The sequence below is a fragment of the Ursus americanus genome, chromosome 9 (genome assembly GCF_024610735.1).
Source record: "Ursus americanus isolate L20-20 chromosome 9, mUrsAme1.1.p, whole genome shotgun sequence".
NCBI classification, from domain to species: Eukaryota; Metazoa; Chordata; class Mammalia; order Carnivora; family Ursidae; genus Ursus; species Ursus americanus.
This window is the reverse complement of record NC_142135.1, coordinates 16,217,960-16,362,138: the sequence shown is the minus strand read 5'-3', so window position 1 is coordinate 16,362,138 and position 144,179 is coordinate 16,217,960. Positions and strand designations below refer to the sequence as shown.

General features: G+C 44.9%; 2 protein-coding genes and 1 pseudogene across 4 annotated transcripts; all 3 read right to left on the bottom strand.

The window, feature by feature from the left end:
* Positions 1-34,517: 34,517 nt before the first annotated feature.
* On the bottom strand, positions 34,518-42,596 carry KLHL38 (kelch like family member 38). Of its 3 annotated transcripts, none has more exons than XM_087864635.1 (4): positions 42,356-42,596; positions 40,326-41,950; positions 36,523-36,628; positions 34,518-35,637 (listed from the first exon to the last, which is right to left on the bottom strand). In XM_087864635.1, the coding sequence occupies exons 2-4, from the start codon at positions 41,745-41,747 to the stop codon at positions 35,348-35,350; spliced, it is 1,818 nt and encodes a 605-aa protein (XP_087720761.1). In that variant the 5' UTR covers positions 41,748-41,950; positions 42,356-42,596; the 3' UTR covers positions 34,518-35,347. The 3 variants fall into 3 exon arrangements, with proteins under 3 accessions (XP_087720761.1, XP_045662053.2, XP_087720762.1); XM_045806097.2 differs by having other exon boundaries at positions 40,359-41,950; positions 42,356-42,594; XM_087864636.1 differs by lacking the exon at positions 36,523-36,628 and having other exon boundaries at positions 35,421-35,637; positions 40,359-41,950.
* A 23,442-nt stretch (positions 42,597-66,038) lies between these two features.
* ANXA13 (annexin A13) lies at positions 66,039-120,416 on the bottom strand. The gene is made up of 12 exons (XM_087864894.1): positions 120,402-120,416; positions 119,206-119,328; positions 93,176-93,251; positions 85,044-85,138; positions 81,643-81,813; positions 79,309-79,342; positions 78,913-78,992; positions 78,240-78,308; positions 77,721-77,822; positions 73,169-73,244; positions 69,717-69,829; positions 66,039-66,720 (listed from the first exon to the last, which is right to left on the bottom strand). Exons 1-12 carry the CDS (start codon positions 120,414-120,416, stop codon positions 66,601-66,603), a joined length of 1,074 nt encoding a protein of 357 aa, XP_087721020.1. The 3' UTR covers positions 66,039-66,600.
* Positions 120,417-133,181: 12,765 nt separating this feature from the next.
* On the bottom strand, positions 133,182-133,922 carry LOC123797660 (tetraspanin-3 pseudogene; annotated as a pseudogene).
* Positions 133,923-144,179: the final 10,257 nt, after the last annotated feature.

Sequence of the window (144,179 nt, the reverse complement as noted above, 5' to 3'; positions counted from 1 at the left end):
ACTCCATTGCTATCGCTTTAAAACACGAATGAAAAGAATAATTGCGCTGGCAGTTGAAGATGGTGATAAGAGTGAATGTGAAGTTCACTACTGTCTGTGCTCCCTCCTTGCCCAACAGCCACCCCCTTGCAACTTCTCCCCATCTTATATTCAGCTGACAAATCTCCACCTCTCCTCTGAGTCTTTACCTGCATTGAGCAGCTGAATAAGGCTGGAGAAAAGCCCTCAGTGTGTTGACCAACCTCACCTTAAATTGAGGACCATAATTTTTAAGAGGGCCCTCCATTGTACGTGGTCATTCTATCACATTTCTCTGTTAAATTTCCATCCCATTCACCCAGAGGGATATTTTGCCACTTTCACCAATCCCATACACTCCCTTTCTCACTCTCACTCTGGCTGAGAAAATAGAAACAATTGCAAGAGAACTTCCTCTTCCTTCCACTACCAAACCTATGACATCCTGGCCATTGCCCCCATGTGCTCTGCCTTTGCTCCCTATGGTCTTTGCTTCTTGGCCAAAGCGTAGCCTTGTACTCATGCATTGACACCTGCTCCCATCACCTTCTCCAGAACTTAGCCTTTCCCACCATTCCCTCTTCCTTCTGGATCACTACGTTTCTCCCTTCCTTTTGGATGATTTCCTTCATCATATAGATAAACTATAATACATACCATCTTAAAAAAGACAAAAAGTATCTCCCTTGGGGCTCCTTGTCTATCTCCTGATACATTTCTATTCTTCCCTGAACAAAAATCATGGGAATTGTTGTTTACCTTCACTGCCTCCATTTCTTCAGTTCCCATTCTCCTTTTTCTCCATGGGGAAGATAGGTTATTGCCAAATAAAAGGTGAACGATCATGACACTTTTATATAGTGGGAAGAGCTACGGAGAAATAAAAGTGATAGAGTTGGGCTAGCTTAGCCTGAGTGATCCTAGAGGCCCCACAAGGCAGTGACTTCTGGCAGTGACCCATTCAGCGATGGCACAGGACATGGCCAATCGTAATCATGCTTGGAAAAGGTTTTTGTTTAATGGCTCTTTCTCATTTCTTTTTTAAATGGTAAGATATAGTGTGCATGAGTCCTTAAAATCCCTATACAACATGTATGCGTGTGCATGTGCGCACACACACACGCAATTTAAATAATAATTATAAAGCAAACCTTTATGTAACTAAAGTCCAGGTCAAAAAATAAGACATTCCCGGCATCCCTGAGTCACCCCATATACATGCAATATACTCCTCCCTTTCTAGGGCTAATTGCTATCTGGGTTTTTTTCATAATAACTTCCTTGGTTTTCTTTCCGAGTCTTATCACTTAGGCATGAACCTTTTAAACAATAGTTCAGTTTTTCCTGTTTTTAAATTTTATACAAGGTGAGGTGCATTCTTTTGTATCTTATTTAAATGCTCAGCGTTATGTTCATGGCGTTTTTCCGTGTTGTCTCTGATAGTCTATTCATTTTCATTGCTGCCTACTATTCCATCCTATCAATATACCCCGGTCTCTTATCTATTCTACTACTGGGGAACATTGGGTTGTTTTCAGTTTGGGGCCATTATGAACATTTGTGTATGTTTTCTGGTGCATGTATGCTAGATTTCCTCTATGGTAGATCTTAGAAATGGAGTTGCTGCTGGATGGTGTGCTATGTGAATCCACAGCTTTGCTCGTAATGCAAACTTTCCTCCACTCTTTCTGTCTTAAAACTGCTCTTTTAAGAGTATTTTTGATCTTAAAACACTCTCTTCAGTGTCACCAGGTGCCTCCACATTGCCAAACCTCGTGGTCAATTCTGAGTCTTCGTCTTGACCTAGTAGCAGCTTTTGACACAAACACATCCTTCACCTGGACTCTGGCTGATTCTTTTGTCTATTTGCTGGACTGACCTCCTGTTCCCAACCTGTAAAGTCCCATGTGGGAATGCCAGTGTTGTCCATTCCTCTACTTATTCAAGGAAGCTAGGAGTCTTATGTTTGTGTGATTTGTCTCAATTTTTAATCATGGAAATGAATTTACAAAGTTTTAAAAACACTACCCGGGCCAAACGAAGTATATTTGTTGGCCAGGGGCCTCTTTGAAAGAATTGGAAGGAGACAGAGATGTGGTTGGACAGGTAGGAGGAGAACCAGGAGATTTTAGTGTCATGAAAATCAAGGGAATGGGGAGTTTCTAGGAGGAGGCAGTGAACACCAGTCAAATGTGGGAGGGAGGTTGAGTCAGTTAAGGCCTGAAGAATGACCAGTGAATCTCGTATTCAGGAGGACACTGGAGATTGAAGAAAAAATGGGTTCAGTGGCATTTGGGACATGTAGCATCCAGACTGCAGAGTGTTTAGAGGTAAATCAACATAAGGAAGGCATCAAAATGTCTGTATCAGGATGTTTTCGGTTATAAACAATAGAAAAGCTTATTTAAAATGCCTTTTAAAATTAAGGGTACCTATTAACCCCTATAACAAAAGTCTTAAAAAGGGATCATTTATGGATTGTTAATTCGACGGCTCCATGTTGTTACTGTGGACCCAGATTTTGACTGTTTTTTGGCTTTGCTACCGTGAGTGCATGTCACAAAATCCAAGGTGGACACCAGTTTCAGAAAACATGTCCGTATTCACCAATAGTCAGAAGCAGAAACGCAGTATCTCTTCCTTGTGTGTCTTTTTAAGAGCGAAGAGATTCTTTTTTCCATAAGCCACCCCCTCCCCAGCTGACTCCTCCCTGTATCTCATTGCTCGTAATTATGGCAGGTGCCCATGGCTAAACTGAAACTGGCAAGGGCCATAAGACACCATTGGACAAATCCTGACTCCTGGCTTGGGCTTTCCTCCCCTGACATCTGGGTACAATGAGCAGGGGAAGGGGAACATGGCTGTTGTGTAGATGGGTCCTCTCAAGTCCTGATAGGACTTTCAGGAGTCAGTGCCCTATTTCAAGGGAATGATTTTCATAGCACGTGCTGAGCCTGGGAGGAACTATTTTGAGGTAGAGTTGGGAATACCCTTTTGTCTACCTCAGCTCACACCATTCATTGTGGTAGGGTGGCCTCCTCCATCTTTCATTAGGCTAATTCCCAGAGACCTAGCATAAGCAAGTGGCCCATTTTATTTCATTTAAAGGCTGGCTTTTGCAGTTCATACTCACATGTGTTTTATCTCCTTGAATTGTCTGTGGATGGTGGTGGTCTGATTAAAATGTTCTTCCTAGTGATTCATTCTTGGTTGGTGGGTGGGTGTGGGGGGATGGTATGTCTACCACAAAGAAGGTCAAATCCAGCCAAGTAAGATGTGTTTGTTCCTTTCCAAACTTACAAAGGGAAATGAAAAGCTAAGGACAGTTATTTTGGGAGAACCAGTCTCTGAATCCTAGTTCACAAGGAAGAGAAAGGCTTTTTTTTTTTTTTAAAGAATGGATTGGTCCCAGGTGTTTTCCACATTTTTGAAACTCACTAAATAATTTCTTTGCCCCTGACAGAGCCACCCTTGTCATTCTAGTTCAGAAGCTTCCTTACCTCCCTTAGATTTGGAACTGATCGGTAGCAGTGCTTTTTTCTTTGCTCTCTGACTGGGGACATTTGTTTTAAAATTCACATCTAAGAACCCTAGATCACCTGCACCCTGAACCCCAGATCACCTGCATCCTGAGCCCAGATCACCTGTACCCTGAACCCCAGGTCACCTGTACTCTGAATCCCAGGTCACTGGTACCCTGAACCTCAGGTCACCTGTACTCTGAACCCCAGGTCACCTGTACTCTGGCACCACTTCCTGCCTTGATAGGAAGTTTAAAAGATTCTCTAGGCTCAAGCTTTGCTGTAGCCCTTGACCTTTGTCCATGTTGTTTCTCTGCCTAGAGTGCCTTTCCCCCTATTGAGGGGTACTTTTCTACTCATTTTTCAAGGCAGGGTCTCTTCAAATGCATTTGCTTTTTGCACATTCTACCAAGGCACCTGGCCCAGAGGGTGCATGGCACCTGAAATCCAGCCCATGTTCCTCTCACCAAGTGTTGACCCTGCGTCAACCCAGAAGTAGGAGTCTTTTTTCTAATTTGTCTCCCTAAAGAGACACCTTTCTCAAATTCGTTCAAAGGCATTATCTAGACCAGCTGAGGCCCTATAGATTGACCTCCAACACGGTCCCCCTGCACTGAGCCTTCGCTGTCAGGCAGAGGAAGGACACTTCACTTCTCTGCTTCTATATCATTTGCTCATTCCTGGACTGGAGTCCTTAGCAAGCTGAATGATTTGGTCTATACCCCTGTGTCTGTCTTATTCATCATAGCATATCCAGTTCCTAAAATGCGGCCTGGACAGTAAGAGTTTATTTCATATTTGAAACCATTGTCTGCATATCTCTAATTGCTGATGCTGGGACCCAGATGCCTGAGTCGAGTCCCCATCTTGTTATATCTCGGTCTGACTGTGATCCCCCCCACTTTCTCCTCTACTCTGGCATGCTTCAGTTCTGTGGAGACTCTGTTCTTAAGCTGACGTTAACCTAAAGACTTGACCAGACCAGCCCCTTGGCCTACAGGCACCTAGGATAGAGAATGAGCATGACCTGGGACATTATAATGCAGATAAATGATACAGGAAGGCTTCCTTGCCTTCCCTCCCCTTTGTGCTTCCATGGAACAACTCTGGGTCCGATATTTTTCTTTTGGGCTCCGTAGCACCTGGTGCTCATCTATTATAGTGTTTTACAATCATATATGTAACAGGCACAGACTTTTTTTATTGAGATAATAATTGATCTAAAAACATTGTATTAGTTTCAGGTGTACAACATTAAGGATTCAATATTTGCACACATTGTGAAATGATCACCACAATAAATGTAGTTAACATTCATCACCTTACATAGTTACACAGTTTTTTTCTTGCGATGAAAACTTTTAAGGTCTACCCTCTTAGCAACTTTCAAATATGTAGTACAGTATTAACTATGGTTGCCATGCTTTAAGTTACATCTCCATGATTTCTTTATTTATGTTTTAAATTTGGAGAGACTGCCACCCTTTTTTGTCTCATGAAAGATCACAAGGGTTATCCTCTTATTTATGTGAATGCAAAGCTAGTGGATGCCCTTCGTCCAAAGAGCAGAGTGTAGCAGGACACTTTAGCAGAAGCCATCTTTCCCCTAGACACGAAGGTCTGGGGGAAGAGGTGAGAGACCTATTTGAGGAATGAGTGGGGCCCTCAGGGAGGGAAGGAGCTGACACCCCAACTTCTGAAGTCTTGAGACTGGACATTAGGGAGCTCTTTCAGGTAGACTGGGATGGCTCTGATCAAGGCTTATGACAGGTAAGGGAAGGGGCCACAGAGCTCTTGAAATTAAATTACCTCAAGCAAGGGGGCACCTAGGCTGGGCCTCTAGCTATACACAGGATCTGAGGGTTGGTGGGGGAAGACTGGACCAGCACTGTCTGTGGCTGATGCTGGATGTTTCTCTAGACCAAGCAACCCGGGCTGGCCAGGGCTTAGGCTTTGGAGAACAGTGGCTGAGCAGAAGTATGGAAAGCACAGAGAGGCACCTGCTCAGAGGGCAGCCCTGTGCGGTGGGCAGCATCTGCAAGTACAGTCCTGTGACAGCACACAAGCACCATCTGTTCAGCTGTGTGGGCCCTGTGGTCCACAGCAACACCGGAAAGAGTGGGAAGTGGAGGGACCAGCTTCAGTTCTCTGCTTGATATGGAAAAAGGATGGATCCTGCCAGCAAGATTCTGCTTCTTCCCCCCCAGCTCCTTTGGACGACGTCACCAGAGTCATGTCCTGAAGAATGAGATAACAGACTTTCAGCCAATATTGGCATGTGGGGGGATGAGTTACTAATTGGAAAAATAAAAGTAAATGAGGGCATTTGATCCTAAGTTGATGAAGCAAGTTAAACTGAATAGAGATGTACATATTTATAAGTACCTGCTTCTGTGCTTTTTTCCTCCACTAGGCTGAGAGTTTGGGAAGGCAGGAATCATGTTTTTTACATCTCTGAATCCCAGCACCCAGTGTGGTGCTTGCCCCTTAGTAGGCACTAAGGCAATGTCTGTAGGCCTAAGATTAATTAATAAATGGTCAGCTTGATTTTTGCAGATTGAAAGCCAGTGTATTTTAAGGCTGGGGTTGATAACATAGGAATCCACCATCTGTATGCCAGATACTCGTAGGTCCTACAGAGAATATAGAGGTGAACCAGCTCTAGTTCTTGTCGACACAGGCTTTCCCTATTGAAGTATGGCAAGACCTATCGTAACAAATCCAATTAAATATTATGGGATACAGCAGGGACTTATGGAAGCTTCCAGGGTTATTTTCATCAGGGCGTTATAGGATGAACCTAATTTCAACGTGTGGCGATGAAGGGCATTTCAGGCAAGAAAATAGCCAAGCAAAGGCATGAAGATATTATTATTCAGAGGTATTTAAAGTGAAGGATGAGGGAATCGAGCCCTGCACTGGGTTCCTTGCTCAGTGGGGAGCCTGCTTCTCCCTCTGCCTCTCCCCCTAGCTTGTGCTCTCTCTCACTGACTCTCTCTTTCAAATAAATAAAATCTTAAAAAAAAAATTAAAATGAAGGATGAAAGGCAGGTGGCAGAATGCTATCAGTGGCTCACTAATAGACCAGTTGGGAGAAAGACTAGAATATCTGTCAGAAAAAGAGGGCGTATGAATCAAGAAAGGCTAAGCTATGCTGCAGTAACAACCCCAAATCTTAGTGGCTTATAATAACAAAGGCTTCTTTCTTTTTTTTTAAATTTTATTTATTCTTTCAAATAAATAAAATCTTAAAAAAAAATTAAAATGAAGGATGAAAGGCAGGTGGCAGAATGCTATCAGTGGCTCACTAATAGACCAGTTGGGAGAAAGACTAGAATATCTGTCAGAAAAAGAGGGCATATGAATCAAGAAAGGCTAAGCTATGCTGCAGTAACAACCCCAAATCTTAGTGGCTTATAATAACAAAGGCTTCTTTCTTTTTTTTTAAATTTTATTTATTTGAGAGAGAGAGAGAATGTGTGAGAGAGAGCATAAGTGGGGAAGAGGAGCATAGAGAGAGGGAGAAGCACACTCCCCGCTGAATAGGCAGCCAAATGCTGGGCTCGATTCCAGGACCCCGGGACCATGACCTGAGCTGAAGGCAGATGCTTAACCGACTGAACCACCCAGGTGCCCCAGGTTTATTTCTCACCCATGTTCCATATCTACTGTGGATCACCTGGAGGCGTGGCCTCCTGGGTCTCAGGATAACAGAGAAGTCACCAATTTGAGCACAGAAAAACAGTAAGGCAGAAGGAAATGAACTCTGGAGAATCTCATCTGGTAATGTTGGCTGGAGTGCATCACTTCTGGTTACAACTGATTGTCTGGAACTGGTCACATGACTCTACTGTCCACAAGGGGGCTAGGAAGTACATTCCCACCATGAACCCAGAAAGCAGAGAGCCAGAAATATCTGGTGAGCAGCACTAATGTTTACCCCAGATGGCAAGATTGAACCCACTTGAGAGGGTAGGATCATGGGCCTGCAGTTCATTCTCCGTTGGTGGGGGTGGTAATGATGGCAGGTTTGTGCGTGTTGAAGAGGTATAGTGTACAAGTGTATGTGGGGGAAAGGGAGCCTTGTCTCTTTTCTTAATTTTTAATTTTTAAAGATTTTACAGTTCCTTAAGTTTCTTATTATGTTATATTTTTGTACCAACAGCTAACCAATACATCTGACTTGGTTTTCCTCATCATGGTCTTTCCTCACCTGAACTTACACAGTATTTTCAGCGTCCCCCCCCCCTTTCTCCTTCCCTCCCTCCCTTCCTTTCTTCTTTCCTTCCATTATTTGTTCAAACAAACCTTTTATTTTGGAATAATTTAGATTTACCAGAAAGTTGCAAAGATAGTACAGAGAATTTCCATATACCCCTTACCCAGTTTCAGTTTCCCCTAATGTCATCTTCCAATTCTGTGATACTTCTTTAGGTTTCAGGTTTTAAACCTCTTGAGGACTACATCCTGCCTAACCTAGTACTTTGCTGGTGTTTCTCAGAGAACTGTGACTAGTGGTGGTCCTGGCTTGAAGGCTTAAGCATGTTTTCTGTTGATTGCAGACATGTCTGGGCTTATCCAGAGGCCAGAAAGGCCAGTCTTCCATAGGTCTGTGAGTAGGAGGAATTGAGGGGCCCTTTGGGAATGAGAGAGAGGGAGGTGGAGGTGGCCAAAAAGTTGGTTTAAAGGCCATGGGTTGATGTTGGAAGGAAGGAGGCGTCTGAGCTCAGCAGGAAGCGTGTGGTTCAAGAGCTGTCTTTCTCTGGCTCTTTGACCAGGGGAGGGGGTTGGTTATATGACAGAGACAGAATCTGACCCTTTGAAGAACAGTGAGCACAAAGGCTGTAGTCCTCTGTGAAGCAGAACTCAGTGGGGCATGGAAACGGTGTGGGTGAGAGGACATCATGCATCTGAGATGCAACAGGAGGGGGTGGCCTGAACAGAGGGCCAGACCAGCCTGCATCTGGATGGAGCAGGGGTTCCAGGGCCATTGCTTTGGCAGGAGACAGACCCCATATGAGAGCTCAGAAGACAATGTCCTCTAGCTCACGTGAGCATGTTCTTGAGAACGGTCTGGGAAAGAGCTGGGTGGAGGTGGTAGTTTTAAGGAGTCACAAATTGCCCCCCATCTTCTGTGTTGCTGTTGTCATTGAGACCCTGGTGTACTCTCAAGGCAGGTTGGCTGGGCAAATATGAGTGACATGCGTTTTGGGCTCTGGATACTTGGTAAATATTGTTGACTCATTGCTCATCACCCTCTCCAGTAAGGGAAAGTCCCCAGAGGTTAAGGCCCAAAGAGATGAGTGTTTTCTTAGCCTGGGATCCTTAAAGACACAAGTCACCCCTTTGAGACAGTTGGGGACCTAAAGGCCAATAGTAGATACCAGTGGTCTGACCCCAAGGTTCTCTGGCTGAGAAGAGGGGTTTTCATGCAGGAAGGGAACACCAGGCCCATCCAAAGGAGGAGTTCAGGAGGTGGGGAGGTTTGATGAACACCACCCTCGGGAATGAAAACAGAGATCCAGAGCTTCCAGGGACTTTCAGGGACTATCCCAGAGACGAGTCAGGATAGGAGCCTAAGAACTGGGTGGAATTCTGTATATTTTAGAAATTATCTGTATTGTTGTCTGTTGCTTAGTGAAGCTGTGGATTTGTCTTTGGGAGCAGCAAGGGGTTGGGACACAAACCCATTCTCAGGAGAAGAATCTGTAGGATTAGCTGTGGAGCAGCAGTGTGAAAGAAAGAAGTCCCTGGGCCTGGGCAGGAAATGCTGGGTCAGGCAAAGAACTGACCTTGAGGCTCTTCCTTCTTTGCAGGAGAACGGCTGTGTTGAGCTGGAGCCCCAAGCTCTGCTCCCAGCCTATTCATTCTGCTTAGTTCTGCCATCTTGGTCAAGGGCATCACCATCTCCTGGTATCATGGACAGGAAAACCGAGTTGCTTTTGTGATGTGCCCTTCAGTACTTAGTGAATAAATTTGTGCTGAGGGCCAAATCTGCTGTGCGCTGTTCTGGGTGCTTTACAGGTATTTTTGTATTACTCCTCATAATAATCCAGTGAGATGGGTATTTTAACTCTTATTTTACAAATGATGAAACTAATGCTAACAGATTAGGTAGCTGATTCAATCTTAAAACTACTATGTCTGGCATCAGAACTCACGTTCTTTCCACGATCCCTGTGCTGCTTTATCGTGTTCGCTGTCTTTTTCATGCTATGACATCAATGTTTCTCCAGAGCGGTCCCCAGCTACGTGCCTCAGAATCACCTAGGCTACTGTTAGGAAGGATCTCTGATGGAGTCCAGACCCGTGGAATCAGTCTCTGGAAGTGGAGCCCACCCCTTGCCTATGTAGCAAGTTCTGCAGGTGATTCTGATATCGCTCATGCTTACGTTCCCCTCCTGTGGCCAGTATCCATCTCTGAGACGGGTTCGATCTCTAGGATTGATTTCAAAATTTTTGCCATGCGCTCTGTATCCTGTTGTAAGGGAAGAATGAAACAGATGAGCCATGGGTTGGCACTCTGGGGGTGGCCCCATGTGAGAACACACAGAACAGGAGCTGCAGGGTCACCCAGACAAGCCACTGGTCCATGGGGTGATGGCTTCCCTACCATCTGGAGACCATGTTTGCTAACCATAGTCACCGTCTTGAGAAGATGTGACACGAGCTCCAGTTGGGCTTTGGGGATTCTTTCAGAGCCAACTTTGGTCCACAGATTTGGCTATTGAAATCAACTGTGGCCATTTATTGTTTACTTTCTGTCAGCCACAGTGCGGGTGTGAAGTGCTTCACCTGTATTCCCTCACAATGCCATGTGGTACATCTTAATGTTTTCTCATTTGGTTGATACAGAAACTGAGGTTTGAAGAAAAAAATGAGTCATTTGTTTAAGGTCACAGAGCTCATAGGTATTGGAGTTCAAATTCAAATCCAGCCCGTGGTACATAATGTTTATCAGCTGTTTGAGTCTGCTTCAGGATACCAAGTCTTGGGCTCAGTGAGGTCAATTGTCCCCTGAGAGTTCTGGCTCAATGGATCAACAGAACTTTCAGCTATTTGGCACTTGTATTTCGTTGAGCCCGAGGCTCTGCTATGTGCTGTGGGACCACCACAGGGTAAGAAGAGTTACTTTCTCCCGGAGACTCAACAGTGTAATTAAGACAACTCATTTGCAGGAAACTGTCATAACTCAAATGGGCTGGCTGGAAGTTTTGCTCTGTGAGCTCGTGTGTGTGAGGGTATGTGTGAGTGTGTGTGTGTGTGTGTGTGTGTGTGTGTGTGTGTGTGTGTGTGTGTAATGGGAGAAAAGGTATGAGAAGAGAAGAAGGCAGCGCTATGGGGGAAGGGAAGTGATATGGCCCTAGGACCTGGTTCAGAGGACACAGGGAACTCAGGGTCCCACCTGGCTGGTGAGATAAGAGTATTTTGTGTGTGGAGGTGATGTTCAAAGTCAAGTGGCAGCATGTTAGAATATCTGGGGAGCTTTTGAAAGTACCAACGCCTGGGCCCTGCCTAAAGAGACGGATTTAACTGGGCCAAGCGGGGGATTGGAGGTGGACAAGTCGTTTTTAGAAGTTTCCTTTGAGATTCTAATGAATATCTGTATGGAGAAGTGGGCAAAGGCATGCTTTTCCAGCATTTCCTGGGCTCTCCCCTGTTTTGAGTCCAAGCCACAGATCTTTCAACAGACTTCTTGGTGCCGGGCCTCCTTGTTCTCCCTTTCGTGTGACCGAGAGGTCAGATGACCACGTATATGCCCACAAGGAGAGGCCACCACCTGTTGCTATAAATCCGGCGCAATTTCATCATCTCTTTGCCCCACGTATTTCCAGTACATCTGGATGGGTAATCTGTTGTTTTCTGCTTTGTGGCAGCTTGTGCAGTCACAAGGGGATGTGTGCTGGGGGACCGCTGGGGCTTTTGCCCTGTAAATATAGGCTGGGTGAGGTTATTTATAGGAAATTATGATGATTGTCTTTGATTGTTATTGACTGGTGCAGGTTTTCACGTGTTATCTGTCCTTAATTTGTTGTTGGGGAAAGATTTTCAAATAAATCACTTTTGTAAAGGCCAAATAAATTCTAACTGCTTTAGAGAAATTCCCCTATGTGGGAGCTTCAGTGAGATTGGAGGGAATGGTTAGAAATCCCCCCAGAGCAATTAGAAAGTTGGAAGGTCTGGGAGAAAAGAGCTCTGTCGATGTATTTGACAATGTGTGAAGGCGGTGGTCTTCAATCTTGCCTGCACACTAGAATCTTCCAGGGAGCTTAAGAGTCAAAAACAAAGACAACAAAAACCCCCACATTCCAGGCTGTACCCTGGAAGCATTGAATAAGAGTCTCTGGGACATGGGACCTGACATCAATATTTTTTAAAGCCTCAGATGATTTCAATGTGCAGCCAAGGTTAAGAACCACTGTGTGAGGGGATAAGAGAGGCTTAATAAGTAAGAGGGTGACCCAGTAGCTGCAAGGAAGAAAGAAGAGTAAGAAGTCAAGGTTAGAGACGAGTCACATTCAGCAGCTTTGGAATGTAATAGTTAAGTCCAGCCAGCTCCAAGAACTCAGCTTAGCCTTAAGAAACCGATGGCCAATCTCCAACATCCTTGCAATCCCCAGTTCACGAGCCATTCCCATCACGAGGCTCAGGGTCCATGTGAGGGCTGATGATGAGAGCAACACCACACTTCTTCTGTGCCCCTCGGCCCAGGGAGGAGGAGTGAGGGGACTTTAAGATCACTCCGATTCCCTACACAGCCAACCATCCCAATGGATAACTGCCAAAGAGGGTTAGGAAAGTGCAGGGGGTGGGGAGGGTGTAATTGCTCTTCGGGGGTTATGGCTGCGAGAGCCCTGGCAGAGGGATCAAGGGACACAGACAAGACACAAATCCATCATCCAAGGACCTAGTAAATAGGTGTGGTCTGTTTGGTCAGGATGTAAGCAATCGCTCAGGGACACTTTTATTTATTTATTTATTTATTTATTTATTTATTTATTTATTTATTTTATTAATAATGATTTTTTATTATATTATGTTAGTCACCATACAGTACATCCCCGGTTTTCGATGTAAGGCTCGATGATTCATTAGTTGTGTATAACACCCAGTGCACCATGCAATATGTGCCCTCCTTACTACCCATCACCGGTCTATCCCATTCCCCCACCCCCCTCCCCTCTGTAGCCCTCAGTTTGTTTCTCATAGTCCATAGTCTCTCATGTTTCATTCCCCCTTCTGATTACCCCCCCTTTCTTTATCCCTTTCTTCCCCTACTGATCATTCTAGTTCTTATGTTCCATAGATGAGAGAAATCATATGATAGTTGTCTTTCTCTGCTTGACTTATTTCACTAAGCATTATCTCCTCCAGTGCCGTCCATGTTGTAGCAAATGTTGAGAACTCATTCTTTCTGATTGCTGAGTAATATTCCATTGTATATATGGACCACAACTTCTTAATCCAGTCATCTGTTGCAGGGCATCTCGGCTCCTTCCACGATTTAGCTATTGTGGACATTGCTGCTATGAACATTGGGGTGCATATGGCCCTTCTCTTCACTACGTCTGTATCTTTGGGGTAAACACCCAGTAGTGCAATGGCTGGATCATAGGGTAGCTCAATTTTTAACTTTTTAAGGGACCTCCACACGGTTTTCCAGAGTGGCTGTACCAACTTGCATTCCCACCAACAATGTAGGAGGGATCCCCTTTCTCCACATCCTCTCCAACAATTGTTGTTTCTTGCCTTGTCTATTTTTGCCATTCTAACTGGCGTAAGGTGGTATCTCAGTGTGGTTTTGATTTGAATTTCCTTGATGGCTAATGATTTTGAACATTTTTTCATGAGTCTGTTAGCCATTTGTATGTCTTCATTGGAAAAGTGTCTGTTCATATCTTCTGCCCATTTTTTGATTTGTTTATTTGTTTCTCGTGTATTGAGTTTGAGAAGTTCTTTGTAGATCTTGGATACCAGTCCTTTATCTGTAGTGTCATTTGCAAATATATTCTCCCATTCCGTGGGCTGCCTCTTAGTTTTTCTGACTGTTCCCTTGGATGTGCAGAAACTTTTAATCTTGATGAAGTCCCATAAATTCATTTTATCTTTTGTTTCTCTTGCCTTTGGGGATGTGTCATGAAAAAGGTTGCTTTGGCTGATGTCGTAGAGGTTGCTGCCTATGTTCTCCTCTAGAATTTTGATGGATTCCTGTCTCACATCAAGGTCTTTCATCCATTTGGAGTTTATTTTTGTGTATGGTGTGAGATAGTGGTCAAGTTTCATTCTTTTGCATGTAGCTGTCCAATTTTCCCAGCACCATTTATTGAAGAGACTGTCTTTTTCCCACCGGATGTTTTTTCCTGCTTTATCAAATATTAGTTGCCCAAAGAGCTGAGGGTCCATTTCTGGGCTCTCTATTCTGTTCCATTGGTCTGTGTGTCTGTTTTTGTGCCAGTACCATGCTGTCTTTGTGATCACAGCTTTGTAGTACAGCTCGAAATCCGGCATTGTGATGCCCCCAGCTTTGTTTTTCCTTTTCAACAGTTCCTTGGAGATTCGGGGTCTTTTCTGGTTCCATACACATTTAAGGACTATTTGTTCCAGTTCTTTGAAAAACGTTCTCGGTATTTTGATCGGGATAGCATTGAAAGTGTAGATTGCTCTGGGTAGCATGGACATTTTAACTATGTTAATTCTTCCGATCCATGAGCATGGAATATCTTTCCATCTTTTTATGTCTTCCTCAATGATACTCTATATGGAAAACCCAAAAGAAGCCACTCCCAAACTATTAGAAGTTATAGAGCAATTCAGTAACGTGGCGGGATACAAAATCAATGCTCAGAAATCAGTTGCATTTCTGTACACGAATAACGAGAACGAAGAAAGAGAAATCAGGGAATCCATCCCATTTACAATAGCACCAAAAACCATACGTTACCTTGGAATTAACTTAACCAGAGACGTAAAGGACCTTTATTCTAGAAACTATAAATCACTCTTAAAAGACATTGAGGAAGACATAAAAAACAGGGACACTTTTAAAACATGTTTTATTTTGAGAGAATTTCGAAGGTGCAAAAGAGTTGCAAGATTCTCCTACAAAGAACTCCCACACCATTAGCTCAGAGTCACTAATTGTTAACTTGTAACCACATTTACATTATCACTCCCCCTCTCTGTCTAGATGTATACATATTTTTCGGAACCTTTGCCCCTAAGCACTTCAGCACATATTTCCTATGAACAAGGACATTTTCTCACATAACCGCAGAACTGTGGAAATAAACGAAGACCCACCAAATGAGAAAAGCAAAGGCTATTTATCCTGAGCTGGCTATAGCTCGACCACCACCCCTTGAATCTTGGCAGAGACTCAAAGGCAGGCAGAGACATGGGAAAGCTCTATAGTGGAGGAAAGGGAAGGCTTTCAGTGTGTCCTGACTAGAGACTGTTAGCATGAGGAAGCTGGAGGTGAGCTAACTAGACCTGGGGGATCCATGTGATTGGTCAAGGGTGCGTGTTTGACTTTCCCTGGTGGGTCCTGAGTTGGAAGCAAGGACAAAAATCAGGGAAGCTGTCAGTTATCAATCAAGTCCTAGCCACTTGGGGCCAACTGTTACAGAAGTTATTGTTAGGTTTCCTGGATCATCACTGTTGGCACCAGTCTGGCTTCCTGCAAGTCTGACTTACAGGGCTGTTTATTGTGGATAAGGGGTGAGTCTCCTGGTCAGGTCGCTGCAGGTTGTCGGTCTGAGTTCTGTTTTTATATATGGTCTGGCCACGATCTGTATATTCAGTCTCACGATATAATGATCAACTTCAGATTTAACTTTGGGGTAAAACGCTGTTATCTAGAATACACTCCGTATTCAAATTTTGTCAGCTGCCCTCATCATATCCGTCATGGCGATTTCCCCTCCTGATCCAAAATGCGGCAGAAGATGATGGCCGGCATTTAGTGGTCATACCTCTTTAATCCTTTTTAATCTGGAACAGCTCCTCAGCTCTTTTTTTTTTTTTTTTTATCTTTCATGACACTGACTTTTGGGAAGTACCCAGGCCATTTACGGTGGGGAGACCCCCGAAGACACGCATATATCCCGGCCAACTGTGAAAATGTGTCCACAGCCAGGGCCCCTCCGGTCCTTTCTCCTCCGCCCTGTCCTAGCGGCTCTGGGAATTGTTTGGGTGGACGGAGCGCCGGTAACCGGATCATCAGCCCTTGAGCGAGGACATGGGAAGTCACGTCTCCATGCAGGGCAGAGCAGAAGCTTGTAAACAGAGAGTGACACCCACGGTCATGTCCTTTAGCAGCTAATCGTGTGAAAGGCCAAGAGCATTTGTGAAACGTGTTTCGGTTCCCTTTGCGGGAAGGTGTTCTTTCGTCAGCTCAGCCTCCCACTGCATCTTGCATATGTAGACACTGGGTTTCCCTCCTTCTTACCTCTCCCCTCTGTCTCCTCCCTGCTGCAGTTTCCCATCTCTGCAAAGATGCCAGAAACATTTTCCAGGCCCCGAGGGGAGAAGGTCAGGGTTGCTGCTCCTGCAGAATGGGGGACAGTGGCCGTCATTTGTCCCAGGACCGTTGAAATTGGCCCGTGTTTTTTAAGAACATCAGGGACACAGAGAAGGTTTTGTTTGGAGCCTGAATAGCTTTGGGGGCCGGCCTGCCACTCTGAAAACATTCACCCCTCCGTCACTCCAAGCTGCTGTCAGAGATTTCTGGATCTGTCAACAGCCTGGATCGTAGTTAAAATTCCCTCTATCTTCATCCCTGCTAATACATTGAGTAATAACAAGCTTTTATTTATGGGGAATTGGACTAAAATAAGTGTGCTCTGTGTAGCCGTAGGACCAATGGTCTTCGGTGTTTGATTGTCTGGCTTAACCCCTTTCTTTGCCAGCTTGCCGTGTGTCCTTGGGCGGAGTGCTTAGCTTCAGGTTCGTTAGCGGTGAAAACGAGCGGAAGAAGTTATTTCAGTGTCACAGTGAGGATTAGATGTCATGATACATGATGGCATTTAGCACAGCGGTTGGCAAATAATAGGCACTCATCACATGTTAATCTTCACCATGACTTTGCTTATCGCTTATGCGGCAAGTCAAAACCCATTCGCTAGAACTCATTTTCCATGGCCACTGTGGAGAGAAAGTTTTGCTGTCACTCAAGTGTGGATTTAGATCCTGGCTCTGCCCGTCACTGGCTGGGTGATGGTGAGCAAGTGAAACTTCTCTGAGGCTCTGTGTCTCCCACATGGAACAGGAACAGTGTCTTCTTTGCAAACTGATCACGTCTAACAAGAGAACCCAGTGTGGTGCCTAGGGCAGAGTGGATGCCAACCAAGGAAAAAAATGGGAAATGGGGAAAATTCGTTTTTTTTTTTAAAGATTTTATTTATTTATTCTACAGAGATAGAGACAGCCAGCGAGAGAGAGGGAACACAAGCAGGGGGAGTGGGAGAGGAAGAAACAGGCTCATAGCAGAAGAGCCTGATGTGGGGCTCGATCCCAGATCACTGGGATCACGCCCTGAGCTGAAGGCAGACGCTTAACCGCTGTGCCACCCAGGTGCCCTGGGGAAAATTAGTTTTTTGTGTCTTGTCTGTGACTCCCTTTTCTTGTGGTGCCTCCAGAATGAAGGTCCGGAGTCTTATGCTTTGCCCTGGTCTAGCAGGGGCCTCCCACCAGATTCCTCTCCTTCCTTGAGAAACCCTCATCTTCTAGATCATTCCCTTCTTATCACCCTACTTAAATTACTGGTCTTTTGTAACATCCTCTAGGACCTATGAGAAAATGGGCAGGCTGAGCCCGGAGGCTCATTTGAGCTAGGGGTAGTGGGCAATTGTTGATTACTGTGTTGTTTTTTTCCCCCAGGGAATTTACTTGTATTTTAAACAGAGGCCTTTCATCTTGGAATCCTACCCGTTTTAGGATAAGAGAATTTTCCGGATTTGTACTCCTCGTTTTCCTGTGAAGGTGAAGACCCCATAGTGAACACAAGAATCTCGGGCACAAGTCAGGTCTTCTGATTTCTAGTCCAGATTTCTTCCTGCAGGGAAGGGTCACGATGAGAATCTTGGGCTTCTGGGTAGCTGAGCTGGGACAGGGGCTTCGGTCAGCTCGACTGATGCAGTGTCTCCTTCTCCATGATGAGCCGGGGCCAAAGGTTGTGATGTGCCTTGAATGCGAACCACCCACTGAAATGTGCCACGGAATCAGCCAGTAATAGCTTGGGGGGGGGGTGGGTTTCAGATTTCCATTCTTTAATTTAATTTTTGAGGTGGTTTTATTTTCTGGATTAAAAATAAAAAAACTTTTGTTCATTTGCACAGGGAAAAATAAATAGATTCTAAGTTACAGGAAAGGTCACTTTTATTCCCAAATCCAAACATATTCAATTACACCCTCATTAAGAAAGAAATCTCCTCTCCCCAGTAACTGAGTTTTTCTCAGGGGCCCCAACGGGGTGCCTGTGACTCCTCTGGGCCTCTAGGTGTGCCTGGCAGACAGAAGGGGCTATGCATTGCTTTAAACCCTCTCAGCTCACTGCCAGCGAGCCTGAAGCTTCAACCATTAGGCCCCCTGAGGGATTGCTTCTTTGAGGGCTCTGTGAAGTGCAAACCTTGCAAATCTCGTGGTGCCTCTGGAGCGGGGGTCCAGAGTCTGACCAAGCCCAAAGGCTGATAATAAAATCATCACGTATTAGTACGGTGGTGAGGCATGGGAAGAGTCCAGAGGGAATGGAGGTTGGGAAAGGTATGTTTTGATGAAAGGGGTGGGTTGGTTAAAAAAAAGACTGAAGAAAGAGGAGAAAACATGTCTAGGGCTTAAGTTATATCCTGAATGAGCCACTTCTGGCGGGAAACAACTGAGGAACAGAAGGGCAATATGAAGAGCGAAGGCAAAGGAAGGAGAGAGGTATTGCTAAGAGCAGAGTTGAGAGAAGTTGCTGAAGTGAATTTCACCTCCTTTCTGAGTTGGCTGGCATTGTCTCCATAGTTGAAAGCTCCAGGCTTGTCACTCTGAGACCTTTCAGATGCCTCCTTCCACAGTATTTGCCTTTTTGGGCTGGCTGTGGGAAGAGGTGAAGAGTCCACCAACTTAACTTGCAGAGATATTTTCCCTCTCTTTTTCTTGTTCCCAAATAAACCTTAAAGCAAGAAAGAACACACAGACCTTGACCCGATTCATGTCTAACCAAAGTAGGACTGTGGGAGTCCAGTGCCTATAAATCAGCTTTCCTCTCTGAACGCCTCAAAGAAAATCTGCCCCAAGGCAGTCGCCTCAGCCAGAGTTCACACACACTGACCAGCCCTTTGAAATTCTGTCTGCAGCTAATGGCAGTCACAGCCGGCCTGTCTTACTGAGAGAATCCCGTTGGCTGCGATCTAATCCAGAAGAATCCCCAAGGTGGTTGAGGAGATTTGCCTTTGGGAGGAAAAAATATAACAAGGACTATCGCACATTTAACGTTGTAGTTTAAAGAGGGCTTTAATCTTGCAACCCTAGATATTTCAGGATTTTAAAACTAGGAAGATGATTGTCTTCAAGTTCAACTTAGAAGTGAACTGGAGGTTAATGAGGATTCAAGCACCATCTCTTCTACTGAATTTTTTATTGACATGGACTTTTCTTAACCTTGAGGTCCAATCAGATTTCAGGCTACAAATAGCTAACACTGGATTGTCGGGGGCTCAGGTCAAGGCCAGTTTGGGGACACAGGGTGAGGGAAAGTCTTAGTATATGTGTGTTTCGGTTCTCTACGTTGTGTATTCAAATCATCATTTTAGTCCATGATATCAGAATCACCTGGAATGCTTGTTTAAAATGTTTGCTTAGGGGCGCCTGGGTGGCACAGCGGTTAAGCATCTGCCTTCGGCTCAGGGCGTGATCCCGGCGTTATGGGATTGAGCCCCACATCAGGCTCCTCCGCTATGAGCCTGCTTCTTCCTCTCCCACTCCCCTTGCTTGTGTTTCCTCTCTCGCTGGCTGTCTCTATCCTGTCGAATAAATAAATAAAATCTTTAAAATAAAATAAAATAAAATGTTTGCTTAAAATATTCATAGGCTCTACCCAATCTGACTGGTCCAGAGATTTGGGGGAAGGTGGTAACCTAGAACTTTACATTTTACACAATTTCTTTATGTGAATCTAATGCACACTAAAGGTTGCTGTTAATGAGACTCAGCTCCTAAAATTCCTATTACCTGTTTATCTCCAACCCAAATTTCAAATTCCTGGGAGAGAAAGACTGATTGGCTTCATGTTCCAATGATATGTTGCTGAATTAACAAATTACCTCAAAACTTATGGCTAAAACAACATTCTATCTCATGATGTATGAGTTAGGGATTTAGGCAGGGCTCAGCTGGGGGCTGATATGGGGCTGAAGGATCTACTTCCAGACGGTGCATTCCCACGACTAGCAGTTTGTTCCTAGTTGTCAGCTGGGAGTTTAGCCAGATCATCGATGGAGAGACCTCAGTCTCTTTCAGATGGGCCTCTCCATGGGGCTGTTTGGCTTCCCCACAACACAGTAGCTGGGTTCCAAGAGCAAACGCTCTGAGGGACCAAGATGGAAGCTGCAAGCTTCTTCTGACATAGCCTTAGAGGTCAGATAGCATCATTCTACCGTATACTGTTAGTCAAGAAATTCATAACTACAGTCCAGATTCAACACAGATGAAACATATTTCCCCGCCTTGATGTGAGGAGTAGTATGTGCATAGAATGAGGAAAGGAATCAAGGGCGGATATCTTTGAAGACTTGCTACTGTACCTTGCTTGGGTCAGTTATCAGCTCCTGCACCAATCAGTCATGGACACATGGATGGGGGACATAATACAAATTTAGTCACCGGGGGCTCAACCTGACATATTGAGGAGGGCACCCATTGAAGGGGGAATTGTTTTAAATTTTGCAGGCACTCTAAGGGATATCTGATGATTACGGAATCTTACAGAACATCTAGCTTGAACATTTACTCAAATTAGGAACTGCCCTTGGGCATTGGCTATCCAGAAGAGCTAAAACTCTTTTGACCTTTCCATGAGGCACCCTTTTCCATTTTCAGACAATTATAGCTATGTAAACTGGATTCTGGTTCTCTGTAATAGCCATCAATTATCCATTAGAATAACTCTCAACTATGGATTGTTTTTCTAGACTGCAAGTTTCCCTACCAGGCTTAAACTCTCTCAGGCCTGGGCCTGTGTATTTTGTGTATCCAGCCTGAGTCCCTGGCATACAATAAGTGCTAAGTAAATGCATGTTGAATGTTCTTGAGTGAATAAACACATTTACTCTTCCCCATCTGCGTAGATAGCAAAGTCGACTTTGTTGTGGATCTTGGGTTCCTATCTAATAGTTCATCATTGCTCTCGTATTTTCTCCAAACGAAAACCACTTGAAGTAAATTATGGTTAAAATGCAGGTGATAAATCAAGTGAACACAGTCTTAAATATTAGCAACTAAAGCTAAATTCTTTAAAATCATAGGAGAAATGTTACCATTTTGGAGCCAGGATTGAAACAACCATGAGCAAAAGCATTATGTGCTTTATTGTTTAGTTTAAAGAAAAGTCAGCAAACTGTGCCCCCCAACATCCTGGCTAAATCCTGAGTGCCACCTGTTTTTGTAAGTAAGGTTTTACTGAAATACAGCCATGCCCATTTGTTTTTTTATTGTCTACGATTACTTTTGTGCTCCAACAGCAGAGTTGAGTAGTTGTGGCAGGCTACGTATCCTCTCAAAGCCTAAAATATTTACTATCTGACCTTTCACAGAAAATGTTTGCCAACCTCTGGTAAAGGGCTTGTCTTATTCCACTTGGTGTCATGGAAAATACCATAAACTGGGTGACTAATAAGCAACAAACATTTATTTCTCACAGTTCTGGAGGCTGAAAGTCCGATATTAGGGTGCCAGTGTGTTTGGGTTAGAGCTGTCTTCCAGGTTACAGATTCTCATGTATCTACATAAGATGAAAATTGGACTAGGCAGTGATGTGGGGTCTCTTTTAGAAGACAATCCTATTCATGAGAGCTCCACACTCAGGACCTCATCACCTCCCAAAGACCTCACCTTCTAATATTATCACATTGGGCATTAGGATTTCAACATGTGAACTTTGGAGGTGGGGGTGGGGGCATGAACATTCAGACCATTGTAGGTCTCTTCTTGATCCCCTTGATCTTGGATCTTGGTTATTTTACTTGGAAATGTTGAAGGAATCTTACTGCTACATTTCTACATTTCTAGACTTTTTTCCTAATGGAAAAGACCCAGCTTGTCCATGGTGGGGTCTCCAGTGATGCTGAACTTCTAGGTAAAGACAAAGTAAAGGTTCTTTACTTGAGCAATTAATGAGAATAGATCATAAACAAGCATCAGGAGCAGAAGACTTTTAACCTAAGAGAATGGGTTTGGGATCCATCAAATTAAACCCTGTAGTAGACGTTTATTGTTCTTTGGTTGTCTAGGTTGCATTCCTCCTTTCTTTTGGTAATAGCAATTTACTGGCTTCTGGGTAATTACTTCTCCCCACTAAGTGCTGTCTTGGTTGACTCAAGGGACCTGGCCATGTCCTACCCAAGGTTAGACATGTGACTCAAACTAGGGTTCTTTGACCCAAAAATGGATAGAATGTTGAAATCTACTCATCCTAGTAATGGTGGCCTGCATGACTATCCTTCTGTTCCTATTGTCTAAAGTCCTGGGGATACTCTGGTCCCTACCAGATTTACCAAGCTTTCCTTTAATTCTGTGAGCCACCTGTATTCTTTCAATACTTCCCTCTCTGATTAAAATTAGTCAAATTCTATTTCTGACGACCAAAGACCCTAAATGATACAAATAAATAATAATAAGCATATGAAAAAGAGAAATGTTCCAACAAATGCAAATCAAAGAAAATATTTATAGCCTATAAAATTAAAAGAAATTCAAACAATGATGATATCCAGTTGTATCAAGGATGTAGTGAGACAGGTGTTCACACAAATTTCTCTGAGATCGTTAACTGGTGTTTCCTTTCTGGCAATTATTTTTTTATAGTATGTGTCGAGAGGATTAAAAAAGTTTATACCTTTTGACCTAGCAATTCTGCCTCTAAGCATTTGTGCTAACAAAAAACAAGAGACAGAGATACAGATTTATATAGAAAGTGTTGTGTTATTTATAGTAACAAGAAATAGAAATTTACTAAAATATTCAATGTATTAGGAGGATGGTCAAGTAAATAAAGGAGATGGGATTATGTTGTAGTTAAAAGTATGGACTCTGGAGTTGGTCAGTCTGGCTTTAAGTCCGATTCTGCATCTTACCAGCTGCGCAGCCTTGGACCAATTGCTTAGACTTTTATCTGTAAAATGTAAACAAAATGATATATCTTATTGTGGTAGCCAGCCTTCCAAGATGGTCCCCACTGATAGCTGCTTCCTGGTATTCATGTCCTTGTGTAGTTCCCTCTCACATTGGAGAGGCTGGCCTGTGTAACCGGTAAGATATTGTGAAAATGATAGAATGTGATATCTGCGTCCAGGCCATAAAAGATATGTGACTTCCATCTTGCTCTCTTTTGGATTACTTGCTCTGGGGAAATTTAGTCGCCATGTTGGGAGGGCACTTAAGCAACCATATGGAAAGGTCCATGTGACAAGGATCTGAGGCCTCCTGCCAATAGCCATGTGAGTGAGCTGTCTTGGAAGTGGGTCCTTTAGCCTTGGTCAAATCTTCAGATAAAACGTGCTGGATAATGGGCTGACATCTTGACTGCAATTTCATGAGAGACCTGTAGCCAGAACCACTCAAGTGAGTTACTCTCAAATCCCTGGCCCATAGAAACTGTTTGAAATAGCAAATGTTTATTGTGTTTTAAGCCACTAAATTTTGGAGTAAATTGTTATGCAGCGATAAATAACAGTTAACTTCACTGAGCCTCAGTTTAGTCATTTGATAAATGAGGACAATACTGCCTGCCCTAGCTTTTTGTGCAGAAAAAATATGATTAGTGAAAAATTACAGGTCTACCATCCTTATCTGAAATCTTGGGAGCAAGATATGTTTGGGTATTAAGAAATTTTCAGCTTTTATTAAAGTAGTAAGAAGCATAATATACTGTATATTTTGAAACAGCCCATTGGGGTCTAATTCAGTACCTCATACTCAAACAGTCATATTCCGGCATAAAAATGTATGAGTGTGCACCTGAAATGGATAAATAAAGACTAAAAATAGTCTCATGTCAGTTTTTGCTGTCAGGATTTGCTGCCAAATAAATTTGCTGCCAAAATACAAAAGAAGCAAAGAAGCAAAATTGGTTTTCAGAGCTTTTTGGATTTCAGAATTGTGGTTGGAGCTTGTGGATTTGTATGGTTTTTATCATCCCAGGTTGATTTCTTTCCAAACACTAGCTCCCTATCTTATCTAGTTAGTCTCTGGTTATCTTTCCCCATTTATTTAGATTAATGAGGAAGACCAATGTGGCCTCCATTACTCTTCAGAAACCCAAAGGCTGGTAGGTTGAAGCACTGAAAAAAACCAGAGTTCCAACAAAAGGATCTTTCCCCTAATGAATTTAGTTCTTATTTCTGGGTGAACACCTGATAGTCATGACTCCAGAGGAGACTAGTGAATCATCCAGTCATGGGGTTTAGAGATGATTCAGCAAGATTGAAGTGCATCAGGAGTGCTTTTGGCTGAAGATCTGGAAGGTACTGATTACACATCCCATTATGCAACTAGTCCTGAGGCTCGCTTTGTGGTACAACCTGATTCTCACCCAAACTAAGCATGAAATAGGGCCCTCACCTGGTAGGGCATGATCTCCTGCCCTGGGAGATCTCAGGCCTTGGGAGTCCAGGGAAATTGTTCCTGCCAACATGGTTCTCTTTCCTGTCTGCAAAGAATGGAAGATGGACTGAGAGCCAGCTCTGTGCATTTTTTACCCTCCCAATATCATCCTCTTCCTCTGAAGCAAGGTCAGGGGTGATTTGGGAGAACCAGAAACAATTCCCTTGTCATATCTTCTGGAAGTGTTGTCTAACTTCATAGTATAAGGGGGGTACTTCTCTGTGCTAAATCAATTCCTAATGCCCAACATTCAATAATTAGGGACTCATTCAAATGCAAAAAGACTTTCCCCTCTGTTCTTGTGGGCAGAATAATGTATTAGAATTAGAAGTCATGAGCGTGGGTTCAAACCACATTTCTGCTGCTGACCATGAACCTGGCCAAGTCATTTTATCTTTCTGAGCTTCATTTTTATCAATCGAGTGGAGGATAAAAAGGAAGGGGCTCCGTTAGCTTTAATATTCTACAGTTATCTTTGAGAAGTTACCTGTGAATCCCTTCCATTAATTCTCCATTCATCTGACAAATATTTGTTGAAAACTTACCGTATGTACTATTCTAGGTATTGAAGGTACACTGCCTCTGCTGTTAGTTTACATCCTAATATTATAAGGCAGAAAACACATACTTCTTAAAAGAGGAAGTGGAGATAGTGATAGGTGCTAAAAGTAAAATAAAGCAAGATAAGGGACTAGAGAGTGAATGTGGGGTAGTGTGGGAGAGTATCCATGACTGTACTAGACAGTGGTCAGGGAAGGATTCTTAAGGGAGGTGGCATTTGAGAAGAAATCTGATAATCACTTGATAATATTTGTTGAATGTATGAATGAACAAGAAGGAGATAGTCATAGGAATATTTGGAGGAAGAACATTCTAGGCAGAGGGACACGGCCAATGTAAAGATCCTGAGTCGGAATGACCTTGGCATATTTGAAGACTAGAAAGGAGGTAGCACTGAAGCATGGGGAGCAGAGTGAGCGGTTAGCAAGAAAGCCAAGGTAACCAAGGTCTTGTAAGTCGGTTAAAGAGTTGGGTTTTATGCTGAGGGCAAAGAGAACCATTGACAGAGTAACATAACCTGATTTATACTTTAAAAATATCATTCTGCAATGTGATACCACTTTCTACCCACCAGAATGGCAAACGTAAAAAGACAGACAATACTGAGTGTTGTTGAAGATGTGCAGCAGTGGAATTCCCATACACTGCTGGTGGGGGCAGAGGCTGGTATGAGAGTTTGGAAATGGATTGGCCATATCTATGAAGCTGAACATATGGATACCCCATGACTCAGCAATTTCCTTCTTGGTTACATACTCAACAGGTAGGTGTACATATATCCCCCAAAAGATAGGCACAAGATAAGATCATAGTAGCTTCAAATGGGAAACTATACAAATGCCCATCAAGAGTAAAACAGAAATGTGAATTGTGGTAACGTTGTAGAGCTGAATACTGTAAGCATCAAGAATGGGCAAACTATAACTACCCGTAAGCACATGGATGAATGTCACAAAGTTAATGTTGAGCAAAAGAAGCTGTACTGAAGGGTTCAAACTCTCCAGTCCCATTCATATGAACTTCATAAGGAGGTACAATTACTCTGAGGTGTCGTAGGTCCAAGTAGTGGTTCTCTTGGAGAGTCTAATGACTGGTAGAGGTGTGAAGGGGCCTTTGGGGTGCTGTAATGTCCTGTTTCCTGACCTGGATGCTGGTTATAGGAGTGTATTCAGTGTCATTCTCCAGTCATCCCTTTACTCTTGCTTCCCCAAGCTAAATGGATCAGGACCCCAGAGGGATGGAATGAAGAATGTGGGCGGATATTTATTCCTGGCCACCATAGAATGATGTCTGCTTTCCCATTTACAGCTGCAATTTTCTCAAGAGTGTTGGGCAGATGAGATTCATCCATTTTTATAGGCAAGGGCGTTATAGCTTAGTGACCTGCCCAAGATCCCTCTCTCTGTAGGGAGAGCGGAACCTCAAATCCAGGTCCTCAGATGCTTTTCATGAGACCCGCTGCTGTTTCCGGTTCTCCACGTTGCCTCTCTGGATTGGACCAACTGGTCTCTCAGGCCTACTTCCAACCCTGTGACTCAGAAATGTTACATTTCCATTTGAGAATTTGAATCTTGAAACTAATCTAAGAAAGTACGGTGCTTTGACCATTATGATTATTTATAGAGCCTAATATCTAATTATTTTTTAAAGTGGTGTTTTTAATTAAGGGGATAAAAATATTATAAGTAAAAAAAAAGGTGGAGAGATCTGTTAAACTCTAAGGGTAGAAACGGTGGTTTTCATTGTTAGATTTTTCTTAGTCCCACTGAACGGACATATGGAATTGTGTGTGACACATTTTTGCTTTAACCACAAAATTTCATGAATTTTCGGTCACTGAATAATGAAATGAATCATCATTCTAGATGAAAAGGAGGCAATTTTGAGGGCAAAGTATTTCCCTGAAGACATTTTGAGAAACTAAGGCCTTGACCACACTTACTGGAACTGAGCCTTTCTGCGGTAAGTGTCCTATGCCTTTGGTATGAAAGAACATGTCACGGTGTCCCCATAGGATGAGGAACTAATGGCCACGTATCTGAGATCTATTTAGTCTCATTTTCTATATATCGACAGCTATAGCTAAGAGCTAATAGCTAAGCATTGTTTGTTCATAGGCAAGTAAGAGAGTTTTCTTTTTGGCCAGTTAAACAGGGAGGGTGGGGCAGCAAGGAGAATAGCATTTACTGAGTACCTACTGGGTGGGCCCTCCACTACCATTTTATCTGTTACCTAGTCAAGTGGAGGCTGTTTATTCTTCCGCATGTAAGGACCTCTTAAATATGGAAGTGAAGCTTAAATTTTTTGAGGTTGGAAACCATTGAAAAGATTTAAGCAAGCAAAACCTCGCCAGATTTATCTTTTAGAAAGATAAATGGATTTATTGCTTCCCCAGCCCTGTTAGGATTGCTGCTGGTAGGGGACAGTGAGTTAGAAGAGGAGACTTTGGAGCCAGGAAGAGTGGTTAGGGGGCCTCTTGCATAGTCTGGTGAGAGATCATTGCATCCCCACGAAGCTTTATCACCTCCTCCCTCCCATCGTTTCTGCCATCATTTTCATTTACAATGCCATTGTAAATTTAAATCTTAAGTGTCATTGACATTTAAAATGTCATTGTACGTTTTACTTCTACATCTGTTATTATCCCCATCATTCATAGTTGCTACTTTTGCTTTAGACATTTATATGGTTGTCTTGGGTGCTTCCCCCTCATCAAGCCCTGAGAAGGAGCAAAATATCATAATGCCTAAAATATAATTTGGCAACCATGTCCTAGTGGGGTTGAGTGACTCACCTAGGATCTTCGTTCATGTGGGAAGACCTGGAGGGTGACTGCTGGGGATTCTGTGTCTCAACATTATGTCCACTGAGGAGATGGGTTAAGATGCCCCCCATCCTCTGTGTTGGACGCAGAGATGTGAAGACCTGGAAACTGGGAACATTGTCGGTCATGGATCTCTAGAGTGAGGAACAGAGGGGAGAGGGGAGAGGGGAGAGGAGGGATCAACATGGTCCCGGCCTGCCTTGTGAAAGAGCTGGGTGGTGGAGGAACCAGCACAGGGAGCAAAACCTTGGAGACCTTTATTTCTTCTAACATTCTCATTTTACGGGTGGGACCATGAAGGACCAGAGACAGGAAGTACATGGTAATAGTAATTGTTATAAATTGTTGAGTGCTGGCTACTTTCTGAATGTGACCTCTTTCAATCCTTGTGGCAATCCGATGAGGGAGTGTATTAATTTCCTGGGGCCTCTGTAACAAATTAACACCAAGTTGGTGGCCTAAAACACCAGGAATTTATTCTCTCACAGTTCTGGAGGCCAAGGTGTTGGCAGAGCTGCCCACCCTCGAGGCTCTAGGGGAGAATCCTTCCCTGCCTCTTCCAGCTTCTGGCGACCTCACATAGTCCTTGGCTCATGGGGCTGTGGAACTGCACGCTCTGTCTTGGTCTTCACAGGGCCTTCTCCTCTGTGTCTCAGGTCTCCTTCAGCCTTTCTCTTACACAGACACTTGTCCTTGGATTTAAAGTCTGCCCAGATAATCAAAGATTATCTCTTCTTGAGATCCCCTGAGTACCTACATTTGCAACGACCCTTTTTCCAAATAAGGCTGTATCTTTGGGGGGGGGGCATGATTCAATCCACTACAGAGTAATAGAATCATCCTCTCTAGTTTACCAGTAAGGACACTGATGCTCAGAGAGGTTGAGAGAACTTCCCAAGGCCACACAGCCTGCGGATGGCAGAAGTGGGCTCCAGAGCCATTGCTCTTTGCAGTGCACTGTATTGCATAACAATACTGATGATGGGAAACTCACAAATAGCACTAGGTTAATTCATTTAATTCTCTCAAAAACTCTATGAAGAGGCAGGTGTTATCATAATCCCTATTTTAGAGATGAGGAAACTGAGGAGCAGAGAGGTTGGTTAATTTTCCCTGGGCCACACAGCCAGTGACTTGCAGAGCCAGGCTGAAACCCAGACATGTTGGCTCAGTCTCTGTTCTCATCCACTCAGATCTGCCTTATAGGCTCCTCCACTGACATCAAAGGTCACTACAACCATTGTTAGATATATTTTCAGTGATGGCCTGGGAGTTTTAAAAGGGGTTCTGAAATATGGGCCCGTAAGATCTAGTGGGTAAGACAGACTATAAGCAAGATCATAGGTCCCCGGGACTTATACAAACCCCCAGGGCAAGGAGCATTCCTCTGTGACTCCGGAGGATGGGAACCCTGGGGCAAACTTCCCCTTTCTTTGATTTTGTACTTCTCCACTGATGGCACAGGTGCCCTGTGGGTCAGCCAGGCTAGCAACAACTGTTCTCTCTCTCTTCCTTGCTCCCCTACTCACCTTTTTCCATGTCCAATTAGTACCTGTGGATTCTGCCTCCTTGTTTCATGTGGCCTCCCTTCCCTTTACCCCTTACAGTTATATTAGTGGTTATACCTCATTATCCCTCCTAGGGATAGGAATAGCTTCCCATCTAAGCTCTCCGGGTTACTCTTTGCTTCCACTGGCTACCTGCCGAGTGATCTTCCTACAACACTCACCTGGATAAGGTCACCTGGAAGACCACTGTGCCCTCCCTTGCGTGCCAGCCAACCTTTTCCCCATGAGGCTCCCCTTCCCCCATGTCATTCCAAAAACTTACCTTCTCTCTCCTTTGTGCTCATCCTAAATGCCTGGACTGCCGTTCGTTCGTTCATTCATTCATTCATTCATTCATTCATTCATTCATTCAACAAATCTATGTTGATTGCCTTCTCTGTGTCAGGTGCCAGGGAAACAGATGTGAAGAGGGCAGCCATGTTCTCTATTCTCGGGGAACTTCCATTTGGGTGGGAGTGTCAACTAAATCAACTCAGGAAAGCAAATAAAACAATAAATAATTATGATAAAAGGTATGAAGGGAAGAAACAAGGAGCGAGGGAGAACAATGCAGTGGGTGGGGTGGGGGCTCCATTAGGGGCTCGGAAAGGGTGCTGAGGAGGTTCCAGAAGGTTCTTGTGTTAACTGAGCTAGGTAATGCAGGTTCAGTGCTTAGTAAACGGGCAAATCCATTAGCAGTCTCAGTTTTGCTCTTCGGTTAAGTAAGTCAAATGAATCTATACTCCAAGTGGGGATGAATTCCGTTTTTTTCTCAAATCCTCGACAAAAGATAAATGTCTTGGAGACTCTGCTAATGAATTCTGCTATTTTTCTCCTCGGTCTAATCTTGAGCATAGATGTCTCCACATTGCTTCCCCTCCAACCCCTTTTGGAAGGTTCTGATTTTACAGTTGTCCTGAGGTGGCCCCCTTGTCTCTGAATGTGTGCTGGGCTGATGGGGCTGTTGGGGACACTGCAAAGACAGCCTCTGAGTTGGAATAGGACAGAATTTCTGTCCACATCTTTCTAAATTAGAAACACCTTGGACTCCCGTATCCCTGTTTGTATCCTCTAAGCACCATTTTTCTGGACCGCTGGCTTGTTATGGGAGCGTTACCGGGGAATTCTGGATTGCAGGCCCTGGAATTCTAATTAAATCAAATCAGTGAAATCAGGAGGAAGAGAGACCCATGGATATCTTTAGGGAAAACAAAAAACAAATTCCCCACATGAAGAGAATAACGTGGCATTTGAACAGGAGCCTAGAATTCCTATAAGACTGCGTGAAAGCTGACATTTCAGAAACCAGGCTCCCTTCCCCCAGCACCCTCGGCATTGGATTCACTCTCATGACGTCACCCCAAAAGCTTATGTTGGCAAGATCAAGAATAGGACGTTACCGGTGACATTGTGTTAACAGATTAGTTCTCTTACATAATTTCTTATGCCTGACCCTAATTCCTTCTTGATGGGCATTTGGCGGATATTGTTCACCCTGGCCTCTCGGGAAGCTGCTTGGAAGCTGTGTCTGAATACATTGGCCTTGGGGTCCATCCAGGGTTTGCTAGCCCCTGCGAAATGGCTGAGCTGAGTTTAGTGCACGTTTACTGAGTCTCTTTGCAGAGCCAGACCCTGTGGGGCTGGAGTGCGGATAGAGAGATGAAAGACACAGTCCCCGCCCAGGAGATGGCCCCCATGAAATGAGGAGAGGAGGAGGAGTCCGTGCCATGTGGCTCCGTCTGGGGCAGGGGGGGAATGCCTTCTTGTGGGAGACGGCATCTGCAATGGGCCGAGTAATGCCTCCCCACAAACGCATGGCCCCCTGGAACCCAGAATGTGACCTTATTTGGAAATAGGTTCTTTCAAGATGTAATTAAGGTGAGGATCAAGATGAGATCTTGCTAGTTTAGGGTGGGTCCTAAATCCAATACGAGACAGAAGAGGACACACTCAGGAGACGGCCATGTGATCCCAGAGGCAGATTCTGGGGTGATGGAGCTCCAAGGTAGAGAATGACAGTTTGTCTGACAATGAAGCCCTTCTTTGCCCCTGGAGCAGCCCGGGTGCTCCCGTGATGTTTAGGGCCCATTCACTTGTGCACCTGCTCATTCGTTCTGCAAATGTACTGACTGAACTTGGCCTAGAGGTTCATAGGGACCACTACTCTGTCTGCCCTCATGACGAACTCCCCTTCCAGTTCCAGTAACAAGTCTCCACAGTGCTACAATGTGGAAGGAGCTGGAATAAAGGGAGGGAGGGAAGAGGGTATAGAAAGGTTGGAGAAGGCTCCATGGAACAGGTGAAGGCCGAGTAAGAGTTCAGTAGGCAGGGCAGGGAAAGGTGTCATGGCTGAGGGAATAGCGTGTGCGGAGGCACAGAGGACACGCACAGCATGTTGGAGTGAGGCAGGGTTGTGTCAGACATCCTGAGAAGGACAAAGTGTCTGAGGAAGACCCGTCACAGTCCTTGTCCTCTGGGACACTACAGACTTTTGTTAGAGGTGGCGAAGGTAAATTCAGCCACTTTCTTCCTACGGACGCTGTTTTCTCTGCTGGGTCCTCTTCTGCTCACTGGTTTATGTTGGGGCAGGGTGTTTGATATTTTTGTTAGTGTTTTCTTGCTTAGCTCTTATTCCACTTCATTTTTGCCCCTTCCCTTGCTGCCTGTTGAGATGATTAGTCAGGCTAGCTGACATTTTTTTTACTTAAAATGTTTCAGTTTAACTGCTGCCGGCTAAATATATTTTGACCTCAGCTCTAGACTGTGACTCTCTCCTCAGCCAGTGAGATGAAGGAAGCCTCGTGCCAAAACCTTCTCTCTCTTTCTTTTTGGACTGAGATTATCCTCAGCAGATTAGAAAACCACGATTATGGGCTGAGGAGCGTTTCATAACCCAGTTCAGAGATGGGGTTGGCCAGGGGGATGCCCAGGTGCATGACTGCTCCTGCCACGGAGGTGTCTTACTTGACGCACAGAGCTGGCCTGCCAGGTGTGCCCGAACGTGTTCGGCCCTGCTGCCATTTTTCTTTATAAATTCCCGGGGACAATTTACTTAGCTCTTCTGTGCCCCGGAGAGACTTGGACAAGCTCCGAGTAGCCACAGACTCGGGCAGCTTATTAAATTTTGGGTTAAGACGAAGGGGAAGGAAAGTTGAGGCATTAGCAAGTGTCTGACAGAAGGAATTTTGGAGGCCGCAGAAGGAGTTTATAGATGGCGAGACTCCCACTTCCAATTCCAGGCAAATAGGACCCGCTAGGATCAGCTCTCACCCTCCAGGCTTGACCTAGGTAGGCCATGCTACTTCTTCCCAGGGTGGGGAAGGGGCAGGGGAAGAGGGAAGGACACGGTGATGCCTTAGCCGAGGATCTGAGGTGCTTACACCGGGTACCGTCCACAGTAATGTCCAGGTTTGAGAGGGAGATTCTAGAGACAGTGTGGGTTCAGCAGATCTATTCTTTAATCCACTCATGCTATATTTAGTGAGGACCTATATATAATGCACGTGGCCGGCAGTGAGCCCAGCCCTGGGAATGTGAATGAGGATGGGGCAGATATGAGCCTGGTGGGGGAAGACAGTGATCAAGTAATTACAAGCAGGATGAGGGTCTCAGAGGGGATGTATAGGGACAATAGGGACATTTAATAGGAGAGAGAGTCAACCCAGACTAGGGTGGGGGGGACATGGGAGGCCTCTGATGCAGTGAATTTTAATCTGGCGGGTACGATATGAAATGAAATTACGTCAGGCGAAGAGGTGAGAGAGGTGTGCATTAGACAAGAGAGAGAGGTGAGAGGGAGCAGGGGAGGTGATAAAGGCTGGCTGGGCCAGAGGCAGGCAGGTGCTGGTGGCAGGCCCTGGAGGCTAGAGAAAGGACTGGGGCTCTATGAGAAGGTCTCTGGGAAGCTGTAAAGTCATTTTGAGCAGGAGAAGAATATGAACAGGGTTGTGTTTTAAGATTAGCCTGGCTGTTGTTCGAGGAGGGATCAGAGGTGGACAGGAGTGGAAGCAACAAGGCCACTGAGGAGGCTGGCCAGTGGATGACGACACAGTGAAGACAGAGGGACTGAGGTGTCTGTGGTCCCTGACAGGACCCACGGACGGATCGGATCAGAGCAGTGAGCAGAAGCATCTCTGAGTGGAGACCCGAGGGAGGTGAGAGAGGGAACCCTGTGGGTGTGGCATCTGGGCCAACCATGTTCCGGTGCAGGGCATGGCGGGTGTGAACACCAATGTGCGAGCCCAGGGGCCAGGGTGGCCGATGCTGAGTGGGGGGCCAGGGTGGGAGGCGAGAGCAGAGGGGGAACAGCGTGAGGTGGGGGAGCAATCTTGCGGGGCTCTGGAAGGCATCGGAGGGAGCTGGGAAGGCTTTTAGGCACTTGAGGTGTCACTGGTTCCCTTTGCAGGGAGAGGCGGGATCGAGAGCCTCAAATAGAGAGTTTCAAAGAGAATAGGTTGTAATAAGAGGCCAGCCAACAACTAAGGTGACAGCATCAAGGATGAGGAGCTGGGGCTGACAATCTGGGCAGGGTGGCTGGACCCCAGCCAAGTGGTCTGGGGAGCAGCGCAGAGCTTCAGACCCCAGCAGGAGAAACTGAAGTGCAAAGAATACAAATTAGGAAGAAAGGAAAAGTCCAGAACATGAACCTGGAGAGCAGGGTGGGGAGGAAGGCTCCAGTTAAGGGCACTCTGGTACCAGGCTCTGGGAAGTGAGACCCATTCCAGATACTTCCATTACTGGGGAGGAGAATGCCCATGCTGCTGGGCTGTGTGACAGGCCGCGACAGGGCCAGCACCTGAAGGTTTCTGTACCTGCAGCTGAGCAGGGCAGTGGTTCTTACTCCTGACCGCACGTGACAAGGGTCTAGGCCCCGCCTCTGAGAATCCCTGTCTCTCCATCTGGAATGGAGCTCGGCCCCTTTCTCAAACACCTTCCCAGGTGATTGTAATGGGCCACCACCTTCCCTTGATTCCTGAGCTCGGAACTGAGCTGACTTGGGAGGCGCTTCGAGACCAGGAGGGCTGTGGGGGTACTCAGCCCTGGCACGGAGAGGGCAATCATTGCTGGAATCTCTGAAGGTATTTGTTGGCTTTCCACAGAAGAGCGATTCTCCTAACATTTACCAAAATGAGAATCCGGATGAATTCTGCAGGTTTATAGCTCCCCAGAGGCTGGCGAAAAACATCATTTGGCACTAGAAACAAGCTTTATTCTGGCTGCATAGGTAATTTTGCAAGCACTGGATACTGCGTTGCACGTGTTTTCCTGGAATTCGCAGTTACTATATCCATAAGAACGCAAAGAAATGCGGTCATGGCCAATTTCTCACACTGCCACCTGACCCTGTGCTTCCAGGGACCCCTTTTGTTCTGGATTTCCCTGCTGCCCTGGGCAGATGTGGTTTTGTCAGCCCAGCAGTTCTTTCTTTGGGAAAACGGCTTCTATCTCATGATGTGCAGTTTGGATGAGCTGTCAGTGATAATAGTCAACCCGACCTCTGCCTGTAGGGACATGCTCCGGGATCACACAGTTATAGTAGCACAAGCCCTGGAAACAGTGATTGGCTCAAGAGAAAGGCATGGAATTAAGAAAAACCCCAATTGGGGTTATTTTCAGGGTTAATATATAGATAATGGTGAAGTTCTCTCTTGAAGATGCAACATTAGAAAACGTTGAGTCTGAGTTTATCAGTTGCCATTGTCTTCATACTTTGTGGATAAAGAAGCTTGTTTGTAGCATGAATTCTAACAGAGATGAGGTAGAGAAGAAGGGAAAGCCGGGGGGTGGGGGGAGAAGGGGAGAGAGAGAGAGGGAGATGGGGTGGGGGTGTGGAGAGCCAGAGAGAGAGAGACGGAGAGTTCTGCCAACCATATGCCTGGTTCCAGGCCTCCAGGCTCTGGAACTTTCGGTCCTGTGGGCACTCCCTGCATCCGTTTGGGGTTATGCTCCTTGGAGTTGGGTTTCTGTCTCTTGCAGCAGAAAGCATCTTGACTAAGACCCACGGTTTCTCGACAACTTCATGGGAAGGTGTGGGTGTGGGGTATGCACTGGACAGTGAGGCAGGCGTGGTCAAAGAGTTTGTGAGGCAGCTGTCCCTGGGATGTCCAGGTGTCTGTCTCGGGGTCGTAGCAGTCAAAGGAGGCCAGGTCCTCAATGCTGCAGTCTGTGGTCAGCCGCCGCCCGCCCGTCACATAGAGCTTGTTCCCCATCACCGTGGCCCCGTGATGCATCCTCCGGTCTTTCATGTCCGCACACTTGACAAATTTGTTGGATTGCGGGTCATAAGCAAGCATCCTCCTTGTGTAACCTGAAAACCAAAGGCATACCGGCAAGCTCAGCATTGCTCATTTGGGGCTGGAAGTCTGCAGTCTGGAAACATGTCTGATCTTTGCCATTGCCCAGTACCAAGGCTGGCCTCTGAACTAGGATGTAGAACGTTTTGGTAACCTGCCCAAGGTCCAGTGTGTGGCAGACTCAGATCTGTCTGATTCTGGCCCCTGAACCCTTAACCTCAAGCTTAGGCCATATTAGATTGGGAACAGCCTCCCGATTCTAGCAGCTTTCTCCGTCTCACTGGCATTTTCATCTCTCTCACATGACCCCTGCCCCCGAGAGCCTTAACAATCCAGAGAAGGAGCCTCAGGGATTCAGGAACAGTTCCCAGAGCAGCCCTGTCTGGTCCCCGCCACTCCCCACTTTCAGGATCCCCATTTTACAGATGTGCAAACAGAGGCACAGAAAAAGATTAATAACTTGCCAAAGAGTATACAGCCAGGGGCAGAGTCAGCATTTGAACCCAGGTCTGACCCTAAAACCAGTCCTCTTAACCAAGACGGTATGCTGCAATCGCAGAGAAATGATCCGCTTCCAATATTATTAACAGTAGCAAACATTTTTTGAGTATTTGTCAGGTCTCTGGGATAGTGCTAAGTGCTTGAGATATGTGAGCACATGCTAGTATCACAACAATTCCGTGAAATAGGTATTATTTCATTCCTTGTTTACAGATGAAGACAGGGAGAAACTTCTGGATGAGAAAAGCACTTTGTCAAGTTGTCCACACTCCCCTAGTTGGATGGATGTGCTTTTAAAAACACTGTTTTGCAGAACAACGTCTGTCTATTAGTGACCCTTTTTTCCATGGGAGGTGCCAAGTTTGTGTCCAGCCTAGTGATCCTCTGTTCAAACTCACCTCCTACGATAACAATCCGCTCCCCAAGCACCACTGCAGGGGCGCACACATTCTTGATCATTCTCGTCTCCATTTTGAACCATGTGTTTCTGGAAATGTGATAAACCTGAGGGAGAAATAGAATCATGGTGCTGCACTGTAAAGTGATAGATATGTTTTAAAAGATAGAAGTCGTATTTAAGAGAGTGAAATAGGATTCTTTTTCTTTTCACTTTTTAAAACGTAGGTAGGTGTATTATTATTACCAATAAAATGTAATTAAATAACAGAACGTATGTATTGCTAGAAACTGGTCTTTATGTGACAGCATGAGAGCCTCTGTAGAATGGACCAAGAGTTACACTTTGTGATATGTGTTTGCTTACCTTGCTTGGAACATTTTTTTCTTTTAATGGGAAATGGAGCAACTTGGGTATTCATAAAACCAATGATTTTTCAATCATTTCTATTTCCGGCTCATGTTTAAATTTCTAAATGTTCCAGTGTATCAGAGAGGGCCCTAGAGCCAAGAATACATTTGGGGTTAAGTGAGGAAGGCTTTTGAACCGTTCATCCCTGAAAGTCATTAGAATCACAGAGGAAGCATGAGAAAAGAGAGAAAGAGCAAAGAGGTGGGGCAGGGCTCCTTGGCCACGGTCTGAAATAGAGTCGCAAAGCATGATTTCCAGAACATGTCCCTTTCAGTTTAAATGAAGTTCAAATATCAAATATAAATTAGTTCTCTACTAGCAAAATGTAGCTCAACAGAGTTAGGATGGACTTCATACAAGAAAAGAAGGGGAAAAACGTTTATTTACCAAAGAAAATGGCAGCTCTTTCTATATAAAATATAATCGCTACCATATGAAAGACTCTATTTTTTAAATCATTTTACCAAATTTGATCTTCACAACCGTCCTATGAAGTAGGTACCATTACTTGCCCCCATTTTTCATGTTAGATCATTGAGGCTCAGGGAGGTTAAGTGACGTGCCCAAAGTCACACAGCTAGATGGAATGGAAGAGCTGGACCGGTTGAGCCCAGAGTCCAAGTTCTTAACCACTATACTCGTGACTCTGCCTGGGGCTATATAGGTGTGGCCTTTCTTGATGGAGCAGTTTGAGACCAGGACCTCCTGAGGTGTCTCCATTCTTGAAGTTGGTGAGGCATAGATGAGGCTATGCTAGAGATAGAGGCAATCTCGATGGCTGTTAAGCCTTGTGGTTTCATCTGAAAATACATAGATGACACTGGAAAGTGGGATCCTTGGAGTAAAAGTAAACACTGAGTGAGTAATTGCCTCCTGGCTTTCTGTTCTTTGTCAGCAAGCTTGGGGTATGGTTTCAAAGATAGATTAAACATCTGCTCACAATCCTCATCATACCCCCAGCGAGGCTGGGGCAAGGATAACAAAGCTGGTGTTTGATCAGTGGAGGAAGTGATGCTTTGTTATGGTGAAGGATTTGCTCAATGCCATCCAGAAACAGAGGGAGAAAGAAGGCCAGGGAGAAGGGTACACGTATACACACAAATTGCACAGTGACAACACTGTTCGCTAGTTCCTAAAAGAATACATGTGGGCCAAAGCAGCATCCCGTAAAGAAGATGCTGTCTCTGTGCCAGAAAATCCAACCTACTCCATCAAGCAACCCCCAAGCATTGATCTTACACTCTATTCGAGTGAGTGAAATTACCATTTCAAAGCTAAGGCTAAGTAGACAGGAAAAGCTTCCATGAATACTTTCCCCCTTTCCCCCTTCTCACCACTGCAGTGTAAAAGGATTACTCACATGTTAGTGGGATTTTTTCTGCCTTTGCATCTTGTGGGATGGTACTGTGCATTTTTTGATATGCCAGCTTAAAAGCTTTTCTGAACTTTGTATTTATTCTTAGGAAATCAATAACAATTTTGCAATGTGAAGTTGTTAGCGTATGTGTTGACTTCATTTTGAAAAGTACTTTTTTTTTTTTTAAGAAGGAGGGGTTCTAGCTTTACATAGAAGCCCTTTGTTACATCTGCATTGTGTGGCCAGAGTTTGGTAGGGAGCAGAGCACATCTCTCTTGGCTCAAATAAAGGAGCGGGATTTGGAACAGACTCCAAATCTGCCTAGATGGTCGGGGAAGAGCTGAAAGTACGAGCTGGGAAAGTGAAGGCAAGAAAAAAAACAAGGATTAAATTGAAGCTTGTTACTTTTCTCCATCTCCACTGGCACCAACTTAGCCCAAGCCACTGTCACCCTGGCTGGACCTCTAGAACAGTCCCCAACTCTCTTCCCTTAGTCCACCAGGCCCCTCCAAACCCGAGAAGGGCATCCAGAGGGAACTCCTAAAAATGCAAATTTGATGACTTCAGCCACCCTGTTACTCTCAGGCTACAACCCCAATTCCTTGACAAGCCCTAGAAAGCCCGCCAGGTCTGCCTCATCTCCACTAACACCCATCCCCCAAGAATGTTCCAGAATTTCTATAGTGAGGCCTCAGGGGCAGCAGTCGGGGTGGAGGGGTCACTCAGGGCAGCTTGGGAAGGGGGCTGACGGAGATCACATGGGGACTAAACCTCTTCCAGCTCTGCTTAGGCATACCACCTTTATGCCTTCCGCTCTGTCTCCCAGCTATGTGGTCGGGCTGTCAGTCCCTCCAGGTGGGGGCTGTGCCCCTTTCTGCTCCAGAGCCTTCCATCCAGCTGTCCCCTTACCCAGGAACACCACCCCTCCCTCAACAGAGGACTCTGCCTCTGCTCAGAGAAGCTTCCAACCCCTATCTCCATCCAGGTCAGGTCCTTCTATCCTTCCAGTGGTTCTCCCTCTTCATTTACTCGCCTTCTCTCTTCTCTTGCCTTCCCTGTTCAAGTCAGTGCAAGCCTACCTGGGAAGTTTACACCATCCCCCATTCCTTCTGATTGGTTTAGGGCACGCCCCCTGCTCTTAAAGCGCCCATCCTCCGTTCAGCACCTGGACCGTGATTGTCCTGATGGTCCTGGAGGGTAGGTCCGTGTTCCTGCTCGTGCCCCTGTCCCCAGCGCTCTTACAGGCTGGGGCTTAGTATAGCTCTCATCAATGAACAAAGCAACATCAGGCGTCTCCTTGATCGTCTTTAAAGACAATCTCATTATTCAAGTTTTTCATATCATTACTTGAACCGCAGAGATTAGAACTTGCATAAAACACTTACTATTCTGAAATCTTGGTCTCTATTAGCAACGCTTCTCAGAGAGTTTGCTAGTGATATTAGCGTCTACCTATCATTTAAGGCCAGGGTTCCCCAACTTGGCTGCTCCTTAAGCCTCCTGGAGATGGCTGTCACAGGTATATGTCAGGACCCCCACACCAAGAGATTTCGATTCAGCTGATCTGAGGTTGCGTTCCCAGGGATTTGGTAACAGGCTATGGACCAGTGCTTGGGGATCTTCTACGGCCTTGCTGATTTGGGTTAGAGGCATCTGCAAAATTCCTTCACTATCTGACATTCAATGTGTTCTAGCTTGAACTTTTTTTTTTTTTTGAAGTTTTAGGTATACTAATTTTATTCCTCAAATAAAGATAAACTCTTTGTGGACAGGAGTTGTATCTGATGTTCCTTTGTACGTGTTAATCTTACAGGAGAATTCATAAATGGATAATATCTTGTTGAATTTAAACTTCCTTCTTTCCTCCCTCCCTTCCAACTTTCCTTTCCTCCCTCCTCTGTTTCCTCTGCAAATGATAGTGTGTATGTGTGTGTTATAGGTATGTGTGCATGCACTCATGCATGCATGTATCCACATATGTGTATATGCATGTGTGCATGTGACGCACGTGTGTGCACGCATGGGTATACACTCACGCGCCTCCATGATGGAAAGGACCAGCCATCTACCTGGATAAGGCGTACAGGATTCTGCATGATGTCCTCTCCCCCAAAAAGGTAGAGCCTTTGGTCTTTCACGGCGACTGCAGGGTGGAGAACCCCCACTGGCATGCTGGCCATACTCTCCCAGATGTCGAAGATGCTGTCGTATCTCTCCATGGAGCCCATGACCTCCTGCCCTTCTCCGATGCCCCCAATGGAGAAGATGAAGTTCTTATGGGCAGTGCTTCTGTGGGAGTAGCGGCCCACCAGCATGGGCTGCCCCAGCCTCCACTGGTTGAGCTTCAGGGAGTAGATGTAGACATTGTGGCTGGCCCCGTTCTTCCCTGCCCCGACGGCCATGCCTCCCAGCACGTAGATGCTGCGATGCAGGGTGACGGCGGAGGCCTTGTACAGCCGGCTCGGGAGCTTGGCGAGGTTCTGCCACTGGCTGGTCTGTGTGTCGTACAGCAGCACGTCCCTGGTGGTCTGCTGGTTGTCCTTCCTCCCACCCAAGAGGATGAGGAAGTCTTGGTAAGAGGTTCTTGGGGGGACATGCCACGGAGGCTGGAGGTCTGGGGCACTGGTGGCACTGTACGTGGCAAACATCTGCCTCTTGGCCATCTCCAGGATGGTCTGGCACGAGGGCGACGACTGCAGAAGGGCGTCATTGGCAATGAAGTGGTGGAAGAAGGCCGGGTGGATGTACTGAAGCCTGACCTGCTCGAAGAGCTCCCGCACGTGTCGTTTCCGGGCCTGCAGGTCATGCTTGATCCAAACCATGAGGGCCTCGAACACCTTTTCCTCCTCCCCACAGAGCCCGTCATCCCCCAGGTAGTCTCTCAATTCCAAGGCACAGAGCTCCTTCAGGTCGGCCGAGGCCACCACCTCCGGGAAGCACGTCAGGGCCACCTCCCTGGCTTTCTTCTTGAGGGTGTCACAACTTAAGAGTTCCGAGAGTCGGATCATGCCCAGACAGTTGCCGGGGTTCAGCTGGCTCTGGAGGTAGGAGGAGCCGGCCTCCAGCAGCTTGGGGTACTGCAGCATGGAGGCCGCCTCCATCACGGGCAGGACGTTCTCAGCCGTGATGTGCGCCTCCCCGGTGTACACGTACGAGATGATCTGCTCCAGAGTCGCGGGGTCGATGCCTTTCAGCTCGACTTTGGCCTCGCTTCTCTCCCGGAAGTTGCTGCAGAACATGGCCCTGAAGTAAGGGCTGCTGGAGGCCAGCACACTTCGGTGGCAGGGGACCTCCCACGTCCCGGTACAGATGCTCACATCGGTCAACATCCTCTTTTGCCTCAAGCCATTGAGCTGCCTCAATAAGTCAGAGGAGAAGTCGTGGTCTTTGAAAAGTAGCCCATCTGGCAATGCCTCGTCCATCCTACAAGGAGGGGAAGACGCCCCAAGGGGAAGCATGGGCCGAAGGGTTGAGCTGTGGTGTCTCCAAGACTCAGAGCACCTATGTCCATTCACTAAGATGCTTGTGGATATTGCCAAGAATGTTGCTTAGTGAAGACTGGAAAGAGAGGCCACCTGCACCCCAGACCTCACAGCAAACTCCTCTCTTTTTGGTTATGATTGCTCCGGAAGGTAATCGGCAAAGAGCATCTTCAGATAATCTGAGGGGGAAAAAAGAACCACCGACATCGTTGGCAGGTACCTGATGGTCAGGGGCTGAAGCAAGGTGACAGTCCCTGCATTTGACCAGCCCAAATCTGTGAGCCTTGCTCCAGCTTCTCAGCATATCTGTTATTTAGCAAACTCGTGTAAGCGTCTTTCTGGGTGTTAGTCATTCCCCAAGGAGTCATTCTGGGGGCGTGGCCCTCTGGTAATGAGATGATACTGAAGGATGAAAATGGGCCTTGGCAATGTATTTTTTAAAACATGATTTCACAGAATCTTTGGGGGTTTGTTTTAAAGATGTGACAAAGAGAAAGCAGGGACCAAGCAATACTCTGGGCAGGGTTTCCTGAGTGACAGCTGGCAGTCTACCCGCGGAAGAACGAAGCATTAGGGATCTGTACCTTGGTTTGCTGCGGTGACATCCCCCGATGCCTGGTCCGGCTGGTCCCTCCGGAGAGCTTCCGCCTCTGGCTCCAAGTGAAACCATAAACCCAGGCCTTCCTTCAGCTGGCAGATGATTTGTCCTGGGAGAGTTCTGGATTTGTTTATGCGAACGGTGCTTTCGCAGTTTTCTAGAACTTCGGGAAAGAAGCACTGGGCAGGGAGACAGTGTATACATTCCAGGGCTAAGAATAGTTGCATATGTACTTTCCACTGTTATGACATGTGACTCTCCGGTTGCCTTCTGCGGCAACCCGAGGGCCTGCGGGGCCAGCGCATGCCCACATGCCTTGTTTCCTTGGCAAGTGTTTACATCGGCATAAATAGATCTGGAGGAACAGCTTCTCTTCGAGAAGACTTTGCTGCCCACTTGGACACATCTCGGGTCCCTTGTCCTAAGAGTGCCTGGGAATTCTAGATGTTTGTAAACAGGTTGCTGTGACCTGGGACAGTCCCTGAAGATAGTTCTGGGCAAGTTGAAGTAACGGACAGTCTTAGGGAAACCAGAACATGGGCCCGAGGATTCTGTTCGGTGGGTCTTCATTTCCCACTGTCTGCTGGCAGGATCGTTGGAGAGGGCTGTGATTTCTACCTGCAGGCTCCGAGGGGATGGAATCTATGACAAAAGTTGTTTTTAATATTTGTGGAGCACCCCAGAGTTTCCCGATGCAGGAAAGATCAAACCTTTGTTGGTTCCCATGACGCCAGGGGCTTCTGTTGCAAAGTGGCAAGGGTCCTACTCTTCCAGGTCATACCTGCCTCTCACAGACACATACTGATTGCTCTTCAGTTTTTTTTCTTTTAAGATTTTATTTATTTATTTGAGAGAGAGAGAGAGAGAGAGAGAGAGAGAGAGAGAGAGAGAGAGAGATGGGGGGGAGGGGCAGAGCGAGAGGGAGAAGCAGGTCCCTGCTGAGCAGGACCCTGGAATCATAAGCTGAGCCCAACGAAGGCAGCCACTTAGCCGCCCAGGCGCCCAGGCGCCCCTCTTCAGTTGTTTTTTTATGGTTCAGGCTTGCTTTTCTCTTTTACTTTTCCATTTTCTCCCATCAAGGAGGCTTGAGCTGGAGGCAGGAGGAAGGCAGATCTCTCCAGGGTGTGCCGGAGAGAAGGAGAGGGGAAGCAGGAGGGAGGGGGAGGAACAAGCAGGAGGAGGAGGAAGGAGACAGAGCAGGGGAGAGAGGGAGGGAGGGACAGATGAAGAAAAGAGAGGAGGAGGTAGCCCCTGCAATATAAGAATCAGAGCCACGATGGACAGCGTGGAACCAAAGGTTGATTAAAAGGGACCCCAGCTCTGTCCTGCCTCTCCCCCCACCACCCAGGAAATGCTGATTAAGTGCCCAGCAGTGAGTGGCACGGAAGCTTGGTTTTCTCCCCTTCTCAAGTCTTGCTCGGACTATTGCAATAGCCCCCTGTGTCTGCTCCTAGTCTCTGTCCTTCCGGTACAGCCACCCTGCGTAACCAGCAGAGTCACCCCCGGGGAAGGCAAAGCAGATTCCACCAGGCCCCTGCAGCATGCCTTTCGGTGGCTCCCCACGTCTGTAGGATGAAGTCCAGACTTTAGCAGGAATCAGATGGGTCTGCTGCCCACCTTGAGACCTGTCTCCTGCCACATCTCTCTCCCACTTACATTTTTTATTCTAGCTCTAGTGGACAAGGTGCAGATCCTTGTATGTGTCTGGTCGCTGGCTGGGCTGGCCCGGCTTTTAGGGTACCACAGAACATGGTGGAAGGAGGAGTGTCTGTGCGTCATAGCTGCAGATCACAGGGGGGCTCATGCCCCGAAGAGTCAAGATCAAAGTCAAGCAGGTAGAACCATAACATGTCACTGGGCCCAGGGACCTAGAGGCCCCGACTAGGAGCAGAAGACCTGAGGCAAGGGATCAGGGACCCGTGGAGGTACAGGCAAGGAGCTGGAGAGAGGAAGTGTTTAATAGCTGTCAGAGCCGGTGATTGTCCTGCCTTTCTGAGCCATGCTGCTGATAGGACAGGCGAGGAGCCAGATTCCATCTGTTTCTCGCTTCTGTGCCTTGGCCCGCGCTTTCTTCCCTTTGCCATCTCTTCCACTTTCACCTCTGAACTTCTGCTCATCCTTCGAAACGTAATTTGTGTATCAGCCTCTCTGAAAGTCTTCCTTGACCCTCTCAGATAATTAATTTCGCAGTCTGCTGTACTATTTCCATTCCTTCTTCATACTTCTTTTTTTTTTTTTTAAGATTTATTTACTTACTTTAGAGAGAGAGTGGGGGGAGAGGCAGAGGGAGAGGAAGAGAGAGAATCTCCAGCTGACTCCCCACTGAGCTTGGAGCTCGATGTGGGGCTCGATCTCGCAGCCCTCGGATCATGACCTGAGCTGAAAGCAAGAGTTGGACGCTTCACTGACTGAGCTATTCAGGCGCCCCCCTTCTGCATACGTCTAATGTTATATGCCTCGTGCCCTCACTGTAATTATATTTACCTGTCTGTGTCCCTCTTATTAGAATGGAAGTGTCTGGACAACAAGAACCTTGTCTCAGTTGTCTCTCTGGCCCTAGTGCCTGGCCCAGTGGCTGACACATAGCGGGTAAATTATGTATAGTTCTCGAACGGAGCACAACAGAATGGAGATCAGGAAAAGAGTGGGAGCACTGTTAGGTAGACTTCATACCCCCCTCCCCACTGTATAAGTTTAGCAGGGCAGCCATGTACAGCTTGGTACATGTCCATTAGACTGCACTGCAAATGGTGCCCTGGAGGAGTCTGGAGTTCCCTCCTTTCAATCAAATCCAATAACATGATAAAGAGAAAACTAAAATAACTGCTTTATACCACAGAGCAAGAGTTATTAAGTTCAAGGTTGGGAACTGATCTGAGGTCTTCCCAACCCCAGTGCTAGTGCTTTAGTCCTTGACCTGAGAGTCAACCCAAGGGAAAAATAACTTCCGTATTGCTCAGAAATGCCTGTATTATTTCTCCTCCAGATAGTGAGCATAGCAAGGGTTTGTTGTGAGGACGTTAGGTAGAGATTTCTGGGCGTGAACTAATATGGCGCCGTCCACTGGCAGGCATCTTGGAGCTTCCCCTACGTTCTCTAACTAATTAGACCTTCTGGAATCCAGCCCTGTCAAGTGTTCAAAGGAGCCCTGGTGTGCAGTTTCAAAGTCTGACCAACTTTAATAAATCCTCTGGCTTCTAAGGTTTAGAAAAAAACAGGCCCATTCCTTTGGCCTGGCCTCCTAGGAGAATTTTGGCTCTACATTAAATGTCGGGAAAAGACAAATCGAGTCTTGGTGTTTACCTCAAAGCAAACACACACAAATAACCCAAGTCCAATCCAAAAACCGTTATCTACCACCCACATGTAACCCCAACCAACCTACTTTCAATTCATGAATCTATTTGTCTTTGAGAGTTATTCACTTTTTGTCTTAACTTTGTGTCCTGACTTTCTCTGGGAGATGTCTTAGTTTAGGGTCTGAACACATGGGAACCCAAAATTAATGAGGACTTCAGCTCCTTGCCCCTCCTTTTGATGAAAGTCAGTAGCATAACAAGTCAAGACTCAGGCTTTGAGGGCAGAAAGACTCAGGAGAATTGACATTCCTTCTCTGCATCCATATGGTCTTGGACAAGTAATTTATATTCTTCCAGCCTTGCTTTGTCCATCTGTTAAATGGGGATAACCAACCTTGTCACAAAGAAATAATGTATGTGAAACATCCAGTAATGTGGCCAGCACAGTCTAGGCTCACAGTAAATTTTGGTGAGACTTATATTATTACTCTGAAAATAATCTCATGAGATTCCTGTGGGTCTTGGTGCTCAGTTTTCAGCATCTGATTTGGTCTCCTGCTCACTTTAGCTGTTTCCTAGGCCTTGAACAGTTTGCTATTTTCCTCATTATCTACTCAGCCTCCAGAAGTCCTGGATTTGCTCCAGTCCACATTCTGGCATGCACTGGCTGTGTGTCGTTGGACAGGTCACTGAACCTCTCTGTACTTACTTTCTCACCTGGCTGTGATGGTGTAGGCCAGGTGATCTCTGAGCTCTGCCTCTTCCAGATCACCCTAGGGTTTGTGTCTGAAGTGGCCAGAGAAGGAACTGTTAGAGGCCGAGCCTCAGCAAAGATGACCTCCTCTGAGCTTCTGCACATCTCTGGCCTCAACGCCAGTCTAGCTGCCAGCTGGTGCTCTTTATATTTTGCTGTTTCAAGTAAATTCATAAAGCCATAAGTTTCCTCATAGAGTTTTGCATTGACATTACAGGGCGCTTCGCCTAAGGAGGCCTCTTTCCTGTCTCGGTGCCCTGGGCCTGGATTCCTGTGGAAAGGCAGGCTGGTTCACGTCAGCAAGCAGATCTGACAGCTACAGGCTAGGAAGCCACAAAATGTGCTCCATTATGCCTCATCCTCTTTACCCTTCGGGGGCAGGCATTACTTTCAGCAGCAAACCAGGGCCGTGGTGGTGCCCAGGAGCTGGGTTTCAAGAATGCAGAAACGTGCACTTAAAGGCTCTGTGACAGCTTCTTGGTGACTGGTAGGCTGTCTCTGCTGGCATCAGAATATTTCCTGTTCCCACAGGTAAAGGGGAAAATGAGGTTTCTGTGAACTGGATCATTAAAAGCTGTAGGAAGGAACTTGACTCCTGCTATATGATTAAAAACTTTTCTGTGTGTGTGAGTGTCTGTCTATCAGTGTCTGTATCTATCTGGCTGAATGTGTTTTTTAATCAGCTTGTGGAAAGCTGAACAGCGACTTTGTACTCCAGACAATGGCCAAAAGACGGTCTGCTCCTTGATCCCAGGGTTGCCATGACGACTGTCCTCTGGGAGCTTAAAGTCCGGAGCTACTTTTACTAGGCCAGTAGTGCAAATGACTGCATCCCCAACTCTTCCTCCACCCTGCCCCCCACCAGAAAATATCTTTTTTCCCTCTGGGAGGGCAAGGGGGAAAAAGGGCTGACAGAGACAACATTAGGACTGTTGGTGGATTATTGGTATATAACCCAGCTGTCTGCCCTGCCTTCTCCCCACAAACTGAAGTCTGACCTCACACTTCATTTATGCCACAGATCAGCTTTCTGGGCTCTAAGTCAAATCAGGAAGAAAGAAATAATGTGATCAAGGATGCATTCTTACTCTCCCGTTTTAGCACTGTGAGTCACAAAGAATAATACACTGCCTTGGCCTCTCTGCTCTCCAGGGCAGGCACTCCCTGATGGTGAGACAGGCATTTAGGCAGGAACAACACTCCCTCCAGGCCCCCAAGCCACGGTTTCAATTTGCTGCTGTGGCATAGAAGGTGGATGACCTACAGAGGGAGGGTGAACTTCATTCCCTTAGAGGTAGGATTAATTAGGATCCCTAGGGGAAATGCAAATTGAACAAGGTAGGGTCTAATTAACTAAGGGTCCATTCATCTATTTGTCTGTCCATATATCTATCATCCATCCATCCATCCATCCATCCATCATCCATCCATCTATCCTCATCCATCCATCCATCCATCCATCCATCCATCCATCCATCCATTCAGTAAGACACTAGGGAGACAGCAAAGGTCCCTGCCTTTGCAGTGCTTAGAGTCTATAGGGAAGACAGACAAGTAAATCATCTAAGTGTTCTAAGTGTCCTGAAGGGAAGCCTTCCCTAACTTCCTTCTTCCCACCTCACATCCTACCCCCCAAGGATTTCAGGACCCCATAAATGGAGAAATAAACTTACAACTTTGAAAAGCTCTTACATCAGGCAGAATGCGTCTCCATCTCTTTCCTTTCGTATAGCTCCTTGGGGGCAAGGATAAGCCTTACTCCCCACTCACTTATTAGGAAAGGTAGAGAAGTATAATGGAATTGGTTGACAGAGACTGACACTGGAGACCGTTTGCTTACTTTTGCCTTTTTCAAACTGTTTATATTTTTACTAGTGGCGTTCTTTTAAGTTTTTCCAAAAACATTTTTTAACCTATATTTTTCTAATGATCATAAGTAAAAATAAAATAATACTTTTTGACCCCCTTCCAGGTAAGAAAAAGAATCTGAAACCTGTTTACTTCTTTCTTCCTGGCATTTGTAAAGATGACCTGGAATTTAAGGCCCTGATTATTATCATCAAATTATTTTATATTCTATATCTTATCTTTTATGAATGGCTTTGTTATTTGCTTTTGAATCCTATTTATAGATTAAGCTCTGTGCTTGGCTGATTTACATTTTCATTGCTAGTTCTTTTATGCCATAGTTTCTTCATTTTTAAATGTTTAATTCTGACTCGTCTTTTGACCAACTGGAGTTCGCTGACTTGCAATATTTTTTTAGGGACAATATGAGAGTGGTGTATTTTTCCAAATCCTTCTTTAGCAAAGATTCTCTTTTAATTTCCTATCATATGCAAACAACAATTTGGCTAGGTGTATCATAGTTTAGGATCAAACATTTTTTCTTCAAAATTTTCTGAAAACCACTCATTTTATTCTGGGAAGACTGTAGTGCTACAGAGAAGGAACTTCATAATTGATTAATATATATCCTTTGTTGTTTTTTAAACTTCTTTTTTCTTTATCCTTTTAATTAAAAAACTGCCAGGATGTGTCCATGGGTATGTTCTTTTTAAAACATATAAAACATAGGTGTTGACTTATCTATGAAACATGGCCATTGGCTTGTATACTTTGGCCTTCATTCATCCCAGGAAATTTTTCTTTGATTATATCTTTGATTATCACTTCAATTGCAATTTTGTTTCTTCATATATATATATATATATATATATATATATATATATATACACACACACATATATATACATATATATGTATGTATATATATTTAAACTTGGCTTCCTCATCGAAATTTGTATCTCTTCTTAAATATTTACTTGCTTGTTCTTTCCCCCTACATTCTAGAACACCACTCCAAATTTACCCTTTACACTATTGGCATACTTTTCATAGGGTTAGTTTTTTTCTTTATTCCTTCTAATGCAGAGTTTGACATATGGTATTGCATTTTTACTGCTCTGAAATAATCTGATAGCTTATCTAGCTTTCTGTTTGGCTCAGTTGAATCTCTATGGATATCTGCCTATTTTACAAAAGGAATGTCATTTTTCTTTCTATTGATGCTGAAGTTTTTTATTTTTTATTTTTTTATTTTTTATATATTTTTAAAGATTTTATTTATATATTTGACAGAGATAGAGACAGCCAGCGAGAGAGGGAACACAAGCAGGGGGAGTGGGAGAGGAAGAAGCAGGCTCATAGCGGAGGAGCCTGATGTGGGGCTCGATCCCATAACGCCGGGATCACGCCCTGAGCTGAAGGCAGACGCTTAACCGCTGTGCCACCCAGGCGCCCCTGATGCTGAAGTTTTTTAAATAATTTCTTCTGGACATACTCTTGGGTCTTCAGAGTGGTGTTTTTTCCTTTTCTTCAGCATAGTTTATCTCTTTTCTTTATTTATTCATCTTTATTTAGTTAAAAATACGTAATCCTTTTATTTTATATTACAATAAAAGCCACACACAATAGCCAAAATATGGAAATAGCCCAGATGTCCATTGACAGATGAATAGATGAAGATGTGGTATATGTATATATATATATAATGAAATATTACTCAGCCATCAAAAAGAATGAAATCTTGCCATTTGCAATGATGTGGATGGAACTAGAGGGTACTATGCTAAGGGGAATAAGTCAGTCAGAGAAAGGCAAATACCACATGATTTCACTCATATGTGGCATTTAAGAAACAAAATAGATGAACATAAGGGAAGGGAAGGAAAAATAAAATAAGATGAAAACAGAGAGGGAGATGAGCCATAAGAGATTCTTAAGTATAGGAAACAAACTGAGGGTTGCTGGAGGGGAGGTGGATAGGAGGATGGGGTAACTGGGTGATGGGCATTAAGGAGGGCACTTGATGTAATGAGCCCTGGGTCTTGTATGCAACTGATGAATCACTAAATTCTACCTCTGAAACTAATAATACAGTATATGTTAATTAAAAAAAGAATAAGGATGCTGAGTAACAAAGATGAGGTCTTTTCTGCAATAAAGACAGAGAAGACTAGACACAGACACAGACTCAGAAGACTAGAAAGGACAATTGAAGAATTCCCCTTGAAGAAAAATTGACGAAAAATTTCCTGGGCTGAGAAAAAGCCAAAGTATACAAACCAATGGCCGTGTTTTACAGGCAATCAACATCTTATCTAATCAGCCATTTTATCAAGGCACATGATCAGTGTTGTAACACAATTGAAAGGATGGCTACTGTGCCTTGTTTTACTTAATCATACATTGAGCAGACCTGGAAATGAATGGAACTATTACTCTTAAGTCCTGTTTACATTGTATATCCTCAAAGATTAACTTTTACTCCAAAAAATAAGTGTTAAATATTACTTTCACATAGTGTGGAAAAGTACAAATAGGTTGAAATTACTGGACGTTCAGAAGTAAGTAGTTTCAGCTACTTACTGATCTTTGAGTGAGAAGACTTACCCATCCTCAGTGATGGCTAACCAACAGACTATGTAGCTTGCTCTTGGAACCACTACCCCTTTGGATGCTACTTGAATAGGCTTCTTCTTTTTTTTTTAAGATTTTATTTATTTATTTATTTATTTATTTATTTATTTATTTGAGAGAGTGAGAGAGCACAAGCAGGGGGAGAGAGAGGGAGAAGCAGGCTCTATCCCAGGGTCCTGGGATGGTGACCTGAACTGAAGGCAAACACTTAACCAACTGAGCCACCCAGGTGCCCCTCCTCCTCCTTCTCCTCCTCCCCCTCCTCCTCCTCCTCCTCCTCCTCCTCCTCCTCTTCCTCCTCCTCCTTCTTCTTTTTTTTTAAAGATCTGTGTACTGGTTTTGGAGAGACAGAGAGAGAGAGTGTGGCGGGGGGTGGGGGGCGAGGGGTGGAGGGCAGAGGGAGACGGAGAGAGAGAATCTTAAGCAGACTCCCCCATTGAGCACGGAGCCTGAGGTGGGGCTTGATCCCATGACCCCCACATCATGACCTGAGCTGAAATCAAGAGCCAGACACTCAACTGATTGAGCCACACAGGTGCCCCTTGAATATCATTCTTATGCCAACATTTGGGGGTATGACTGTTGTTCTTCTCACTCCCTTGTTTCATTCCCAGGGGTCTAGGGACATCCATGTACTTTCACACTGCTGGATTGAGGTGTGATTTTCTGTCTCTAATGCATGAGAAATTGTAACCCCCAACGGTCCAACAAATGTCTCCAGTAGGCCCTTTCTGTTTTCCCCACAGCGTTCAAAACTTTATTTATACTGATTCCATTCCACCTTCAGGATACACAGGGGCTCCTGGCAGGGACTCCCCCCACCATTTTCCACCTCTTACCCTGTTGCTTACTTGAAAGTTGCCATCTCTGTAAGGATATGGAAAGATTCTGTGGTGCGTGCGTGCGTGTGCGTGTGCGTGTGTGTGTGTGTGTACATGCACACATGCACATGTGTGTATAAAACTATACTCTGGCTCCTGCAAAAAAAAAAAATATCACCCAAACAGTAGAGTTTTAAGACTGATCCATTCTCTATATCTCTGAGTCAAGGAGCAGCAGCAGTGTGGGAGAAATGAACTCTCTTCTTACTGACTTGCAGAGAACTGGATCTCTTCTTGTCCACGAGGTAAAGCATGAGTAGGTCAATCACTATTTCTCTCAAGCCAACTGCATCTGCTTCTGACATCAGATTGATTCTGATATTGGGCTGTAAGCAATCCTAGTTTTCTGAGATGTGGGAAGTGTCCGCCATCCCTTGTGAATAATTGTTGGCGAGTGAGAAAGGCGATAGGAGAGACGCTGTTTTGCGTGAGCTTCACACCATGCTCTTGAGGTTCAGGAACCCCTGAGGTCGGGGCTTCTCTGTCACCTCTTTACTTTCGTCTACATCCGAATAATCAGAAGGCAGAAAAAAGAGTGGGCAAAGACAAACATGGTTGATTAGGCAACCCCCATTCCCGGGAAAGCTTGCCCATGTCCCCAAGACTTTGCATAAGGAAGTAGAGAGTCTCCTGTGTTTTCCATTCCAACGGGCAGGCCAGCACAGGCCGTGGAGTCTCAGACATGAGCTGGAGGCTGGGGAGCCTGCTATTTAAACTCCTCCTAACACCTAGTGCATTGTCAGTTGCCCAAAAGCATTGCACAATATTGGTAGTAATAACAGCAATCAGAAACCTGCCATTCCACCTGGGAGATGTGCACATTACTCCTATTGTCATCTCCAGAATTCTCTTGCACACAAGTGCCTGAAGGGGAACTTTTCTCCTTGTGGCTCCCCAAGCAGATCATCATACAATGGCTGTGGGGGGTGGTAGCTGCTGACGTGGCTGAGGTTCGCAGTTGCTATGGAGGATCCCCCAGAAGTGCTTGCGTAAGAACAGGACTGAGGATGACCTTTTCCGAAATCAGGAGAGCCACCAGCGCATGGTGATTCTTTCATCCCAACACAAAATGATTGAACACCTACTAGACACCTGCTGTATTCCCCACTCCTGGAATGCACTTGGAGAGACACACAAAGATCTCATTTGTACCAGGGCATACACTAGCCCTCTCTTCTACTTGAAAAGCACTCCCTCTCCCACTTAGAGCAGATCACTAATTAGACAACAATAAGGAGTGAAATGCAGGGGAGAAGGGGAAAAGTCATTCCAGAAGGTGTCATCAAAATGTGTATTATCCCTAGAAAGAATGTTCCGGTCCTATGATTAGTTTGTCAGATGAGCTGGTTGGGGTCTGAGAGGGGACAGCTTGGACAGGAAAACAGAGCTTGCCGAACCTGGGATGGGGGTGGTGAATTAAGGTGGTGTTTTTCTTGGAACAGTGTTTCTGAGATATTGGGGGTTTGCTTGACAGAGAGCGGGTCAGACTTGGTGTTAACCACTGAAAGGGCAGAGGGAACTTGTTTGCTTCCCAGCTGTGCCTGAGGTTGCCTGAGAACCCTTGGAACAAGTTTCCCTCCTGTCAGTGCATCAGGCAAGGTGCTTCGATGTTCTCATGTGGGAGGAACAGACCTTTCCCACTTGACATTTCCCCACAAGCTTTCCTCATGTGGTCTCCCTAGGCCCTATCTCCCTCCCACTTCCCCCCTCACCCCCACTATCTCCCCATCTCACGTTCCCCTCTTGCTCAGCAGAGCTATTTTTGTTTGAAAACCACTATATTGTTATCTCTTCTATTATCATGTCTCATGAGGGACTTTTCTGGACTTCACTGGTTTAGCTACTAGATTCCAGCCTGTCCTCTTTCTTTCCTTGGGGCAAGGAGAGAACAGAGAGCCTCATGTGCTGTGAGCAGGGCATGGTTTCTCTAGGTAAGTTTTCTTAGGAAACTGTGAGTCAAGAATCCACAATGGCCATTTTTGTAATCTGTGTAAAGGTGCAGAGTTATTTATTCCCAGCTGTAAGATAGAGGGAGAAAAGCAGTCTTTGATCAGCCAAGGGCTGCCCACTTGCTAGTTAGGTACCTATGAGCACTTTTCATTCAGTGCGTTGTTTGTCCTGAGAACAGTCCTATGAGGCAGGTTTCGTGAAGCCAAGGTTTTCAGTGTAAGTATGTCCCAAATAGTCATAAGACATACTTAAGCTAAAATATTTTCTCGTTACCTGAAATTCAAATTTAAGTATGTATCCTGTATTTTTTATTTATTTTTTATTGCTCTTTATTATTATTATTATTTTTTTTAATGTATCCTGTATTTTTTATTTGTGAAAGCTGGCAACCCTCCATTATATGCTACAGATAGGTTATGCGACCTGCTCAGGTGCTTGATATGTGTTTACTTCCCTCCTGTCCTTCCCCATCTCCACCATTGAAACAGTTGAAAGAGAAAGAAAGAGGAAAGAAAGAAAGAAAGAAAGAAAGAAAGAAAGAAAGAAAGAAAGAAAGAAAACAAAAATATTACTTGAAGTGAGTGAATGCTCCAGTCTGCTGCCTACTTGTCATTCTCTTGTCAGGAGCTCCCTGGCCCCACTAAATTCAGTAGAGGGCACAGTGATGATTTGATACTTTGGCTGAATCCCGACCAGAATTTTGACCTTTTTGAAAGGGACATGGCAAAGCAGAGAGCCCAGAGGCCTTGGCGTCCAAGGCCATGAATACCCGCCCTGGCTCTGGCACCAACTCGGTCTATGAACCAGGCCATCTCTGTTAATTCTTGTGTGAGTTTTAGTTTCTTTATTGAAAAATCGAGAATGGGCCTACTGACCTTCACGCTTCGTGACACATTATGCAGCGCATGGTACAGCGTCTAATACCAGACAGGCCTAGGTTCAAATCCCAGCTCTGCCACTTACCAGCTGTGGGAGCTGGGGCAAGCGGCCCGATCTCACTGTGCCTCAGTCTCCTCATATATAAGTTGGAAATAATGCTAGTGCAAAATAGAGCGAAGCCTGCACGGTTACTGATTAATTCTTTCATTCACACACACTCTTAATTGACAACCTAGTTGGCTCCTCTTATAAACAGCTCTGATCAGGGGGTGTGAATGAATGCCTAGCTGTGTTCTAGAAACAACTAGGGATAGTTGCAGAAAATCGGATCCATGCCCCGAAGAACCAGTGATCCCATAGGAGGAGAGCAGATGTACCAGGTGAAACAACAAGACAATAAAATCAAGGGCGGGGTGATTCAGTGCAGAGTCAGGCCTGATGCTGGGGAGGTATGAAGAGCAACAATCATGTCTTGTGCTGTTATACCCACTGCAGTTTACCAAGGGCATTCACAGACATTTGAGGTGAGGTAAAGAGTGGCCAGAATGAGGAGGGGATGGGCATGGGAACCTTCTTGGAGGAGGGGGTTCTTGAAGAAGTAATAGATTTGGGTGGGAAGACGACACCTCTGATGGCACAAATCCCAAAGTGCAGAGGCAGGGGACGTGGTGACACCCCGCAGGACAGAAGCTGAAGGGGAGCCATCAGGAGACTGAGGCTGGGACCTTTGCACTCTCTGTTCCCTCTGCTGGAATGCTTTTCCCTCGGGCATTCGTGTGCTGTCTCCTCGATGTTCAGGACGCGGCTCAGGTATTATTTCATACTTTCCTTCTCGGACCACCGAAAGTACCTTGCGTTTCCTTACCTGTCTCTCTAGGTCACATCACCTTGTTTTATTATTTTTTTTATTATACTTTTTGTTGTCTGAAGTCCTTCTATTTGTGATGTTTCATTATTTATTCTCTGTCTCCCTTAACAGCCTCATGAGAACAAGAACATCGGGCGCACAGCAGGTGCTCCATAAGGATTTGTTGGAGGACTATATGGGCAGGTAGCTGGAGGCCCCAGAGTGCTAGCTAGCCTTAGGAATTAGGATTTTCTAGAAAATGATGAGGTTCAATAAAACCTGTAACAGTATTTTGTATGTCCCAGAAGGACCATTTTGTGACAAGAGTGGTCCTTTTCTTTCCTCTGCACTTAAAATGAGTTCAGAAGGTGATGGGAGTTTCTGGGAGTGTCCATGGGTTTCTGAGCTTCCTCATCCTGCGTTAAGCATGGGGCTCACCTGGCTTCACATTAAAGTCCCTGGGGAAATTTTTAAATGCCCAATTCCCAGGCTGCACCCTGGTCTAAGTCCAATAAAATCCCAATCTTCGGGGGTGGAGTCAAGGCCTCGGTATTCTGTAAGCCTGCCAGACTCCACTGTGCCACCGAGGGTGGGAACCACTGTGCTAGACGCTCTTCCCGTCTCCTGTGCACTTCAGACATGATTAACTGGCCTGTCTTATTCTAGGAAGAATAAAGTAGGCATCGATTACTTTTCTCCCTCACAGACACCCTGCCCCAAGGTGAAGTGCAGCTAGTTCTTGGGTGCATTTCTGTATTTGATGACCTGTTTGGAGTTAGCCAGACCTTTCCCTCAACTGAGGTGGACCCGTTCTGGCCAGGTCTCTGTGCCATCCTGGTGACACCTTAATTTAGGGCTGGTTGCTGGCAGCCCTGAGCTGGCCTCTGTTCTGCTGGCCCCATCAGCGGGCTCAGTCCCAGCCTCTACTTTCACTGCCCTTGTGGCTGTCACGTTCCCATGTCCTCAGCCATCCTGTGGCCCTACAGTGACTTAATGTGGTTGGTATTATTGACATGTCACACCGAAGATGCCAAGCTGACGTCACCGGCAGATCTCATGCTCCTGCTCTGCAGCTGGCCCAGGTCAAGGGCCTGGAGAAGGCAGATGACCTGAGGTCTTCCTCTTGGAAAGGGGCTGCCGAAACTCCTTTACTCTTGGAATTTGCATTTGTGACCTGTTTTGCTGACTGTCATCCCTTCCCCTGCATCCTCCAAATGCCAATATCTATGATAATCTTTGTGGGCTGCATAAGCAATGCGACCTCTGATGAAATCAAACATCCGGGCAATTATCTTTGGACCGGTCTCTAATTGGACTAATTGGAATAGAATTGCTAGAGAGACTTGCTGCTCCCGTCTGGGCTCTCAGTGCCAAACAAAAGAAGCAACCAAGTAGTAATTCAGATGGTGGATACCCCGGGCAGTTCAAGACCCGTTTTGCTCATTAGCCAAATCTCTATTGCCCTCTTTCCCCTCTCCCCTTCAACATGTGCTTCCTAAGGTGATTTAATTTTCATGAATCACATCCATGTGTCTTGTTTTGGAAACCATGAGTAACTTCTATAAACAAAGCATTGCATCTCCCTACCTGTGAGTACCCTGAGATTTATAGTGCTCAGAGTGGCTAATCAACCCACTAGGCCATCATTTAACAAACATATTGAATGAGTGGTTTGTAAACAAATCTTTAATTGAACACCTACTATGTGTCAACCACCGTTCCGGTCACTAGGGTTATAGGTGGAAGACAGACAATAGATATGCAGAACAAATACATGAGTAATAGGGATGAGATAATTTGAGATAATGATAAGTGTTATAAAGGTGGCACCATGACTGAGAAGGGGGTGGAGGGAAAGACTATTTCATATCTAGCTGTTGGGGCACACAAGGCGGTTGGAGATACAGAGAGTTACTCTGTGTGTTGTCCTGGAGGACTGGGCAAGGTATGGCCCCTGCTCTCAGACTTCCTGGTCTAGTTGGCGATATGGTAAAGAGAATGATGAAGAATAATGTAGTAGGTGGTGTGATGGAACGGTGGGAAAGGGAGAGCACAGACAGAATGGCTAACTGCAAGGGGGGAGGGGAGGCAGGTCAAGGTGTGATGCCTGAGCTATAACTGAAAGAGAAAGTGGAAGTCAAGGGCTAAGGGTGGCCAGAGAAGGGGAGGAAGGAAACCGTGTTGGGTGTTCATCTATTCAACCACTTTTATTGAGCATCTGCTATGTGTCAGGCATTGCTCTAGGTGCTGGGGTTCCATGGTGAACAACAGAGAAACGAAACAGTCTCTGAACGCCTAGAATTTATCTTCTAATGGTGGAGGTGGTGGGGTAGACAACGGATAGATAAAGAAGATCCTTTCAGATGGTGACAACTGCCATGCAGATGCTACAGGATAATGTTAAAGGGAGAGTTTGGGTGTGTTCTGTAGGCTGTGGTGGGCATGGGGCTTGACAGGTTGGCCAGCATAAGCCTCTGGAGGGAGTGATGTGTGTGATGACATTGGATCATGGGGCAGTCTGGAAGAAGGCTCTAGGCTGAGGGAACTACAGTGCAGAAGTCTTAAGGCTGGAATAAGCATGACAAGTGTGAGGAACAGAAAAAAGCCCAGCATGGTCAGTGCCTGGGAAGTGGGGACGGGTGTGTGTGCGAGAAGGACTCAGAGGTGAAGCAGCTGGGGAAGGAGGAAGCCAGTTCTGAAGCTATATTGGAGGGGTCCAGGGGGGAGAGGATGGAGGCTTGATCTAGATTGACAGCTATGGGGGTAGTGAATCATGGAAAATCCAAGAGGTTTGGAGAAAGAGAGCTAGCAAGACTTCTGATACATGGTCTTTGAGGATTGAGGGATAAAAGGAATCAAAGATGACTGTGGCCTGACCAGCTGTCTGGCTGGGGGTGGTTACTGAGGGAAGACCAAGAAAGGAACTGGTTTTGTGTGGGAAATGAAGATTTTTCTTTGGATGCATTTAGTATGAGATGCTAATTGGACATCCCAGTGGAGGGGAAGCAGCCCCAATAAAGGCTTGCGGTCTGAGTGGCAAACCCTTCGCCTGGGGACAGTGTGGGAGAGGGCTGCAGTTAGGGAAGGTAGTGCCGGCTGTGGGGTGGGAAATAGCCTGGAGGAGGATGTGACCGGAGGTGGGGGTGGGGGTCTGTCGTGTTAGTCCAGGTGGGAAAGGGTGGGAGGTATGAATCCGTTTGGCATCCACACCTTGGATTTGCCTCATCATGCAAGAGACTGCTTCGTGATTCCATTTCAGGGTTGGCTACCCCAGCACAGATGGGGTGACTTGGTTAGACAACCAAACAGCCGGAGTGTAGGGAGCTCTTGGCCCGGGTCCATCTTTGTGCTAAGGGCTTCTGATACTTTATTTTATTTAATCTGCACCAAGATCCTATGAGGTAGGCATGGCTCCTCCACTTATTTGTAAATATAGTTATCATTTTTGTTGTTTTTGGTAAGCTCAAAACGACTGTGTAAGTGACCTCGAGAAACATCTCTTGTTAGCAGGCAGAGTGGCCCTGATTGTCCCGGAGGTGGTGGTGTTCTCATGTATGAAGGCACCTTTGCTTTTGATCCTTAAGTAGCGGAGCTTTTGAACTCTCACCACACCCATTTTACAGATGAAGAAGCTGGGTCTCAGGGGAGCAAAGTGGCTTCCCAAAGTGACACGGCCTGTGAATGGAGCTGCCTGAAGGCTCTCCCTGGTCTTTCCTTCCCATATTGATCACTGTGCAGAGGGTTAAGAATTGGGATTTGTGGGAGGTGACGGCACTGTCTTGGAGGTCGTTGACCACAAAAAAAGCCCCTATGATCGTCATAGATAAATCAGTGTTTCAGAAGGAAGAAAAGATGTGTATACAACGAAAACCCTCTCATTTGACACACTAGGGAAGGGCAATTGGTTATTTACAGTTAAGCTGAAAGCAGAGAATCATTATAATAAAACACATATAACTAAATTTTTCATATAAAGCATTCAGATGTACATTGATTTACTGAGAACTTTTCTTTGCAAATGAGCCACTCAGAGTTGTCATTTCTTCTTTTTATTTCAAATGCAACACACCTTTGTCTAGTCTTTCCAAAGCATTCAATTTAGTGTTTATAGAAACAAGAAGTCCTTCTTTTTGCAATTATGGTTTATCAGCTTCTTTACTATCTAATTAAATTATGTAATTAGAATAACAAGAGCAATAAATATAAACAGATTTGGGAACAAATACAAGGCACTCTTGTGAAATGCATGACCCAGCAGAAGACAGAGGACTTCCTACCTAGTCCCGCACGAGCCACCAGACTGCAGAGTCTCTAGGATGCATATCAGGAGACTCCGTAGAGAGCATGGGACATGTTGGTTAATATAGGTTAAGTGAGATTCCGTTCAAAGAGCTTCTACTGATAGATGTACGTATACAGTGCATATCTGTGTATGCAGACACTTGAAGTGAATGAAATACTTTCATGGACATGATTTTGCTTTTCTTATTCTTTTTTTCTTCTGGCTTAACCTTTTCCAAAGACTGGTTCTAATTTGAACTGGTCCAGTAGGATTTTAAAAACAATAACTTTGATTTCGTTTTCAGTGCAATAAAAAAAATCAATACTTGGATTTAATTCAGAGTTCAGCCAATTCGTGTGTCCATTTTGGTTTCTGAGTCATATGATCCTGGCCCACATTACTCACAGTGAGGAATGATTCAAAACCAGTGCTTTTTGTCTTCTAACTCCGAATCTAAAAATGCCTCAGGCCTCTTTTGCCCTAAGACACCCTTGTTCTAAGCACTCCTGAAGTGACACTTATTGAAGGCCCCAAATCATTACCAGGAAGAGACTGGCATAAGAACCCACTGTCTCTTGATTCTGACACTGAAGATGGTCTTGCTTTCCCTTCCCCTATGTGGTATCAATGTTGGTTGAACACCTTTTGAGCTCATTGAAGGTTGGTTACCTTAGGAACAGAAGACGTCAGTGTTTCTGGCTTAGTCACAAAAGAGCCATGGAAGATCCTCTTCAAAACCTAAGGACAATTCCTTGGGTAACTGGTATTGGAGGAGGTCAGAGGACCACTCAGCCTTGGCTTGTCCTTTCTCCCCAGACCTGGGCACAAACTCGGCCATTCAGAATGGAAATACAACCAGTAGCACATGCAGGGCACTGTGTGGTTTGCTTTGATTCTTCCCATGGATCCTTTCTCTAGGAGCTCCCCTTCCCCTATCTTGCCTCCTTATCCTGTATTTAAGATGTCAAAATCCCCCTTCTAGCATGAACCACATGGTACTGGATGGAATTTGACATGGTATGAACTTGTGTCTAACTTAATATAGATACAGATGGATCAATGTCTGTGTCTACACCCATATCGATGTCATCTATCTACGTGGATGTATAAACGTAGATGTGTGTGTATACACGACCTAGTATACACACATATTTCCTAGCTGGGTCCACTGAGTGGGCCTAGAAGCCATAACACCCCAGTAGCAATGAGCACACCTAGTACCTAGACCTTGGTTTCTAATACCATTCTCCCACAAAAGGAACCAGAGGTTGTTGGAGAAATGGCAGATTCTAGGGCTAGGGAAGGAACTATACAAGATGAACCTGGAGCATCTAGTAGTGCCAGAAATTATAGAAGTACTCAAAAAGCAAAGTGAGGGGGTATGTCAATGGGACACAGGAACCAACTGAAAGAACTCCCCATAGAAAAAGCTGGAACAATTTGAGCAATATAGTATTGGATTTGCACCCAAAGTACAAGATAAAGATTCATAACTCTATAAATATAAATAAATTATTAAATAAATAAATAGGGGAACAGACAAACCTCCTGCATAGAAGAATCTCAAATAACTTATGTAGATACTCCCCTGCTCGAGGAGGTGGAGTGTAATTTCCTACCCGTTAAGTGTGGGCCATGCACAGTGACTTTCTTTTAATGAGCCCAGTGAAGATGCCTGACAAACTACCCAAGCTAGATGGTCAATGTCAACACCAACAGTGATAAGTGATGTTGATAGCATGTACCTTTGAGCTGATGTGGTGGGAATGGCACTTTCCCTCTGTGATCTTCCTCCCCAAACTCCCAGTCTAATCATGAGAAAAACATCAGATGAATCCAAACTGAGGGACAGTATACCTACCCAGTATTTCTCAGAACTGTCAAGCTCAACAAAAACAGGGGAAGTCTGAGGAACTTCACAGTTTAGAGGAGCCTAAAGAGACATGAAGACTAAATGCAATGTGATATTCTCATGGGAACCCATAAATTATTTGGGGTACTTCTGTTCAGAAGGTTGTCCTCCCCATTTATTTATTTATTCAATAATTTATTATATCAGTATAGACTTAGGAATATTTATTTTGTACTTTGGGTAACTAATCTGATACTATACATTAGGTAAAAACTATAGAAATGTGAATAAAGTGTGGGCATTGCTCAGTCATAATGTATCAATATCAGTTTATAAGTCATGACAAATGTTCCATATTAATGTTAACAATGTGAGACCCCAGGAGTGGGGAATATGGGAAGTATGTAATATAGTCACAACTTTTTTCTGTAAGTCTAAAATTCACAGAACATAAAATAAAGTAAAATGAAATTGAAAGTTCATTTTGAAAAATCCCACCGCCACCCCTGCCCCCACCTCTGGCCACTTCTTTTCTTTCTCCTGACCCTATATCTCCCAACATACTGGTCTGCACTGCCCAAGTCATGCAAGACGTTGCAGCGGTGCAAGCAGGCAGCCTTGACCTCTCTGTCTGAACTCAGTGTGGTAGATCCTGCTTGTTGGCTTGAAGAGTTGAATACCATTTCTGGTTTTCTGGCACCCTTATTTCTTGGCTTATCTAGTTTCTGGGGGCTTATCTGAGGCATTTTTATTGGCTGTAATGTGTCTAAGAAATAGTTTGCAGCCCGGGGGAGTCTTGCGCGTTGGGATCTTGCTGCTGGAGGAGTCAGACTCTGCTGTGCGGGGGCAGGGACACATTGCCCTGTGCGTGAGGAGGGCAGAGTCTCCCAGGGGCTGTCACGACGGGGCTTACGTCTTCCTGCAGGCAACCTGGGTAGCCCTCCTCTGCTTCCTTGTGCTTCTTCGCCATCTACCTCCTTGAATGTGACAAAACCTCTGTCTCATCTTCTGGACTATTAGTCCCATCTCCTTTTTCCTTTCATCTTTACTTTCAGAGACTCTCCTAAGGATAGACTTGCAAGGATTGATTATGTGGCTCTGTGGGGGTGCCCAGAGGAGAAGCACTTAAAATGTTTAGAAGAAGAAGCTGGTAACAAGGCGTTTTGTCCCGGGAGGAGGGGAAAAGTCTCTTGAATGGCCCTTCATAGGTAAAAGAGGTTCCTTGGAGTTCCCGGACCAGCCCCTCTGGTAGCGCTGTGCACATTAGCAGAAGGCGCCCTCTCTGGCTGCAGCCCCGCAGGCAAAATGTGATGGGGAAGTTAGGGCTGGATTTGAGGTCCCCAACATCCCCTGAGCCAGGCAGCCTTGTGCAGTAGACAATATACACAACTATTCATCGTGACCCTGAAATGTACTGTAGGTAGTAACCCAGTGTGGGGGGAAGGGTGTTTGGGATAATCACTTCTTATGTGAGTGCCTGGAGACGTGGTGCAAATTGTCTTCGGAGTCTTCTGGAAGAAATGAGTTAAGGTCTACCCCACGTGGAGTGCTGGACTTGGCTCCTATTGGTTCATGAGATTCAATTATTAATTTTCAGGAATTTTATGAGTTTTATGAAACCTAGTGGTTATTAAAAATTAAAGTATACAAACTTACAATTAAATTATATTGATACAAATGTGGTGAAAACTCCAAATTCATGACTTCCTAATTATTTGCTACATTTTCCTATCGTCTATGCTCTTGAAGTTATTTACATCTATTGTATCTGTATGGTGAAGATCATGCATACTGGTGTGCTACTGCTTAACTTTTCCCGACCCCATGTTCAGTGACATCATGTCAATGGCTTGAAATTGACCATGATGAGAGGAGATGGAAATGGAAATCAACAAATGCTACAGATCAGCTCCCACTCTCCCAGAAATGGGAAAAGCAGGGGAGATGGTCTGGGACCCACAAATGTTAGGGGTGGGCCTGCATGCAGGGAACCATTTGGGACTCCCAGAGCTCCTGAGAGGAATTAGGAGGAGGCTGGAGCTCCCACAGTTGGCCGGCGCCTCCCTCTGCTCCTCAGCGGAACATCAGCTTCTGCTGTGGTTCACTAGGGCAAGCGCCCCAAGGTCTATGTTACCCACCCGTCTTAGGTGACTCGGGCTGGGTGAGCAGTGTCATGGAGCCCAATCAGGGACTGGCACTGAATTTCATGGGGAAACCACATGCACCCATGGGATCTGCTCCTTCCGATGCAGGCCTGCAGGGGGGTTGCAGACCCCTCCCCATCTAGCCGAACATCTGGGGAGGAGCTGTGGCTCAGGAGTAGGAGGAGGCGTGGGGGGACAGGGCTGCTCAGTAGCAGGGTGGCAAGGTAGTAGTGTTGCTCTCCCCTCTCTCTTCCTTCTCTAACTTTGTCTCTTTCTCCCCTGAGCCTGCTGCACAGGCAGGCCCTGCCCTCGGAGGACTGAGGGAACACGGGGCTTGGGGAGTGGTGAGGTGGGACCTGTGCAGGGCAGGGGTGTGTGGAGAGGAAAAGGGGGAATTTCCTGGCCTGCCATGGGGTGGGACATTCCTGGGACAGACCAGACCAGCGCTCTCCTGAGGCAGCCGGCAGTCAAGCACACAGGAGCGGGCCTCTGCTTGTGGGCGGTGAGCGACATTCGGCAGCCACCAGGAGAGGTACCTGCTGTCTTGCTCAGTAAAGTTTTGGAGAAAGTACTCGTGGACCCGAGCTAGTGTGGCAAAGGGCTCAGGCATTAGAGTTAGAAGAACCTGGGGTTGATTTCCAGCATTTCCCGTGTGAGACTTTGAGCAGATAATGACTTTGCTTCTCGAGAAGTCTGGCTCAGCCTGTTTCATAGCCTGTGAAGTAACCTTCCTGCTCTTCCCTGTGTGAGGGATGGCCTTCAACAATCTCAAACAGTGGCTGTGGTTAATAGATCTCCTTTCATTCTGTTGGTTTGTTTTTCTATGCTTCCTGTGAGCTCAGATCCCAAGAACTGGTTGTCTTGTTTCTGTTTTTAAAAGCAAAGGCCAGCTTTGGCAACAAATAAGTAAACATGAGTATGATCTGTCACTGAGCTTGGCTCTAGAAAGCCTTTTTATGTGTTGAAGCTCGTAATGACAACAATGACTGTTAGATAAACCAGTGTGTGGAGGACACAGATGTTAACTGTGTTAACTCAATGTGTCAGTCATCATTTTATAGCCACTAGAGAGACACGCCATGACATATACCTTGATACTGGGAGTTTGGCCTATTTGCTGTGTGTCGATTACACCACCAAGTCAATGGCCAAGGCCCAAATCTGATCACGTTTCTCACTCCCTTAAACATCTCCAGTGACCTCCCCCCCCAATGCCCAAAGGACTGAGCCCACGCTTGGCAGGCAAAACCTTGCTAATGTGATCCAAACATACTTTTCAACGGCTTCATGGCCTGTCTCCCCAACCCTCTCCTTCCTGTCACCGCATCTGTGCCCAGGAGAATGGATTTCACCACTTCCTGAACATATCCTGCTCCCTCATGCTTCTGGGCCTCTGCTTTTGCCCTTCTTTGTTTCTCTGGAGAACTTTCAAGTATTCTTCAAAACCCAGCACACGTGCATCTCTGTGAGGCACTCCCCAGTTCCTACAGGCAGAGCTGTGCGTTCCCTCTTTTTGCTCATGGGCAGAGAGCTGTGCCTGAATTACTTCGCTTATAGCACTCTGCTGAATACAGAGGCGTGAGTCTACGTTACTGGCCTGGGAATGAACTCTTCAGTTTCCTCAACTGATAAATGGGAGTAATAGTGACCTCATAGGGCTGTTGAGAGGATTGAACATGAAAGTGTGCTTCTGAGCAGGGCCTGACACCAGTAATCCCCCAGTGAACGATAACTGTAATGACTGGATCAAAGCGCCCATGTTCTCTTGACAGACCCCTCTAGGTCTAGTAACAGATGGCAAGGAGACAAACATTTTGAACAGAGATTCTATTGGTGTGGGACCAATCCATCTGAGAGTCAGACCACTGACCTTGATCTTGTTGGCACTATGCCCAGCCTAATTGTATCTGAAGATCGGATGTAAGCATCAAGTGAGTTAAAAGTCTAGGGCAGCAAGAACCATTTATACCAGGTAGCAGATGAGTGAATTTTACCCCAGTTACATTTCACATAGACACTTCAGTTGTTTCCTTGCTGTTAGCCTTGATTGCTGTCTTCGGTGATCATTAATAAAAGTTATTATTTGCATTTCTCACATATGTTTGAATTTCACAAGTCTTATATTTCTGGGACAAGAGCCAAAACTAATCAACCCAGTCTTTAGAAAAGCAGCTGATGGGGGCATAACCCACTTTAATTACCATTGAGGATTTAAAATTGGACACACAGAAGGAAAAAAATTTTTAAAGATTTTATTTCTTTATTTGAAAGAGAGAGAGAGAGCGAGAGCATGCACAAGTGGGGTGGGTGGGGAGGGGCAGAGGGAGAGTGAGAAACAGACTCCCTGCTGAGCAGGGAGCCCGACACGGGGCTTGGTCCCAGAACCCCAAGATCATGACCTGAGCCCAAGACAGATGCTTAACCGACTGAGCCACCCAGGTGCCCCCACAGAAGGGAAATGGATCAACTGGTTAATTTTGTCTTCCCTGTACCTTAACCATTCAGTCTTTACCACCTCTAAGTGATACATATTCTTCTGAATGTTTTATTATGAGTGTAGTTTCCTTCATCAACAGCTAATTTCATTTGTGCTCTGAAAGCATTCAGTTCGCCACGCTAAAGGGAAGCCGAAGGGCAGCTCAGGAACTGCTAAGCCAGCTTTCAGGGTGACCTGCCCAAGCGTTTGGAGGCTGCTGCCCTTCACCTAAACAGCTTGGCCTGGCTACAGTAGTCAAGCTGCCAAGAAAATAAGCCAGGACTCTTGAGTACTTTACGTGCTGGAGTCACATTTACAAATCTGGTTTGAAATGGGCTCTTGACAAAGGTGGCTCCTCCCCGGGCTCCCACTCTTCTGGCTCGGTTCAGTGCAAGAGGGCCACCAGCAGCTTTTGGAAGTCCCCAGAGGTGTCCGAGCGAACCATGTCAGAGAGAGACTTCTGATACTTCTCTTGGAACTTTGCTTTGATCCCCTGAAGGTCCACCTGTAGGAGAAATGACAACAGCAATGAGGACAAGAACATTTATAGCGTGTTCACTGTGAATGCAGGCAGGTACTGTTCTGAAAACATTGTATCCATTTGCTCATTTCTGTCTCAAAACAACCCTTTGAAATAGGGGCTATTATTCTTATTCTATGAATGGGAAAAGGAAAGCACAGTCTCTCTCTCTATATATATTTATTATTATATATATTATTTATTTTTATTATTATATATTATATAATAGTTATATATTATAATATATAATATATTATAATTATTATATATAATATAATATATTATATAATAATATATAATATAAAATTATACATAAATAATATATATCATTTATTATTATATATTTATATATATTATAAATAATATATATTTATATATTATATATATTTATATATATCAGAAGAATATGTATCACATATATATATTTATCCCAATATAAATTTACATATGAATACCAAAACTTGAACTTCATATGATTTTTATGTATTACAAAATATTTTCCTTTGAGTTTTTCACAGTCATTTAAAAATGAATCATTATTAGGTAGCAAGCCTGTACAAAAACAGGCAGGACTGCGGGCCACAATTTGCTGACCCTCGCTGAAGGGTTAAGAAAATTATCAATACAGAGATTTGAAATGAAGCTTTTTTTTTTTTCCTCTTATACCCTGGATCAGCAAGGCTATTAGGTCCAATCAACAAAATTCAAATGAATATCAATCTGTGGGACTTATTTTGAACCTAATTCATTGATAGCTTAGAAAACCTGGATCCTGGAGATGGGCAGAAGACTCAGAAGAAAAAGATTGCTCTGCTCCAAACACTCTTAGAACCTAGTAAGGGAGACAATACTTGCACCAGAAAAGATGTCAGTACAGAGAGAACACAGCATGTCTCATGAAAGAAGCACAGAGCTTTCTTTAACAAGGTGTTGTGTTCTTTTTTTGATTTATAAAAATTTAGACCCTATCGTGCATCCTAGACACATCCACAAACCATCCCTTGGGTTTCTGGTTCTTTTTCCTCCTGCCTCAATCGGAGGGATGAACTAAGGGGGAAAGAAGATGAGAGCAGAAGGCAGGAGAATGAGGGATGGTGCGAACTGGATGCTGAGCAGGAAGGAGACTCCAGCAGTGTGTCCCCTGCCCCCCTGGCTCCGCTACTTGGCTGGGGGAGGGGCAGGACAGTGGGAGTCAGTGGGAGTGGGGTGGGTGGGAAAGGGGACACTGGGGCTGTGTTCTAATACCAAGAGGCTTTAGGGAATCGATTAGGGGATCCGGCCTGTGCATCTCATTGGGCCTGACGCATTCTGAGAGAATGGTCCATATGCGGAAATGACCCAGGATATGTGGCCAATCCTAAATGGGACAGCATCTTGGAATGATCACTCCATGGCTCACGTGGCAGTGAAAGTGCAGCCCCCGTGAGCCCTCCGAGGTGATCCAATACCCTGGGGTCTTTCAGAATCCCTGCCCTGCTCCATCGCGCCCCTGCTTCTTTGAGCCTCAGGATCTCGCGAGACTTTGGTGGGGTTGGGGGTTGAGTTGCTAAAGGACGGGGAGACAGACACCGCAGAGATCTGGAGAGAGAGGGGAGGAGAAAGCGAGAACTCAGGAGGGTGGCAGAGAGGCTAGGAAAGGGAAGGAGGGGGGATCAAGAGAAAGGGACTGGAAGCGAGAGAAAACTCTGAGTAGTGGAGGAGGAGGAGAAATTCCAGGAATAGAAATGAAAAGGAAAGAACGGTCCTGTTGCTAAGTTATATTTTAAAACGGTGTCAGATGTTAAGTACTATTTGTCAAAAGCCATGGGGCAGGATTTGGGTTGGGATCTCTCCCCCTTCAGTTAACAATTTTTTGAGGGAAGATGTCTGTGGTTTTTCCAGGGCTCAGTTACACTTCATTCTGCAAGGCTTCTCCTACTGCGGACGAAATGCCATGTCCCCTTCACTTTGTCCCGCCTTCACTCTGGGGCCCTTGTTCCAAAGCATCCGCCGGGAATCTTGACAGCTGCTCCCAAGCTTTGGGCTCCTCATCACCCTCTTTCTTACACTCAGGCATTCTCGAAGTGGGGCGGTATCCCTGGCTGCTCCCAACAGGACAAAAGTGCATTCTTAAGAGGGCGAAAAGAACCTTAATCCTTTTATGTAAAAGTACATATGTATACACACACATACATAGAGAGAACATAACAGAATAAAGGAGGACACTTGAGGCAATGAGCACTGGGTGTTCTATGCAACTGATGAATCGCTAAACTCTATCTCTAAAACTAATCATACACTACATGTTAATTAATTGATTTTAAGTTAAAAAAGAACATACCAGAATATAGATGTATTTACGGAACAAAATATACACATACAGAACATTACAGCATATGTATGTAGAGAACAGAAACAGATACAGAGTCTGTCTGTGGTGTTAATGTTTTGGGGGGAGTGGTGATGAGGAAAAAATGGGGTCCCAAAAGGCTCCTTAGTAGGATGATTGATAATTAAAAAAAAAAAAAAGTTTGAGAAAAATTGTCTTGTACTGACACGTCTTTTGTGCAAAACTGGGCTTCCGTGGTGTGCTCACTGATGGCCCAGCTGGGGAGCTGGCCGTCATTTGCTCATCGTCTCTGCTGCTGGGTGACCTCGTCTGCCGTCAACCTTCCAGTGTCTCTGTTTTTTGTCTTCCTTAAAATGGAGCCGAACGTGGCTGTGTTACCCAGAACGGCTTGGCCAGGTCCCCTCTGCACAGGCCACCAGCTCTCCGGAGGCACAGATGGCAAAAATAGAAGTGACTACCATTATTGTATTTTTATAAAAAGAAACAGATTGAAGCATGGCACAGTGTCTTCCACAAAGTCTGGGCAGGCAAGGGCTGTCTCTGTGTTACTTTTTCTGTAAATAGACCCTGAAGAGAAACTATTTGTGGATGACATCGGTGGTGGCCAAAAGAGAAGCGGCCGCCCGCGTCCTTGGAGTCGAGTGTGTCTTACCTCAGCCCTGGTCACGATGATGTGAATTAGTGTCTCCTCATCGGTGCCTGCACCCTTCATGGACTTGTACAGACGGTCAGCAAAATAGCCCTCTTGGTCCTTGGCACACCGCACTGCGTGGGACGAAGGACAAGAGAAGGTGAGGCTTTTCCATGTTGTGTAACATGCAGACCCTCTGAAGGCACAGAGCTCGCCCAGAGTGTCACCCGGCTGGCCCTGGAGTGGACTCAACGGTGAGACAGATGTTTGAAAGGAGCCCGACTTCACCCTCTAATGGGATCTGGAAGATTCCCCTGGCTCAGGGCATCTGGGCTCTTCAACTAAGAACTGAGTCAAAACCCCTCCAGCGGCACCTCTGCTGGTCCCTGAAGACCCTTCAGAGGAGGAGGGACGCTGGGGCCACCCTGAGGCTCTCCCTGCCGAGTGAGTTCGTGATTCTTACCAGCAGAAGTAACTTTTCTTATCTAAATGAAATCTCTGATGCTGGCGTTGGGTTCAGAGGGGAAACACGGGTTGGCTGGCGACACTGCTGTCATAAAACTTCATAATCTTGAAGACTCACTCCGCTGGACTGTGGCCTACTTTCCGGGCTAAACAACCTTCCCGTCTTTTGTTTTTCCTCACTGGGTTTGCTTTGTGAGTCTCATCTCGGAATCTTTTCCAAGTGCCCCACATTCTTCTTGGTTCTCCATCTGGGCTGTGGCCGGATGGAATGTTTGATGCTGTCTATGGACCACCTTCCTGTGTTCCTGCTAGTTGCTCTTTTCTGGTCTTCCCCTGGCCTGCCAGCTTTGATGTAATCCACAGATTAGTGAAGCATAGCTCTGATTCACCAATCAGGCTAGAAAGCGCCGCTCTCCTCCTGGGGAGAGATCATTGTTCCTCTCCCCACCTCCCAGGGTCCTGTGGGCCCATTGTGACAAATATTTTGGGGGAATGAACCCTTTACTCTTTAGCTGTTGACATTTACCTAGAACACTTCACATTTTTGGTGTTAGTGATTAATAACAAGGAATCCATTTCGTGTAAGCGTGAAATGTGCATCCTTAATATGTCCTGTAATGGGAACTCATGTTTCCAGGTAATTGCCTATATGACTGATGCTTATGAGCATTGGAAAGGAACAGGGTTAGGGAAGCAGTGCCTAGGTGGGGGGAGGGGTCTGTTTCTTTCTTTTACACTCTGTGTGGAATCTGCCAAAGTTTCAGTGGAAAAGAAAAGCCCAGCCTCAGGTGTCTGACCTCTTTATCCTAAAAACAATCCCAAAGCTGTTGGATTGGGGCAGTTGTGGGGAGAACCTGTCAATTTGGGGAGTAGCATACTGGAGACTTATTTAAGACCCTCCCCGGTGCAGGACTCATTGATTGTCCGCCTAATGTCCGGGTGTTCCAACCCTTCGTAGGGTCTTCTCCCCTGACATTCCTTCTTCCTGCTATTCTGGGAAGAGAATCCTCAACTTTTCTATTGTATACAGTCTACGCCTGGTGAATAACGTCTGTTGTTAGCAGCAGCAGGAATCCCTCAGGAGTTTGGATGGGGCTAGCCAGGGAAATGGTGGGGCTAGCGCTGTGGCATGGAGCCAGCCACTGTGAGGAGAAGACGGCCCCTTGGGGGAGCTTGTACAAGTGTGGCTTCTGGCCCCCAAGCTTGGAGATTCTAACAGGTAACCTGGAATGGGGCCCAGGAAACTGTATTTTCTTGTATATCCCCGCAGATGATTTTGATGCCGGTGGTCCGTGGAGCCCACGGGAGGAGTGCTGCCCTAGAGGCTGCAAGGTTTAGCCATCAACTGGCATCTTCATGAGTCAGGTATGAATAGGGTGGGGCGTGTCTAGAAAAGAGAAGTCTGAAGTCACGTTCTACAATTTGTGTGCTTTATACTCGAGGTTGTTTCTAATCACTTCTAAGTTTGCTACCAGTGGAGTGCACCGAAGTCCTGCATTTCATGGTCCCCATCTCCAGGGACATGGCCTTTCCTTCCCCTGTGCCCTCTTTACTCTGGTTGTTTTTGTTTTTATCTTTACTGTAACCTAATCTGTTGGTTTGTGAGTATCCACCATGGACTGTAAGCTTTCTAGGAGCAGGAACTGGACCAATTTACCTCTGATCGCCACACCTAGCACGACCCCCAGCCTGGGTTAGGTGCTAACTAAATTTTAAAGAATGGCATGGCTTTATTATTAATAATAATAATAATTTTGATAGTGGTTTATTGCCATTAATACTTAATATTAATGAAGATTAATAGCATCTTCTGACTGAATTCTGGTATTTTCCTGATTTTATGGGCTGCAAGCACAGAAAGGATTTGGAGCTTCTAAGTCAGGCCATGAGTGGATCTCTCCATCCACTTAAGAGACTCATCTTGGAAGCCCTGAGGACAGTCGTCCATGTGTGTTCAGTGTGGGTCAGGAGTGACACTAGGGATGTTTAGGCCTCTGGACATCATAGTAGGGGTCCTACTAATTTGAATGCAAAAAGAGGATGGATTAAAAAAATCAATTGCTGACATTGTTCAAAAAATTGTTTTAAAACCCCCACAAAAAAACGAAACAAGAAGTTTGGCAGATAAAGCACATTTTTTAACTTCCAGGGCTGCTTTTTCGGTTCTTCCTCTGCTGGGGATCTGTCTTTCCATTTCTTGTGCTATTTGGGACGGTGCCCTCGACTCCTCACCGCAGGAGCATGCACAATGGACAATGCCTTCACTCCAGGGCTTGCGGAAAGGAAAAGGGAGCCTGCCAGACACAGCGCCACGCCCATCTTTCTGCTATTTCCTGCCTCTGGGCAACACCTGGAGAGAAGGTCGTGGTGTTTGCTTGGCACAGGAAAGGTCTGGTCTCCCTTCCCACTCTTGCTAAAGAGACCTCATTCATTCTAAATGTTGAAGGGAACCAAATGGAAAAGAACACCCTCAAGCCATCAGCATGTGCAAAAACTTGTTCGTGGACTGGAAACCTGGCTGAACCACATCGTGCTCCCTGAGACTAGACAATGGTCCCAGGCTGTTGACAGAGCTCTTGTGGACCCACCGTCTTAATGGGACTGTCGTGGATGCCATAGTGCATCCCCCAGATGCCCTCTTCACGACCGAGGCACTCATTCCAACTGTTGCCTGCTGGCTGCTCACAGTTGAGTCCCTCCCCAGGAATGCCCCCCCCCCCCAAGGAGCTGATTACCCAGGGTTGTAAATGCTCCCAGGGTACAGCTGGTGTCCACTGGTTGCTTGCTGAGGGGTGCAAAGAACTGGCCTCCTGGCTCCAGGGCTCCGTGGGGGACCAGCAGATCTCCCACTGCAGCTGCATCACGCTCGCTCTCTCCCTTACCCAGCGCTGCTTCGAGGTGTGGTTCCCAAAGTACTCCCTAAAATCTTCCCACACGCCAACCTCTGACTCCAAGTGTGATTGCAGGAAGCCCGACCTAAGGCAGGGACTCGCCCCAGTCTACTTTACCAAGAGTTAAGTAGGCCTTCTGCAGATCTCCTGACGTTTCTGCTTCAATGGCCTCTTCGATGTCTTTGTCGATGAGCTGGAGAGACAACCGAAGGCCAGTCGTTATTCCAGGCTTTGCTTTTGTCTTTGGTACTCTTGGGATCATTTCTCTACAAAAGGCATTGGACTCTTCCAGATTTGGTCATGTGGCTTGAAGGAACCTATCCGGCCCCGTGCCTTACATGGCTGGGGATGATAGCCCCCATTTGAATGGAGGCTCTCAGGGCTGATGACTTTTGACCTCTAGGGGGTCAGATTTGACCCCAGTGAGGACCACTCCCTGGCCTATATGCTCATCTGTAAAATTGGGAGTGGGAGAACAATGACTCTATACTGTAACAATAATTCTTTACATCTATAAAATAGTTTGGTTTCCCATGTGTTCTTAAAAGTCTTTTTGCTTCCAATTTTCTAGGAGGCTGTGGTGGTAATCATCTTACCCGTACCGTTCTCATCTCCCGTGTCCTGGGACTGGGGACTCAGCCACCCACAGTTTGGGTGAAATAAGAAGTAGAGGCTGTGAAGTTCATGATAAGGACTTGGTCTAATGTTTCGGATAGAGTGGGGCTGCATGGGCTGGGGCCAGGGGCTGACTATGTCAAAATGCCACTTTCCTTCACTCCAGGGTGATTCCAGCTGATCCTATATTCACCACCGGCTCACATATCACTCTGCACAGCATTCCACGTTAGGTTTCTTTCCAAATATTTACAGAAGCTGAAGTTCAGAGTAGAGGGTGACTATGTTTCATGCAAGGACCACCTGGGCCGAACTCAGCGCAGGCACATAGAGAAAGGAGGGCTCTTTGTTGGGTTTGGGGAAATGCAGTTAAGCATTAAGAATACTGAAACTTCTTTCTTAGAAATTGTTTTTTGAGGGTATGACAGAATTGTGGTTCCATAAATAATTGGGGCCTTTGGGGACACACCAGTGGAGTGTATGTAGCTTATTCTGAAAACACAAGTGGATAAAATATTCTTTGCAATGCAAGCACAGTAGATGTGGGGGAGGGGAGGAGGGTCGAGATTTAATGCGGCTCTGTTGCTTGATCTCCTTGTCACGGTTTGACATCTAGAGGTCTGGTGTGGGTAATGGACCTAGACGATGGGGATTGGCTGGGGGCTTTTAGTCCTGTCCCTTCCTTAGCTGTTCCCAGCCTCTCTTGGGTTTGATGTGGGAGTTGGTATTTCCAAAGGGACTGGTCTCACTTTCCCACGAACAGGGTTCTTGTTCTGTAGGCTGAGATTGCGTTTCAAGAGGACATCTTGTTCACACAGGTCTGCATTTACTAAAAAAATAATCCTCACATTAAAGCGCTTTCTGTTTCTATTGTTAACCCTGGGCCAGAATAGTGCACTAAATTTTCTGTAGGATCTCAGTCTGTACAACAGATCAAAGCAGGGAAGCAGCTGTTCTGGGGAGGTGGGAGAGGGCTTCCCTACGCCAGCCCTAGGCTGTATTGCTAGGTTTCCGCTATCTCCGTCTTTTCGTCACACAACACCAGGGGGCACTGTTCACAGTGCCCCCTCTTCTCTACCTCTCTCCTGCCTATAGCCCCCTCCTGGGAGCTACCAAGGCACCTCCAGGGGCTCCACGGAGGAAATGGAAAACAATGGACTGGCCCAAGCTATTGTGATCGCCTTTGCAAATGGTAGGCTTTTTACTGCAGTTACTGGAATACTTAATTCTTAGGGGGCTCTTTAGACAGATCAGGTTTTCTGATCTTAGTACAAAACACATCGCCGGGGTGGATTCCAGACAAGCCTCAAAGGCCTCCAGTTACCAGTAGCTCTGCCTGTGGGGAGACTATTAGAAGAATAGGGGAGACATTTCTTTCCTTTAAAACCGATTCACCCAAAGAGACAGCATTCCCACAGCAGAACCCTATGCCCTCTGGCTTGGGCCTCAGTGGTTACAGGGCTAAAGGCTCTGGAACAAGCTTCGAAACACATAAAGGTGAGGGGAGAAGTGGTGACAGGTGTGGTGGGGACACAGTGCGCCTGGGCTGTTGGGAATGTGTACCTACAATTTATATTGAGCCCTGTTAGAGACTTACTTCAGCTTTTTTTTTTTTGAAGATTTTATTTGTTTATTTGAGAGAGAGCATGAGAGAGCACAAGCGGGGGGAGGAGCAGAGGAAGAGGGAGAAGCAGACTCCCCACCGAGCAGGGAGCCTGATGATGTGGTTTTCGGGATTCGATCCCAGGACCTGGGATCATGACCTGGGCCAAAGGCGGATGCTCAACCGACTGAGGAGGGGAGCCACCGACTGAGGCCGACTGAGCCACCCAGATGCCCATTACTTCAGCTTTTAACTACACAGCCTTTCATGTTCGGTCAGCTTTGGGACTGTGATGTTCTCGTGTGGCGTAGCAGAGCTGGGGAAGTTCAATTGCTTGGTCGGGATTTCTGAGCACGTCAGTAGTTAAGGCTCACGCTTGGAGGGCAAATAAAGGGTAAAGCCCTTTGCCAAGTAAAACCCTATGCCAAAATAAAAACGCAACTCTATGCTGGGACAACCTATGCCACATAATATAATCCTGTGATCTCATGCTAGCAATTTATTGCTTTTAGCCTGAGACCCATGTGAAAACTTATGAACCAGGGTCTTGAGATCAGGGTGAACTCATAAAAATCAATGATAAAGATCAAGACGAATGATGTTCTGGGAAAGCTTTTGGAATGATGAGTAGGTAGTATTTTAGAGCTAGTTTCATGTAAAGAATCATTAAATCAATAAATTATCTTATTGTCCATTTGAGCTTTATTGGACACTGTTGGTTCACATTCGGAGAAAATTAACAGTCGCCTATGTTTACTGAGCACCTACTGCATGCCAGGTACTAAGCACTTTACTTCTATTACCTCATTAATTAATTACTAAGCCTATGAAGTAGGTACCGTTATTATCCCTGTTTTACAGTTGGGGAAACTGAGGCATAGAATCCTTAATAACTGGCCCAAGGTCATATGGCTAGTAGTCTAGAGCAGACCTTTTAAATTTTAACATGCGCCAGAATCACCTGGAAGACTTGTTGAAACATACATTGTAGGACCCAAACTCCAGAGAATCTGATTTAGGTCAAAGGTGGGGCTGAGAATTCTCTCTCTTTAAGTAAGAGAATTCTCATTTTTAACATGTTCTCAAGTGATACGGATGCTGCTGTTTGGGGATTAATTTTGAGATCAATCGGCCTGAAGAGTATCCTTGCAGGTGATCAGTAGTTCACACACCCACACACACATTCACATGCTCACATGTATGTGTGTTTCCATAGTCATCACCAACGGCAGCCATCCCCAGAAACTCCATCCACATCCCCAGCCATGTGGGAAGAGGGTGTAGGTCATGGAGAAGGCTTCCAGCTCAGAGTCTACACATTCCAGGAGCAGAGGCCAAGGGAGTGCAGGGTCAGCTGGCTTTGATCATGACTCCGGGCACGATTTGAAAGCAGAGGGCCCTCAAGGCTTATATACAGTAATGATAAAATTCCTAAGCTTTATTGTCTTTTCATCTGCTGGCAACACATAGGAAACACTATTTCGAGTGAGGAGAAGCCAGCTCCGGCCGAGGTAGAGGCTCGGGCTGGGGAACCTTGCCGTTCTCATCCACTCTCTGCTACCGGCTTGCTGTGTGGTCCTGGTAAGTTACAGATGGCGCCTTACTCATAACAGACGTTCCTTGTCCAGTTGTAGGTAACAATGGCTGCTCAGCCTACATTATCGTTCCTGTATTGTTGTGCCATTGAAATGAGATACAGGGCACAGAAGTGCTTTGAATAGTTAAAAGCACTCTGCAAATATAAAATGGGAGACAAAAAAATCTGATACTCCACAAAAGCCTTCTTGCAATTAAAGACTGATTTTCAGGGCAGGACTTGCCACGAAATGCCTTAAAATAACAACTCATCTTCTTGGCTTAAAGTTATCATTAGGTAAAACATAATTGTACAAAAGTAATTTATATGCGTCTTTTCAGGAGTGTATCTCTGAGGTATATGACATCTGTCGTGGGAGTGGTAGGCACCTTGTTAGCCCAGCTCTAAATTGGAATAATAATGAGAGTATTCGTGTGCTTTCCACATGCCAGGTACTATTCTGAGCCTTTTACATGTATCTTATTTAACTCTTGAAACAACCGTAAGAGGCTGTGATGATAAAGATTATGGTCCTTGTTTTACAAATGAGGACAGAGAGGTTAGGTCACCAGCCAGTGATAGGACCGGGACTTGAACTGGAAGCTGACTCTAGGGCTTTGATCCTCAACTTGGCTCTCCTCTGCTTTTCTAGTCTCTGTTGTAAAGCAGGGTTTCCCGACCTTGGCACAAGTGACAGCCTCAAATGTTTCCAGACGTTATCGAATGCTCCTTGAGTTGGGGGAGAAGCAAAATCACTTCTGATTAAGCACGGATGTTGTCAAAGACCCCCATCGTTCCTGATGCCTGCTCTTGACTTCTTTTGGAAACAAGCAGCTTTAGCGTGAACTCCGTTACCCTAGTACTTGTTTACTTACAATTTGGTAGGCTTGGAAGGTGGCTCTTAACTGCTTGTGGCTCCTCTTGGCCAGGACTTCATTGAAGGCGAGCTCGTCAGTGCCCCAGCGGCCTTCCCCTGCCTTGTGGGCCAAATGCAAACATTTTGAAGAAAGCCTTTTGCAGAAAGACGGACTATCCTGTTCTGTGACCAGACCTCACTTGCAGGAAATTATAAAATATGCACTGACTAGAAGTCAAATCGATCGACTAAGTGCTTGAAGCCGCTGCCCGCGAGTAACGTTCACATATTTCTTATATTATTTATGCCCTCCCTTGTTCCAAAATGGATCTGGAGTGGTCAACTCTGGAGCGCAAGAGGAGGAACAATTCTTACAGGTTCACGAAGACCGTGTCAATGAGAAAATAATCTAAAGATCATAGTTATTTCTCAAGTAACTCCCATTTTCATGAAATAAAGAAACGTTTGTTGAAAATAGTGCTAAGAAGTTTGAAAAGAGAAAAAGAATTTGCTGAGACTGGCACGTGTGCGCACTTACTTCATACAGATCTTTGGCGTCCTGACCAGCTAGATCTTTGTCCACGTCATCCCCTTCATCACGATTAGCCTAGAAAAATGGACACATTGTTATTAACTTGAGCTCCTGCTTGACCACAGAAAACAAAAAGAGAAAGTCCTGGAAAGCTGGGGGTGATCTCAGAAGGAGCCTGGCAAAGCCGCAATGCTGCTCTTTGCTGCCATCTTTAGGGCACGACTGATAAATAGAGTAGCTTCTGTGGCCGCGCTTGTGTCTTCTTTCTTGTAAAGCCAGGGTCACTCACAAACCCCAGGGACCTCGAAGCAGGCTGAAAGCAGCCTCCTGATGTCTCCTAGAGTGACTCCGTTGGAAAACTAATAGTCTTCCTTTCAAAATATCACATTTCACCTCTCGGAGGTTCCCGGTGTCGAAGAACCCCGAGACTTGGTCCTGGAAGGTCCTGGAAGTCTAACCTAAGCCCTTTGTGGCAGGCGGAATTCTAGGATAACCCCGAGCAGCCCAGCCCTTGTATGATCCCCTTCCCTTGAGTGGGGGTGAGACCTGCGAATATAAGCTGTCACCCCCATGATTATGTTATGCTAATATACAAAGGAGGTTTTTACAGATGTAATTAAGGTCTATAATTAGCTGAGTTGATCAAAAGAGATGTTCCCCTTGGTGGGCCTGATCTTACCTGTAGCAGGGACACCAGAATTTTTTTTAGGTTTCCACTTGTATCACCTTTGACATCTGATTCAAGGCTCCTGTCAAATACTTTGGAAGAAGAAAAAGGGAGGGGAGAAAGCAAATGATTTCGTTTCCCAGAGGTATTTTGAAAGGAACATTCTTTTTTTAAAATTTATTTTATATTTTTAAGTTTTTATTATTTGAAAGAGAGCGAGCACAAGCAGGGGGAGCAGCAGGCAGAGGGAGAAGCAGGCTCCCCACTGAGCAGGGAGCCCAACATGCGGCCTGATCTCAGGACCCTGGGATCAGGACCTGAGCTGAAGGCAGGCGCTTCACCGACTGAGCCACCCAAGTGCCCCAAAGGAACATTCTTTACCCAAAGTCAGCACAAAAAATCACTTACACCTTTGGTAGGCTTCCTTAATGGCGATGATCTCCTATGAAGGGTAACGAAAGAAAAATCATTACTCCAAGGTGCGGTTGGTCAGTAGGAGCCCCAGAGAGGGAAGCGGCCGGAGCCTGTCTCTGGACACAGGATGCCTCCGTAACTCCCTCCAGAGGGGGACCACCCTCTGGCTCGGGGCCTGGAGGTATGAAAAAACCCCTCCGTGCAAACAGTCCGAGCCACACAAGCAACAGGGGCAGACATTCTCCTTAGTTAAAAGCAAGGCTACGAGTGGCAAGCTGACATCTGGCCACCGCCTCACCCCGTCCCACGTGCCCCTCCCCACTCGGGTCGCCCGTGCCACGAGTCCAGTGAGCACCTGCCCAGGTATTCGTCTTCGCCCTTGTATACAGATAGACGTGCTACTGAAAATACATAGAATTGTTCCGGGAACGTGTTAGCAAAGTGCGATACAGTACGTGTTGGTCGTTGACTGATTTTTTCACTCAGTAAGACATCTCGGAGACCCGGCTCTGTGTAACCTAGTGTTTTGTAAGTGGGTACAAAATGTTCCAGCCCACAGTCAGTCGTCGTTTACTCCCCCAGCCTCCCGACGGATGGATGGACATTTAGGTTGTTTCCGATTTTTCTCTACTTGAAACAGGCTTCATCCAGTAAACGGTATGCTGTGTGCGGGAGTGCAGGCTTCTCTCCAGGGTGCGTACTGGGAAGACGTGCTTTGTATTTCCATGACGTGAGCTGAGGGGCACCCTCCAGAGCTGCCTCAGTTTACATTTAAACCAGCAGCGTCTGAAAGCAGGCGTTTCCCCAGAGCTTCACCGGCAAGCTGTTTGAGAGAGTCAGCGGGCAGGCTGGGGGGAAGGTGGTGGGGACAGGGGAAGGTGAGGAGCCCGGGGGTGGTGGGGGGACATGGGGGCTGGTGGGGGCTGACCACTTGTGGCCATGCAGTTCCTCTGTTCTCCTCCTTCCAACCTACCACCAGGATCTGCCTGAACCTGAGGCCTGTTCTCTCCCCACTTTTACTGTCAGATCGATTTGATTTGGGGAGGAAAAAAGAGCTTGTTTGCTATTTGAGAGCAGGGCTTGAAGGAAATTAGACTGAGGGGGAACCACATGTGGTCAAATAAGAGAAAAGTAATGACGGGAACCTTCTTGCCCCCATATTGGATGCCTCCTGGTTGGGACTGTGGCGTTTCTGGAAGGTGGGGGATGTTGCATTGGGAACGCTGGATAACTACTGGACCAAACTGAGAGCATCCTCCTTTACTGACCATTCCTCTATGGCCCAGTCCTGAATGGAAACTCCTTGAAATGGAGGGTTTTTATTCTCTTGTGGAAAGAAGAGAAGTCCAGGGTTGCTTAGGAAGGGGTTTGGGGGTTTAGGCTGTAGCTTGGAGCATCGCGATGCTTCAAGAAATATGCCGGGCAGCACGGGCTGAGCAGAAGGAACCAACCCAGTGTCTTCCGCACTCAAGGCTTTGAAAATAGCATTTTAGCATCAGAGCTCCGTCGAAGCTTTTCCTTGCTGTCTGCTCCAAACACTGCTTCTGTTTCCTGTCTGGAGGCTTCAAGAATGTTAGGACTTTCTGGCATTTTCCTTGCTGGACTTCCCCATCCTACATGGTTGTGGAAGAGGGAAGGGGTCTCCGAATAATGATTTGTGGACTACTCTACTCTTGATGAATTCCTTGGGGCTCGTGGCTTCTGGAACCAAAGATGAATGGGCTTCTACTAAAGCCTTAACAAAGGCTCTTTTCAGCTCCTGAAATGGCAGTGTGTGCCCAAGGGACGAAGGGAGAGGTCTGCTGAAAGAAGCAGAGGGAAACCTCCAGGAAGGTGCTGGCAGCCAAGTGGGGTGTCACTGGGATCCCCTCTGCACCACCGGCCTCCATGCCTCTTTGCAGTCCTTTTTGTACTCCATGTTAGATGACAGCCGCAGACACGGCAGCTGCACAAACACGTGTAGACCGGCATTGCATTATTCTTGCCAGAAGACACATAAAGTCAGTCTGGGAAGAGGAAAGCAGAATCTTGCCTCTTGCATATAAAACTATGCATTCCTTTAAGAAAAACAAAAGCTGTGTTGACACAGCTGTTCTGGAAGGATCTATTCTGTCAAGCCAAGGGCAGCAGCACCAAGATTGACAGCCAGAAGATTGGGAGAGGGATCTCTCCTGCACGGGCCAAGCAGACACATTTCTGTCCAGACGCTCGCTCACCCCCTCGAGTGGAATGTACGGAGTAGTTTTCCTTCTGGCTGCTGCAACCGTCTCTGACGGGCATACGGATGCTCCCTCAGGGACTGGGGCTGAGGGCTTGGCTGGAACTCACCTTATTGGTTCTTGTGCACAGGACCTCGATGAGCACTGCCTCATCTGTGCCCAGACCTTTCATGGCCTTTTGCAGCTGCCGGGCATCGTACTCGCTGGGGCGGTCCAGAAGGGCCAAGGCTGTCTTCTCAAAGTTCCCGCTCAGTTCACTCTTGAACACCTCCTCCAGGTCCTGTAGGAAGATATCAAGAGCCCTGACTGGGGAATGGCCCAAAGCAGAGGGACAAGTGTTGCTTTCCCCACTGCATGGCCTCGGGGTCAACAGGAATGCTGCCATGGACACATGGGGAGGGGGGAGGGGACAGAGCTCTATGGCATGAGGGACTTGCTCTGGAGGATACTGGTGGTAGTCACCGTCCTAGACAGGGACCTCCTATCCATCTTGTCCCCGGACTGGCAGAGCGGCAGCGAAGACCCCTTGCTCAGGGCTGGAGACCCCAAATATGAATCACAATAACAAGCAGCATTTGCCGGACATTTTAGGGTTCAGAGAGCCTTCTCGCCGATCTTCAGAACAGCCCTGGCAGGAGAAGGATCGGCATTATTCCCATTTACTAACTTAAAAAAAACAACAACGAAGGACTCGCCCCCAAACACCTGCTTGGCTAGAAAGGACTGAAATACGGGTTTGTTGTCTCTAGGGAAATCCGATCATTTTTCATCCAAATGGGAATGGGTTTGAGAGCGAAAGGGACAACAATAAAGTAGCCATCATTGCAGGGGCACAACGGGAATAAACGGGGACCATCCTGGGCATGCCAGCTGTACACTCAGTGCGGTTAACTTGTTAAATCTGGCAAGGGAGACACGTGGGAAAGCTCTCAGGTAGGGAGAAGAAATGAAGTATGTGAAATGGCCACTGACACCTGTTTGTAGCAAGTGTCCATCATCACGGATATTTTCTGGCAAGTGCCTCTTCTTATAGGTAAACTGCCTGCACCTACCCATGTCCCTCTGACATGATGGGTTAATGATGAAAGGGACAAGAATTGGCGTTCAGTCTACATAGAGTCGCCAATGCCCCCAACTTCAGAGAAGGACCTCAAAGCAGGACCTTCATGTTCACATGGCCCCTTGTGGGTCAGACCAGGGGGCCCCTGGAGCAGCTAACATCTTAGGAACCCAAATCACAGCACGGAGTGGGTCCGGCCCCTCAGCAACGTGACATGATGGCCAACGACACGGTCACAGCAGCCGTGTGACCTTGGAAATGTACTTTCACCAACTGTCCGTTTCCTGCTCTGGAAAATGGGGAGCTAGTAAGACTCCTCTCTTAGGGTTTTTGGGAGAAATAGCCGAGACAATCCGTGTCAAGCCCGAGCACAGTGCCTGGCACACTGTAAGTGTTCGATGAGTATTATTATTATTCCAGGCTGAAGGGAACCTTCGGAGAATGGGCTAATCAACTGTTTCTCACATGAACCTCTGAGTTCTGAGCCTGGGAGAAAAACCTCGAAGATAATGCCTGAGGAGGGGGCTCTGCAGTCTCATGAGGGGGCCTCCCTCTTAAGGCAGCTGCTCCATCTAAGGCTGCATCCAACAAAAAAATAAAAATAAAATAAGATAAAATAAAATAAAATAAAATAAAATAAAATAAAATAAAATAAAATAAAATAAAAATACTGCAGCATCCAGTGAAGGCAGGCCTGCGGTCAATAGCCCCAGTGTGGATCCACCCAAAGACTGGACCTGTCTTTTCAGGTCAGGTGGGCATTGCAGAGAACTGCAGGGAAGAGAAATCCCAGCTGCCTACCCTTCCAAGCCACAAGCATGAAAACAAATCCCTGTGTGTTTACATTCTGTTTGGACACAGAAGCCGACTCAGGATATCTCAGCTCTAATCCTGGTTTTCCTGCTCACTAGCTGTGTCACCTTGGGATTCGTGTTCTCCTTGGAGCTCGGTTGACATGGGGACCTACATTGGTCCCTTGCCAATGTCTTCGAGCTTCAGATGCTGTGATTCCAGACCACCTCCTTGGCAGTCTGGGCTGTCTGAAACAGCTGCGAACTGGTGCGTAAGCAAACGGTGGGCACGTGTTGCTGTTGCGAAGTTTGGTGCTGGAGATGCCCACGTGGCCTTTAGTTGAGCCCCTAAGTCCTCGCCTCGAGCTCATTTACTCTGCTTTCCCCTGAAGCGTAAGAAGCCTGATCTGACTTTCCTTGTGGGTAGGGTGGGGGTAGACATAGCACTTGAGGGGCTGCTACAATGAGGTATGCCGACAAGGATAAAAGTTCAATGTCATTCAACTCAGTTCCATGCAGCTGAACTGAAGACTCACTTACTTTCATCAATGTCATCAAGGAATGACATTGACAAGCCCGACTGTGAGGAGAGACGCAGAAAAACTATCAAAGCACAGCCATCTGGGCCATGGAGTGTGGAAAGAAATAGCTCCTCTCGTGGCAATGGGCTCTTCAGAAGTGGATGCTGGACCTGGAGTCAAAAGACTGGGATTGGAGTGTCGGTTCTTAATTTCTTACTAAATGTGTGATTTTGCAATGAGTCATGCACACAGAGAAGCTGCAGGTTTCCTCTCTGTCAAATGGAAACAGTCAAACCTAGGATCGCTTCCCTTTACTGACAGGTGCTGTCATTAGCCTGCTTGATTCTCTCAGCAACCAGGGAAGGGAGGTAAATTACCATTTTCATTCTGGATGTGAGGACACCAAGGCCTAAGGAGATTGTTGCCTGCCCAGTGTCAAATAAGTAAGAAAACCTATCTCTCTGTCTCTTTATACAGAGAGGGATTGAAACTGTAAAGGTTTTATAAATATGGATTCGAATACAGCATAATGATTAATATTCATTTTGCATGCTAATAATTCTAATGACATTAAGAAAAGGTTAAATTGTGTTCATCCTATGTTAATAAAGAAAATAGCCTAATGCATACTTAAAGATTTCTATATGTTAACACCATCAGCAACAACAAAAAGAAGGAAAGAAAAGACACATAAAGAAAGAAAACGTGTGTTCATGCTTAATGAAATGGAGGTTTGTGTTTTGTTTTTGTTTCTGTTTTTTAGTTTTCTGTCGCAATCACTTATGAAGAATGTATCATTCTTGAAGACCAGTGAATAGATAAAGAATTCTTGTATGAAAACCCACCTATGAAAACTGGTTCTCAAGTCACTGGCCTCTCTGTACGTTAACACGTAGAATTGGTCCAAATGAGTGGAAAAATGACAGAGGGATTAATAGAAAAAGGAAGTCAATTTTCAGAAGGAGTTAAAGAATATTGATTTTGTAGGCTCTTAAGTTAACAAGGCAATTTCAGTTTCTCTGTAATCAGTTAAAATTGTAAAGAGTAGTCTTATCTTGTTTTCTCTGGAGCTACTCAGGAAAGCTTTAAAGATACAGGCCAAGCCCGTGAGCCTGCTTGCGAGGACCCGTGGAATCACCTTGCCGTACGTTGCCTTGTACTTCTGCTTGATTCGTTGCCTCTCATCCGATGTCCGGCTTGATAACAACTCAATGATGGCTGCTTCATCAGTTCCTAAAGTGCAGGAGAAAGACACAAGGCCAAGAGTGAACAAGAAAGAAGATGGAGGTTGACTTTAGTCAATTCTCGGGAAGCTAGGGCTGTGGTCAGAGGCTTTGGTGGAACCTAGATGGACCCTTTAGCTTTAAAGTCTTGTGGAGAAGTGTCTTCTTCTCACTCACTTGACAAATATCCACGGAGGCCTCACACTGCATGAAGCACGGTGCTGGGCGTTGTAGCAGAAAGAGGAAAGAGTATGGCCTTAATTTCACTCCTAGGTATATATTCGAGAGAAAAGAAAACAAATGTCCACACAAAACTTGCACCCAAATGTTCATTGCCGCGTCATTCATGATGGCTAAAAGGTGGAAACGTCCTGAATGCCCATCGATGGGCAAATGGATGAACAACTGTGGTATACCCAGACAACAGAGTATTACTTGGCCAGAAAAAGGAATGAAGTACTCATGCATGTACAATATGAATGAACCTTGAAACATCATGCGAAGTGAAAGCCAGTGACTGAAGACCACATATTATATTATTCCATTCCTACGAAAGTGCGGAATAGGGAAATCTATAGAGACAGAAAGTAGTGTGTGGGGATGGGGTGGGTGCGGGGGTAATAGCTAAAGAGTAGGAGGTTTCTTTTTGGGGTGATGAAAATGTTCGAAATCGCAGTGAGGCTTTCACATACCTGTGAATATATTAAAAACCATTGAATTGTACACTTTGGGTGAATTGTATGGTATGTGAATTTACACCTCAATAAAACTGAACCATCTAAAAAAAACCAGTATGGTCTGTTCCTTGGCCTCCAGGTACTTAAAACTGAGTGAAAGAGATTAAAATATAGGCCCAAATTGCTACAATATCAAGCCCACCCATAACCTTGTCAATCTCAAGAGAGAAGTCCTAATGGGACCCATGATGGGTAGTTGCCTCTTTAAACTCCTGACTATTATGTCTTTAAATTACACTCTTTCTAAAAAGTTTTTTCGCCTGATGCTCAAAGTAATACATACACATTGTAGGCAATTTGATCAGTACCAAAAACTATAATGGATAAGGAAGAAGAGGATATTCTTTTTAGAATATCCTTTAGAATATCCGTGGAGACAGGATTGGAAAGATGATCCGGGTATTGAAGGCATGGGAATGAGAAAGCCTATTTAAACAGCAAACCCTGAATTAGATTCTTCAGCCTGGATTCAAATAATGCCTCTCGCCTTACTGACTGTATGATATGTATATATACACACACACCCCATTGACACTTGAATAATACAGGGGTGAGGGGCACCAACTCCCCTTACAGTAGAAAATTCATGTATAACTTGTGAGTCTTCAAAAACGTAAGACTTAAGTAATAATCTACTATTGACCAGAAGCCCTACTGATAACATAGTCAATCAACACATTTTTTTATGTTTTGTGTATCACATTTTGTATTCTTAGAATAAACTAGAGAAAAGTAAATGTAAACTGAGAAAATCATAAAGAAGAGAAAATACATTTACAGTACTGTAAAAAATCTGCATGTAAGCGGACCCATTCAGTTCCAACCTGTGTTGTTCAAGGGTCAACCATATATAAAGATCTCACTAAGTCATTAAGCATGTGATTTTGCTGATGTTTTGTAAAGGAAAGGGGCTGAATGAGTTGATTAAAACAAAAATGTTATCCCCTTCTGTTTTTGCTGGCAGAGGCTGGAGGTGTTTCCACCCATGTCTCGCCCTTGCACCGGTCCTCACGGCAGGGTTTGGGGTGACAGGGATAGGACAGCTGTGTGCCGGTCCTGACACGGCCACTAGCTTTGTGTCCTCAGACTGTCCCTGACGTCTCAGGGATTAGTTCCACCTGGACCATGCTGGAAAGGCCTAGCTGTTTGATTCCAACTGGAGAAACAGAAAATTCGAGGATGAGCTCACCTACGAGAAGAGCGGTGATTAATCACCGCCTAGTTACGGCTCAGTGCGAGCGCTGTGATTTACGTTGTTTCTCCACAATTTTTCCTTGCGGCCCCACCTTCATCATGGGTATCCAATTACTTCCCCTGTGACTTTTTTTTTGTTTTAAACTTCTGAGTGCCAGAAATCTCACTTCAGAAGGGATTTCTTTTCTCATCAAACTCTCCTGAATTGGCCCCCTTCTTTCTGGGAGGGCCTCTGCCTCTCACCCCTGGGGCCCTGCCCGTGTCATCCTTGGAAGGAGCCTTCCTGCCTCCCAGGCGGCCCATTCACCAGCTTGGGCCAGCCAGGAATCTGGGGCTCATCCGTGGCTCCCTCTTTCCCCTCGCCCCACATCCAATTTGTTACCACTGGGACCTCACTACTCCACTTCCTTGGTGTCTCTCAGATCCACTCCTTTCTCTTCACCCTCACGTCGGTCACGTTCCTCAGCAGAACCACGGACCCCAGATGGGGTTCCGGCCTTACACACACCTTTTCCGACCGGCATTCACTGTCCCCAGAACGTGTTTGTGGAGGAGCAGCTCACCCGCTCATTCTTCTGCGTCAAAGCTTGTAGCATTGGGCCCTTCAACTCCAGACTTGAGTCTCAACGCTTCAGTGGGGCCTATGAGGCCTTTTGGAGTCGCTCCTACTTGCCTTTCAAAGTCATGTCCCTCCTACCCATCCTCTTCCAGGTTCTCCATAAACCGTGGGCAGCCCCTAGAAACGAGCAACACTTCCTTTCTCGCCCCTGGGTCTTTACGTGGGCTCTTCCCTCTACCTGGAACACCTTTGTCTTGGATCCTCACCTTCGCTCCCACTCCTCCTTTAGGACTCAACTCACTGCACTTTCTTGGAACAGATGAGGCATTCTGCCTTCTGTGTCCCTCACATGGCCCGTTCTCTGTCCCGTCTCTGCCATGTCACACCGCACGTCTCATGGGACAGGGGGGTTCGCTCACTGCTATAGCCACAAAGAAGCCTCTCAATATTCATCAGATGACCTGTTGAATGCTTGGATACTTAAATGCATGCAAATATGGGCGAATGAATGAATGAATGAGTGAGTGAGTGAATAGAGACTTTCGCATAGCATTATGAGGGATCTTGTCTCTGCACTGGTGTAAGCTGCGTGTGCCACTTGCGTGGGCTCTCTGTAGCAGGGACCAATTGGAAATCTTCTACTCTGATGCCAGAGTCAACCCATATCTGGATAATTTAGGAAAGTCAACATTTTAAAAATCATGTTTTTTAGATTCTCCTTCCTGGAATGCTTTAGAAAGTGAGACCAGGGACCAAAGCAGTTCTGGGATGGCTCCGCAACAGCCTAGAGATTGGGGGAGAGCCTGGAAATAACCAGATTTCCCTCAAGCCCTTTGAATCTGGGGCTCAGGTTTATCCTGGGAGCCTTTCCCACTACCCGACCAAGAAGTGATTTACTGAACAATGACCTCATTTTACATTTCACAATATGTGTGTCATATAAGCAGTCTGTGGTGCTGAACAATTTCCTGTAAACATTTACAATGGTTTGAGGCCCTGGGGCCAGTCCCCAGTGGTTCTGGGAAAGACTTCTTAAAAAACAAGAAGGGACCTCAGCTCTGCCTTGTGCATCGGACAGTGCGGAGTAATTATACAGTAGAGGTCAGGCCCAGGGTGATCGCCAGCCTTGGGAGTGCCAGAAGGCCTCCTCACTTTTGCTCTCCGGCAATTTTCTGGGAGGAGACTGAGCTGAGTTCCAGCAGGAGGGAGGTCGCTGGGTTTGAAGTGCCCTCTGCTTCACACCCGGGGCCCTTGTGCCACGCGAGTGATCTGGACAGCACGCTGGGGGCTGGGGCTCGGCTGCACACATCAGCCCCAGCAGCCTGGCCGAGCTGGGGGACGGTGGGCTTCCCAGGCCCTCGGTGTCTCCTTTGCAAAGAGGGGTGCAGGGAAGGTGGAGGAAGCCACGAGTGGGGAGAACATTGCCTGCCAGTGAGGGTCATTGCTTTTCACTTGCCCACAGTATTCGTTTCCTGAGGCTCCTATAACAATGACTCCAAGCTCTGTGGCTTAAAACAGCAATACATGTCCTCACGATTCCAAGGCCAGAAGTCTGAAATCACGATGTCAGCAAGGCCACATTCCCACCAGCCGCTCTGGGGTCAAATCTGTTCCTCACCTCTTCCAACTTCCGGAGGCTGACAGCAATCCTTAGCTCAGCTTCTGGAACATTACTCTACTCTCTGCTTCGGCTCCACACAGCCTCTCCCTGCATGTCTGCTTCTCTCCTGCCTCTCTCTTTCTTTTTTAAAAAATTTATTTATTTATTTATTTAAGTAATCTCTGCACTCAATGTGGGACTCGAACTCACAGCCCCCACGATCAAGAGTTGCATGCTCCACTGACTGAGCCAGCCAGACGCCCCTCTTCTGTCTCTTTTAAAGACACCTGTCAATGGATTTAGGGCCCACCCAGGTAACCCAGGTTGACCCCTTCTCAAGGTCCTTAACTCACATCTGCAAAGACCCTTTTGCCAATTAAGGTCACGTTCACAGGTTCTGGGTGGACATATCTTGGGGGGGGGTGTGCCACCTGGTATGCCCGCAGTGATGAAGAACAAAGGCCACCCAAGGGTGGGCCACCTTGCTGCTCATACTGATCTAATGGGCCTTGTGGGGATTTGGGATCTGAGCTTATCATTCAAAAGGAGCAGACTAGCCTGTAACGAGGGCCAGAGAAGCTCTGAGCACCGTGAGGCCTCCTGACCCTCAGCCCCTCTCTGTAACGAGGCATTATTAGCCCCATTTTGCAGTTGAGAAGACTAAGGTCATGGCGCCAGTAGGTTCCAGAGCAGGGGCTCAAACCCAGGCCCAAAGTTCATTCCCACGCCTGGCGAGAGCAAAGAGAACTGGGCTCAGGGTCACAAGATCTGAGTTCTGGGCCTGGTTCCCCACCAGTGTGGCTTGAGCGGCGTTAAGCCCCGTGGCTCTCAGATGGATGAGATTTTGCCCCCAAAGCGCGGTCCCAGGACTCGTAGCATCAGCATCACCTGGGAACTTACTGGAAATGCAGGCTTTTAGAAACGACTTAGAACTACCAGTCTGAATCTGCATATTAACTCTCTGGTGCCTCAAAGGCACATTAAAGGTTGAGAAGCCATGAGCTGGATAGAACTAGGGTAATCTCCATGGCAGCTGTTTTCTTCTGGAGCCTCTTTCTGTGTTTCTTTGAGGGAGAATGACAAGCATCCTTTCCCATTTCAGAAAGGATAATGGGTGTTGGGTCCATGCACGCTCAGGTGTAAGGCATTCTGCTCAGAAGGGCCAGCAGAGAGGCCCGGAGTTCCAAGAGGAAGGCCTGACAAGGAGTGTCAGTGTAGGGGAGAGGGTAAAAGGCTGTTCTGGGTTAACCAAGACCCAGACCACACACATCGTGAGGACCCAGGAAAGCAGGGGCACAAAAGAAACAAGGAAATCTGTAAGTTTTATGTGATCTGTAAAAATCAAATATTATTTTAGGATACAGCATTCTTATTTTGAATCGTGTAGGAGGATGAGGGGGTGGGGAGCACACACGTTGTTGATGAGTGGGGCCCCTAGATCCACTGTGCCCCATCCAGTGGATACATGGGGCTGTGGAGGACATGAAGCGTGGCTGGATCAAGTTGAAATGTTCTGTAAGTATAGAAACACACAGTCTTTTGAAGACTCAATGTGAAAAAAAATGGTTGTCAAATATCTCATTAATAATTTTTATATTGTCTGTTGAGATGATATTTTTGATACAGTATTGACTTTACTAATGTATATTGTTAAAATTAATTTCACCTGCTTTTTAAAAAATTGGCTTCTCAAAAACTTAAAATGACCTATACCACTCACCTTTGTGGCTATGGGACAACTTTTGCAGTTGTCCTATGGGGCAACTTTATGGCTACGGGTTATGTAAAGCCAGCCTTGGCAGGGCTGGGATGTCAATGAGATGGGTGCATGGTCTGGCAGACAAATTTTGCCAATGATGCAATTTTGCTTTGGCTTGCACTTTTTAAAAAAAAGGTATATTTATTTGAGAGAGAGAGTTGGGGGAGGGGCAGAGGGAGAGAGAGACTCTCAAGAAAACTCCCTGCTGAGCACAGAGCACAACGTGGGGCTCGATCTCATGACCCCGATGTCATGACCTGAGCTGAAACCAAGAGTCGGATGCTCAACCGACTGAGCCACCCAGGCGCCCCTGGCTGGCACTTTTTAATAGAGGTTGGAATTCTAGAATTCTAGACCTTCAACCAAATCATAGCTTTCCAAGATGGTCCTCGTTTCCAATCATCCCACCCTCATTTCCTAACTCTCTGACCGTGGGCAAGATAGTTAACCTCTGAGCCTCAGCACTCTCGTCTGTGAAGTCGTTAGAGGACAGCTTTCTAGGGTTGTCGGGAGGGTTACACAGGGCGACCTGTGTGCAGTGCCTAGCTTGGCACTTGGCACGTAGAGGGTGCCCCACAACAGTAATCACACGACTGTGCTCCCACCTTGAAACCACATCCAAAAGGGAGAAGAAAACACTGATTTTGGCATTCAGTAGGCTCTCCATCTGTGCTTTTTGAACCGAACTCACTAGGTGGCTACGAACGTGTGGATTGATCATTAACTGCAGCTGCGTTATTCCCACATCCACTTCACTCCTGTCTCCAACCCACATCCAGGTGTCAGGACCTCACTTGAGAAGCAGCAGGGAAGCACCTGTGAGGCTGGCTCAGCCACTCAGCAAGACTCAGAGCTGTAAACATCCTGCCACTTCCAGGCAAACATGGCTCCCAGCAGCTGTTGTCCAAATACAACATGAGCCAGGTCAGGATATGAGCAAGAGGCAGCTCCTCTCTGCTGAGCTTTCCTCTGATGCCTCCTCCCCACTCCCCCAAACCAAGCAAGCTAGTTGTCATCCTTCATTTCCAGCTCCCTCTCCCTCTGATTTATTCAAGTAAGTGTTCACTTACTTTTACCACTTTCCTACCAGATCTTCTCCAACCCCAACTCCCTTGGAACTTCTCCAACATTGCTTGGACAAGGCAGACTATTTTCTAATCAGATAGTTCCTTATATTGAAGCAAAATAGCTCTTCTTAGAGCTTCCACTATGGATCCCAGTTCTTTCTCTGGAGTCGCACAAAGAATTTATGGCTGTATTTGTTCGACCACAATACCCACTCCTAGGAAAGTAAATCTTCACTGATGTACTTCTAAGTAAAAATCTAGCACTTGGTTTTGCAAAACAATATGCCAAATGAGAGAAGCCAGACTCAAAGGGTCACAGATTGCACGATTCCATTTATATGAAACGTCCAGAATAGGCAAATCCATAGAGACAGAACGTGGATGATGATTGCCTGGACCTGAAGGGAGGAGGGAGTGGGGAGTGGCTGCTAACAGAAATGAGGTTTCTTTTGGGGCAGGGAAAATGTTCTGGAATTAATGACCATTACTGATCCTGTGAATATACTAAAACCCAGGTTTCTGGGACTAGAAACTTGTTTCATCAGAGACCTCCTTGGGTCTCAGAGCCTCTCCTCGTGGCCTTATTTCTAGATGCTCTCCCCTTCATCTCACCTTGTTACTTAGGTTACCTTATTCCTGATCCCTTTTTAGTCTCTCCTTCTTAGTCATGCACTTACCTTAGGCATCGACGTAAATGGCTTCTCTGGTCTTGACCCTTGATTCTTGACCTTGGCCACAGTTTTAGGTTTACTTGATCTACTTCTAGATGCAGTTCCCAGATCCCTAATCCAGCTTTCATCAGACCCTATTTCCCACCACCTCTCGTGAAAGGGATCAGAGGGGCTTGGATGACATTAGGATTGCATGACTACACTTCTCATGAAGTTTCTTCCACCTCAAGGTTAAATTCAATGTCATAGTATCCAATTTTTAACTATCATAGTGAATCTTGAAAAGCATTAGGATCTGATTATGGTTTGGGGATCTTTTACAAAGAGAGCCCTAGAAGTAATTAACTTGGGTTAGCTTGGAATGCACAAGGTCATCTTCCTAAGATCATGGGAAAGTTGGACATGAGATCAAATTTAATCAACTTCAAAAGTAAGTTAAAAAACAAAATGTATTTCATACCCATTCCTTTGCAGGCTTTGTTCAGCTTTTTGGCATCCCGATCCACATCAAAACCCTGATGACTCCTCGCTTTGGCCTGGAGAAAATAATTGAAAAGGTGAGTGGACAATATAGGCATGCTTGAATTGTCTCTGGCTGACATTGGTAGCTATTTGGAAGACGAAGAAGTCATCCAAATGAGGGACCAGCTGCTACTTTACACATGGGTACATGTGGAAATCAGCTGGGGAAACTCTGGCCCCAGAGAGATGACTGGTACTCCTTGGAGTCTGCTGGCCTTAGATGACCATGGAGAATGGGCCCCTCTGTTCGTAAGGACAATCAGCCTGAGATGAGATGTTCTGACATCAATCCTACCTTTGTGTGACTTCCTCTGAGACAGAGAATAATACAGTAGGCCAGTGTCCTGGAATGCTTGTTCTCCCCTTTTGCCATGAGGCACAAGTATGTCTGGGGAGTAGTGTTGCCAGGCAGAAGGCGAGGGTTCTAGGATCTTATTACAGATGCATTTGGTGGCCTGGACTAAAGCTTCGCCATCAACACAATGAAAGACACAACATTTAGTTGCCAGAGATACTTATGGACCAGCAATAGCAGAGTTACTGGTTTTTACTGTTCCTTGGGGAGAGAATGTTCTGTTTATTCACTAACCTAGTGTTTCTCTGACTTTGGTCATTGGTATAATACATGCACCGATCTGTCCACAGCTAGTGGACATTATTATTATTTGCTTATTATTTTTCTTTCTGCTACCTACTTGGTTTTTACTTAAAGTTATTTTCAAAAGGAAATCTATTAGCACTAAAATGGAAAAACAGTATTGGTTGCCTAAACAAAAGGTCAACATAAAAATAAATGTATCACTATTAAAAATGTAAAGATGTGAAGTTAATTGCAGTGACACAACTCATAGCTTTGAACAGACCCTGTGTTTTCTTAGTTCCTGGCCTTCCCTCACAGAGATTCTCTTTGATGACACGTGTCCCTTATTTCCCATGCTTCAGTGAAGGCTGGTGTAAGTGCTGCTCTCTGCACCATGCACCCGATTCCCCTGTCCTGCCTTTTATTTCCTTTGGCCCCCGTGGGGAAGGAATAGGAAACCACATAAAGTCCAGTAGACATGTTGTGTTTATTTGTCTGGCATCGCTATTCCTTTGGGGGGCTTCCCTGTCCCCCATTTTATGTGTTTTCATTGGGGTTGTCAGTCCCCTGAGGATTAAGCCCCCTTGTCCGGCCCCTGGGTGGGTACAGACCCTGTCAATCTGGCAATTTGTGATTGGCTCAGGAGTGGGAGTATAATCCAAGCAGGATCAGAGCCTTTTCTTTGGTTGATATTGAGATATTGAAAAAGAGAGAGAGATCTCTTCTGATTGGGCTTGTTCAGCTGAAAGAGTGAGTCTAGAGCAAAGCAAGGCAGAGACAAAAAGAGTAGAAGTATGGAGAGAGAAAGAGAGATTGAATACCACCATATAAATCCTCAGACGCAGCAGTGCCCGTTTCCTAGCACTTCCCAGTTTTGTTAATGAATTACCACCTTCTTGAAGTCAATGAGTTGGATTTCTGCCCTTGCAACCAAAAGTGTTCTGACTCATATCCACGGACTAGAGGAGGGCTGGCTTCTAGGCCTTGGTTAATGGAGAATCACGCACTCCTAGAGCTGAAGGATCTTTTAGGGCCACCAGTCACCTCTCTGCTTTGTGGAATCACTCCGTGGCAGGGCCCATCTTGAGTATCTATTTCTGAAGCACATGGGCAAGGGGACTCACATTTGTTGAGCACCTGCCACATGCCCGACAATTTCTTTGTTTACAGACCTTTCTTCATTATTAACCCAGAAGAGTAGCCATTAGGACTCTTAATGTACAGAGAAGGACGTCTGGGTTCAGGCAGTTTAGGGAATATGTGTGAAGACTTGCGGGCTGTAGGGCTGCACCCAGCTTGGGTTGCCGCCTCACACCCTTGCTTAGTCCTGTGCACCGTCCTGCCTTGCATTCCAAGTATGACTGGGGCCTTTTTGTTCAGCAGACAGACGACATATCCCATTGTTCTTTCCAAATCTCTTGTGTGGTGTGAGAAAGCTATCTCATGCTGTGAAGCTTGTTGGCAGGATCAGAGACATAATTTGTAGGGCTCAGTGCAAAATGAAAATGTAGGACCCATGTTCGAGATGATTTCGAACTTTAAGATGGTGACATCAGAGCATTAGAGCCAGTGCGAAGCCCTTCTGGGCGTGGGGCCTGTGTGACTACATGGGCTGCTCGTTATTACAGCCCGTCCTGCCTGTTGATCGAATCCTCTGAGTGTGGGAGTGCGGGATGTGGCAATCTCAGAAGAGCGAATGGTTGTCTTGGCTTTTCATTAGAAGTATTTTTTATGGAGGGGTCAGGTGGTGAGGTAGAATCGAACCAGAGCAGAAGACATCTCCTCTTAACAGGCTGATTCATCAACTGTTCTTTTAGCCTCATCAGTGCCGAGGATTTGGTGGGACACTTACTCTTTGCCCCACCTCACATAAATGGAGATAGAGACACAGGGTTCTGTGAACGGCTATGCCGGTGATGCTGAGGGCTGCCCTGGCTGAGAGCAGAGGGGCTGGAGTTCAGCTGGGGTGACATTTGCTCAGTTCTGGGCTGGCCTGGCTGCCTCTCCCCCAGAGACACACATGTTTCTCTCATTTGCACAAAGATGCGGCCAGGACTTGCAGAAGCCATGTGGAGACTTGCTTAAGATCACTGGGCCAGGTGATGGCTGACTTGGAGCCAGGGCCAGACTGGCTGTGTCAAGTGTGAAAGGACATTCCCATCCTTCCTCCCCTTACTGGTTTAGTAAGGTGGTTCCGTGATACACATGTCACAGAGTTACGGGAGCAGAAAGAAGGGGAAACAGGGCTTCAGAGACTGACTCATTCCTAGTCAACACCAAGTGTTGTTTGAAATTTTAAAAAAAATTAATGTTTCTATTAAAAAAAAAGGAAGAAGGAAAAAAACCCTCTGAATGTCTAGTTTATCGAAGGCTAAAAACCAAAGAAGTCAGTGTCATTTGGTCCAAAATAACAGTGATATGGGAGGAGGGGGGCAGTGGGAGAATGTTGAATCACATGTTAGGAATAAAGATGACATTGAGACAACTTTTTCCTTTTCGTTTAACTGAAAATGCAGCGTTAAGTTAGTGAGACCCCTGTTGGACTTCTGACCTATAGAACTGTAAGATAATAAAGGTATGTTGTCTTAAAAAAAGTACAGCATGAAAGTCTCTATCAGACCCACAACCATCATCAGGGAAGGTGGAAATCAACCATTCCCAGGTTCCTTCTAAGAACCACTCTTAGCCATGTTGGTTATCTTTCCTTATCCAAAGAGAATTCAGTCTTGTTCCTCATAACCACAGGCTATTTGATGTCGGAGTGAAGGAATCATGTGATGGGATTTATTTAAAAGTGGGGAGGGAGGCGAGAAAACAGTCTGTTAGGAATTTCCCCCCTGCGTGGCAGGGACTGCCTCCACAATGGCCGCATTCATCAGTGCCGCCCAGTGGCTTGTTCTGATGAGCTGGGTAACCACCTTCTCTGGAATGTATATGGAGCGGACATTCCACCTCCATTGTTCATCGTTAGCAAGCCAGGCAGCTGACTTTGGGGCCTCAGGCGCGTTTGCCCATCAGATTTCATTTTTGCAACCTGAGGCCACTGAGCAGCCTTCCACGTAAAGCGGGTCTGCAGGAATGCACGTCAGACACAAAATGGCAGCCCAAGGCACTCCAGTGTGAGGACAGACAGCACCGTGAGGATTTAGGCAAATACATGATATTCCACCTGCTTTCTAGGCAACATAGAGGCGGAGCGACATTCCTTTCTTGTTTTCTTTCCATTTGTCTCTTCACAGCATTTGCACTGACACCCACGAGATACATTCAAAAGACAAGATGTTAGATATTAATAAAAATGATAACAGAAGTCTGGGCCTGGAGCCCACGTGAATCCAAGTTCAAATGTGGTTCTCCCCCTGACAGCCATGTGAACTTGGGCCATGAACCTCTAAGCCCTCATTTTCTCACCTGTAAAATGGGGGCAATGTCTCCCTTGTAAGAGCTGAGGCTTATGCGAGATAACATTTCAAAGGCTAGATAGAGAGTCACAGAACTGCTAGGGTTTCCTCTGCTTCTTTGGGCCAGCTCTTGGTTTTTCGTCTCATAGTGATATTAGGTTGTCAATTCTGCATATTTTCACTCAACAAGTTTGGAAGATTATCTATCTATCTATTATCTCTCTATCTCTCTATCTCTCTCTCTATCTATCTATTATCTATCTATCTATCTATCTATCTATCTATCTATCTATCTATCATCTATCTACCTTCAAACTTGATATTGTGAGATATAGATGTATCTCCAATGCCCCAAACTGGATTTGAATCCCAGGATAGCCACTCATTACTTATGTGACCTTGGGCAAGTTTGGGAACCCATCTGTGTGTGGTTTCCTCATGGCAAAAAAGTGGAAAATAAGTGTCTATTCATAGGTCTCTTATGAGAATTTAGATCAAGTCCTTTATACAAAGCCTCTAAAATGAAGCCAAGCAGAGAGTGTGTGCTTAAAAAATGTGAACAATTAATATTTACTGAAGGCAGATCAGCAACGAACCTTCCAGAGTATTTTAAACCCTCTCCTGCTTGTGGGGTTTTCACTTTGTAAATGGCACTCTAAGGGTCGGTTTCTCATTGATCACCTGCAGTTTGGATCTAGAGTTCCCGACGCATTGTTTCACACCAGGCAGTAAGGCAGTTCACAATTCAGGCTGTGTGGAGTCCAGGCGACCCGGGATGACACCCCGATACCACATTTTGTTAACTGCCTCGTTTGACCAGCGTGATAATTAGCACCTCATGGAGTGTGAGGAGCTCACCGATAGACAACCCTGGTGGGGTGCTTGCCAACGTGCCAGTGCAGTCAGGCTCACAATGGAAGCAAATACCATTAACTTGACAAAAGGCTCTGCCCAGTGCATGAATAAGCTGGTATCTTTCAGTCTTGTTTTTGCTTCCTTCTAGTATGTCTACATGGCACTTCTCTGTGTCCCCATGTTCCTGCATCTTATTTTTTTAAAAAAGATTTTTTGTATTTATTTGAGGGAGAGAGAGAGAGAGAGCACAAGTGGGGTGAGGGGCAGAGGGAGAAGCAGACTCCCCACTGAGCAGAGAGCCTGATGCAGGGCTTGATCCCAGGACACGAGGATCATGACCTGAGCCAAAGGCGGACGCTTAATCGACTGAGCCATCCCAGTACCCCCATGTTCCTGCATCTTAAACAAGGAAATGATTGATCCATCTTCCTGGAGGAGGAGGCATACAAAATAAACCGAGATGCTATGAGCCTAGAGGCCGTGTCACCTGGGCAGAAGGAATGCTGAAAACACCCACTCTATGAAATGACTCAGAGATGGGCCAGCATCAGCACATCGACTGCCCAGGAGAGAGGCTGGCTTTTGTCTCAAGTTCTGATACTGTCCCCTGCCCACAGCCCCACCAGCTAGAAGGGCCAGAGTGGAGAAACAGACACCTGACCTAAGGCTTCTGCCCCCGTGCAGTTCAAGGAAAGCTTAACTCTTAGGATCGAAGGGAACATTTGGAGAAAATCTTCCTCCAGCTTGCAGTGAACTCTGGGGATAGTTTGTGAAAAAGGTTGGCTGAGGGATATCATCGGCAGACAGTTGCTATGTATTCTATGGTAACCAGGATGTTCCAGGACCCAGCCTAAGTGTCCTCCTATTTAAGGACACTCCTACTCAGCAGTCCTGGTGACCTGATCTATTTGGAGAGCATCAAGACTGGGAAATGATTATATACTGCTCACGAGAGACTTATGAATTTAATTAAAGAGCAATATGCCGCAGGCAAATTAGACTTTCCTCGGAACGGTTCCCCCTCTCTCCCTGCTTCCTTCTCTTTTTTCTCTTCCCCCTTTTTTCCATCCTCCTTTTTTCCTCCCTCCCCTTCCTTCAGCAGACAAGTAGTGAGGATCTGCCATGTGGCAAGCGCTGCCCCAGGTGAGGGGGACTGGATGGATGAAGTGCTGTCCTTCCCCAGGGAAACCAACAAGGAAGCAGTTCAACGACAGTTGCATTTACGACAGGACACACACTTCGGGGGCAAACAGCTGGGAGGAGGAGGAGGAATTTTTAGGGAGAAGTTGACATTTGTGCCGGTTCTTGAAAGATGACTGGGAGTTAGACAGGTGAAATCCAGACATCCATACATACACATGGAGGGATGAAGGTGGGGGAAGAACACTGCAGGGAGCGACAGAGCATGATGCTGAGTCTGTGTACATGTGCACCTACCTATGACCTGCCACTGAACTGCTGCAGAACAGACATGACTGATTTAAACAAGACACAGTGACATCACGTGGACTTGGGAGTAGGACCTACTGTATTCAGTTATGCTTTGCCCCTCGCCGGTTGTACGACCGCCCTGGGCAAGCTGACCCATCCCCCTGAGCCTTTGTTGTCTCGGGTTTAAAGTGGAGGTGCACCTGCTTGTGGGTAGTGTGAGGTTTGGATGCAGTCAAGTGGGGGTGCTGTGCCAGATTACGGCGAGCGCTTGGTTGGTGGCACGTAGGAGGTGCTCAGTGACATAAGGATGTAGGGGTCACTTGTAAACCCTGAAGCATTATCAAAATGTAATAGGAGTGGCATTTTGATTGTTTGCTCTTTCCAGTGCTGTTCCCCAGAAGCCTCGGCTCGCTGCAATTTGCTGGGTAAATATTTGAAAGTGGTTGCTTGGTATCCAGGCTCTGAGACAGGAGGGCTCTGAGGAAGTGCTGGAGAGCAGAGGGCAGAGAGCTCATTGTACGTGGATCGAAATGAGGGTGCTGTTTGAGCCAACATGAAATCAGGAGCAGGCTGAGGAGATTAAAAATGAGGACCAGGATTAGAACCGGGTGGCGGCCTGGGCTTTTGAAGCAGAGAGGAGGGTAGACGCAGGCGAGGGTTGTGCTGGGGAGAGCCTCACACGTGGCTGAATTCTCCCCATTGTAAGCAATGACCATTGCCACTGCTAGTTATGGTGCCTTGAGCCAGTGTTGGCGATTTGGGCCAACCTTGGTTTGTATAGATTTTAAAGTCATTATAGACTTGGGGAAACTGAGATCAGTTTCAGAAAGAGACTTCCTTGTGGTCACATAGGTATCCGTTCTCCCAAAGAAATATACCCTTGAGCCTGGCATGATGCTATTTTTCTCTCCTTACCCTTTCTAAGTCTCTGTTTTCCATCTGAAAGATAACAACATCTTATGGGTTGTTACAAGGATATGCATCAAACACGCTTGGCAGGAAGCTTGGCCCGTGGTGAGTGCTCAGTGTTATTTTTATTACTTCCTTCCATCTTGACCTGCTTCCTATGGAGTGTCAAACGAGCCCCTGACATGTTGCTTTGTGTGGTACCTTTAAAATAACCGATTACATAATTTTGTCCTAAATCAGAAACTGTTTTTTACTTACAGGTAAGTAAGAGTTGAAGAGAAATGTAACGGATTACCACTTAAATTGAGAATGACAGCAAAATACAAAGCACTTACTATGTATGTGCCAGGCCCTGGCCCAAATAATTTACATACAATACTCATTTCACCCTCACAAAAACCTTATAAGTTGAGAAAACCAAAAACAGAAAAGCGTGTAAGTTGTCTGAAGTCACATAGCTACTAAGTGATGGAATTCAAACCTACACAGTCTGGACCCAGAACCTCTACCGTTGACTTCTCGTTAACCACAGCTTTTTTGTCCCTTTCAAAATTATTATTTTTTAATTTGATGGTAGATATTCTCAGTCCAGCTCTTAGAATGCTAGTATTTTACAGAAACGCCAGCTGAGACCTGTGATTTGTCCGCTGACCGGGGAAGCCAAGGCTCCCTTGCATGGTGTGAGATCAAGAAATGTTCTTGGCGATGAGACAGTAGGAAGTGAAATGGAAATGAAGGTCGGCTACCACTATTTGCAAGGCAAAATGGTCCGCCTCTCCCTGCGAGCAAAGCATCTATTTAGGAAATGCATTGCTGTCAATTCTGTTGTCAGTATCCTTCCGAGTCAAACGGAATCATGGTTTCTGCTTCTCATCTGTGAATTAGGACTAATACCTGCCCTACATAGCAGAATCTTGGGAAGAAGAAGAAATACAACAACGTGATTCACTATAGCATTATTCACAATAACCAATATAAGGAAACAACCTAAGTGTCCATCAACAGATGAATGGATACAGAAGAAATGGTACACACATATACACACACACATACATGCGTGCACACACACACACACACACATATGCACACACGAAATGAAATATTGCTTAGCCACGAGAAAGAAGGAAAGCTGTCGGGGTGCCTGGATGGCTCAGTCAATTAAACATCTCACTCCTGATTTCGGTTCAAGTTATGATCTCAGGGTCGTGAGATAGAGCCCCACATCGGGCTCTGCACTGGGCATGGAGTCTGCTTAAGACTCTCTCTCTCCCTCTGCCCCTCCACCCCTCTCTCCCTCTCTTAAAAAAAAAAAAAAGAAAGAAATCCTGTCATTTGCAAGAACATGGACAGACCTTGAAGGCATAATGCTAAGTGAAGTAAGTCAGATAGAGAAAGACAAATACTGTATGATACCACATATAGGTGGAATCTAAAAAAAAGCCAAACTTAATAGAACAGAGACTAGAATGGGGGTGGGGAGAAAGGGGAGATGTTGATCAAAGGATACAGAATTCTAGTTATAAGATGAATAAGTTCTGGGGATCTAATGTGATTCTAGTTAATAATACTGTATTGTATACTTGAAAGTTGCTAAGAGAGTAGATCTTAAATGTTCTTACCACAAAAGAGAAATGGTAATTATGCATAATGCAGGTGTTAGCTAAGGTTATAGTGGCAATCACTTTACGATATGCAAGTGTATCACATCAACACATTGTACACCTTATACTTACGTAATGTTATATGTCAATTATATCTCTGCAAAGCCGTATAAAAAGCTAACCTGAGAATTCTGGGCAGGGAGATTTCATTATGGTGATTCAGAGCTGGTAGGGGAGAAATTGGCTTTTTTTTTTTTGCCTTTCTCCAATAGGCTATTGGGGCACTTCCTCCTCCTCCTCTTTCCCCATCTCGCCCCAAACCTTCCCGTTCCCTCTTTACTAAAACATCTTGCCCTCTGAGTAGTGGTGGGATCCTAGCCAGGGGACTGCAGAGGCAGTTTGAAAGCTGAACAGCAGGAGACCAGCAGGATGACCAAGGTTTCTAATATGTTTATTCTTCTGGGTGACCGTTTTCCAGCCTGATAAACTGTCAAACATTTTCATAGGCAAAATCTCATTACTCCCTACCTGACAGAATCTAGGTTGATTTGTCTTAGTAGGAAGGGTCCATCAGTGTTCAGTGGGGAAGGAGGAGGGGGGTACTGCAAGCAGATTCCTCACTGTAACTTCTCGAGTCCTCGGAGGGCCAAGGGCTTTGGGGATTGACAGCACTGGTCTCTTGCTCCTCCATTTCTTAAACACCTGGTTGCCCACCATTGAGTCCACTGGCAACAGGGGAGAATCTATCTACTTAAGGGAATTTGCTGAAGCCTCATCTCTTCTCTGGAACCATTCCTGACCCTCTTGGGAAAGATTGAGGACTTTCTGCCAATCGGTTGTGGGACCTAAGGTGGCCAACTGTTTGATTGCCCAAGACTGAGGTTTTCCTGGGATGTGAGATTTTCTGTGCTAAAATGTTCTAAGTAAACCAGAATGGTTGCCATCCAAGCTGGAGCTGACTTTGCAAGCTTTCAAGAGCCAAATGTGAGCATCTTTTCCCAACTCTGTGTTCAGTGAGGTCATGTTAGTAACTTAAAATCAGCTGCGATTTCATATTTATGCTATGGAAATTGGCCTCTGGCACAAATTGGGTTTTTTTCCCCACCCCCACCAAGAGCTGGCTGTGAGACATACTCTAGCACACTAGTTTCTCCTCTGTGCTCACACTCCACTCTAGAAATTTCTATCAGATCTCCTTAAGATATATTATTACTTATTCACTAGTTTATCTCCTTCCCTAGACTATAAACCTCTTGGGACCAAGAACCCCGTCCTATTCCTTGTCGTATCTCCAGCACCTAACATAATGCCTGGCACGTTATAGGCACTTGGTAAATGTTTATATATTAATGGAAGCTCATTTGAATTCTCTGCAGCCATGAGGCATTTCTCTTCCCTTCTAGAGGAGGAAGAATCTTCTTCCTTTGTATCTGACAGAATATACCACATCTCTTTTCCTTTGCATCTTGGCCTTACTCTACCTTGTATCGATGTCAGAGGTCAGTGGCAATAGTGGGGACAGAGGAGGGGAAGAGCAAAGTTATCCAGTTAGACATCTTGAGCTGATAATGATGTCAAGCCTCCTAGGGTAATGAAGAAGAGAGAATGAAAAAAAGGAATAGTAGACTTAACCAGGACACCCGAGAGAGTTCATTCAGACCCTACCTGGAGGCTCAACAGGAAACACAAATGAAAGTGAATACCTTAGACTTTTAGGTCTGGAATAGTTTGAGCAAACTATAGCTTGGGGGCTGTTAGAATTAAAACCTATGGAGAAAACTGTGGACTCTTAGGAAGATGCTCTGAGCAAAACACAGATGAATAGCTTTTTGAACTTGGATGCACGTTAGAATCATTTGTGATGTTTTAAAATAAATAAATGACTGAGTCCCATCCTGGTCCTCCTAAATCAGAATCTCTGATATAGGTATGTACTAGGTGTAAGTATTTTCAAGACTTACCAAATCATTCCAATGTGCAGCCAGGTGCTGGTCTGACAAAGATTAGAAACTTTCCCATTGACATCCCAATGAATCAGAAAGACAGCATAAAAATGTGCTGAGGGTTGACACAGGTAAGAAATTCTAGACTTTATTCAAGGAGCAAAAGATAAAGGGGAGAGGTTTATCATAGAAATTCAGCCTAGGGTTTTCAAAATGGGTGACTTGGGACAGTGAATATATTAAAATCTTTTGGACTTTCCAACTAAAAAAAGGAATTCATCTTTAAATTCTCTCTCAGTTCTTCTGATTGAGTCATTCTTTGCCTGGTGATAGTATGTCCTTCACACTCTTTCCACCCAGGGATTGGCAAACTACAGACTATGGTCAAATTCTAGCCTGTCCACTGTTTTTATTTTTTTATTTTTTAAAGATTTTTATTTATTTATTTGACAGAGATAGAGACAGCCAGCGAGAGAGGGAACACAAGCAGGGGAAGTGGGAGAGGAAGAAGCAGGCTCATAGCGGAGGAGCCTGATGTGGGGCTTGACCCCCCAGAATGCTGGGATCACGCCCTGAGCCGAAGGCAGATGCTTAACCGCTGTGCCACCCAGGCGCCCCTGTCCACTGTTTTTATAAACAAAGTTTTATTGGAACATAGCCAACCCACTCATATACGTTTAGTCAGTGGCTGCTTTCACACTTCAATGGCAGAGTTGAATCGTTGTAACAGAGGTTGTGTGGCCCACAAAGCCTGAAATAACTATTTTGCCAACCCCTTCTCTACTTTACGCAAATAGATCTTTTTATCAGAACACAGATGACAGAATCTGAGCCTTCAGCTGGCAATAGTATTTAGTTAGAATTTAATATAGTCTCTTTTGCTTTCATTTAGTTACCTATATCAACTGATAATGATTTTCCATTTATGGTACTGATATAAATTTTCTTTTTATGATAAATTTTTTATGTGTCAAAAGGATGAGTGAATTTAAAGAAAACACTTAATAGAACTATTAGTAGAACAGGTGGCACATGTATTTGGCAACATTCACGAAGGTCATACTTAAGTCTGAAGTTTGGGAAACATTGAATGTATTTTACAGGTCCCCTCATTTTACAGGTAAACTGAGGCCTAGTTATTAAGTCATTTGCCCAGGGTCACTTACTTGCTTATGGAAAAATCTGGACCCCTCCCTGAGGACAATGCTCTTTTATGTCTAAGTGGTTACTTGTTTGTACTTTGAAACTGATTAGTGTGAATGCAAAGTATTGTACTCTTAAAGTTCATGAATTCAGAGCCAGAAATATCCTGGCAGTATTTCCACAGACATGTTTAGTAGACATTGATGGGCAATTTGAAACAAAACAGAGTGGCCATTCACCTCTTTACACATGAATCTTGGGTGATTAGTGGCACATTGCTTCATTAAGTTGATTGTTTCTTGGGCATGGCTTCCTTAGAATAACACATTTGGGGTTTTTTCTTTAAGTCTTGCTTTTTTTTTTTTAAATCAAAATCTGCTTAAATGCTTGTCAGAGTAAGAAGTAAAACTGCTAATTAGAAAAAACATATATACTGCCTTTTTCTCTGTGGGTCTATTTAAACACAGTTTCAATCTTATAAGAATATTTCGTATTTCACCGTGTAGTTATTGTTCCATTAGGATTCTCCATGGTCACACTGACTAACAGCAAAGCTGATTCCTCCATTCTTAGGTCTTCTTCCCACTTGGACCCTTTCCAGAGGTCTGTTCATCAAGGAGGTTGACCAGATAGCTAGGTAGTGTGTCAGGATGCCGAAGTTCTGGCTAACCTTAGAAGGGTGCTGAGAACACATAGAACTGTTTGGCTGTTGATCTATCTATCCTTTCAGAGATGCAATTTTAAGGTGACATATATGAAATATATGTTTGGCCATTACTGTAAATGGGTAGGAATATTAGCATCATTTGGCAAAAAAGGCTGAAAAGAGGAAAAACATCCACTTGAATCAGATCTTGAAATGTGTTCTTAAAAAATTAGTGAAACTTTTTAGATTAAAAAAAATGACCTTTCTTCTAAATTTGGGATTATTTGTATGTTGGCATTTTGAGAATATCTTTTAATGAAGATTGATATAATTAGGTCATTTTCCAGAAAGATAAACTTTCTCAGACTATGCCCTCTGGGTTACACATTAAGTTGGTGTGACATTTACCTATCAAAGGTGACTGCAAGATTGGGACCTGACCCTAAGGAGATCTGACCTTAGGACCCTCCAATATCTAGTGCCCTAAGGTGGTGGACACCGTCACTTCTAAAGATACTGACAATATAATCAGAAGTACAAACAATGTGACTGACCTGCTGTGCTCTGAGCTCTGGTATAGGGAGACTAAACGGGGCAGTCCCTTTAGGGGCTACACCCAAATGGAGGAGAGGGGAGCTAATGGACTCATGATGTTTCAACTGGTGACTTTCCAGTTGAGCACTGCTCATCCAGGCAGAAAAACCAGTAGCTCAGCAGCCTCAATACTGGGTATTTCTGTAGGAAAGCCCTTCTCACTCTGGATATCAGAAGTTACTAATGGGCTAATAGCCTTTGGGGGGAAACCACTGCCTCTCAGCTGCTGTTGTCACCATCAGGAGGACAAGGGTCAATCTTGAAGAAGAGTTGACTCTATCCTGTGATAAGAAAGGCAATCAGGGTGAGGGACTATCTGAGCCAGAAGGACAGGAATGCATGGTTGCTGATAGAAATTCAGTCAGATAAAGACATTATGGAGGCATCTTGAGCCCTATAGTCTTGCTTTCTCTAAGGTCTGTGTCTCATGAAGTAATTGTCAACAAACCAAGAGCAAATTTGCCTCTCTGGGGACATTTGGCAATGTCTAGAGACATTGTCATAAAAAGGGGAGTACTACTAGAATCTGGTCATAGAGATCAGGGATTCTGCTAAACGTCCTACAAGGCACAGAACAGCCCCTCACAACAAAGAATTATCTGGTTCCAACGTCATTTGTGCTAACATCTAACTTAATGAGGGTCTACCACCCTGGCCTAATGGTTGTAACAATTCTATAAACATGTTTCTTTAAAAGGGTTGAGAGGCTGGGCTGCTGGTGCAAATGGCACATAGGTACTGACTCAGGCAAGGTCCCCAGTGACAAAGAGCGAATTGCTGTAGTTACATAAAAGGAAGGATTAGAAGTGGAGCATGATGTCTTTTTTCCCTTAGTTTTATTTCAAAGAAACCCAGATGACAAATCTGAAAGATGAGTCCTGGGACAAGGTAACTAGGAGGAAGAATCCGAGTTAAAGTCGGTCCACCGTGAGAAGCCTGCCTTCACCCTCTGCTTCTTGGTCTGCATCACGATTGTAGGCACCGTGGCCTCAGCTGGCAGGAGCCTCAACCGGCAGCCTCGGTTGACTCATTCTTGGGGTCCCTTTAGTACTGGGCTGGGCTGGACAACTCAGAGTTTCTCCCAGAAGTGGAATTACATGCATTGTCTGGAAACAAGATTGTGTCCTGGGGAAAGTGACTGCCTTGGGGTTGTCCACAGATTGTTTTGGGAGTCAGAAACCTCTGAAGAGTGTTCAGCCCCCAGATATCCAATTACTGCTGTATTACATCAACGAAAGTGAACTTGGAGGATGCGGTGGTTGTGGGGAGATGATGGCCATTCCTCAACTGTGAAAAGAACCATGCCTTCAAGAGTTATGGAAAATGAAGCACTTTTCTCATTAGAAAAGAATTATCCATTTCCTTCTTCTATTGCCAAAGGCTATTTTTCTGCCAATTCAATGAGAGTGTAAACTTGGGATTCATTGCTTGAGGAAAAAAAGAAGCAAGTGTACTCTGGGACCCTCAAGAGTCAATGGTAAGTGGGTAGATGGAATTGAAAAGAGCAAATGCTGAGGGCTGATCTGGGCCATTGCAGCATCGAATGGTGCTGTGTAGAGGGCATAACCAACAGTATGTGAACAAGTTTTGATTTGCTAAAAAGGAAACAAGGTGAAATAGCGAAATTTGCTTTTAGCAAATTTCTGTCTGCATCAGAATCAAAACAATGAATGCTATTCTTCCCCTGGTAAGAGTTTAAATATGCATTGGATCCAAGCCTATTAATTATTTCTTTAAAATTCTTTTAAACATTTTTATCTTCTTTTTCATTCCCACCACAACCATCCAAACCCCCATTATAGGAAGGGTGAATTTTTTGGCTGCCTTTCTATCTGATCTTTGAGTCTTCATTCTCTCTCTATTTCAGTCCATCCAATAGTTGCCGCAGCAGTAATATTAATATAATAGTAATATTAATATAAATAATAGTTATAAGAAAGTTATATTAATATAAATAATAGTTATAAGAAAGATTAATTTCTTAGTAATAAATAATAGTTATAAGAAAGTAATAATGATAAAGCAATATCCCCAAACCCTAAGGGTTGGTAAGGCCAACCTCTGCCACAGTGACAGTCCAAGGAGTAGGAACACGACTCAAGCCAATCAGAATTTTTCCCTGACGTGTTACAGATGCTTAGCTAAAGATACTCTTTTCCTTGATGTTCATCTGGAGCTACGTGAGGCCATGGACCTCTCGATGACGCCTGAGCTATCTGTGGCCGTGCCTCCCTCTCACCAAAAATTTTTGCTTCCTACACCACTGGGAAATAGAAAAAGTTCATTTTCAGTGGGAGAGAATGAGGCCAGCTTATGGAAAGAAGGAGAGAGGGAGCAAGAGAGCAAGCTTGAGAGAGAGCATGCTAGTTGACAAGATTTCCCCCAGCCCCAGGGATGAATCATGATTCATGGCTGTCCTCTTCCCCTCGGTCAGTGATTGGTCTAGGGATGAGCTTTTGACCAGCTCTGGTCAATGAGATTGAACGGATGCCTGCTTGGGGCTTTCCAAAAAGATTTTTCTCAGTGATAGGGGAGTGGCACATAAGAAGAAAGGCACTTTTTTCTCTATCCCTTTCCTTCATACTTGTGATCCTATTGTGTGAGATCATGGACTTAAACCCAGACCATTATCTTGTACCCATGTGGGGAGTTGTTGCCAGCAGACCAGGGGCGGCAGAATAGAAGGGCAGACATGGCATGGGTCCTTAATGATGTGACTGAACTGCGGAACCAACACTGGAGTTCCCTCCTTTCAGCTTCGTGTGACGGCTAATAATTAAATGTCTCTGTTATTTAAGCCACTGTTAATCCTGTAGTCTGCTACTTGTAATCAACCACATATTGACCTGAAAGCAAGATAAACGAAACAACTAGAGTTCATACTCCCCGAATTGTCTCAAGCCCAGACTTCTCTCTTGAGTTTCAGATCCAGCTACTTGCGAAGCATTACATCCAGGTGTCCCATGGATATCTCAAATTCAACAGATCCCAAAACCACACTCACCCTCACACTGTGCAAACTGCCACTTTGCCCTATCCCCAGGATGTATCCCATTCACCTGGGTACACAAGCCAGGTACCTGGGAGTCACTCTGTAATCTTCCTTGTTCCTCATCTACCTGTCCAGTTAGTCAGCCAGTTACATCTATTTGACCTTCCAATCTGTTCTCTTCTCTTCAATCCCACTGCCACTGTTTTATCTGGGAGCAGGGGTTCATCATCTTTCTCCAGGGCCACTGCCTTCCAGGTGTTTTACTTGCCTTTGGTCATGTTTCTCTCCAAAACGTTTTCTACCAGCTTCCAGCATGGTCTTTCCAAAATGCAGCTCTGACCTTGTCATTGCCTTGTCTGAGATCAGTTAGGGCCTCTCTATTGCCTAAGATACTGGTTCTTAAAGTGTGGTCCCTGGACCAGCATCATCGGCATCACCAGGTAACTTGTGAGAAATACAGATTCTTGGGACTCGCTCTAGAGTATCTACTGAATCAGACACTCTGGGGATAGGGCCCAGCTCTCTGTTTAAACAAGCCTTCCAAAGGAATCCGATGTACAAAGTTTAGAAACCACTACTGGCCTAAAGCAAAAAACCCCAATTTCCTTGGTGTAGTAGGTTGAATAGTATCCCCCAGATTCTTGTCTACTTGGAACCTCAGAATGTTACCTTACTTGGAAATATAGTCTTTGCTGATGTAATTAGTAAAGATCATGGATGAGATAATCCTGGATTTAGAATGGGTCCTAAATCCAGTGGCTGGGGTCCTTTTAAGAAGAAGAAAAACAGAGACACATGCAGAGGAGAAAGCCATGTGAAAGAGAGGCAGAGACTAGGTTTCTCCCACCCTAAGCCAAGGAATGCAATGCCTGGGGCCACCAGAGGCTGAAAGACGCAAGAAAGAATTCTTCCCTACAGCCTCCAGAGGGAACAGTGGCCCTGCTAACACCTTGATTTCAAATCCTTAGACTCTAGAACTTTGAGAGAATATATTTCCATTGTTTTAGGCCACCCAATTTGTGGGGTGCCTGGGTGGCTCAGTCAGTTAAGCGTTTGCCTTCAGCTCAGGTCATCATCCTGGGGTCCTGGGATCAAGCCCTGCATCAGACTCTCCACTCAGTGAGGAGTCTGCTTGTCCCTCTCCCTCTGCCCCTCCTCCTGCTCATGCTCTCACTCTCTCTCTCTCAGATAAAGAAATAAAATCTTAAAAAAAAAAGCCACCCAGTTTGTGATACTTTGCATATTAGCAAAGGGTACTAATACACTTTGCATAGCAAACATGGGCCTTTGGGTCTCACCCCTGCACATCTGTGTCATCACCTCCTGTCCAGTGATCTTTCTATTAAAAATATGTATGGCACACCTGTTAGGTATCAAGCCCCAGAGATAGAGCCGTGGTAAGTCGCAGTGTCTGCCCTGCAGAAGCTCCCAGCTGAGGGGGGGGGGGGCTAGCAGCTGCACAGGTGGGTGATGCTTGATGGGTTAAGTGCTTTGGCGAGTGGAAAGCTGTGCTTCTGGGAGCACTACCCTTCTTGTACCTTTCTGTGCGTACTCCAGCACTGTGATGAATGCCCTTCTCCATGTCAGGAAGCCTCTTCTACTCTTTCCTCCCACACAGCATCACTCCCTCCTCCGTCCAAGTTTTGGACATGTTTCTATTAGTGCACCCATCACACATCGTTATCATTATTTATTTGTTTGCCTCCCTTGCTAGACTGTGAGCCATTTTTAAGGGCACAGACTTGGTCTTTTATTCCTCTTTTTATCTATAGAACCTCAAACGGTACCTGGCTTATAGAAGTTCCTTCCTTCCTTCCTTCCTTCCTTTTTCTTTTTCTTTCTTTCTTTCTTTCTTTCTTTCTTTCTTTCTTTCTTTCTTTCTTTCTTTCTTTCTTTCTTTCTTTCTTTCTTTCTCTTTCTTCCTTCCTTCCTTTCTTTCAGATTTTATTTATTTGAGGGAGGGAGAGAAAGAGAGAGAGAATGAGCAAGGGGAGGGGCAGAGGGAGAGGGAGAAGCAGACTGCCTGCTGAGCAGGCATCCTAATATGCACACTTGATCCCAGGACCCTGGAGTCATGACCTGAGCTGAAGGTAGATGTTTAACCGACTGAGTCACCCAGGTGCCCTCATAGGACTGTCTTTCTTTTTCTTTCTTTCTTTCTTTCTTTCTTTCTTTCTTTCTTTCTTTCTTTCTTTCTTTCTTTCTTTCTTTCTTTTTCTTGATTTTATTTATTTATTTGACAGAGAGAGACAGCAAGAGAGGGAACACAAACAAGGGGAGTGTGAGAGGGAGAAGCAGGCTTCCCCCCTGAGCAGGGAGCCTAATGCAGGGCTCGATCCCAGGACTCTGGGATCATGACCTGAGCCGAAGGCAGACGCTTAATGGCTGAGCCACCCAGGCGCCCCCATAGGACTTTCTTTAAAAGTTGAATTGCTGGGAAGGATGAAGAGTGGCTTCCTTTCTTTGCTAGTGGAGGGACTCTTGAGGTGCCGTTTCTCTGTGCAGTGCTAAGACGAGTGGTGGGAGAGTGCAGCCTGGGGTCAGGTGGACCAGCAGAATGGGGCAGTTCCCTGGGTTGCATTTGTGTGAGAGGCCTTGGAGGAGGGTGTGGGGCTAAGTCGGCTTTAAAAGCCATCATCCAGGCATCTCTGCAGGCTGAGTGATGGGAGTAGTTCATAGTCAAAGCTGGACCATAGCTCCAGACTAGGCCCATGAGAGACTTTTGCTTTAACATTGATTCTCACACTTGCGCAAACATCAGAATCACCTGGAGGGGCATATTCAGCTGCAGTTGCTGGGCCCTAGCCCCAGAATTTCTGATTCTGTAGATCTGTAGTAGGGCCTGATGATCTGCATTCCTAACAAGATCCTAGGTTATTTCAATGATGGTCTGGGGACCACATTTGGGCACATTCCTGCGCTAAAGGAACACCTGATGTTAGACCCCTGGCTCTCAACTTTGGGTCCATTAGAATCACTTGGGGAGTTTCTAAAAATATAGATACAAGGACCTTATTCACACATTGGTTTAGGGGTGTATCTGGTCATAGGGATTTGGACTCCAACTGAGCAAAACATTGGTTTGAGTAAGGCTTATCTAGAAAATGTAATGAATTCATCTAACTTTTATTGACCATTGCTATGTGCCAGGTTTTGTGTCATTGTAATGGGGACAATGTAACAGGGTTTTGTAACGGGGATACAAAGGTATACAAGACACAGTCCTACCCCCAGTGAGAATCAGTCCAGTGTGGGGGAGATGTGTGAACAGATAGCTCTAAAATCAATGGCATTATGTGCAGAATAGCATGAAAGCACTGAGGAAGAGCATCGAATCCAGCCTGGGGGGTTAGGGAGCAAGAAGGAAGTTCAGGGATGCGGATAAAGAGAAGATAATGATCCAGTTCAATAGTTTTAGAAACCCTAGTAGGTTAGCTTCTGGTTGGCATAATGTGAGCCCGAGGCACTGTGTGAAGAACTTCTAACTAAATCCCAATCTGTGTTTCACCCCTCAGTAGACAAATTGTCTAATCTTTCCTTGCTTCATTTCCCCCAGATTTCAAAGGGGGATAATAATACTACCTCCCTCACAGATTTGTGTGAGGACTGAGGGACACATGTGCGTGGAGCGCTTGGTAGGGTGAAGGGCTCAAACTTCATGCACACAGCCCGTGCCCCCAGAGCAGCTCACGGTCTAGCAAGCACTTGAGGAACATCAGTGATCATCAGCATCCTTTCAGAAGGCTGCCTTGAAACCTCCAGTTAGTCCACCATCACGGGGAGTCTTGGTTCTTGCTGCTCTGCAGCAGAGCGGATATACACCGGGTTCCAGCCCCTGCACCAAGGGGCCCCGGGCTCCTACAGCTTTAAAGCTCTTGTGTCAATTTTTTGGTTTGTATGTTCTTCCTTCCATCTGTGTATTTGTCCTTGATGGCCTTTCCCCCACGTCTTTAGAATGACTGCTTTTTATCTACCATAGACAAGAAACCCTCCAAAGCCAAGACTGTGTGACTGTGTCTAAAATACAGCCATACTTGCTTGTTGGGAGATTTTTGATTACTGCTTCCGTTTCCTGATGATGGGTCTGTTCAGGTTTCCTATTTCTTCCTGTTTCAGTTTTGGTAGTTTATATGTTTCTAGGAATGCATCCATTTCTTTCAGATTGCCTAATTTGTCAATGCCTATGAGCCAATATAGGTACTCATAATATGTTCTTATAGTTTTTGTATTTCCTTGGTGTGGGTTGTAATCTCTCCTCTTTCATTCATGATTTTATTAATTTGGGCCCTTTCTCTCTTCTTTTTGATAAGTCCTTTCTCTTTTCTCTTTGATAAGTCTGGCTAGGGGTTTGTTGATCTTAATTCTTTCAGAGTCCAGGGCCGGATGGCTTCCCAGGGCAATTCTACCGAACATTTAAAGAAGAATTAATAACTATTCTTCTGAAGCTGTTTCAAAAAATAGAAATGGAAGGAAAACTTCCAAATTCATTCTATGAGGTCAGCATAACCTTGATCCCAAAACCAGACAAAGACCCCACCGAAAAGGAGAAGTACAGACCAATATCCCTGATGAATAAGGATGCCAAAATTCTCACCAAGATACTAGCCAATAGGATCCAACAGTACATTTAAGGATTATTCACCACCACCAAGTGGGATTTATTCCTGGGCTGCAAGGGTGGTTCAACATCTGCAAATCAATCAACGTGATAAATCACATTAATAAAAGAAAGGACAAAAACCATATGATCCTCTCAATTGATGCAGAAAAAGCACTTAACAAAATACAGCATCCTTTCTTGATTAAAACTCTCCACAGTGTGGGACTAGAAGGAACATACCTCAATATCATAAAAGCTGTATATGAAAGGCCCACAGTGAATATCATTCTAAATGGGGAAAAAGTGAGAGCTTTTCCCCTAAGGTCAGGAACATGACACACATATCCACTCTCACCACTGCTGTTCAACATAGTACTAGAAGTCTTAGCCTCAGCAATCAGACAACAAAAAGAAATAAAAGACATTCAAACCGGCAAAGAAGAAGTCAAACTCTCACTCTTCGCAGATGACATGATACTTTATGTGGAAAACCCGAAAGACTCCACCCCAAAATTGCTAAAACTCATACAGGAATTCAGCAACATAGCAGGATATAAAATCAATGCACAGAAATCAGTTGCATTTCTATACACTAACAATGAGACACCCAAAACCATAAGATACCTAGGAATAAACCTAACCAAAGAGGTAAAGGATCTGTACTCTAAAAACTATAGAACACTTATGAAAGAAATTGAGGAAGACACAAAGAAATGGAAAAACATTCCATGTTCATGGATTGGAAGAACAAATATTGTTAAAGTGTCTATGCCACCCAGAGCAATCTATACATTCAATGCAATCCCTATCAAAATACCATCAACATTTTTCACAGAGTTGGAACAAATAATCCTAAAATTTGTATGGAACCAGAAAAGACCCCAAACAGCCAGAGGAGTGTTGAAAAAGAAAACCAAAGCTGGTGGCATCACAATTCTGGACTTCAAGCTATATTACAAAGCTGTAATCATCAAGAGAGTATGGTACTGGCACAAAAAAAAGACATGTAGATTGATGGAACAGAATAGAGAACCCAGAAATGACCCTTAACTCTATGGTCAACTAATATTCGACAAAGCAGGAACGAATATCCAGTGGAGGGCTGCCTGGGTTCCTGAGCCGGTTAACCATCTGCCTTTGGCTCAGGTCATGATCCCAAGGTCCTGGGATCGAGCCCCACATTGGGCTTGTTGCTCAGAAGGGAGCCTGCTTCTCTCTTTCCCCCTACCCCTCACCCCTGCTTGTGCTGTCCGTCTTAAGCTATCTCTCTCTGTCAAATAAGGAAAAAAAAAAAAAGACTATCCATGGAAAAAAGAAAGTCTCTTCAACAAATGGTGTTGGGAAAATTGGACAGCCACGTGCAGAATAATGAAATTGGACCATTTTCTTACACCATACACAAAGATAAACTCAAAATGGATGAAAGACCTCAATGTGAGATAGGAATCCATCAAAATTCTAGTGGAGAACACAGGCAACAACCTCTTTGACCTCAGCCGCAGCAACTTCTTGCTTGACATGCCTCCAAAGGCAAGGGAAACAAAAGCAAAAATGAACTATGGGGACTTCATCAAGATAAAAAGCTTTTGCACAGCAAAGGAAACAGTCAACAAAACTAAAAGACAACCCATGGAATAGGAGAAGATATTTACAAATGTCTTATCAGATAAAGGGCTAGTATCCAAGATCTATAAAGAACTTATCAAACTCAATACCCAAAAAACAAATAATCCAGTCAAGAAATGGGCAGAAGACAGTGAACAGACATTTCTCCAAAGAAGACGTAGAAATGACGAAAAGACACATGAAAAAACGCTCAACATCATCAGCCATCAGGGAAATACAAATCAAAACCACAATGAGATACCACCTTAAACCAGTGAGAATGGCTAAAATGAACAAGTCAGGAAACAACAAATGTTGATGAGGATGTGGAGAAAGGGGAACCCTCTTATAGTGTTGGTGGGAATGCAAGCTGGTACAGTCACTCTGGAAAACAGTATGGCAGTTCCTCAAGAAGCTAAAAATAGAGCTACCTATGAACCAGCAATTGCACTAGTAGGTATTTACCCCAAAGATACAAAGGTAGTGATCTGAAGGGGCACCTGTACCCCAATGTTTATAGCAGCAATGTCCACAATAGCCAAACTGTGGAAAAAGACGAGATGTCCATTGACGGATGAATGGATAAAGAATATGTGGTTTTTCTCTACAATGGAATATTACTCAGTCATCAAAAAGGATGAAATCATACCATTAATATTGACATGGAGGGAACAGGAGGGTATAACACTGAGCGAAATAAGTCAATCAGAGAAAGACAATTATTTATGGTTTCACTCATACATGGAATAGAAGAAACAGTGCAGAGGATCATAGGGGAAGGGAGGGAAAACGGAGTGGGAAGAAACCAGAGAGAGAGATGAACCATGACAGACTCTTAACTCTAGGAAACAAATTCAGGGTTGCTGGAGGGGAGATGGGTGGGGGGATGGGGTAACTGGGTGATGGGCAGTAAGGAGGGCTCGTGATGTGATGAGCACTGGGTGTGATATACAACTGATGAATCACTGAACTCTACCTCTGAAACTAATGATGTACCATATGCTGGCTAATTGAATTTAAATAAAAAATAAAATAAAATACAGCCAACTTTGAGTGGGAGGTTTGTTTTTAAATGAAGTAGGTATGCTTTAGTGCATGTGATGTTTAGACTTTAGAGGCCCTTTTTGTTTCCTCCTAGAGCCATGGGGGTGTTCCAAAGGACTAATTTTCTGAGATAAATGATGGCCTGATAGGAGAGGTAGGACTGCATGGTCTAGGCTGATTTCTGCTTGGTTTCTTTCACTAACTCTCTGGGCTTTGGGATCACACTTGAAGGCACACTCTTAGTTGAAACCATACTTTGCTCCAAATTCCCAGTCACATTTTTCCTTGCCTCCAGAGCCTACCTTCTTTTCTCGGGCATCTGGACCGAGTCCCACCTGTTGTTTGGTTCCTGGGTGTTCCTAACCCACCTGCATCTGAGCTTGCCTGTTCCCCTCCTGCAAGTCCCAAACTGTTTTCCATTTTCGACGAAGATTTATGTTGGCTAAATATTGGCACAAGCAAGTCATAAATGTGGCATGTTCACAAATACCGTGGCAGATCGCTGAGCAGATGTTCTAACATTGACAAGTCGGTTTTCGCTTATGGGCGCTTTCAGTGACACCTGCTTTCATCGGTGGTATGCTGATCTGTTCTTGGAAGAAGAGCGTTATGCTCCAGTTCAATGTTTCTCAGACTCAGCGGCACAGTTAGCACCACCTGGGGAGCATTTGCAAATCCCAGTGCTCAGGCCAACCACTAGACCAGTTCATTCAGACGCTCTGGCCGTGGCGCTCAGGCTTCAGTGGTTTTTAAAACTGCAGGTGATTCCAGGCACGGGTGAGAACTTGTTCCCGAGTCTAGTGCTTCTCAGACTGTCCTGCGCATAAGAATCGCTAGAGGGGCTCGCTAACATGCAGCTGATTCAAGAAGGCTTCCTGGGCCTGGGCTTCTGCGTGTCTAACAAACACCCAGGTACCGTAGATGCTGCTACTAATCCAGAGACCGCCCTTGGAACAGCAGGGCAAGTCAGTCCTAGTGTCTGTTCATCAGTACAAATAATTTTCCAGAAAGCGTAAGTCCTCTTGAGTTTGTGATTATTTCAACATTTGTCCACTGTTCCCCTAAATCTTGCTCCTTCCCTATTGCTCTGCCCATACTCTGCGGCCATACTGTTATGGCAAAGGGATTTCACTATTGATCTCAATTCGGTATTTTCCTCCAGAGAGCGATTCTCCTGAAAACAACCCATGCAAGAGAATAGAAGAGTCATCTTGCTAAACCGAAGCAGATTTTCCTGTGGATCTTATTTTTCTGTTGATGCACAAAACTCATTGAGCACAAGGACATGTCCTCTAGGCTAAGCAAACTCTGAACACCGTGTGATTTAGCAAACGATAGTAACCCCTTATCTCGGTTATTACTACTCCAAATAGGTTAGTCACAAGCACTGTGTCTTCAGTTGAGAGAAATCATTAATGACAGCAAAAGGACTGGGGGAAAGCACAAAATAAAAAAAGTAATTTTCAGTTTTCAGAATTGGCTAAGAAGGCCTCTATATCACAGTGCCTTGGAAAATGTAATTTCCTGGCCAATATCCTACTGGCTCTGTTTATCAAGCCGTTGTCTGCGGGTCCAGGGCCATGGACTTATCCTCGGGAATTTGTAACTTTCCTAGTGGGCTTTTAAAATCTGTGTTTACTGCTTGCTGGTAATAACTTAAAAACGAATGTAAAGCATATTAAATCATCACGACAACCAAGGGCTAGCACACGATTTCAACACCTACATTTGTGTCTCTATTTATAATTGTATATATGCCAGAGAGCCATATTTTAATTGTTGCAAGCCAATGATAAAAGAATAGAGAACAGAGGGAGGTAGGTTTAATACAAAAGTCATGCGCGTTAGCCAAGAGAAGTCCCGATTGTTTGATAGGGAGTCTTACAAACTGAAGTTTCTCAGTTTTGGATAGAGAAACGTTATAACAGGACTAAAAAGTCACATCATATTTGACACATGCTGTAACACAAAAGAAACCACATTATAGCAATCAGGACCATTTTTTACATTGACTGTGGCCATTTCATCCCAGCAAAAGAACATCATCTATTACACTAAATCAGGAACATGCATTCGTTGGCACATTCTCAGCTTGGATTTTACTGGTATTTAGTTTTATATATTTGTTTTGGTTGTGCAGTTGCTCCAAAACTAGAAGCATTATAGTCTGAAATTTGTACATATTCGAGCTGCTTTCTAATGTTAACAACTGAAGTCATTACCAGGACGATTTTCTGTCCTTTAAGAAGGTTTTGCATTTACTTATTTAGAAACACAGTCTTAGAACATATTCATTCCTAGTGCCATGTTAAATTCTGTTCGCATTTTCTAAAATATCATAGTGGCCACACTGTAGCGTTACGCTCTCCATTGCAAGGCACGATTAAGGGGATCCTGTTGGGAACGGAAGCGGAGCTCCTAGATCGCTTTTTTACATTTGCTGCAAACATTGTAACAGACATTTTCCAGGGAAAGACTTCCCTGCTTGGAAGTAATGCCTGCGGATGACATTTGCAGGCTGGAGCATTGTGGAGGGTCCGATAAGACAAGTCATGGGTGAGTAACATTGGGCCCACGAGAGAGCCCGGTGATACCTATGATTGGAGGGAAAATCAAGTGCTTACGGGCTGTTGGGCCTCTGGCTGTCCACTCCCTGATGGGTGGCCGAGAGGCTGCACGGCTGCCGAGGGTTGGATGTCCCCTTTGGGCAACTGTTGACTGCCTTCTGAGAGGGAGTAAGACTGGCTCTGAGGATTCAAAAAAGAAATACATAAAGATGCTAGACCACTCACACAAGCCAGCTGCCTCATGGGGATGACTCTCAGAAGACGAAACGTCTTCCTAAACTGCTATGGCTTTGGTATCCTGAGAAGAGATACTGAATGGCGGGCTCTTGGCTAGCGAAAAAATAATAATTATCTCCAGAGGATTTGAAATTTGACACCTCCCCAAAGAAGTTATTTGTAGGCTTGTAACCACTGAGGGCAAGTTTAATTTATAGCAAAGGAGAAAACCTTATAAACAAGGTTATAGTACAGAGAATTTTGGAGTTTTACTCTCTTTGTTCCTAGTTTACACAGAATAGGTCATTCTTGCTGTGGGGAGCTAAAGGAGGTGCAATAAGACCTTATTAAAATGTTTAGATAAATATTTTTCAATATTAAAAAAACCAAGAGTTAACTCTGCCCTGCCTTGTGCATAGCTGATTCCAAATGGCAGTATTTGAGCGAGTTTTTAGTCATTCATAGTTTAGAGACACAGTATTCACACGGGCCTAGACATTTCAGAAAACAACAACAACAACAAACAAGTGTTAAGTGCATTCCTTAGATATCTGCAAAGACCTGAATGTTTGATGCTGCTTAGGAATAATACTGGAATAGTTTCACCTTTCAGCCCAAGTTATATACAGCCTTGTAGGACTACTTTTACGTTGGCCTGTGGATATTTGCAACCTGAACCTGTCTTTCCCACAAAACTCGATAGGCACAGTCGGTGGGGTTTTGTGCAACTTTGCCACAACTAACAGCTCTAGTCATACGCTCCTCAAATGCCTATTACGCACTTGCTCTGTGCCGGCCACTGTTTACTGTCTCATTTTAAATACATCTCTTTAGCCCCTCCTAAGAGATTTTTGGCTAATGGAAAAAAAGTATATTGCAAGTGCATTTTAAAAGCACGGTATGCTGTTGTGAAAACCAACAATAAAAAGTAATCACAATGATAACTATGAAAGTATCGATCATGCTTTCATAGTTTAAACTTCTCCACATGCTAACTAAAACGAAAACTTTGACTCCCAAAGGCAATAAATACTTACATGACGATTGCCCATTTTCGTTTTTCGAAGACAGTTGTTCTGTATTTCATTAAGAGATCAGTTCTCTCCTACAGGCTAAGTTTATAATAGTTTTCCCAGGGCGTAATATCTCTTGAGTTTAATAAGTAACTTTTGGCATTGAATTTGAATACATTGTTGGGGATGGGTAGGGAGTGGTAACCGCTACCAATGAGCTTAACCTTCCCAAGCTGTCTTTCTAGGCCATCTTTTCAAAATAAAATACTTACTCATGCATCAAGTACAGGCTTAAGTTGAAAAGCTTATTCTCAATTAAACCTGTCTCACTTCTGGATTGTTGAGTCACTATTTTTTTATTTTGGGAATTTATTTAAAATTTTATACCTTGAAGTAATAAAAGCATTAACCAAACAAGACTGAAAAATCTTATTGTTTTACTTACATCACTATTACGCAGAATCCTTTTGAGTGTGACATTGAGTGATGCCAACATGATCTTTATAACCTAGCTAGTTTTTAAATTGAAAAAGTAATGTGTGCAGATGGTCTTTTTTTTTTTCCCTTAATAGTGTGAAAAGGTACTGTGAAAAGTAAGCCTACTGATCTCCTCGGCCCTCCTGCCAGCGGTTTCTTTTCTTTTCTTTTTTTTAATGTTTTTTTATTATATTATGTTAGTCACCATACAGTACATCCCCGGTTTCTGATGTAAGGCTCGATGATTCATTAGTTGCGTATAACACCCAGTGCACCACGCAATACGTGCCCTCCTTAATACCCATCACCGGTCTATCCCATTCCCCCACCCTCTCCCCTCTGCGGCCCTCAGTTTGTTTCCCAGAGTCCAGTCTCTCATGCGGTTTCTTGACGGTTTGCACACATAGCCTTCTCTGCCTGTCTCTCTATTCCTCTGTCTCTCTGTTTATCTGTTTTCCTTCCTCCCTCCCTTTCTACTTTCCTTCCTTCCTTCTTTCCTTCCTTCCCTGGCCTGCTTTTTTTGTTTTGTTTTGTTTTATTGCCAACAAATGGGTTCGTTTTCTTTTCTATTGCTTTTATGCTTCCTGTACTAAAGAGATATATGACACTGGCACGTTTCTTTTCCAGGCGCCACATAGTAGTCACCTATGAATACGAACCAAACCTTATGTCATCAGTCCACTATTGGTGACCCATTCAAGATCATTTAGGGTTTTGTGTGGCTGTCTTCATTTACATGTCTTTGCCTGTGTGTGCATGTTTATCTGTAGAGTAAGATCTCAGGATGCAATTGCTGGTCAAAGAGAACATGGTATGTGTTGTAAGGAGCACTAGCTATTATACAAGACTGATGAATCACAGGCCTGTACCCCTGAAACAAATAATACATTATATGTTAATTAATTGAATTTAAGTAAAAAAAATTTTTTTAAAAAGAGTATATGCATTTATAATTCTGGTGGGGTTCCTGGGTGGCTCAGTTGGTTAAGCGTCTGCTTTGGCTCAGGTCAAGGGAGCCTGCTTCACCCTCTCCCTCTTCCCCTCCCCCTGTTTGTCTTCTCTCTCTCTCTCAAATAAATAAATAAAATCTTTTAAAAAATTCTGATAGATCTTGCCTGGTTGTTCTCTGCACAGCTGTCAGAATGCGGAACTACTCAATGTCCAGCTGACCCACGAGCCTGGATTTCTTTCTTTCTTTCTTTCTTTCTTAGCCTGACTTTCAAAAGGTGGAATGTATATCCCCCTACAATGATATGCCAGGGCTCGTTTTTTCTACAAAGTGGCCACACTAAATACTATGAACGTTTTTCATTTCTGCCAATTTCAAAGGTGAAAAATGGTTATCTCTGTGTTTAATTTACATTCCTTTCTTTTGACATTCTTAACATTATACATCCCATCCCTTAAAGGTCATTTGCATGAATTTTCTGTGGTCTGCTTATGTCTTTTATTTTTGTTTTGAGTTATTAGTCTCTTCATTGTTTATTGTAACGACACTTTATAATAAGATCTGGGCCTTTGTCAAATGTAACGATTATTTCCCCCCAATTTGTTTTGTCTTTTGTTTCTGTTTGAATGTGTTCTGAACACGTATGTGTGAGTACAGAAAGTATTAGGTTTTTGGGGCGCCTGGGTGGCTCAGTCATTAAGCGTCTGCCTTTGGCTCAGGGCGTGATCCCAGGGTCCTGGGATCGAGCCCCACATCAGGCTCCTCCTCTGGGAGCCTGCTTCTTCCTCTCCCACTCCCCCTGCTTGTATTCCCTCTCTCACTGGTTGTCTCTCTCTCTGTCAAATAAATAAATAAATTCCTTTAAAAAAAAAAGAGAGAGAGTGTTAGGTTTTATGGATATATTGGCTTGCTTAGAGAAACTTCTCTACATTAAGATGATTCAGACTTCTTTTTTTTTTAAGATTTTATTTATTTATTTGAGACAGAGACAGAGATAGTGAGAGACAGCACAAGCAGGGAGGAGAGGGAGAAGCAGGGTCCCCACTGGGCAGGGAGCCCAATGGGGGACTCGATCCCAGGACCCTGGGATCATTGACCTGAGCACTGAAAGAGCCACCTAGGCGCCCCGATGATTCAGACTTCTTATACATTTTCTTCAAGTTTTTTAATGGCTTCTTTTTTATTTATATACTTTTAAATTTTTATTATTTTTTTAAGTAGGCTCTATGCCCAGTGTGGAGCCTCATGCAGGGCTTGAACTCACGGGCCTAAGATCAAGACCAGAACTAAGAACAAGAGTTGGATGCTTGACCGATTGAGCCACCCAGGTGCCCCAGAATGGCTTCATTTTTAAAGGCATACCTCTTTGATCCATTTGGAATTGATTTGCATCAAGTATAGGCTTGCAATGGTTTCAGCTTTAATTTGAGTTATTCCAAAGATCCTAGATAATTATTAATATATCTTTCCTCATCTGGTCCAAGAGTCCATCTTTATTTTACGCTAATTCTTATGCAACATAATATTAAAATTCTCATGGGTTCATTAAATTCTGAATGTATATATTCGCTCTTCTGTTCTTTAACCTTTATCTCTTGAATGCCTTGCATGTGCTAATTTCTAGGACTACAACAATGAATAAGATAGATTCAAATTTTCTCTTCCTAGAATGTAGTCAAGTGTACAAGAAATAAACCATTACAAATTGTTGTACAGCCTGTAAAGAAACCCAGCAGGATGCTATGATTGAGGTGAACGTGTGTGTGTGTGTGTGTGTGTGTGTGTGTGTGTGTGTGTGTGTGTGATTTACTTTAAGCAGTGGTAAAGTTCTTCAAGGAGATAACATTTAAGATGTGAACCAAAGGATGAGAAGGAGCCCATCATTTGAAAAAATAAAGTGTTCCAAATCAGATACTCTGTGCTGAGGCTCAGAAATTGGAAACAACTTCGCTAACTGGAGGAAAAGAAAGATGATCAAAGAAGCCAGAATATATCGTGTGCCAGGTGGGAGGACGGGTGCAGGAGGTGAGCAAGACAAAACTCTCCTCCAGGAATTTGCAGTGGAATGGGGTTTAGGGGATGACAAGAAGACATAAATTAACAACGAATGCTTTGACCGTTCTCTAGGATCTTGGCCTTTAGTATCTAATTTGGGCTCTATAGGTCTCTGCCTTCTCCTAGCCCCAGACTTTTCAGGGCCAAGTTCTCCTGCCCCACATCTGTGCTGGTTTGGAACCACCCTTTGTGCCACTAACCCGTCCTAGAAGGCTTGATCAATGAAGTCTTCCTTCCTTTCTTCCTCTCCCACCCCAGGCTGTTGAAGCTCAAAGTTCAGGAGAAGCAGGGCAATTTGATGTGTTGTATGGAAAGTAGAGATAAGTTCTGTTCAAAGGCTCACAGGAAATGCATACAGAAGAGATATAATTTATGGCTCCAGGGAGGTGAGACAGAAAGCTTAGAAGACAAGTGAGAGGTTAACGCACCTTTTTATTTTTCGAGATCACCACCACCGTAAACACCTCTTGGTAATTTCACTTTGCACGTGGTCGAGTTCGGATCTGGTTGGAACAGAGCTGTTTCTAGTGTGACCTCCTCTCTGCTTCCCCAGCTGGTTGGATCCAGAGGACGCTGGCTACAATAATTCCAAGCAATAGCAGTAGGTGGAAGGAAGGGGAATTCCTGTGACCCCAGGTCATTTCTGGGAGGCTGTCATGGTTGGAGGAGAGGAGAGGAAAGAAGAGGGAGGGAGGGCACAGAATGGTGAGGGGAGGGTTTTTTTGTATCATCTTAACTATTTAGTGATTCTAACTTATTATAGGTGCTGCCTCATATTTTTCTCTACTAGACTGTGCCTGTTTATTTACTTCTCTTGGACTTTGATAGTTCTCAAAGTGGTGATGCCAGCCAGAGCCCTAATCTCCTTCTAACCTTATGAGTCTCAATAGCAGTTCATAGATTGATCTTGCCAAAGAAGAGTCTTCTCCTTCTGTACCACCCACCAAGGTTAAGTTTCTAACACTTCTTAAAAATGTCATTTATACATCTCTTATGGGTTAAATTGTATCCCCCAGAGGACATGGTGAGGTCCTAATCCTCAGTACCTGTAACTTTATTTGGAAATAGAGTTTCAGTGGATGTAACCAAGTTAAGTTGAGATCATTAGAATGGGCCTGAACCCATAACAACTGGTGTATTTCTAAGAAGAGGAAAACAGCATGTGAAGACATAGGCTCACAGGGAGAAGGCCATGTGATGAAGCTAATCAATTTTCAAGGGCAGAGATAGGCTTATTGCTTGACAAATCCCCACAGTGTCTGCGTACAACGGCTACTTAATAGCAGCTGTTATTAAGACAAAAAGACTGACATCTACAGGAAATGATTACAGTTGCTAACAACAACTATATTTCTTTTTTTTTTTTTTAAGATTTTATTTATTTATTTGACAGAAAGGGAGACAGCCAGCGAGAGAGGGAACACAAGCAGGGGGGTGGGAGAGGAAGAAGCAGGCTCCCAGCAGAGCAGGGAGCCCGATGCGGGGCTCGATCCCAGGACCCTGGAATCACGCCCTGAGCCAAAGGCAGACACTTAATGACTGAGCCACCAGGAGCCCCAACAACTATATTTCCATACTCTATACTTTTCCAGTAGTAAAAACCCCGAGAGCAACACATCATCATGCAAGCATAAAAATTAAACTCTCATGGTTCAAAAAGCTTTCTTAACTCAGTGATTGGTTCACTAGTACTTGTATGTTTGCCACATGCAAGATACCATGCTAGGCTCGGAGCATATGAAAAATCTAGGACATAGCTCCTACCTCTGTCCGGTTAGGTGTTTATGCTCCAGTTGGGGAAATGAAACATCCACATAAGAAAGAACACTTTGATTTAATATAACATTTTGTAGCAGAAAAACCATAGCACTGGGAGAGCAAAGACCTGGGTTTTGGGCTGGTCTCTGCTACAACTTAGGAGTGTGCTCATAGTAAAGTCACATTCTCTCCAGTTCTTGGGTTTCTACCATAAAAATGTAAGGGTTGAACTTCATCTCCATGTTTACTTCCAGACCTAAAATACTATGAATAATTTGGATTTAGGAAGACATATTGGGACTCTTTTGGTTACAAGTGACTAACAACCGGACTCATAATCACTTAAGCAAACAAGGAATTTATTGGCTCACATAATTGGAAAAGATAGTTAGCTTCAGGCATAGCAGGATCTAGCCACTCAAAATATATTCCCAGAATAGATGGTCTCTCTCCACTTCTTAGTTCTGCTTTCTCACTTCTCAAAGGGATCCCTCTTCTCAGGGGCAAGATGGCTGCTGGTGATTCCCCATTTTCATCCTTACAATTCCAAGACTAGTGCAAAGAAAATGAGAGCTTTCCTTTCCCCCAAATCCAAATACACATCCTGATCCAAATCTCTGGTGGCAGTTGGGACTCATACTTTCTCTGAACTGACCACCATAGCTGGGGGGACATAGTGAGGACTGGATTTCATGTCACCTCTAGAGTTGAGAGAGGCGTCAACCCCACCAAAACCATGTGGGTGGTCTGAGAGTGGGGGAAGGGGTGGGCACCCAGAGAAAACTAGAATGCTTTTAATAAAAGAAGGGCGAATGGATGGTAGGCTGGCCAAAACAAGACATGTCCACTGCAGAGGGTAAAAGGAGCAGCGCACAGGAAGTAAGAGGAGAGAATGAAAGGGAAAGGGGAGAGAGATCCTGAGGATGGGAAGAGTAGGAGGAAACAGTGGCCCAGAGTATTTTGGACCCACTGAGAGTATGGGAACTGACCTTGGAGCCGTCAAAAGAGGAGCAAAGTGCCCCTCCCTGGAGTTTTGACTTCTGGTCCAGCTTGCTGCACTCCCTTGCGGGCAACAAGCCTGTGGTTGGCCACTGCCACGGTCACATTCAACTGCAGCCCACGCACCCGTGCAGCGACACCTTTCCGCCAGCTCCATCCTGTGGGCTTTGTCCTGGAAACTTTGCTTCGGTGCTGGCTGGTGGACGGGGCTCCACTGTCCGTCCTTCTGTGGAGATGAACCAGTGCTTTTGGTCTACACCACAGGGTTTCAGTGCTTTTGGTCTACACTGCAGGGTTTCAGATCCCAGCATTCATTCATTAACACGGGTGTCATTTGCTACATACGGAGTGTTATAACCCTGTGCCGAGCACCATGGGGCAGAAGAAAGGAAGGTAAAAAATAGGGTGCTTGCCCTCCAAGAACGTAATGTTTCTTTGTAGGGAATAAGATATTAAAAAGAACAGGCAGGAGGAGGAAGAGGTGCTGGGCTCCGCCGAGAAGTCAGGGATGGAGCCGTTTGGGGTTCCGTCCACATGGACAGATGGTAGAGTGTTGAGATGTGTGCAGGCAGAAGGAACGGAACAAGACCATCCAAGAACTCGAAAGGTTCATCAGAGAAAGTGAGAAAACACACAGGAGATACAACAACTGAGTGTGTGGCATCGCTGGATGCAGGTCCGTCCCCCAGGTCAGCCCTCACCCTACAGCTTACACACTCTCACCCCAGAGCAGGGCTTCCCACGGACAGTGACGGCCTCCTCTTCACCTCTGTACATCTGAGTCTTGTGTGGCACTTGTCACGTGGAAGGCACGCCGCTGACTTCACACTTACATCGTGTCTTTGTTGAGTGAGTGGCCAAGAGCAATGGATTCTTTAGAAAGCTGCCTGTCATAGGCCAGATTTTGTGGTGACCGTCTCCAAGGGACATAAACATTTCTTGGGCAGGAATTTAGTTCATGTGAATCTTCCGTAAATAAATCATCTGGCTGGAAAGTGTGTGTGTGTGTGTGTGTGTGTGTGTGTGTGTGTGTACACATGTTTTTCTCACTCTCAGCCAATTCAGGGTAGGAAGATGAACACGGATGTGCATGTGAATGACCCTGCAATTCTTTATTTGTTTCCCATTACCATCCTTTTAAAGGAGATTCATTAGCACATTTTAATGCACTACTTACTTATTTATTGAGTGTCTGCTATGTGCCAGGTGCTCTGCTGGACACTGGGGATTGGTGGTGACAAGTGTGGGCCCTGGTGGAACTTACCTTCTATTGCAGAAACATAAACGAGTACACAAAGACACAAACAACAGAGTGACAGGTTGCTAGGAGTGTGGGGCTGTGACGGGAATAAACGGGGTGATTGGAAGTGAGCAAGTGGGGAGGCCAGTGGTGATGGGGCAGGAAGGGACAGTCTGTGTGAGGAGGGACCTAGACGAAGCATTTGAAGAACTAGGGGAGGCAGTTTAGGGAGAGAAAGGAGGCCCCCAGGTAGAAAGGCTTTAGTCCATTTGAATGGTAGAAAAGATGGCGGCTGGAGGGTGGGGGAGAGTGAGATGCTAGTGGGGAGGGGGTGGAAGCAGATCCAGCTGAGCCTTGTAGGCGTTTTGTGAAGGGGTGGGATTCGGAGGACATTCGTAGAGAAGCATGACATCACTAAAGAATTTGAGATGACAGCATGGCAGGATCTGAGTGAGGGTCTCACAGTTCCCTCTACCTGTGTGGGCTACGACGGACTTAAGGGGATAGAGCAGAAGAGCAGAAACAGGGTATGAGCCTTTCACAGTGGAGCAGGTGAGATAAGCAGGTGGCTTGGATGCAGATGGGGGGTGTAGAGATTTGGAAGTAGAGCCAAGAGGACTTGTTGGCGGGTTGACTTTTGGATGAAGTCAAAGGAGAATCAGGGGTGCCTCTTTCAGATTTGAGGCTCAAACTCTTGGGTGGAGGCAGTGCCAATCACTGCAGCAGCAGAAAGAGATCTGGGAGCAGGGGGGGCAGGACTCTTGGCTTGGATCTTGTTAGTGCGAGATGTTTATTAGCCACGGAGATGTCAAGCCAGCAGCTGGGAACATATGCGTGGTGCCTGGGTGAGAGACTTATGACTTTGGAGTCATAAGCACACACGTAAGTCGTGAGCCAGGTGGAGACTCCTGAGAGTGTGAGGATAGAGAAGGGAAATGCAGAGAAGGAAGGAGAAGAGAAGAGAAGGCCCAGGATCGAGGCTTAGGCGCGCCAACGCTTACCTGCTCGGCAGAGAAAGGGAGGGGAGACATCAAAGGAGACAGAAGGAGCCCGGAATAAGAGCAGAGCAAAGTCAGAAGAACGTGATGTCTAGAAAGGCAAGAGGGTGTTTCAAGAAGGAAGGTAGTTAACTATGCTGAATGCATCTGAGAGAAATAAGAAGCCAACAAAGTGTCTAAAATATCTTTTACTTGTACAAATTAACCTTACAGGTTTTCAGGAATATACATATCACACGAGCAGAAGCAATCTTTTCTCAGATACTTATATTTTTTAATGACTACTTAATAATAAATTCTTCAAAAAATAAATAATAAATTCTTACTAATTAAATTTTTGAAGATTAGTAAATTTCATTTGGTTTGTGTAAAGAGATTTGATTACAGTCAGACTCGGCCTGGTTGGGTTGGGGTAGAGAAGGTGGTTGCTCACAAGGTCACTCCAAGGACACTGATGTCTCCTTGGCCACCTCGCCCGCAAGGCACTCGGTGCTCTCCTGCTTCTCTGTAATAAGCTGATGCCTGGACAGTCCTTTTGTTTTTCTGGGCTTCCATTTTTATAGCTGTGAAGCGAGGGGGTTAGACCAGTACCTTGTAAAGTCCCTTCCATCTTAAGATGACTTTGATTCTGAGATTCCACGTAGGACCGTTTATTTGGTCCTTTTTTACTGAAATGAATTAACATCAATAAAAATTGTTTTGTTGTTGTTCCAAAAATTTGCTAGGTTGTTAGCATTGCCGGTGTTCATGTGCAAAAGAGTATTTTTATTGCCTTTTTTTTCTAAAGATTTTATTTATTTATTTGACAGAGACAGCCAGCGAGAGAGGGAACACAAGCAGGGGCAGTGGGAGAGGAAGAAGCAGGCTCCCAGCAGAGGAGCCTGACGTGGGGCTTGATCCCAGAACGCCAGGATCACGCCCTGAGCTGAAGGCAGATGCTTAACGACTGAGCCACCCAGGCGCCCCAAGAGTATTTTTATTTCTGACTTTTCATTTCATGATTCTGAGAAAAGCCATGTCAGTAGCAAGAGGCAAGATCCGCATTCCCAGACTCCTATCACTTTTACGGCATCTGAAAGCCTGTTCCATGTTAGAAATCAAATTTTACTTTATAAGGGTACACATGACTAAGATACCTAAGATAGGAGTTCTTTGCCTTCCACACCTCCCCCCTGCCCCCCTTTTTGGCTCTATTTTGCTGGCTGACTTCAAGACCTGAACTTTTATAAAGAAGATACACACTGAAAATTATTTGTCCAGAGGCCCTTCGCTCTCTCAAGGACCACAACATGTGTGGGCTCCCTCAGGGGCGTTACAAGCTTTACTTGATGATAAACACATGGCAACAGGTAGACTACTGCAGTTCCATAAAAAATCATTTTCAGCCTGCATTTCAGATCTCCTGAATATTCCTGAACTATCTTTAAATAAAGGCTGTAGAAAATTGCGGTGTAAGTCATGCATAGCAATAATGGATAAATAATTAATAGAACAGGAAACTAATAACTCACCTGCTGACCAATATGCCATAGAAAACGTTGTTGCCAAAGGGTGAAGTGATAAAGGTTATGCATCACTTTTTAATGGATAACTAAGGCTTCCTAACCCTTCCTAAGAGTCAAGACTACTTTTGGAGATAGAATTCTCGAAGTAACAAGAGTGCCAAGCGTTACAAGGAATTTAATTATTAATTAGGCACAGAGACTTATTTTATTTATCATAACTTAGTTTTTAAAATTCCTTTTCATTCTACTCATATTTATCAGCCCCCTGAGAAGAGCAAGTTGAAATTTTGCATTTCACTTCTGGGGTACATATTAAATGGCTAGAAAACATGAAACCTTTTAAGTTATCAGTGAGTGGAGATATCTAGCTGGGTGCTATGTACCCGAAAGATGTTGACTAGCTAGCTGAGAAAACAAGCACACAGACAAAATAATTATGTGCTAAGTAGATGCACAAAATAAACAGTGATAAGAATCGAAAAAGACACTCCCCACCCCACCCCCCCGCTAGCAAATATAAAAATCCCATATGGATTTTTTCTAATCTTTTTCTATGTAATAATATTCTTCTGTCCTAATTCAGTGTCATCTGGGAAATTCTAGGGGCTGGAGGGAGCCCTGCTGGGGCAAGTATTTAAAAGTAATTACTACAGGGGCGCCTGGGTGGCACAGTGGTTAAGCGTCTGCCTTCGGCTCAGGGTGTGATCCCGGCGTTCTGGGATCGAGCCCCACATCAGGCTCCTCCGCTGGGAGCCTGCTTCTTCCTCTCCCACTCCCTCTGCTTGTGTTCCCTCTCTCACTGGCTATCTCTATCTCTGTCAAATAAATAAATAAAAAATCTTAAAAAAAATAAATAAAAGTAATTACTACAGTAAAGACTATTAAAAAGAACATTTTTGTCTGAAAGGATACACAAAAACCTTCTTGTAGAAAAATCAACTGCATTGTTTAGGCATGTGGATATCACTCACCGTTGACAAGAGTGAAATCCCAGGTGCCTAATTATAGATATCGTACACACTGCAGATTTTTTTAATTTGGTAGAATTTTGTCTACAGCAAGTAGCCAAGGTGAGACTGTACCGTGGTACCTGAAGAGAGTCTAGGCCCTGAGGGGCCCGTGGGGACTGCAATGGAGAGGAAGGCCGGAAGTCAGCACACCTTGGGTGGGAAAGTGTGCTGATTAATTTGATGTGTCGGCTGGACCGGGCTAACGAGGTGCCCAGATGGCTAGCAAAATGTGATTTCTGGGTGTGTCTGGGAGGGTGTTTCTGGAAGAGATGAGCATCTGAGTCAGTAGACTTGAGAAAAGATCCGCCATCATTGACGTGAGGGGGCATCAGCCAATCTGTTGCGTGTAGACTAGGAAGGGAAAAGGAAGGGCCAATTTCTGCTCTCTCTTCCTGAGCTGGGATGTCCATCTTCTCCTGCCCTTGGACAGGGGTGCTCCCATTTCTCAGACCTTCGGATTTGGACTGAATTACAGTCCTGGCTTTCTTGAGTCTCTAGCTTCCTGAGGGCAGATTGTGGGACATCTTGGCCTCCACAACTGCGTGAGCCAATTAATACACTAACTAACTAACTAACTAACTAACTAACTAACTAACTAACTAACCCTAGTAGTCAGTGATAGGTATATCTTCTATGAGTTCTGTTTTCTTGGAGAACTCTAAGATGTGAAGTTTTTGCCAATGCTACAGTACTGAGTTGAATCATGGTTTTGGTATTTAAAGGTATTACCAGCCACCCCCATGTCTCATTCCACTGGACGGCACTAGATGTTTTATAAATGTCCGCTGGACCAAAGCAAACTCACCTCCGTCCCTACTGTGTGCTGAGCACTGTGCAAATGCTGACGATAAAGGTGATGAAGAGGTTACTGGTGTCGCTGAGCGCACCACTGTGGAAGAGACACGTAAGCATTACTTTATACAGTGAGGAAAGTGCTACATGAAGGCTGTCCTCCTGGGAGGCCGGTGTGCACCTGGACACTAAATCTTTTTCTTTTTGAGGGGTGATACAGAGTTTATGGAGTTCGATTTTTCTCTTTACAACAGAGATCGCATCTACATACTATTTTGTTAGTCTACATGGGTACCTTAAACCGAAAAGTCGAAACCTAAAAGGGTTTAGACTTACTATGAATGGGCTCAGTCGTACAGAAACACATTCACACCCTCATACTAATTGTCTTAAAACAGTAGTGCATTTATGATATTCTTTCTATAGAGCCAACTTTGACTAATAACCACCAGTTTCAAAGATCGGTCTGATTTTGAAGGTGAACCAAGATACACGCCGTATGATTCTAAAATCTATTTTAGCCTTTTTGTACAGTTGGTATCTTAGGGGACTACAGTGTATGTTTTTTAAAAGGACACTGGCGAGGGGCACCATCTGGTGTTAACTTTAACCACAGCTGATTTCCTCCTTCTCCCCGCAGAAACCTTTGGCTGAGAGTTCTCCAGCATGAAGACTGAAAGGACCCACTGATACTCTGGCACCATGGAGGTAACAGAAGCAGGCCCCAGCCCTCCTTGGTTCTCCCACACTATGCCACCTGCAAATGGTTCCAAAACTAGAACACATACCGCCATACTTAAAAACTTAGGGGACATGGCGAGTCAGCTAGAATAGGCAAAAAGAAAGTCGTAGGTGGGTGGGGAAGCGGGTGGGCCCGTGAAAAGCCCCCTGCTCTGTCCGACACCTGTGTACGTGTGCTTTAACTAAATGAACTCAGGAGGCCACCAACAGCAGTAGACCTGCTCAAATCAGAACCTTTCAAATCAGAACAAGACTAAAAAGCTCAGGCTTGCATTTTCGACTACGCGGAGGCTCTGCCGGTGCTGAGGAGCTCCTGAGCAGGACCTCGACTCCTGCACAATGGGATGCGTGCACGTAGCTCGGCCAGCAGCTGGACAGCTGCCACTGCCAGCACTGCCCAAGTAAGACACACCAGGATTTCTCGTAGCTTCTTTACGACTAGAGCCTGTATCCCTCGGCACAGAGGTTGGAGGGGTGGGCCGGCCTGCCATGTAAGCTGCTGGCGGTCCCTCTGCACAGCTACGAGGGACACTCTGGTTTTTGGTTTCTTTGAACCGGTCTGAGTAGCTGTGAGCTCCATGGCACTGCAGCTGTCTCTGTACATAACCACCCGCCTGGGTCGCAACATCCGTGTTGGTCCCCGTGTAGGTCTCACACACTTTCTGAATGCCGCCATCACCCTCATGTTCCACCTTTGCTCTGTAAACGTATCCCCAACCCATGACAACAACTTCTGTGACAAAACCCAAGAGCAGGCTGATGACAAACATGGCAAGTCCGCAGCGGCTGTCTGGGATTGCGGCACGGCAGCCAAGTAGCCCAATAAGGAAAAGCAGGGCTCCTACAGGATGATCGCGATAGCAGGGATGAGGGTGTACCCATCTTCAAAGAGGGGGTCGTGGTCATCATGAATGAGAAAGACATGGGCTCCCACGTGGCATAACATGCCGGCTGCCCCCCAGAAGATGAGGTGGGGAAACACCAGCATGGACCTGGAGGGGGTGTTGCCACACTGGCCCATGATGCCGGCAGCCCGCTGGGAACCGCACAGCCTGCAGGGCGCTCACTGCAGCAGCCCCCCAGTCCCCCCCCTCGGGGAGCCCTTGGGCAGCCCCAGCCCTGGCGAGCACCAACACTCCTGGTTTGGGGGAGTCACTGGCTCAGGGCTCTGATTTTGGCCAATGGGAGGCTGAAGACAGACAGGAGCCAACAGATTCCTCACTCCTTTGCTCCCCCCGACCCCCGTAATGGTTTCAAGGTGCAGTAGCTTCATACTGGCTCTTGAGAGGCATCGCATAGGACTACGCAACTCACTGCATTCCTGAGAAGCTGTAGGCTGTTCAGGAACATGGTACTTTAGATTTGCTTTCTGGCCTTTCCTACCTTACTTTGTTTCCCCTTAACTCTTAGTGTCCTGGGATTGTACCCCCAGTAGAGGGCTAGCTTGTGCTTTATCCATCTGTTTGCTAGAGAACTGGGGTGAACACATTGTCTTTGAAAGGTCTGGAATATTACCCCTTGGTGCTCTGGGTGACCTAATCTAAGATGAATGAGTAAGGGAAGAAGGAAAGGGAGAGGAAACCAGGAGAGGCCTCCAGAAGGAAGTGACCTTTGCACCGAGCTTAGAAGGAAAAGTAGGGTACCATCAGGGAAAGTGGGGTTCATAAAGGAAGATAAAACAACATGAGCAAAAGTACAGAGACATGGAATGGTGTTATAGTCAGGGACTGAAGTTTCTCCTTGGAAGGCTACTAAGAAATCTAGAAGTTTTGAAGCCTTGCACATGAAAAAATGTTCAAAATCATTAGCCATCAGGGAAATTCAAATCAAAACCACACTGAGATACCACCTTCACCAGTTAGAATGGTAAAAATTGACAAGGCAGGAAACAACAAATGTTGGAGAGGATGTGGAGAAAGGGGATCCCTCCTACATTGTTGGTGGGAATGCAAGTTGGTACAGCCACTCTGGAAAACAGTGTGGAGGTACCTAAAAAAGTTAAAAATTGTGCTACCTTATGATCCAGCAATTGCTCTACTGGGTATTTACCCCAAAGATACAGACGTAGTGAAGAGAAGGGCCCTATGCACCCCAATGTTCATAGCAGCAATGTCCACAATAGCTAAATCATGGAAGGAGCCGAGATGCCCTTCAACAGATGACTGGATTAAGAAGATATGGTCCATATATACAATGGAATATTACTCAGCTATCAAAAAGAACGATTTCTCAACATTTGCTACAACATGGACGGGACTGGAGGAGATAACGCTAAGCAAAATAAGTCAAACAGAGAAAGACAATTATCATATGGTTTCACTCATTTATGGAACATAAGAAGTAGGAAGATCAGTAGGAGAAGGAAGGGAAGAAGAAAGGGGGGGTAAACAGAAGGAGGAATGAACCATGAGAGACTATGGACTCTGGGAAACAAACTGAGGGCCTAAGAGGGGGGTGGGTGGGGGATTGGGATAGACCGGTGATGGGTATTAAGGAGGACACGTATTGCATGGTGCACTGGGTGTTATACGCAAGTAATGAATCATGGAACTTTACATCAAAAACTGGGGATGTACTGTACTGTGACTAACATAATATAATAAAAAATATTATTATTAAAAATAAAGAATTATACCAACTTAAAAAAAATGAAGTCTTGCTAATATTGGTTACTTATTATTATTACTACTACTTAGTGATGCTTAAAAGTAATCATTTTAAGGAATAATGTTATTAAGTGATATGCACCTAATAATACTATTATAAATACTTAATAATACCTTTTATATTAATAATTATTAATACTTAATAATAGAATTATTAAATATAATAGTATCATTAAGTAATAATACTATTAAGAATGATATTATTATTTAATCTTATTAGCTACTTGAAGTCTTACTAATGTTGTAGGGGTAGAGAGAAGGTACCTTCACTTCTCCCCCAATAAACCTTGCACTGATGAGCCAGTAAGAGGTGAGAGTGTTAGGAAGCCCTGGACTTGGCAGAGGGCGGCCTGACAACTGAAGCCGACTCACAGGCCTGTGCCCGTCAGTGTTGCCCCGCACCAGGGGTTTTCATTTACTGTGAATGGGTTGCCCATCAGATTCACACAAAACTCTGAATTCCCTTGAAAAATCAGACCAGGTAGCACGGGGCTTGCCTCCCTACGTGGGTCTGAGCAGCAGGTGCCCGTGTTAGGTGAGGTATGGGTGTTCGGGCTAGCACAGTGCCCACCACCTCGACCGGGTTCCTGTTTCTCTAGCGTCTGAGTGTGCAATTCGGGGCATTCCTGTGATACCGGGTCATCTCGAACCAGTGAGAACACTTTTTGTCACCTTCACCTGCTAGGGCTGGATGCGCCCATAGCCCTGGGAGCTTATCTTGTGCGGACTGAGACCACGGACACCGTGCCTGCAGCTTCTGGTCACCAGCTGTTGATCCAGACCCAGGCACGAGCAAGTCTGACTGCGGAAGCTGAAGGCACATGCTCACGCCTTAACCGCAAAGGCAGCTGGGAAGGAGAATATTTGGCATTTATAGCTTCTCTGATGGGAGGTGGGCTCTGCCTCCTAGTAAGATCCATAAGACGTTTAGACATTCAGCAGCCAAATGAATGAGACCAGTCTACAAGAAAGGGGTTGGCCCTCTAATGGTGGCATGTCTACCAGGGGAGCACACGAGATGATCTTATGTGGAACACACATGAAAAACTTTGTTTTGATAGCATTGCATTATTTTATGTGTATCAGGACAATACAACGAAGACATGAAACCTGTGAATGACACAAAAAGTTTATTGTGTGAAGCATGACAATTTAGAAAAAGATCTCAAGAAAGTAGTAGTTTCAATGATACTTGGAAATAATAGTTATTGTTTAAATGACTGAACTTTTGGAAATTGGTCTAGATAAATGCAAGTTCTAAATTTCTCTTTGTTCCAAGTGTTAATAATAATAATAATAATAATAATAATAATAATACAAAAATACATTTATTTAGGGGTGCCTGGGTGGCTCAGTCAGTTAAGCGGCTGCCTTCAGCTCAGGTCATGATCCCAGGGGTCCTGGGATCGAGCCCTGTGCCCGGCTCTCTGCTCAGCGGGGAGTCTGCTTCTCCCTCTTCCTCTGCCTGCCGCTCCCCCCTGCTCATGCTCTCTCTCTGTCAAATAAATAAAGAAGATCTTAAAAAAATACATTTATTTAGTGCTGTGGGCCAGACCCTAGTCTAGCACTTCATATTTGTTTGTTTCCTTAAACATTACATCAGCTTTAGGAGGTAGGTACTATTATTTTCCCCAGTTTTACAGATGGGGAACTTAAGGCACAAAGTAGTTAAACAACCAGAGGTCACTCAGTAAATAGTCAAATGAGATTTGAATACTCTCTCCCTGACAACTGTATCATTAGGGTGAACGTGGATTCCTATACAATGATTGCACTGAAAATCTTCACAACCGTGGGATTTACAATCTGAAATTTGGGGGTGAATGCTTTTAGAGTACTTGCTTTTGTGCCAAGTGTTTGTCGTCTAGGGGACATTTCTCAACTTTGGCATTATTGACATCTTGGGCCACATAATTCTGTGTGTGTGTGCGTGTGTGTGCGTGTGTGTGTGTGTGCGTGTGTGTGTGGGGGGGGGGGCTGCTCTATGCATGTTAGGACAACATTCCTGGCCTCTACCCACTAGATCCCAGGAGCATCTTCTCCAGTCATGACAACCAAAAATGTCTCCAGAAATTGCCAGATGTCCCCGGAGGACAAAGTTGCCCCTAGTTGAGAACTTCTGGTCTAGAGAATTCTGAAGTCTCTCAGTGAGGAGCCCAGAAATCATTACCAGCAGGAGGCAATGAGATGACTAAGCAGCTCTGGTATGTTCTCCTGCACGTCCCTGCACAGTATCATGTCCTGCTTTGTTAATAGGTGTGTCTAATTTCTCATATCGGAAACAAATACACGGTACCAGCTTGTACCAGCTATCGTTTTTAATGCCACGTGTGATAAACCTTTGTGTTTTACTCACAAAATGAACAACCAGCTTCTTATTTTTCTAGAATCCAGGGGCTGTAAACTTGGCAGAAAGTACAAGTGATCTCAATCTCTTTAAACATTTCTTTCCTTGACTTGGTGTTTGGAATTCTATGAGGGGGGTTTTCTCTGAAAAGAGGACAGATTATAAACTAGGTCCCTTTGTTTATTCATACTTTATTGATTTACTTTCTGGGTATTTTTTGTGTAATTTTTTGTGCATTAGTATTTTAAATATGAAGATCGATTTTATGATCATGATATAGTAATATATCATAAAACATTGAAGAGCTGAGGAAGGACAACTCTTCTCTCAAATGGGGCTTTCTGGTCATTAACTCACTGACATCAAGTTTTAGCAAGAGCATCACTCGATCCTTTTTATTTTAATGTGTTCTGGCCTCCATGGTATCTTCCATATCATCCCTTGCCGGCCAAAACACCTCCCCTCCAATCCCTTAGGATCTGTTTAGGCAAAAACACTACCTCCTCTGTGATGCCTCCAGAATCCTTAATCAAAAGAGCCACTTCCTTCCACTAGACACTTTATCATCTTATGCTCATCATTGTGTTCTCCTTTATGTTCCATCAAATTAAGTACCTGGATTCGCAACCCTACACGATGGCAAATCATTTAAGGGAAAGCATCATGCTTTATTCACCTCTATCCCCAAATACTTAGCATAGTTCTTTGCACATAGAAAGCACTTAGGATATTTTTCTTGAAAGAATGTATCCTTGTGTTAAATTAATATTTCTCTAGAATTGAAAATCAATATTTGGCAGCAAGACAAAATCAATTGCTAACTCTATTTCTGTTGTTGGGCTGCAAGAATCAGGAGGGTGGATAAGATCTGGGTGTGGAGTCTTCCCATCTCCTTCCTTTATTTACAGAGTGAGAGATTTTCCTCTGGGATTTTCTTCAGTCCCAATTGTTAGCTGCTCTGCGTTTCTTTCACATTTGGGAACTAATTGCAATCTTTCACGTTAATTTCATCGATGGGATTCATGAAGCCATCTTGCCCCTTCTCCTCTTTTAGCCTGGATCAGCGTTGTCTGCCTAAAAGAATCCCACAGAAACTTAATCCTCCAAAGGATTCTCTTCGTTCCCTTAAGTATCCAGGCCCTTGGTAAGTCACAGTTTGAGTCTTCTTAGTTATTCCACTTTCTCAGTGACCCATGGAAGCCTGCCATGCTTCCCCTCATGATAGGCTCTGTCATTGTTTGTTACCCAGGGATCTCAACGTGTGGATATTGACATTGTCCTGGAAGGCAGATCGTGAGGGACGATCCCTCCAGCTTCATCTTGCTCCTTCTTATGTTCCATGTGCAGAAAATAAATCGTGGCTCAGATTAAAGCTGGAAGTTGTTTGGGAGTTGAAAACCTTCATACGTGACTATATAGAGAAAGAAAATGTGGCTATTTGGTTTTCGAAGTTAGACTTAATCGTCCTCATACCCTCACCCCCACTGGGTAGCGTTGAGGGTGGAGAGTGGGGCTTTAAATCTAATAAAGATGCTCTTTAGGCAGCCTCTTCCTGATAAATACAGCCATTCCACTGGGGGAATGGTTTCTATTCAGCAAATACTTAACCTTGAAGATTTCATCTTCCCCTCTGTTTCCCGTCAAGTTACGCCAGCGGTAACTAAAATAATTCAGAAAACCTTTCTCAACCAAGCCTGACTTTCAAGACTACTATCTTGCTCAGACTCAAAAATCCTATTTTTTATTTTCAGTGGTGACCCTTGAGTTTCTCTTCGCCTTTCTTTGTAATAATCCTTATCTTCTCAAAGGCAAGTGGATGATGTTGGCTTTTTAATTAATTTGTTCCTGGCTTTTACTTTCCTGGCTTTTCCCTACCTTTTACCAGGTACATGGTTCAGTTGGCTTCCTATTTAAAAGAAAAAAAGAAAGAAAGAAAAAGAAAAAAAATCACTATGCATTAAGGCTATACGAAGTCTAAGAAGACATGTCACTAACCGTATTTAACTCTATCTTCACAAATTCTAAAAGAAAGAGAATTCCACATTTCTGGAAAGTGAGAGAACAAATGTTTACAAAGACCAGAGCCAAGAAATAGCTGATTTACATTGTTCTGAGATCAGTTGTAGTTTTAGCCAAGAAAGTATCCTCTCTCTCACTCAAATGTCATTAATAGAGATCACGAAGCAATCCCACTCTATGTGAATTTAATCCATGATCACGGTTTACACTAGTACATAAACCCTTATTTCTTGTTAGACAGTCAAGAGATCACGTATTGCTAAACGTGTAAAGTTCGGATGACATAACGTAGGAGGAAACAGAAATATTTCACTTTAGCCAAGTTCTAAGCCACTGTGACAATATACCCAAAGAAGCTAAAAAGGTCTGCGATGGACCAATGACCTATGTGTAACACAAACTCAGATGATTTCCACTAGTCCAATAGTGTGTAATTCTTTATTTTTCTCAGGGCTCTCCCAACAGTTATCAAGGGGTAGAGAAATGATTTCCTTGTTCCACATGAATGTGGAATAGATGTTTGCATATTTCTTTACAAAAAAGCCTGGGGCAGGGTGCCTGGGTGGCTCAGTTGGTTAAGAGGCTAACTCTTGTTCCGGCTCAGGTCATGATCTCTGGGTCCTGAGATCAAGCCCCATGTCAGGCTCCCTGCTCATTTGAGGAGTCTGCTTAAGATTCTCTCTCTCCCTCTGCCCCTCCCCCACTTGTGTGCGCGCGCGCGCTCTCTCTCTCTCTCTCTCAGATACATAAATAAATCTTTAAAAAAAAAAAGCCTGCAGCAGACTGGGGGAATTATTTTGCATACGCAAATATTTATTTTAGTTGGCCATGGAATAATTATGTTGTAGAGTTAGAATGGACATTGGAAGTCATCTTTGTTCAATCTTCCTCACGCCTGAAGAGGTGTGATAAGTGGTTATCAGCCCTTGCTGCGCATGGAATAACCCGGGATCCTACTGAGGACTGCTGATACAATTGATCCGGTGTGAAGCCTAGGCATGGGTAATTTTAAAACCTTCTCAGGTCATTCTCATGCTCCTAAGACAACCCTCTTCCCTCTGTTGTTTTTTTTTTAAGATTTTATTTATTTATTTGACAGAGAAAGATGGGGTGAGAGCACAAGCAAGGGGCGCGGAAGAGGGAGAGGGAGAAGCAGACTCCCAGCTGAGCAGGGAGCCCGATGTGGGACTTGATCCCAGGACCCTGGGTCATGACCTGAGCTGAAGGCAGACGCTTAAATGACTGAACCACCTAGGTGCCCTTCTCTTCTCTCTGTTAAAAAAAAAAAATCTGGCACTGAAATCTTTTCTTCTGTATCTAATCCACATACTTAAATGAACTTATCTGATGAAGTAATGGGGACAAAACAATGAGAGGAGTTCTCCAGATGCCTCCTCAACTTAGGCTTTCATAAGCTTCTCCCTTTGACTTCTTTATTTTCAGCTAGTCCACCCTCTTTTAGAAAATAGAATTGAATAGTAATCATGGAATTCACAAATCCCCTTCACTCAAAATGTGATTTTACTCCTCATCATGGATGCTGTGAAAATACTTTCAATTAAGGATAAACCATGCTTTGTAGCTGATGGACTTAGGCTGTTTACCTGGCCTGCCAAGAACCAGACAACTTTAGGCTCAGTGGTGACTTAAGATTGTGCAAACCTCAGGTGGATGGCTATCCCACAGTCCTAAGTGCATCACCTTCCAAGGAAGAACTGACAGCATTTGGTGCTATCAGATATAGGAGACAAAGCCCCAATAAATAAAGAATTTCAAGGACTTTAAGGCCTGAGAGATTGGTTTGGATAACGAAGGGGCACCTGCACCCCGATGTTTGTAGCAGCAACGTCCATGATAGGCAAAATATGGAAAGGGCCCAGAAGTCCATTGACAAACGAATGGATAAAGAAGATGTGGTACATATATCATTATATATATTCCATTATAATATTCCATCGTATATATAATTAATATTCCATATTAACATTCCATTATAATATTTCTATATATAATGGAATATTACTCAGCCATCAAAAAGAATGAAATCTTGTCATTTGCAATGATGTGGATGGAACTAGAGGGTATTATGCTAAACAAAATAAGTCAATAAGAGAGAGACAAATACCATATGATTTCACTCATGTGGAATTTAAGAAATAAAACAGAGAACAAAGGGGAAGGGAAGAAAAATAAAGTAAGATAAAAACAGAGAAGGAAGCAAACCATAAGAGATGCTGAACTCTAGGAAACAAACTGAGGGTTGCTAGAGGAGAGGTGGGGGGAGGATGGGGTAACTGGGTGATGGGCATTAAGGAGGGCATGTGATGTAAAGAGCATTGGGTGTGATATACAACTGATGAATCGTTATATTTTACCTCTGAAACTAATAATACACTGTATGTTAACCAAGTTGAATTTAAATAAAAAAAATTTAAAAAGTCAATAGAAATGAGGAAGTGAAGAATTTGCGGGTTTTAGGTATAGAAATGTTGTGTGAGATCAGCCCCTAGTGGGCACTTACAACCATCACAATGGCTCAGCATTTCAGTTGTGTGGCTTGATACCGCAATGTTCATTTCCACACCAGAAATGTTCTAAACACAATCTGACTTCAGATGGCATAAATACATTATTTTCGACATTAGAGATGAATATTATAATATCAATCTTTCACAGGCTTTATGGAGCGGATCCCTCTGCTTCTCTCTACAACAGACTTGTTGCCTTCCATCATTTGCAGAAGAAAATCCTAGAAACTCCCTAACATAGAGAAAAATGGTCCCACATTTTTCTTGCCCCTTCCTGCTTCTCCATCCTTCCCTCCTGATTCTTTAGTGTTCCAGTCACAGTGTCTGGATGAGAAGTTTTCCAGGTAGATAAGTAGGGAAAAGCATTCAAGGGAGGGCGTATTCTATCTGGCATATTTAGGGAATTGCAAATGTCTTAATATTTCTGAAGTGTATAATGCAAGAAAGGAGGGACAGCTGGGTCTTTCAGTCTTTTTCTTTTCTTTTCTTTTCTTAACTTTCACCATAGAAGAATTACAGAAATATTTCTCCAGTCCAAAATCAATGACGTGCAAGAGGGATGGTTTTCACAACAGACAGTCTCTGTAACAGAGGTGGTAGGGAGGAGTGAAGAATGTGGCCTGTGGGAGAGCCCACATTCTTTCTAATTCTCTCTAAGCCAGAGTACCTGTCCTCCATTTCACCGACTGGTGGGGGAAAGGGGGTCTAATATTGTGAGATTTTTCACATTTTTATTTTTAAATAGGTAACAGACCTGGGTTTATTTCAAAATAAGTGTTATATTTCTGAACTTTTGCTTTCTTTTTTTCTTCTTGAAGATTTTATTTATTTATTTGACAGAGAGAGAGAGAGAGGCGGAGAGCGAGCACAAGCAGGGGGAGTGGGAGAGACAGAAGTAGACTGCTCGCTGAGCAGGGAGCCGGATGCAGAGCTCGATCCCAGGACCCTGAGATCATGACCTGAGCCAAAGGCAGATGCTTAACCGACTGAACCACACAGGCGCCCCCAAACTCTTGCTTTCTTTAAGTATTTTTCCACTAATTCCAAGAGATCAAATTCTCAGTAGACATAAATAAGGTTTATATCATTTAAAAAATATTGATTACATGTGCTATGGTATAATTTAATTTTTTATAATTAAAGAAAATATGGGGGTATATATTTAGCATTACTTGTCATACCCATGAGGAGTTCCCAATAATATGCAAATGAAGAAATCTGGACATTTTAAAAGACTTTAAGAACAGATAATATTTCTTTCTTTCTCTCTCTCGCTCTTTTTTTTTTTTTTGCTTGTTTCTAACAATGGATGTGGGCTATAAAAACAGACAAGAAATTTAATGCAATTATAATTAGATTAAGTGTTTTCTTTCTGTTTTTAAATAAAGATTTTATTTATTTATTTGAGAGAGGGAGAGAGAGAGAGAGGGAAAGCACAAAGGGAGAGTGAGAGGGAGAAGCAAACTCCCTACTGAGCAGAGAGCCTGATGCGGGTCTCGATCCCAGGACTGTGAGATCACAACCTGAGCTGAAGGAAGACACTCAACCGACTGAGCCACCCAGGCGCCCCTAGATTATGTTTTTTCTATGGAAGTATAATTGACATACAAAAACTTATTAGTTTCAGGAGTGCATCATAGTGACTCAATATTTGTATACATTACAAAATGATCCCCACCATAAGTCTAGTTACCATTTTCACAATACAAAGTTATTAC

Bases quoted from the DNA above. Each gene is read 5' to 3' on its own strand.
- KLHL38 (XM_087864635.1), bottom strand. From the start codon at position 41,747: ATGCTTCCCCTTGGGGCGTCTTCCCCTCCTTGTAGGATGGACGAGGCA. The intron at 36,629-40,325 runs GTGAGTGTATAC...TTTCTCCCTCAG, and splicing joins CCTTTCCATCATGGAGGCGC to GTTTATCACATTTCCAGAAA. The intron at 35,638-36,522 runs GTGAGTTTGAAC...TTTGGTTTTCAG, and splicing joins GCGGATTGTTATCGTAGGAG to GTTACACAAGGAGGATGCTT.
- ANXA13 (XM_087864894.1), bottom strand. The intron at 79,343-81,642 runs GTGAGTTCCAGC...TACCCTTCATAG, and splicing joins TGTGCACAAGAACCAATAAG to GAGATCATCGCCATTAAGGA. The intron at 78,993-79,308 runs GTAAGTGATTTT...CTTCTTCCAAAG, and splicing joins TAAGGAAGCCTACCAAAGGT to TATTTGACAGGAGCCTTGAA.